General features: G+C 35.2%; 1 protein-coding gene across 2 annotated transcripts; it reads right to left on the reverse strand.

Moving 5' to 3' along the window:
* Window positions 1–1,114: 1,114 nt before the first annotated feature.
* HCRTR2 (hypocretin receptor 2) lies at window positions 1,115–115,711 on the reverse strand. Of its 2 annotated transcripts, XM_047733773.1 has the most exons (8): window positions 115,455–115,711; window positions 43,467–43,645; window positions 35,797–36,040; window positions 28,422–28,537; window positions 11,891–12,111; window positions 7,495–7,616; window positions 5,130–5,389; window positions 1,115–2,885 (listed from the first exon to the last, which is right to left on the reverse strand). In XM_047733773.1, the coding sequence occupies exons 1-7, from the start codon at window positions 115,675–115,677 to the stop codon at window positions 5,160–5,162; spliced, it is 1,335 nt and encodes a 444-aa protein (XP_047589729.1). In that variant the 5' UTR covers window positions 115,678–115,711; the 3' UTR covers window positions 1,115–2,885; window positions 5,130–5,159. The 2 variants fall into 2 exon arrangements, with proteins under 2 accessions (XP_047589729.1, XP_047589728.1); XM_047733772.1 differs by lacking the exon at window positions 1,115–2,885 and having other exon boundaries at window positions 5,044–5,389.
* Between the last annotated feature and the right edge of the window lie 28,468 nt (window positions 115,712–144,179).

A 144,179-nucleotide genomic window follows, 5' to 3' on the forward strand; every position in this document is an offset into this window, starting at 1 on the left:
TTTTTCCTTTTTCCTTGGGCTTTGTTTCATTTGTTCTCAGATTAACCAATTGCCATGGTCCACCTCTAGAGATAACAAGAACCCGAGGCACTGAATCACCCCTATTGTCTGGGGCTAGTCTGAAAGAAGGTCAAGGAACTCTGTAGGGCAAGGAGGGCTGTTAGGGGGAGGTCTGCTCATGCTTAGCTTGAGACTACAGCTGGAGAGCAAGGAAGTAGTGAAAGCAGCACAAGGCCAAAGAAGTGCTTCCAGAAACTTTCCTCATTACCATTTCCCATTCATGGCCACTGGCCTAGATGAAAGCATGGATGAGTTACCTCCCTTTGGGGCTAATTCCGGGAGCAGAAGCAGCCAAGTCCCTAGTCTATGATGATAGATTTCTCAAAGCAAAACACCTTCAGCCATGAAATAGCCAGTCTTGGGATTTTACTCTGAGAGTTTCTGATCCATCTTTAGAAACCATCCCATAATCAAATCACATTTCTCTAGATGGAATCAAGTATTTTCCTTGTCCAGTTATTTGGCTCTCTTTTTGATACAAGTTAGAATAAACAGTGGTGAATAAAAGCAGACTTTTAAAGAAAAATCCTTGACATTTGATTCTGTCATTTATCAGAATCATTTGAAAAGCAGAAAATATACATTTTAAAATTCATCACTAACTAAAAAGAGCCTAAAAGTTTTACATACAATGACCAAGAAAAATTTGCATAATTATGGAAATGCCAGACTTATTAGTCTAATAATAAATGGAAAATCACAAGGTCATCATTTTCTTTAAATCCAAATAAGATACAATCTCTTGACTCTGCTAAAAATTGCAAAATTTAATGATACATGTCAGTGGCTTACCATATTTTTTATGAAATATTTCTGTGTTAATCTTAACCATCCTTAGTTTAGTACCTACTCTTAAAAACAACATTAAAAACCTTTTACATCATGATTATCCTTGGTCATATAAACTTATTGGGAAAAATATTTTGATCATTAAGTACCGCACCAGAAGGCTTAATTTAATCCTTAACTGCAAAGATCTGACACTAGTTATGACTGAATATCCAATGTCTCAAATCAACAACAGCAAGATTTTTCATACAATAGAGAGGGCAGTGTGAATGAGATTATAGAATTCTCGGTATGGTTTTTACTGAAAAAGTACATAATGAGCATCCTTCCTAGTAGTTGATGTGTAGTCCCTTTGATTTAATAAGAAATTTCTTCATGAACACACAGGAAATCAGGCGTAAAGAACTGAAATGTATAATATAACTGTTAAACAAGTGACATGACATTACACACATGGGATACAACAATTATAGAAATACATTTCAGAAAAAACTTAAAAGATATTCTAACCCCAGAGAGTATAAAGCAAATTTAAGAGAATAGAAATACGTGGCAAATGAGAGGGAGTTTTTTGCTCCCTCTTTAATTGCAGCAGTATTCTAGAAAACAATCCTCTTTGAATTTAGGGAGATAACAATGTTTTCCATGCCTTTGCTCTTCATTTTCTGAGGTACATAAAGTAGTAGAATAGACTTAAATTGACAATATTTTTGTTTATATATTATCTCTAAAAAAATCAATATTTTGCTTCATGCCATTTGAAAACTAATTGTACATAACCTAATGGAATTTACTTTTTTTTTTATTTGATTTGTAACTTGTAGAGAGTAGAAAAGTTGTCTGTTGTAAAATTAATTGGGATTGAAAAACTTTCTAAGTTGTAATGACTAACCAGGTTTTTTTTTTTTTTTTTTTTGCAGTTGATTACTATTAGGATTTATATCAAGCATGAGAGATTCTATTATTATTATACTGGTATTAAAACAGTAATAGCCCTCCTCAAAATTTGTGTCCATAAGCATGTTTGGGTATTTGTCATTCTGCTATTTCAGGTTTACGTATATTCGGACCACATTTTACAAGCATATTTACCTCTGTCCTTAATAAAACAATTCACACTGGGAGTGAAATTCAGTATCACTATGCCTAACACTTTTGCAATTAATTCATCAATGATTTGTAACAGTTATTTGATATCAAGGAAATGATCCAAGCCTTGGAACATTTAAGTCATTTTCCTCAAAAACTAGGAGTCATCTTTTGCCAAGAATGAATGAATTAGAATATCAAAGTGTTCATGGGTTTGCAGAAATTCAGAAATAATGAAGTTCAAATGGATTCTCTATTCAAAAAAATGATCTCATCCTTATTGATAACAAAATTTCAGTAACACTAGTGACATTTTACATTAAATCTTTAAAATATAGCAAAACAGACAGATGCATATTCTATGTAGAGAATAAAACAGTTGCAACACATTCTTTTCATAAGAAGTCTCTCATTTGTGTTATTAACACATAATGAGGTGAGAAGTTGACGCTTTGCTCCATAAGATTGGCAGGCTTTGGAGACAAATCTTTCTTTACCACTTGTCCTAGGAAGGTAACCATACTCCATCCAGACCTCTCAGAAGGGCTCGAGAATTAACATGTTGAAAGCAATGCATACAGTCTGCTATTCCATCAACACGGTTTCTTGCAAGTACTGGTGTGTGTTTGTTTTCCTTCCAGGCAATGATCATTCTTAGAAACTATCTGCTCCCACAAGACTTAGCCTTTAGTCAGTGTACGTAAAATTGGAGTTTTAAAAGTTTTAGTTAGAAACTCAAGTCATCCAGGTATCCGTAAAACTACACAAGTGCTTTAAAACCAGTCTTCTCTCACACTGTGCTGGTCATGCAGAACAATTGGTTCATAAACCATTATCTCTTTGAATAAGATGACACTGAGTGATGTTCCACATTCATACTCAGGCTCTTCTTTCAGACCTCCAACCAGGTTGACAGGAGTGATGACAATGGTCCCTGTGGCAGATACCTGTGCAGTAAAATACTTAATTTTGCGTGGGCTAATTAGCAGGTGCCAGGTGGTTATTTGGAGCAGGGGTTCTCAAATTTCCAGGTGTTTTGGGAAAACCTGTAGGGTTTGTTAAGACACAGAGTCCTGGGTGCCACCCCCAAAGGTTCTGATTCAGCAGATCTGAGATTGCATGTCTAGTAATCTCTTAGGTGAGGCTGATGTTGATGGTTCAGAAACTGCATTTTGAGAATCAATGATTTAGAGCAAAGGCATCTTGACTTCTGAGTCTGTTCTTAACAGGCAGTCATACAATGACTGCCTCTCTGAGCCTCTTTCTCTTTCTCTCTGTCCTTCAATCTCTCTCCTTAAATGATAAAGAACTAGAATATATTACAATCTATAATTCAGCTCTTATTCTCTGATACTACTTAGGCATTGAGGCATATTATCAATATTAGTTAAGGGATCCTCAAACTGTTTAAGATGTTAGCTCCCCTCACAATCTGAATATTACAACACTCCTCTCATGCAGCATAAACAAGAAAGTTCTCAAATGTACAAAGGGAAAGGAGGAGAGAGTTATAACACTTTGCTTTTGTCATTATCTTTCTGATAATTAGGAATATAATTTCAATAAACCTTGTCTGTGAGGGTTGTTTTTTGCTTTGAGTAGGAAAAAAGCACAAGGTAGCCCCCAATTTTAAAACAGGAAAATGACTTGTGGACAATTTGCTTGTGTTTTCTTTTGGAAAGTGATGGGTTGGAAAATAGCAGGCAATGAATGAGATAATTTTCAGTGTCTATAAAAATCTTTCTTAAATATTATGCTCCACATCTTTTGTTTCAATAAAAATAAGGATACCTGTTGCTGTCATGCGAGAAGAGCAACTTTCATGAACATCTCTTACTTTCAATTCAATTTTCAAGTGAATATTTGAATTAGAAGCATTTTGAGGAGGGACAAGGTGGAAATACTCAGTGCTTTGGATCACAGCTCTCACACTTGTACAAAGTACGCCAAGTGGCTAGTTCTTTGTGTGTGAGTCAGGAACCAGCACTTCCCTCCTAACTACCTGCAGGCCTGCACGGAATTTGCTGACATCAACCATGTCACTGTAATGAATCAGAAACAAAACAGGACAACTTTACTGCTCACATCCCATGTTGGTTGCTTCACTGCTCCACCCACGTTTGAATCTGCCCCCCAGAATGCTTTGCTGTCCTGTAAACTCTATCAACATGTGTCCCTCAGTAATCGAGAGCTCTTGTGAAGGCACGTGTACATCCGTCTCTACCTCATTCTCCAGCACCTAGCACAGTGGGTACTTGTATTTGATTAATGTTTATGAAGTTCAAATAAATGCAAATACTTATCATCACATCTCCATGACAGTAGTAACTGTCCCCATATGTGACGTAGTAGTCCACTACTCCTTTGTAAATTGCATTCTTATTTTAATCCAGCGAGGCCAACTGTGACATTTTTATGGGTTCTACCCATAAAAGAATTTTACCATATTCTCAAATATTGAAGTCTTTTCTTAGAGATGGAGATTGTTAGTATTTGTAGTTACTCCAAAATTGTTATGTTAATAATCTTACTGGCCATATGTTGAGATGAGAAATGTGAGCAATGGTAAGGTTACAAACCTGAGACAATTGTGTAAATGGGTGATCAAATGAATGGAAATTAAAGTTTAATAGTATATATTTTTGAATAGTTTTGAAAGATAGCTTTTGATTACCTAATATAATATGCTATTTTGTATATAAATATTCTCTCAGATGTCACATCATAATGACAGTCTTTTGTAATTTTTTTTTAAACTATGAAATCAGCTAACATGACTGTTGTGAATTCAGAGTTAGTAATTGCTACTTCTTTTAAAAGAAAATCATTGGATTACTCTTGGTAATTTTTTGCAACAAAGCTGAAAGTGAGAGAGTAAAATAACAATTAAAATTAAAAATATTCAAACATTTAATTGACACAAATTATAAGACATAAAGCTAAAAGTGAATAGCCTAAAATTCAGTTGAAAGTCAAACTTCTAACATGTTTAAATCAAAAGTTGAGAAATTATTTTAAACTGACTTTTCTTTTTATTTCCAAAGAGTAATAGCTTAAAAAGAGAAAGAAGGAAAGAGAGAGAGAAAGAAGGAAAATTCTTAAAAATTTTTCAACAAAGTAATTTTAGCTTCAAATCATTAGGATAATAAAGTTTGTGTGTACAGAGATTTTTTAAAAAAGAATAGTTTTACCCAGATATCCCTGTCCTATGAATGAAAATTCTACCAGCTTTGAAGTGGCCCTACTCCATTGGCTGCTGGGAGTGTGCTTATGCTGGTGAGCACAACTTGCTCTGAGAGTTTTGATATGTTGTCAAAGTTGCTGATCTGGGTGGTCAGAGACTTCCGGCTTTCTGTGCTCGTTCGGCCCCGGGTGAGCCGGTCCTCCTGGCGATGATGAACTCCAAGGCAACAGCAAGAAAACGCAGCTTTAAATTCCTCTCGAAACTTTCCTGGCAAACCAGGGAGAATGAAAGGAAAAAGAATTACACATAAATAGCGTTCAACAAATCATGAATAGGATATAACCCAGTAGCTCCCTTGAGCCAAACCAACAATGAGGTACAACATTTTGCAAAAAGGGGGAAATAGGAAGAGGAAATTGGGTTACTGGAAGTTTGGTAGACTCTTGAAACAAAAAGGTATTTCCATAAAATAATGTAACTGCTTTTCATGTGTGATGTTTGGAGTTGGTTTCTTTTCTTTAGAGTCAAACCTTCTACATTTGTGATTGTGGGTTTTTACAGATAGCTGTAAAGAAAGTGATCATTAGTAGGAGGTCCAGAGATATTTAATAATTTCAAAAATGATGAAACCTGTGTTTATAGCCACGACAGTACAGAAATTACCCCTGCACTGGACTCTGAAGAAACTGGTCTACTGACACACTCAGTTCAACAAAGAATCTAGAATAAAAATCTTAACATATATAGAAAATTTCTTAAAGTTTCATAATCTGCATGAGGCAGAACAAAAAACAGAAGAAAAAAATTACCTACTTTAGAAGTTATTTCTTGCCTTTAAATCACTGACATGAAATTGGAGAAGTATGAAAATGAAACAGTCACCTTTTTAAGGATAAATGAACAGGATGGGAAATCATCATTTCTCTTCTCTGAGCTTCCATCACCAGAGCAGGTGATTGAGTGATTACATGAGAAGTGAATATTCAAGGGACTTGGACAATTGCAGGCACATCCCAGGTCTCCACGGGTTCCAGCCACCTTCCCTGCCTTAATCCACCCCATAAGCGCACTTTGACTTGTGGCCTTGACTTCAAACACTTCTCCCTGTAACTTTCTAGGAAGTTTGATCTGCTTAGTGCAAGGCTCAGGGCTTTAGTCATCTCTAATCCCAAAGCAACAGCTTCTTCATTGCTTCCAAAGCCACAGTTCCACATGGCCCCTCGACCCCTCAAACCTAGCACAGGAGCAGTGAGTTGTCTCTGGTTATCTCCGATCTAATGCTGTCTTCATTCTGGAGACAGGGGCTGGGTGTGGCAGGGGAAGGCAAGAAAAGGGGCAATTCAATACAAAACAAACCCCACATATATATCACCTGAGTCTCTGAAAGGTGAAATAAAGCAGGTTTATACATATTTATATATAGGGTATATATGCCATAATTGAGGAAAAAACAATGAAAATTGTTTAAAAAAATCTAATTAACTGGTCATTTGTCTTCTTCTTCTCCTTCTTCTTCTTCTTCCTCTTTTTAAAATAACCCATATAACCTACAAGGCCAAAGATGAAGTTGGAAAATACACATACTTTATTAAGTACACAGTAAAATAATTTGCTAAAATTATCATATATTTGGAGATAGCAATGAAACAGAAATAGCCAACTGGTTAGAGAAGAAGACAGTGTACAGATGTAGCTAATCAAAACACAATTCTAAAGGTCAGTCAGGCAAAATGTTTATAAATAAAACAACTAGTTAAATGATTTTTACAATTACATTGGTTTCATACACCGAGAAAGATTAAATCAGTTACAGATATATGTCTGTGTGTGTCATTTAGCTTGTATGTTATTTAGAAGTAAAGTCATTTTTTGTGGTCAGTGAGAAATCTTGAGATAACCCCAAGAGATGTTACTCACAAGAGAAATGTAAATGTAGAAAAATACCCAAAAGTGGAAGGGTTCCAGTTCAATCTCAGTGAGGCAATCTCAGTGTTGGCAAAGGAAAAAATATAGCAAGTCTGTACTACTTTCAGACAAAATTATTTTACATGGTGGTAAATCATAAATTTAATGTATGGCAAACAGGATTCTGTGTTCTTCAATTTTCACAATTTTCACTTTCCTCCTACTCAACATTTCTTTTAAATTTTGTGGGAAAATGCCTTGGATGATTTTCTCTGATGAGTTAGGTAACATTTGCTCTCTCTCATAAGGGCAAAACCTCAAGTCAAATTAGATCTGGGGGAAAAAATCTCATTGTAGAGCAATTAAGCTCTTCACACATTTCAAGAGTGTTCAAAACCTTCTGGTCATTGATCCCTCATCCTTGGTAAGGATTGTGGCTTACATGGAAGGAACAGTTGACAACTCACCACTGAGAAAATTATAAATAATTGGGTTCGCAGCACTATTGGCATATACAAGCCAATGTGAAAATGTAAACCAGGCATACACAGTCTCTCTGTCTTCTGTGTGGGTAAACATGCCAAATACTCTGTAGGAAAAACAAAACAAAACAAAAAACAATCACTGGAAATCCAGTGTGATTTTGAAAAGTACATTTCAAATAATGAAATTCCTGGGTGAATGCAGCCCTTGATGGAAGCTGCCTATTTAACTCCTGTCCTCCTCTGCAGCAGGCACTGGTTTATGGTGCCATATTGGGTTTAGAAAAATGTCGGTACCTGAACAAAGTCTCCATGGCACAATTAGCAAGTCAAAGGCAAAATCAAGCAGGAATGATCTCTCTTTCCTTTAAACAACAAGTGCAATACTATTTCTGGTGAGTAAGAGAACAGAAGTCAAATATATTTCTATGTCCCTTCTTTTGTTTCGTTTCTAAATACAATTGAACAATGTTTGTTACTACTCCATTTTGTGTGTCATTTAAAAAGCCTCCTAAACTGCAGTCTTTGAGTCTTTCTTCCTACCTGCCTTTGTGCACTAACCAAAGTATCACATTTTTTTTCAACTACCATCTTCCCAGCCTTCTTGAAATTTGAATTCTGGGACTTCATTACAGTCAGAGGGAAACTAGTTTTCTGTAGGCAAAGTTCTGGTAACTTCTTAAAATACATGAGTTTTTAGTATTTTTTTTTTAATTTTTTTATTTTTTCAGCATAACAATATTCATTATTTTTGCACCACACCCAGTGCTCCATGTAATCCGTGCCCTCTACAATACCCACCACCTGGTGCCCCCAACCTCCCACCCCCCACCCCTTCAAAATTCTCAGATCGTTTTTCAGAGTCCATAGTCTCTCATGGTTCACCTCCCCTTCCAATTTCCCTCAACTCCCTTCTCCTCTCCATCTCCCCTTGTCCTCCATGCTATTTGTTATGCAACACAAATAAGTGAAACCATATGATAATTGACTCTCTCTGCTTGACTTATTTCACTCAGCATAATCTCTTCCAGTCCCGTCCATGTTGCTACAAAACTTGGGTATTCATCCTTTCTTTTTACTTTTTCTTTTTTTTTTTTTTTTTACAGCATTATAAACATATATTTTTATCCCCAGGGGTACAGGTCTGCGAATCGCCAGGTTTACACACTTCACAACACTCACCATAGCACACACCCTCCCCAATATCCATAACCCCACCCCCTCTCCCAACCCCTTCCCCCCATCAACCCTCAGTTTTTTTTGTGAGATTAAGAGTCACTTATGGTTTCTCTCCCTCCCAATCCCATCTTGTTTCATTTACTCTTCTCCTACCCCCTCAACCCCCCATGTTGCATCTCCTCTCCCTCATATCAGGGAGATCATATGATAGTTGTCTTTCTCCGATTGACTTATTTCGCTAAGCATGATACCCTCTAGTTCCATCCATGTCGTCGCAAATGGCAAGATTTCATTTCTTTGGATGGCTGCATAGTATTCCATTGTGTATATATACCACATCTTCTTTATCCATTCGTCTGTAGATGGACATCTAGGTTCTTTCCATAGTTTGGCTATTGTAGACATTGCTGCTATAAACATTTGGGTGCACGTGCCCCTTCGGATCACTACGTTTGTATCTTTAGGGTAAATACCCAGCAGTGCAATTGCAGGGTCATAGGGTAGTTCTATTTTCAACATTTTGAGGAACCCCCATGCTGTTTTCCAGAGTGGTTGCACCAGCTTGCATTCCCACCAACAGTGTAGGAGGGTTCCCCTTTCTCCGCATCCTCACCAGCATCTGTCATTTCCTGACTTGTTAATTTTAGCCATTCTGACTGGTGTGAGGTGATATCTCATGGTGGTTTTGATTTGTATTTCCCTGATGCCAAGTGATGTGGAGCACTTTTTCATGTGTCTGTTGGCCATCTGGATGTCTTCTTTGCAGAAATGTCTGTTCATGTCCTCTGCCCATTTCTTGATTGGATTATTTGTTCTTTGGGTGTTGAGTTTGCTAAGTTCTTTATAGATTTTGGACACTAGCCCTTTATCTGATATGTCATTTGCAAATATCTTCTCCCATTCTGTCAGTTGTCTTTTGGTTTTGTTAACTGTTTTTAGTATTTTTATTTATTATTTTAAACTCTGAAAAATATTTCATTATTTTACCCTTAAACATCATTTTTAAGATTTGTTCCATGCTCAGAAATATCTCATCTTTCAAATTTAATCCACTAGCCAATATCAGGTAGCTGGTAACTAACAACTCAATAAATTTTACAGGCTGAAGATGATAATGCATTTCCTGCACGATCCTGCACCATTGATTGTGTAATTTGATTACATGACGGTGGCCATGATAGAAATGCATTTCTGGAATCAAGTGACCCTCTGTGGAGTACTGGAGCTTTATAAAAATATGATATGGAGTGGAATAACCTGGACAAATGGAATTAATGGTATGTTCTGACCCTCTAGCATAATATATCTTTGAAATCCTAGACAAACCAGAATTGCTTTAAAGAAGTTGGTTTTAACTAGTCAGGCAAAAAATTGTTTTAAGGAAGAGTTTAGGAATGTCTTAGTAAGAGAAAGGAAATACAAGCATAACCTATAAGGGCAGACACAGAGGTAAGCATTTGAAGAAAAGGAGTGTTTTTCTCAAATTTTTCTCAAGTCTTGTGGAAAAGAGCAGAATGCTCAAAAAATTGAAAATATTTTAACGTAGACTTTCTTCCTAGCTATTTATTTTCATTGGAAATGGAGGTCTTTAACTTAAAAAGAAGAGAACTATTACGGACAAGTAGATATTTGGAACTAGCTAAAGGACCCATCTAAGTGGCGAGATTCAGGGAATCCCAATGAGCAGTCCAGAGAGTAGTAGATACTTTTGTTGAATTTAGACTGAGTACCATAAAAGTACAAAGAGTTAAAAAAAAAAAAAAAAAAGGAGAAAATCATTCAGTATCATAGCATGTTTAAAAGGTTCTTAAGAATAGAAAACAGCATCTAGCCCAAGACCAGAATAAATTCGTATGGGATTTCTGTAATCAAGAAAAATAAGACTGAAATTATGAAAAGCTATGGAGGGCAAAGTAGCTTACAGTTTCTTGTGAGCCAGTACCTATCTCACGGCCCCATGCTGCTGAAAATCTCATGCCTTTAAGACTGCATCTGTTCTAAATAATACTACTAAACAAAAGTTCATTTTCCATTGGAAGACTTATTAAGCAATCTGAAACAAGGGCCAAGAAGAATGAGAAATCTTTGTAGCTGGTTATACCACCTTTAGTGTGTGACTCCAGCCAAAGCTGCTGCTCTCCAGAGTCTCCAGCTGTGAGGAATATGATATTGACTCTGAATCAGGGAAAAGTGAGAAGAGCAATCCTAGTTTAAGTTCGAAGCCTATTATAAACAAAATTACTATTACCTTGGGGCCAGTCTGTTTGCAACAGTTATGATAATTCCCAATAAAGTTGGCTGGCTGTGAAGTTCATGTGTACCACAGCCCCTGCATTGGCTGTTCCTGTCGGTCCATTGTTTTAACTTAACAGTGTATCTGCAGCCTAACAAATAACACATTTTCTCTCACTGAAAAGTTACATGCTAATTTTTATTAATAGTCATCCTGAGCTCTTGATTCAGTGACTTGAAGAAATGGCTTTGTTCTCTCTAGTTAAAGATTCAAAACACAGTATGAGCCCTGATTCCATTTGTGTGTGTGTGCACTCACAAATGCCCCCTTTTCCCCCTTCCCCTATACATTTATTTTACTTCTGAAAAAATACCCTTTTAAATAAAATTAGTATAATTAATATACTAATTAGTATAACTAGAATGCTAAAAAAAAACTCTATCTTTTTTTTTTTATCTTTTAGATAGAATTGTGTCATAATTCCCTATGTATGAGAACAAAGTTTTGGAGAACCCCATTTGTTCTGATCAAAACAGAACTCTAAGCTGTAAATGAGGTTTTTTTCGTTTGTTTTGTTTCGCTTTTGGCTTCTGGGTTTTTTGTTTGTTTTTTGTTTGTTTACTTATTATTTTTGCATTAGAACTTTTTTTCCATCTAAGGCTCAGCAATTAGCTTGAAGAGGTCAGGGGAACATCTTTTTTGTGTCTGCCATTCAACAGAGAACTTCCACGGACAAGAGCATGTAGGGTCTGCACACTCTAAAAGGCTGTCCCAGTTACCTGTTAGGAACAACACCACAATGAGTTATCTGGCCTGACACTATCTAGGCAAAGGGCTTAGGTTTTTCTCTGGCTTAAGGAGGAAAAAGAAAAAAAAAGAATAAAAAAATAAAAACAAAAAACAAAAAACTTCTTCACAAGAACCAAGAAATGACAGCCACTTTATTTTCAAATAATAGGTGAACTTTACCTCTTGAGCACGTTGAGGATGCTAATTGGTAGATAGCAAATTGCAAACACCAAAAGCACAACCATTAGCATCCGGGCTGTTTTCCGTCTGGCTCGGATCTGCTTTATTTCAGCGGCCACAGCACTAATCCTGGACTTGGTCTGCTGTCCTGGCCCTCGAGGCTGTGAAGCAGGCTGCAGCGGCTTCCACTTTCTCTGAACTACAGATGATGTTCCAGGGATCTAAAGGGAGTAGAGACTCTTTATTGCCACCTGACTCAGGGAAGTTCCACTTCGGAGAAGCAACTAGAAGATACAGGAAGGAGAGTATTCTGAACGCCTGTGGCCTGGGGAGGCTTGAGAGCCTGTTTCCCCAAGAATGTCTGCTGAATGAAGTATGTTCTAGAGTAATACAGTTGAGTACTGAAAAGGAGTTTGGGGGGGAAAGAAGTTGAAATCCCATTTTTGTCAAGGTCTAAAGAGAGCTACAAATGGAAAAGATATCTCTTTATGAAAGAGAAGTTGTACATCCAGACAATGGAATATTATTCAGTGTCAAAGAGAGAAATGAGATATGAAGCCATGAAAAATAGTTAACTTAAATGCATATTAAGTAAAAGAAGCCAAACGAGAAGACTACATACCATAAAGTCTATAACAATATGACATCCTAGAAAAGGTAAAATCAGAGAGATAGTAAAAAGGTCAACGATTGCCTGGAGGTAGTGGGGGTGTGTGTTGGGAGGCTAATGGGCAAAGTACAGAGGATTCTTGGGGCAGTGAAAATACTCTGTATGATGCCATAATGATGGATACATGTCATCATACATTATATGATGCATTTGGAAACATTGTCTAAATCCATAGAATGTACATTAAGAGTGAACCCTTAGGTAAACTATAGACTTTGGATGATTCTGTGTCCATGTAGGTTCATCACTTGTAACAAGTGTATCACTTTGGTGAGGGATATGGATAATGGGGCAGTACTTCTTAAGTGGAGGTAGGAGACATTTGGGAAACCTCTGTATCTTCCGCTCCATTTTGCTGTGAACTTAAAACTGCTCCTAACAACAAAACAAAACAAGCAAACTAACAACAAAAGCCAGCTCTTACTTAAAAGGAGAGAGAAATAAAGCTGGCAAAGAAGAGCTGTAACAAGACAACCACCATATGATCTGATTAGGAATTCTGGTTCAGCTCAGACACCTCACTTTAGAGAGGGGAGACGTTAACAGGTAATTGCGAAAGTAACCTGAAAAGATTTTTTTCATGCATCAATACTGCCATCTGCTGCCACAGGGACAGATAGGACTTAGCTACCTAGCGCTTTTTAGTAGATTTTGTTTCTCAGGTTCAGTCAGTGGAAACCTTGAGTGAAGCAAATAAAAAAATAAAATATTCTCTGATCCTTGCTATTTATTCTTATGACATTGCTTGAAACCCATTTTGTGTTCCAGTCCGGCCTTTTAAAATGCATACAAACAGGGGTGCCGGGTATGGCTCCATCAGTTAAGCCTCTGCCTTCAGCTCAGGTCCTGATCTGAGTCCTGGGATCCAGCACCTCCCACCAACCCCCAACCCCTTAGGCTTCCTCAGTGGGGAGTCTGCTTCTCCTTCTCCCCTTACTCCTCCCCCCACTGGAGCTCACACTCACTCTTTCTCTTTCTCTCAAATAAATAAAATCTTTAAAATAAATTTAAAAAAATAAAATGCATACAAACACAGTGAGAATCCCTTGTGGTCTTACATTAACATTTCATATGGCTGGAATTTGTAACAACAGTTAAACAACTTGTACTTCTCCATTTCTTTTCAAAGTTATTTGATAATAGCAGGGAGTCCTTCCAAGTGTAATATTTTCTTAATTATAAGCTCATGAAGATTGATAGAGTTTAGTGAGCAAAACAATAAAATTCAGCATGCATAATTTTTTAAGAGGAAAATGTGCCAACAAGCACACCATAGCCCTGTGTTGGTTCTAACTAAGACTCTGTGGTCCTCTTTGTTGAGACTATTCAGCTGTTGCTTTTATCTCCGTGCTGCTGGCCAGGACAGATCCATGTGTTCCTTTGCTCTCTTAGAACGCACGTTGGATGGACTCTGCTGCTTTATACATCACAAGATCCAGGTGTGTTAGATAATCTTTGCAAGCAGAATTTTACTTTGATTTCTACACATATTAATATGGAGCCTTTTTTAACCATAACTATTCTCTCTCAAAAAGAAACAAATGAAGTTAATGAAAACCTGCCCTTACGTAGAAAAACATGTGACAAATTATCTCTCTTCTGGCTCTTTGTGTTCTTTTATGTAGACTGACTTTTTCATGTAGTGTTGGTCCTCTACGTTTTTCTTCTCTGTGTTACTGGTTGGGGGCTGAGGAGGCACTGAGAATGCTTTCTTCTCTGTGAGTTTCTTTTTAAATAGTCATTTTTAAAATAATTGAGGAGAAACTGCAATGGATGCTAGAAAGTTCCAGAAAAACTGTAGCATGAGTAACCCTATAAATGTCTGCTAAATGATCTTGAACTGTTTTCTAAATGATCTCTGAGAGATCATTTAAACTTTAGAAATTCTCTTATTCAGTGCTCCCCTGAAGGAATGAAACAATATCCTGCATCTAATTACTTCCTCAACCCTCAGAAACAAAGTTCCCATAAAGAGAAACTGCCACAGGGAGCATGCAATCAGAATTAAACACAAACAAATAAAACTAGTGATAATGTCCTCTTTTAGATGATGATCTAAAATAAGGATGGAAGATGTTTAATCTGAATTCATCTTGAGGAAACCCACAAATGTCCCCATTGATAAGCTGTATATGTCTAGAGAAGGTCAACCTAATGATAACAGAAATCGCTGATAGTAACTGAGCACCAGGAACTCTGCATAATCTTGAGTAATTATTAATGCATTCCTAAAAGTAGATTATTATAAACCCTATTTATAGATGATCAAGCAGACATTAAGAAAGTTAAAATATCCATGTCTACATCTAACAAGTCAGAATTGGCTCTGTATGACTGCAGAGCTCATCTTTTCCCATTCTGATGTAAGGTTTCCACTTATAAACTTCAACACAATGTGTTATGGAAGACAGTAAATTTTTAAATATGTGCCTAGTTACATGAAATAATAATCATATTAAAGGGCATTGAGAAATCCAGCCTGGGAGGCTGTCCACGTAGAAAGGTCTTCCCCTGCCATCTCAGGAAGGATTCAACAATCCAACTGTGTAAAGCGTGTGTGTGCGCACATGAGCACGTGCACACACACACACACTTCACTTTTATTCCACTATTGTAAATAAACTTTAAAATAATCTTTGATACAAAAATACATCTTGGAAGAGGTCTTGCCACAATCATGAATTGGAGATATCTTGTAAATGATGGACCTTGAAACCTGCCCTTTCTTAAGCTGTGTTTGTGACTAGGATTAATTTATAAGAAAGGGAAACATGCTGCATACATTAAAAGAAGAATAGAGGATATTGTGAATAATGAATAAATTTTCAAACTTAAATGAGATGGATAAATACCTTGAAAAACAAAGATTACCAAAACTGACACTAAAGATTATCAAAATTGGCACTATGATTCCAAACCTTGTTAAACAAAAATTCCAGGTCCAGATAGGTTCATTAATGAATTCGGTCAAATAGTACAAAATAAATAATATCGATCTTATGCAGGCTCTTTCTGAAATTCAAAGAAACAATAATACTTTCTGAATAATTTTATAATACTACAGATATCCTAATAATCAAAGACATAACAACAAAAGAAAACACAGAGATGAAAAATTCCTTAAAATATATTATCAAATCAATTAGCGATATGCAAAAAGGATAACAAAATTCACTCAATAAATCAATTTGATTTATTCCAGCAATGTGGTGTTGATTTAACATTCAAAAATTAATCAATGTATCATATTAACAGAATAAGAGACAAAAATATGACCATCTCAATAAATAAAGGTGAAGCATTTTAAAAATTCAACACCTTTCCATGGTAAAAATTTCAGTAAACTAGTAAACTAGTAACATGAGGAAACATCACCCACCTGGTAAAGGGCATCTATAAAAAAGCCTTCAACTGTCATCCTACCTAATGGGAAAAGATGAGCACATTCTTTGAAGACTGAGAACAAAACAACAAAGTCTTTTCTCAACATTAGAATTTGAGTTTCTACTCAACATTAGCCAGTACAAGAACAGAAAAATAGATAAAGGGTACATAGATTGATTTTATTGGGGAGACATTATTGCTTACAAAGTAAATCCTAAGGAATTTCCAAAACTCTACTAGAACTAATCCCTGAATTTAGAAATATGCAGGACCCCAAATCAAGAGACAATCCCTTATATTTCTGTGATAAAATGATTTATGACATATGTTTCATGGTTCAGATGACCAAAATATATCTCCCAGATATATCTGGTGTTCATCTATAGTTCCTGAACATGCTTCGAAAACATAAAAGGTGAAATGGATGTCTTATTAATGAAAGTAACTTAAGATCAGGAACTAGTTGCCAGGAGGACCAACCATTAAAGGATGGTACCTTTCAGTCCCACCCCCTGACCTCTTGGAAGAAGGAAGGAGCTGGAGTTGAATCAGCTAACAGCCAAAGACTTAGTCAAGACTAAGTCATTATATAATGAAGCCTCTATAAAAATCCACAAGGACATGGGTTTCAGAGAGTCTCTATGTTGGTGAACATATGGAGATGAGTAATGAATGGCATACCTGGAGAAGACATGGAATCTCCTTGACCTGTGTATCTCTTTATCTGGCTATTGATTCATAACCTTTAACAAATCCTTTAATAAACTCATATCATCAAATTTTGAGATTTACAGTAAAGTCATATACATAATATTTATGTACATATATGGAATTGTGTGTATCTTGGAAAAAAGAAGAGGATCAGTCTGATAAATACAATTTTGGAAATCAACTCATTAAAAAAAAATGCTTGGAAAATATATCACCTAAAAAAATTCTATGCAGTTATGAAGGAACCAGTAAAAAGTCACTTAACAGCCAAGGAAGGGAGTATGAATATTCAAGGCAAAGAGAAGAAGCAAGACAGATACAAGGGCTATGGGAAAATAGTATGTAAACAGTGAAACCGTGAATGACATTATTCAATACTAGCAAATGACTAAGCAAGAAATCCCTAGGGAAACTTTTTTGGAAATCATTGATGAGTTTAAGTAGGAACTGTTTCAGTGTAGTGATAGGATTTGAGTAAGAATGAAGTGGGTTGAGAAATCAGTGAGGGTGGCAAGTGGTGAGAAAAGGAGCCAACAAAGGGAAATGCCATGAATTTTAGCTGGGAGGAGGAGGAAGAGCCAAGAGTTAAGTTAGTAACTGGAAGAGTATGAGAGTTAGGAAGATGTTTTTTCTTAGTACTTAAAAGTTCCTACTCCAGGAGGACAGATCTTCTTTATCTTTCTTCTATTCTTCAGCTCATTACCTATTTTACCATAATAGAGTACAACTGATACTTGGAAGGTGCTATCTCATATGAAGCGATAATCTCTACCTTTCTCTGTCTGGCAGGAAAAATGGGACTTTTTTCTAATTCCTTATACTACCATTTGAGAATGATGGAGCTCCAAGACCAAGTGACTTTTTTTTTTTTTCTGTTTAACTCTATGACCTCTTGACTTTTTTTTTTTTTTTTTTTTTTTAAGCCCTGGCAAGCCCTTTTAGAATTTAGATGAGCCTGCTCAGTCCACAAGATGAGGGTCGTAACTGTTTTATCTGTCCCATCTTTTGACTTCATTCTCAAAATAGAAAGCTCTACTTTCAGGTTCTATAGACACCCCTTATGGACTACAACTGACTACTACTGCCATCCATGATCTGCTCACCCAATCACCAAACTCAAGGCTCTTGTCCTTTGTCCATCCCCAGAATGTGTTGTCTCTCAACATTACTCCATCACACAATCAGCTCTTCTTTGTAGAAACTGGTTTCCCCTTTCCTTCCTGGAATCCAACAAATGGTTTTTACTGATTAGATCCTCTCATGCTTCTGTATTTCTATGGACCTTAAAATCTTTAATTACAACCAACCTTTGGACAGTTCCTCTTATAAATTCTCATTGCATCAACAAGTTGGATTGTGTTTACCCTTTTTTCCTTCCCCCGAGTTTGAGCAGGAGAATTTTGTAAAAGAATCGCCTCCATCTTTAATGTTTTTCTTATTTTAAAATGCCCATCATGTTTTGTTCTCTTTTTTTAAAAAAACAGATTTATTGAGATATATTTATATGTCATTAATTCACCTTTTAAGGGATACAGTTAAGTAGTTTTAGTGTATTAACAAAGTTAATCACAGTTATCACACTATCACTGCCTAATTCCAGAATATTTTCGTCACCTGGAAATTAAACTCCAAATCACTTCCCATCACTCCATCCTACTACCCTCTGTAACTACAAATCTTTCTGGTTCTAGCCTATTCTCTACATTTCATGTGAACAGAATCATAAAATACCTGGTATTTTGTGTCTATTTTCACTTAAGAATAATTTCAAGATTCATCCATGTTGTAGTATGTATCAATAGTTCATTACTTTTCATAGCTAAATAATATTCCATTGTGTGCATATACTACATTCATTCATCCATTAGTGGACATTTGGTTTATTCCCACTTTTTGGCTACTATGTATAATGTTGCTGTGAACAATAATGTGTAAGTTTTTACGTGGACACATTTTCAGTTCTCTTGGGTATGTACCTAATGATTAAACTGGTAGGTCACATGGTAATCCTTAAAGATTTTGAGGAATGGCCAAACCATTTTCCAAAGTAGCAGCATCATTTTCTACTTTCACATTTTTTCCATTTTCCAGCCATATAATGAGAGTACTAATTTCTTCACATTCTCAACACATTAGAGTACTAATTTCTCCACATTCTTTCTCCACATTTCTCCACATTCTCACCAATCCCCAAACTCAAGAGAGTACTAATTTCTCCACATTCTCACAAAGATAAGTAATTATCTTTTTTTTTTTTTAAAGATTTTTTATTTATTTATTTGTCATAGAGAGAGAAGCGAGAGTGAGCACAGGCAGACAGAGGCAGAGGCAGAAGCAGGCTCCCTGCCAAGCAAGGAGCCCGATGTGGGACTTGATCCCAGGACGCTGGGATCATGACCTGAGCTGAAGGCAGCTGCTTAACCAACTGAGCCACCCAGGCGTCCCAAGTAATTATCTTTTTAAAAAAAATTATTTCAGCCATCCTGTTGTGTGTAAAAAGATATCTCACTGTATGTTTAATTTCCATTTTCCTGGGGCACCTGGGTGGCTCAGTGGATTAAGCCGCTGCCTTCGGCTCAGGTCATGATCTCAGGGTTCTGGGATCGAGCCCCACATCGGGCTCTCTGCTCAGCAGGGAGCCTGCTTCCTCCTCTCTCTCTGCCTGCCTCTCTGCCTACTTGTGATCTCTCTCTCTGTCATAAATAAATAAAATCTTTAAAAAAAAATAATTTCCATTTTCCTAATAATTACATTTTGTCATGTGTATATTGACCACTTGTTCATTTTCTTTGGAGAAATGTTTATTCCAATCTATGCCTACTTTTAATGGGTTATTTCTTTTTGTTGTTGAATCAGAAGAGTTCTTTATATATTTAAGATATGTCTTTTATCATATATGTGATTTGCAAATATTTTCTTTCATTCTGTGAGTTGCCTTTCACTTTCCTCATGGTAACCTTTGAAGTACAAATGTTTTTGTTTCAATAACATCCAATTTATCTACTTTCAATTTTTTTTTGCCTGTGTTTTTGGTGCCATTATCCTAAACCAAAGCATAATGATGTCTGACCACAGGCATATAATGAATGTGTTTTCTTCTAAGAGTTTCATACCACAGATGGCCTCTGACTTACTATGGTCTGACCTATGATTTTTAAATTTATGATGGTACAAAAGTAATATACATTCAGAAATTGCACTTTGAATTTTGAATTTTGATCTCTTCCTAGGCTGGTTATTGTGGTATGATACTCTCTGATGATTCTGGGCACTGGCAGTGAGTTGCAGCTGCCCATCAGACAGGAACTCATGAAGGTAAACAATTGATACATTTACAACCATTCTGTTTTTTACTTTCAGTACAGTACTTAATAAATTATGTAAGATGTTCAACATTTTATTATAAGATAGGTTTTGTGTTAGACGATTTTGCCCAAATGTAGACTAATTTAAATTTTCTGAACACATTAAAGTAGTTTAGGCTAAGCTATGATGTTCTATACAGGTTAGGTATATTAAATGCATTTTTGACTTACATTATTTTCAATTTATGATGGGTCAATTGGGATATAATGTCACTGTAAGTTGAAGATCTGTATTAGTTCTTACATCTAAGTCTACAATAAACTTTATATATGGTGTATGATGTCCAATTCCATTCTTTTGAGTATACAGAGATGTCCCAGCCCCATTTGATGACAAGACTATGATTTTCCCCATTGAACTGGGATGACAGTTTTGTCAAAAATCAATTAACCATAAATATAAGGGTTTATTTCAAGACTTTGAATTCTATTTCATTGATCTATATGACTATCTATTTGCAAATACTACACTATCTTGATTACTCTAGCTTTATAATAAATTTTGACATTGAGAAGTGAGTTTTCCAACTTTGTTCATCTTTCTGAAGATCATTTTGGCCATTCCTGATTCTTTGCATATCCATATTGATTTTAGTACTATTTGCCAATTTGTTCAAAAACAAACAAACAAGACAGCTGGGTGTTTGATAGGGATTATGATGAATCCATACGTCAATTTGAGGAATTTTTCTATCTTGACAATATTAGGTCTTCCAATCCATGAACATGAAATGTCATTTCATTTATGTAGTCCTACTTTAATTTTTAAATGATGTTATGTGATTGTATATGTTCTATATTTCTTCTATTAGACTTATTGCTAAATGTTTTTTAGCAACTCTTAGCAACTCTTTTTAGAGATGTTTGAAATGGAACTCTTTTGTTAATTCCATCTCTGGATTGTTCTTTGATAGTTTATAGAAATGAAATTAATTTTTATCTATTGATCTATTATTTTCAAAACTGGCTGAACTTGTTTTTAATTTTTTTGCATGTGGATTCTTTATGATTTTCTATATACAGTAAGTATCATGTAATCTACAAATAGAGTTAGTTTACTTTTTACTTGTCAATCTTGATGCATTTTATTATTATTCTTAATATTATTTCTTGAATAACTGACCTGGATAGTATCTAGTTCTATTCAATCTTAAACAGAACTGATAAGATCAAACATCCCTATCTTGTTCCTGATCCTAGCAGGGGAATATTCAGTCTTTCACTATTAAATATGATGTTAGCTGTGGGGTTTTGTAGATTTTATTATCACATCGAAGAGGTCTCTTTTATGCCTATTTGGTTAAGTGCTTTTATCTTGAAAGGGCGTTGTATTTTGTCAAATGCTTTAGCTGCATTTATTGAGATGATCATGTCACATGGGTTTTGTCTTTTTTAATATTGTATGACTCTTCTTGATTTTCATATATTAAACCCACATTGCATTGGTGAGCTAAATCACACTTGGCCATCATGTATAACTTTTTTTACATATTGGGTTTTGTTTGCTAGCATTTTGTTGAGTATACTACCCTATATTCATAAGTATATTAGTTTATAGTTTTCTCATGATATCTTTGTCTAGGTCTAATAGTAGCATACTACTATTACTTATGGAATGAGGTAAAGAGTATTCTTTCATATTCTGTTTTTTCAAAGAGTTTGTGAAGGTTTGGTGTCAATTATCCTTTAAATATTTGGTAAAATTTAACAGTGAAGACACTTGTGCTTTTTCTTTGGGAAATTTCTTTATTACTAATTTAACCTCTTCACTTATAATAGGTCTATTCAAATTTTCTAATCTCCTTTAGACAGTTTCAGTAGTTTGTGACTTTCTACGCATTTGTCCATTTGCTCTATGCTATCTACTTTGTTGGTGTACAGTTATTCATAGTATTCCCTTACTCTTTCTATTACTGTAACATCTGTGGTGATGTCCCTCTTTTACTTCTAATTTTAGTGATCTGAATCTTTTCTCTTTTTTCTTGTAATTATCTCTTATCTTTTCAAAGAACCAATTTTCAGTTTCACTGACTTTTATCTACTGATTTTTTTAAATTATTTATTAATTTTAGAGGGAGTGTGTGCAAGAGTGTAGGAGCGGTGAGAGAGAGAGAGAGAGAGAAGCAGACTCCCCACTGAGCTTAGAGCCTGATATGGGGCTCAATCTCACAAGCCTGAGATCACAAACCGTGCCAAAACCAAGAGTTAGGGATGCCTGGGTGGCTCAGTGGGTTAAAGCCACTGCTTTCAGCTCAAGTCATGATGCCAGGGTCCTGGGATCGACTCCCGCATCAGGCTCCCTGCTCAGCGGGGAGCCTGCTTCCTCTTCTCTCTCTGCCTGCCTCTCTGCCTACTTGTGACCTCTGTCTGTCAAGTAAATAAATAAATAAATAAAATCTTTAAAAACAAACAAACAAACCAACCAAGAATTAGTCTCTTAATTGCCTGAGCCAGCCAGGCACCCTGCCAAGATTTTATTTTTAAGTAATCTCTACACCCAACATAGGGCTCAAACTCACAACCCAGAGATCAAGAGTTGTGTGCTCCACAGACTAAGCCAGCCAGACACCCTGACTCTCACAGTTTTGGTAAGTTTCTTTTAATATTACTACAGCCACCTCAGCTTTCTTTCATTAGTGTTTGCATAGTAAACATTTTTCCTTACTATTTTACATTTAATCTATTTGTGTCTTTGAATATGAGATACATCTTTTGTAGATAGCATAGAACTAGACATTTTATGTTTGTTTGATCTATTCTGCCAATCTCTGGAGTGCTTAATTCATTTACATTTAATTATTGAATTGGATTATTTAATCGTTAATTTGATTATTAAAAAGGAATAATTTACATCTGTCACTTCACTTTGTTTTTATATATATTATGTCTATTTTGTTCCTCTATTCCCCCATTGCTGCTTTATTTTGTGTTAAATAAGTATTTTTTAAAGAGATTTTATTTATTTATTTGACAGAGAGAGAGATCACAAGTAGGCAGAGAGGCAGGCATAGAGAGAGGGAAGCAGGCTCCCCACTGAGCAGAGAGCCTAATGCAGCTGGATCCCAGGACCCTGGGATCACGACCTAAGCTGAAAGCAGAGGCTTAATGAACTGAGCCACCCTGGTGCCCAGAATAAGTATTTTCTAGTATACCATTTTCATATTCTTTTTTTTTTTCTCTCTTTCACTATAGTTTCTTGAATTCTTGAATATTTTCCTGGTGGTTGCCCTGAAAGTTACAATTAGCAGCCTAAATAATATTTGGATTAATGGTAATTTAATTTTAATAGCATATAAAAATTTTGCTCCAAGTTAGTTTCATTCCCATCTCCTTCTTTTGTATCACATCTTTACATTATAAGTTGAATCTTCACAGTTTTACAATTCTTGCTTTATGCTGTTATCTCTTAAGTCAAATGGGAGAATAAAAGTATTACAAAGAAAAATACATTTATACTCTCATATTTACCTATTAGTTACTTTTTTTTTTTTAAGATTTTATTTATCTATTTGACAGACAGAGATCACAAGTAGGCAGAGAGTCAGGCAGAGAGAGAGGAGGAAGCAGGCCCCCTGCTGCGCAGAGAGCCAGATGCGGGGCTCAATCCCAGGCCCCTGGGATCATGACCTGAGCCAAAGGCAGAGGCTTTAACCCACTGAGCCACCCAGGAGCCCCTATGTAGTTACTTTTACTAGTGTTCTTTATTTCTCTGTGTGAACTTGAGTTACCAGCTTTTGTTTCTGCCTCTGCAATTCCAGTTTGCTGTCTATTCCCTCACACTAGACTGACTTGTCATCACCTACCATTAATTATTTTAAGTTTTCTCAGAAGAATGTTGAAGAATAAAGAACAGTAGAAAAGACTGTGAGAAAAATTGGGACAGGAAAAGTTTTCAAATTTATACTCCCTAGTAAGTTGAAATTTAGTTCAGACTCAAATATCAGTTATGGTTTATGGTTCATCCCCAGTTCCTCCAACAGTACAGACAATATAGGTGCTTACCAAATGTTTTTGGAATGAGTTAACATGAGTTCACATGATGATTAAAATTTAAATGCTGAATTATCTGAGGTCCAGAAGTGGGAAGAACATTGTTATAGTCACATAAACTAAAATTAAGTGGGTCTAAAAAAGAAGACTTTTAGAGAAGAGTCTGTAGAATTTCCAGACTGACTAAATTCCCTGAGTCACATTGTCAAAAAAGAATTTAAGTAATTAATTGTAGCAAAGCACTGGTTAAGTCTTTTATTTTTTTATTTTTATTTTTTATTTATTTACTTTTTTAAAGATTTTATTTATTTATTTGACAGAGATCACAAGTAGGCAGAGAGGCAGGCAGAGAGAGAGAGGAGGAAGCAGGCTCCCCGCTCAGCAGAGAGCCCGATGCGGGGCTCGATCCCAGGACCCTGAGATCATGACCTGAGCCGAAGGCAGAGGCTTTAACCCACTGAGCCACCCAGGTGCCCCAGGTTAAGTCTTTTAATAAAGCTGAAAGTTCTTGAGAAAGTCAGACAAGGTCATACACTTTGCTCACTAATAATCTTACACTTACAATTCCAAAGTATATAACAGATTCCATGCATCTGTAATTTTAAGCAAATAGGATAGGCCCTCCATTTGATGGCTCGCTTGATTTAGCCAATGGCACACATAAGACTTTGGAACTCTGTTTATAGACATTAACAGTTGGAAATTGAGAGTTGCTCAAGCAGAATTCTACATAATCACCCATTTGGGGTTAATTTACTTTATAGTGGCTGCTAAAGCAAGCTCAGCTGAACTTGTCATTTTCCATTCCAATCTGTTTAGTAAATGTTTTTAGTTTTACAGCCCAAGCATTTTACTGCAAATCTTTTGGATCATATGGTTTATGCTAACCAGAACAATTCACCAAAAAAATATGGGTTATTTCTAAACCTGCAATACAATTTTGAATTTTCTTTAGAGTTTGAGACATGAAGAACTATAAGCTTAAATAATGGAGAAATAAACAGGGCGGAGTTTAGCAGTTATCTATTCAACATCTTTTTGGAATACTTTCTTAGTGCAAGACACCATGTTAAGTGCTGGGGATTCAATGATGAACAAGACAGATTTAGGTACCTCCAAAGAGTTTTAAAGTTATGTCAGTCTGTACATAAATGAATAAACAAATAAAAACTTCTATTATATGTAGTATACACTTACTAAAAAATATGGAAGTAGGGAATGATCTTAACACTGAACATTCCTGGTCAAAATCGCAAACTCAATCTAAAACATCTTCATTCCTCTATGCTCATTCAATGCTTTTTCTCTTTCAAGAAATTTTTCAAATTCCAATTTCTATGAATAGTAACTGGGTAAGTGGGAAATGGATTTCCCGATGTTCTCTTCTATCAAAGTGTTCCCAGAACTTTCTCTTATTCTTCTACTCACTTTTTTCTTATATTTATTGAGCAACTGGTATATTCTAAGCATATACAAATTGGAGGGATACAAGATGAAGGCTAGAGTGTACTGTCTTCAGCTTTAGAGTAGAGCAGATAGACAAATACAAAAGGTTATTATAATGTTACTGAAAAGTACTATGAAAATGGGGCACCTGAGTGGCTCAGTCAGTTAAGTGTCTAACTCTTGATTTAAGCTCAGGTCATGATCTCATGGTTATGAGACTGAGCCCCATGTGAAGCTCCATGTTTGGCAAGGAGTCTGCTTGAGATTCTCTGTTTCCCTTTCCCTCTGTTCCTTCCTCCTTTTGTACTCTCTCCCTTTCTTTCAATAAATAAATAAAATCTTTTTATTTTATTTATTTATTTTTTTAAGATTTTATTTATTTATTTGACAGAGAGAAATCACAAGTAGGCAGAGAGGCAGGCAGAGAGAGAGGAGGAAGCAGGCTCCCTGCTGAGCAGAGAGCCCGATGTGGGGCTTGAACCCAGGACCTGGGATCATGACCTGAGCCGAAGGCAGTGGCTTAACCCACTGAGCCACCCAGGCGCCCCAATAAAATCTTTTTAAAAAGTACTATGATAGAGATCTATTTAAGAAAGTAGTCACATTCCTGGATTCAACACATACTTGTTATTTTAGATCTATCGGCAGAATTAGTTGAAAGAACCGATAACAGCATATATTGTTAAGGTATTTTAATCAATGAGCACTTTCTCTGCTCTAGGCACTTGAATTAATTCGTCAAATAAGTGTAATAATTCTATGAGATATCTACCTCTACCCTAGTTTAAAATAATAAAAGAAAGGCAGAGAAATTTAAGAAATTGACAAAATTCATGCATCTACTAAGTTGTAGAGTCAGGATATAAACTCATGCAATCTGGACCTTGAGTCTGTGTTTCTGACTTCTTTGAACTATATCATTTGTGATTATTCACTCCTCAGCTTGCAAGAAGATTCCTATTGCTCTATGACTTGTAGCATCTTTCTGTAAGGGAAGGATTCTTTCCTTCGCCATGGTCAGGCTTAACCACATGGCTTGTTTTGGTCAAAGAAGTATTATTATTATTATTATTATTATTATTATTTTTGGTCAAAGAAGTATGAAAAGACTTAACATTATAGCAGTTCAAAGCAAAGATCCAAGAGATGTTGTATATTTCTTCCCACTTCCTTGCCCTTTCCCTCAGTCACAGCATGGCACATCCCAGAGAATACTGTTCCCTTAGTCTGAGTTCTGAAATAAGACAGTAAGTAGAGCACAGCCACAGCCCATCCTCACTACTGACATGGAACATGAGTGAGACACACTGTTGCTGCAAGCCACATGCATTGTTTTTGTTGTTTTTTAAGAGCAGAATAACCTAGCAAAAACTGACCAGTATAATAAAACTTACCAAGAAGTAAGTGCGATAGTAACAAACACCCTAAAATATGTGCTATCGTGGTCAGGGGAACAGCATTGAAGAAACTATCACTGGGATTGGGAAAATACAACTCGTGTTCTACAGTGGCACACATTTGTTACCTTAGTTGAAAAGACTGGGAGTTAGAATGATAGTAAGTATTGGTACTGACTGCATTTTAAAGGTTATAAAAGTAATTGTTGCTTTATAAAAATAAAGGAATAGAAACAATTTGGAATTATAAGATATACAAAGTTGAAAAATGCAACTATTGCCCGTATTCAACCAGTAAAAGATACCTTGAAAATTGCTTTGACTAAGAAACATTGAAGGATACCCTAATTAAGACTCTTCCTCAAACAAAGACCAGATAAAAGGTTAGTGAATTCTTTTTAATGAATTGAGGTATACCAGTAAATTCCATCAGTTGGATAAAATATATCAGAACAAACAGATTAAGGGCATGGCTTTCCATGAGCCTGATAAGCTCTAAGTACTAGCAGTAAGTTTACAGAAAGAGAGAGATACATCTCCAAGATATGTGGCATTTTAAGATACAATTTGTAAGTCCAAGAGGATGAGTTATATTCTTTGTCTAAACTTGGTGATTTACTTGGAATCATCAATGTTCAGCTTAAATGTTTCCTGCTTGCAATTAGGTACTCCTCTACCACACCTCCCTCTGATCACCAGCTTATATTTATTAAGATGACTTTCACTCTGCATCTGACTCTTTCCCTCCTCAAGTCTATGAATTCAACAATGAATTTGATAGGAGCTTTTAGCTTTTTATCAGATACACATGCAAAAGAAATACGATAAATATTTGATAAATGAATAACAGAGAATGAATATACTTGTTGATGTAGCAAGGTTATCTAACAAACTACAATACTCCCAAATCAGCATGATAAACTGTTTCTAAAAGTCAAAATTCTGCCTGATTCTCTACTGTGCTAAAAAAAAAAAAATCAGATCTTTGGAGTTGGAGACTTAACACATAATAAAGGTGTACTACGTAAATCTGATATAAAAGACAACATTCTTTACATACAGTCTCAGGAAACGTTAAAGAAATTTTTGTTATTTCTCATAAAAAGTAAAATTTATAATATTAGTCCTAGACAAAAATCCAGTCAATTAATCACAGAACATTACAATTTAAACTCATTTAGGCAGTTCATAAATACACTCCCTAAATATCACACTAAAAAAATGCCAAGACATATTTCCATTACTTGGGCCTCATTATTTTAGAAGAATACACAATTCTTTGGCAAGCCTGTTATGTTGTTCTGTCTATTCTTAAATTTTATTTATTTTTTTAAAGATGTATTTGTTTATTTTAGAGAGAGAATGTGTTGGAGGAGCGGAGGGAGAGAATCTTCAAGCAGACTCTCCACTGAGCACGGAGCAGATGACATCAGGACCCTGAGATCATGACCTGAGCCAAAATCAAGAGCCAGCCACCCAACCGACTGAGCCACCCAGGCACCCCTCTTAAGTTTTATTTTTAAGTGCATCCGATAGAAAACACAAGGAAATTATTTGAAAATACATACCTGGCGACACCAGAGTTTACGAAATATTTGCAAGTAGGCCAACACCATAAGACACAGTGGTGCCATGTATGTCACCAGAAAGAAACAAATATGATACATCTTGGGGTAAATTTCACCTGGAATGAAAGCCAAAATAATAAAAATCTTGTTTTATAATTCACAGATTTTTTTAAAGGTATGTCTTTCCATGTTTTGCCTTAAAGTACACATTTAACTTATGATTCTATGATATGATATATGATATGTATGATTTCACTGGCATATTATACACACACACACACACACACACGCAAATACTGTAATATCATATTAACTGCTTACACTTAGTATACACATACACACTAAATGTGAAGTCTTAATTTTATTTAATGTACTCAGAGAAGAATAACAATTAGCCATTTCTTAATTTGTGCTAACATAGGCTATCCAAAGTCAAGATTTCATTTATCAAAAAGAATTTTTCTGTCTGATTATCTCTGGCTAATTACTAAAAATTAATTTGGATTGTGCTACACTTGAAATTGCAATAAGAAACAAGATAATCTAACCTAATTGTTAATGCTTTGGGGAAAAGAATGTAAACTGAGTTGATTTCCTTATTAGAATATAAGTTTCCTGAGAAATGGGAAGCTATTCCCAGTTGTACCTCCATATACAAATGTGGAAAAATTTTGGAAAAATAAACACAGTGAACATTTAATGGTTCTTTTTGTTGATTACTATAACAATATAAAATTTCTCTTTCACTATGTTGTGTGTATACATATGTATGTATGCATGTACTTTTAATAAGAAATGTTATTTTTAGGGTTTTTTAAAGTTAACTTATCAACAATTATGGTGTTTTTGTTTTTGTTTTTAAGATTTTATTTATTTATTTGACAGACAGAGATCACAAGCAGGCAGAGAAGCAGGCAGAGAGAGAGGAGGAAGCAGGCTCCCTGCTGAGCAGAGAGCCCGATGTGGGGCTTGATTCCAGGACCCTGAGATCATGACCTGAGCTGAAGGCAGCGGCTTAACCCACTGAGCCACCCAGGCGCCCCTATGGTGTTTTTTTTTTTTTTTTTTTTTATATTCACCTCATTTACTTAGTCATAAGCACCTCAGTATTGTAGTGATTTCTTATCATTAAGTCTATGTACACAGGTGATACATATCATAGATTAGTTATTTATTCGAGTCAATCATTCAATTAAGTAATAACATTGTAACTTAATATAAATTTTTTGGCTTTTTAAAATTTGTTACTGACTTTTAATTATTTTTATTCATTATTTTAAAGATTTTATTTTTAAGTAACCTCTACACCCAATATGGGGCTCAAATTCACAACCCTGAGATCAAGAGTCACATGCTCCACTGACTGAGCCAGCCAGGTCCCCCTACTGACATTTTAAATGCTTTCAAGGATATTTTTCCTATACTAGTATTTGAATATATCACAGTGATCCAGCTACTTTTACTTAAATGCAAAACAGGAAACAGAATAAATCCTACATGGATTTCATGGATATTAAAGGCCATAATTTGATATCATTCCAATTGCTAACAAAGCAAAGTCTTTTTTTTTTTCCTACTTCTAAGAATTAAGCAACCGAATTTGACTTTGATGTTGGCAATTAGGTTAGTTCCATACGATTACTGAGATACCATGCTATCAGCCCCATGCATTTTATTTTTTTCACTGCTTCAGAAAGGGCATATAGAACCATGAAGACTCAGTTATGTGATCAAATGTGGTAAGGGCAATTTATAGTCAGGATTAACCAATAATAACTATGAAGATGACCACAGTAATCGATAAATTTATCGGTGTATTTTAAGTATATCTATGAGTTGAATATCCTCCACAGTCTTGAGTTCATAACCTTATCCTGCTTAGTTAAGTTTAGTTGAGTTGGTTGATTTTAACATTCTCCTTAGTGTTCCTTCTAAAACCCTGTCTTCTTTATCTGGTCAATATTTTTCTTCACTGTTATCTCCAGAGAGGCCAGCAGGGTGCCTGTGCTAGCTGGGAGGTCTAAGAGATGGATTTGGAGCATCAGTTTTAGCTCCTCTGTTGCCCAAGTGGCCCACACCTAGCTCTTCAGTTTCTAACTTCCTTTCAAGTTTATCCTGTAAAACAGGCCCGTGACAAAAAAAGTGATAGAATCTAAGTAGCCTGACGGGAGGGATGACAGCCTTCCCTTCAAGGGCTGCAGCCTGAGCAGCCTTCCATAACCCCATTTCCAAGGAGCTGGGGGATGACTTCAGCACTTCCCAGACACCTGAGTGGGCTTCGTTTTGAAGAAGGTGTCCCATGACATCCCCACATAAAAATACAGCTTTGAAGCCGATATACCCATGAAGCCCTGATGTTGCTACCTCAGACTAAACTAAGAGAGTAGAGGGGGAGAGATTTGGTAGGTTTGAGAGACCATACTCTTCTTTTTTAATTGTAGCTATGGATACCTTCACTGTGGTAACAGTTTGGGTTTTAAACAGCTGGGAGAGAAAGCTCATTCTGCTGTCAGTATATTTATAAACAGTTGGTAAAATATGTAATTGGCTGGCAAATGTTTATTATGATAATGAGCACCCACACAGAAAAATTGATCAAGTGAAATTACACTTGCAGGCTGGGATTGAATGTTTTAATAAAGAGATAATTGGGGAAACACGATAGTCTTAACATTCTTCATTTCATGCTTACAGTTTAAGCTAATTGAAAAACCAGAAATGTCATTGGAATTTTAAGTTATACGTTTTGAAGCGATCTTTGTAGTCTCTCTGCACTTGATGAACAATGTCTTGAATATTCTTAAGACACTTATATATAACCTAGAATGTAGTGACAGGAAATTTGTTCCACTTAAGCATTCATACTATAAAACCACATTTTAAAGACTGACAATCATTTAAAGTTGGTGTCTCTACTCAACTGATAAATAGACACAATATAATAAATTCTTGCCTATATATCAAACAAATAAATAAGGAGAAAATGTGGATCTTTATTTAGTCACCAAAGTCAGAGAGTAAAGAATAATATCGTATATTAATAAGACAAGAATTAATCTCAGATAAGTTAGGTCCATTATTGAAAAAACTTGTTAATCTCATTATCCAAAAAACGACAAACATTTTCTCTTTCATGTTACATACATTAGGGACTCAATGGCTGAGTAAATTAATTTCCCAAATATTCAATATAAACTGTCTTTTCAAAGTTTATAGATCCATTAAAGTTTACCTGAATCTTTAATGTATTTTACTATCTTCTCTCTAATAAATATTTTCCATAAATGTGTATATATTTCAAAATCTTATTATAGGCCAGATGCTATAATTAGTTTGACTATAAAGAAGGGCTCCATTACTATTTCTTTCAGACCACCAAAGAACAATTCAGCAGTATGCTCCAAGAAGAGAGATTATGAACTCTGGTGTCTAGAAAAATGCTTGGCTAACAGCATATGCTCATTAAACATTGGATGACTGGTAAGACAATTATATATTTAGTGCAAAAACAAAGTTACTTTCCTTCCAATAGGAACTATTCTGTAAAACTATGCATTTGCAAATCAAGTAATCAAAGAACTATGGCTATAATTCTGGAATAATTTTAATGTTTTGGAAGTGAGAATTAATGTAACACATACCAAGACATACTTTAAAGATCATTAAAATAAATATTAACACATTTATTTGTTTTTGAGTTATCAAGTGTGTCTGCTGGAACTTGGGGTTTGTGGTGTTTTTTTTTTTTTTTTTTTTAATAAGCCATAGGGAATAATAAAGATAATGAGTTGCAGAAATAATTTATTGACAAAATGTCAAATATTTCTGGTAATATTTTCAGTAAAACTAAGAAAGAGTTCTTAGTTATTTTGTACCATGAGCGAGATAGCATTTGCAAGGCTTTCCTAAAAGTATTTTGATGGATATGGATCAAATGACCACATTATTCATTGACTACATCCATGCTGGAATATATTGGCTCTAGGACAATTACAATATCATCATCTGCTTCTATAACTGTGTTACTGATTTAACTTAGGATAAAAATAAGAAATATAATTCATGAATTAATCTCAAATAGAACATATTTCACAACAAATTTTTTAAAGTTGGGCTAAATGTTTTTGACTGGAAAGATGTTTGAACTCCGAGAGCCAACACTGTAAAAGGTAATTTCCTATGGACTTTTTAGTTTGTGATTATCACACACATGTCCAAATTTACACGTTTTAAACTGAACGTGAACTTCTAAATAGTCTATATAAACAAAGTTTATACTATGTAAAAATCATTATAATGAACAGTCTAATGATCAAAATGGGAAGAACCTGCTTTAATTCTTTCATATTCTTCTTGAAAACATTAAGTGACTAACAACTTCATTTAATATTCAAAAAGTAGGGGCGCCTGGGTGGCTCAGTGGGTTAAGCCACTGCCTTCGGCTCAGGTCATGATCTCAGGGTCCTGGGATCGAGCCCCGCATCGGGCTCTCTGCTCGGCAGGGAGCCTGCTTCCTCCTCTCTCTCTACCTGCCTCTCTGCTTGCTTGTGATCTCTCTCTGTCAAATAAATAAATAAAATCTTAAAAAAAATATTCAAAAAGTAAATTTCATTGTTTGATTTTGTGGATGATAAACTCAATTTCGTATTGCTTAATTTAAGCCATTATAATCATGTTAAGTAATTGTGGGCTAATATAAAATCATTTTCAAATAGTTTTCCTCAATAACTTTTGAAGGCTGAGTTTAGATTTTTAAATATTCAACAGTAGGTGCTCCTGGGTGGCTCACTAAGTTAAGTGACAAACACCTGTTTGAGTCCCCTATCCAGCTCTGTGCTCAGCATGGAGCTGTTTGAGATTCTCTCTCCTCCCTCTGCCCCTGCCCCTGCTTGTGCTCTCTCTCCCTCTGTCTCTCTGTCACTAAATAAATAGAATACATAAAATTTTTAACAAAAACACAAACAAATAAATACTCAACAGTAGTTGCTAGCTTTTTTTAAGAAAATGTCATTGTTACAGCTAGATAATAAAATGCTAAACATTGAAATGTTTTATATATTTATATTTTTGCTCAAAGTAATTAGAAAATGATATGGTTATTGATTTAATCAGAATGACTGACAGGATTCCCTAGCTCTGCAATCATTTTTGGTAATGAAGGTGAACGCTACTTGATTATTCAGGGCAACATAGAAGGAAAGAAGGAAAGAAAGAAAGAAGAGAAAGGGAGGGAGGAAGGAAGGAAGAAAGAAAAAGGAAGAAGAAGGAAGGAAGGAAGGAAACAAGGAAGGAAAAAAACAAAAAAGCAAACAAAAAAGAAAAGGTTATAGAAAGAGTCCACAAACTTATCAACTAATAATCAAAATATTTCAGAGAAAATACTACTGATACAGGTTAAATCATAGGTGGATGTTTTAATCTATCATTCTCATAAACTTAAAGGATGCTACTTTTGAGTTGGAAGCTTAATTTTAAATATACTTCTTTGCTTCATAATCTGCAAATAATTTATGGCTCAATTTCATCATTAATTAACTAACACATTTTGATCGAGAGATCTTTAGGCTGCTTTCCAGACAGAACTCATTGGATAAGAATTGCATAAGACATGTCACAATTGGTCCCCAAACAACCTTCTTTCCAAACACAGTTCATTAGGCTGCATATCCCTACATGACAGAAATTAGAGGTTTGGATCCTCTTTTCTTCTTCAAGGGATAGTGCTCATTTTATGGGTTTTCTTGCTTCCTGGACACCCTTTCCTTTCTTCCCCATCTGGAGAATTTCTCCTCATCTTTAATTCTTTGCTGAAATGTTAGCAGCTTCTTTGTAAACTTTTGTTCACATGGCCAGGACTGAGTTTGTTCTCACATTTGTGTTCCTAGCTCTTTGTACACCAGTATATTAAAATACTAATCACACCATAAACATGTGTTTATTTGCCTTTCAGTCTCACTACATGGAATGTGTTCCCCTAGGCAGAATCTATTTCTTTCCAGGTTGGCATAATTCCTGGCATATCCTAAGTGCTCAAGATGTTATTTGAACATTAAATAAATGGGACTTAAGACTCTTAAGAAATACTCTTACCATTTTGGAATTTTCCATTTTTGTTTTTTTTCTACACCGCTAATAGGGAAAAGATGAAGAAGATCCAGAGAAAATACAGCAAGTGAATTGCTAATTAGTTTTTGGGATAAGAGACACAGTAAATTGTGACATTTTAGTTAATGTAAGACTTGGGATAATATATGAAAAATAATCCCAGGGTCGTTTAAATTTTATCTTGTCGTCAAAGCATATGCCTTATTTTTCAGTTCGTGCCTTTTTGTTTTTCATTGTTTCAAATCGAAGTATCAATGTAGGAGTTCATATAAATTCAAAGAGTCAAATACTCAAAAATACCAGATCTATAATCAATCCCTGGGGCATACTGCTTTTGTTAATACATTTTTTAATAAGCATAAATGTGTATCTGGCAAATAAAAAATTCTTTCCTAATGTCTAAATTCTCTATGAGCCATTGATATATACTTATCCAGATGAAGACATATCATTTTCCTCAAATTTAATGTAATAATTTTGTAACTAGTACATGACATACTCAAATGCAGGATTAGTTGATTTCCTGTCATTCTTTGCTGTGTCCAGGTTTGTGCCATCATTAGGCATTGAAAGAAGTGTTTCCACTGTTACAAAAACCTCAAAGGCTGTCACTGAGAGTTTTGAACCAAAGGAACATAAGACCTCCAAACTTTTGCTTGTTTAAATTTAATTACCATATATAACAGACTAGGAAACAAAGAAGATTCATAAGTAATATAATTCTTAAATCAGAAAACAATTATGTAAGTGATATAATTTATCATCTTAATATGTTACAAATAAACATATCATATGGAGATAATCTGACTCAGAGAAGAGCACAGGTCCACATACTCAACTCCAGTCAGGTTCCCAGGCAGGACATGGGTTTAAAATGAAAATTCCCAGTTGTATCTGAAGCCCATTAAGGAACTTGACACTCTTCCTGTCTTGTAAATATTAATTATTCCAGAATACATATTTGGATCATATAAAGGAGCTTTTGTTTTGTTTTAGAGAATTTAAGAAAAGCTGACATAATCAAATCTGAGTTATAGGAAAAAAACCCTTCCTTTCATTCCCTATTAGAAAAATATGAAAACCAGCTAACTACATAGTATTTCCAAAGGACCTAGTAGGCAGACCTAATCTGTGAAACTGTTGGTTTTCATGCTTTTGCAAAACAATATTAACAGATATCAATAAAATGCACAAGGCCAGCTTTATAATGGCCATGCAAATAATACTTTTAGTTGGACTTTTGTCAGTTTATGGACCATAATGTACTCACCACCCCAGCGCTCATCGCACACTGTAAAGAGAGTGGTTTTATTGGCTAAGCCGGGAAGCATGGTGCTGCACTCCATGACGATGGCCTGAGGAATCATTATAATGCAGGAGACGATCCAGATGATGACAATGCTGTTCCTGGCCCTCTTGGCTGTGCTCTTAAACATCAAAGGATGACAGATTGCATACCATCGATCCAAGGCAATGCAGCTCAGTGTGAGGACAGACACTGACACTGACACAGTCTAGAGAGGAAAAGAACATAGAACAAGAGAAGCCCTTGGTGTTAAATGGATCATTCTTAATATACTTATCATAGTAGAGAAAGGGTCACACAGATAATCAGGTTCAAAGTTGTGAGAAAATATTTCATGTAAGGATTTTTAATAAATAATAATATTAAAAATATATTAGGTAAAACAGCTTTCTTATTAAACATGATAAAGGTGCTATAAAAACATTGCAATCATTTTATGCTAAAAGTGTTATATGACATGTCTTGCTTTTAAAATATCATATAGAAATTTGATTGCAGTGCATTTAATGAGCATTTTTTTTTAAATTATGGATACCTCAGTCTATATTTTCAAATAACAAAAGTTATTTGTACATTGGTTCATTTCAAGCATGTTGTACCCATAGGCAAGTATTATGTTAGTAGCAAATTCTGTACGGATCTCCTCACCAGAGTTTGCTTATTGTTGGTGTAAACAACTCTCCTCTAAAACTCAAATAGGTTCATCTAGTCCAGATTTCCATAATTAACGCCATCATAAGTGATACTTTAACTTGGAGCTTTAAGGAAATAGTAAAGACAACATGTTAAGCATGCCTATACCCACATGATCAGTTTATGTAATTATATGCAATATGTACTCCTAAATGGATGAACCACTGATTCCAGTATCACTCTCAAAATCCCATCTCTAAAAAGAAACCTCATTCCCTTTTCTTTTCTTCTCAGTACTTACAATAAGTATTACGTGATATAGTACAGTTATTTTCATTTAATTAATTTATTATCTGTCTTCTCTATTGGAACAAAGCTCTGTGGCAGGAAGGACTGCTCCTGTTTTTGTTTATTTTCACAACCTTGTCTCCATACCTACCTGCACAATGTTTGATGTGCTTAATTTTTTTTTTTTTTTTACTTAAGGAATAGTTATAAGCCTCAATCTAAAGTAATAAATGTGCTCTGGTCCTTTTTCTCATATTTCTGTCCTGGTTGTATTGATCCCACCCTGTGTGGAAGGTGAGCCATCTCTGTTTCTTACCTCAGGACCTTCTTTGTGGATGCATTGACTTCCAGTGCATATGACTGAAAAGGATCTAAGAGCCTGGGCAGTACAGGAGAAAAGTCTCTTGGCTAATAGTCAGAATGGCTAATCTGTTTTCCCTCTCCCACCATCTAGTTGTACAGTGTTGGATTACCCATTTTATCGTGTTGTTTTTTTTTTTTTAAGATTTATTTATTTATTTGAGAGAGAGAGAAATAGCACACATGTGTGTGTAACAGGCAGGAGGCAGAGGGAGAGAATCTCAAGCAGACTCCCCCCTGAGCCCAGAGCCTGACATGGGGCTCAATCTCATAACCCATGAGATCATGACCTGAACAGAAATCACGAGTTGGGCACTTAACCGACTGAGCAACCGAGGCACCCCACCCATTTTACAGTTGTAAGCCAAAAGCACATGTGTTGTTATTTTTTTCTATTAAGTGAGTGAAACTTACAGGATACAATTCTTGTTACTCTGATTCTTTTGATTCTTTCTGGAAAAGGCAGTATAGTTTGAAATCAATTCTGCAACCAGGTTTCCTGAGTATGAATCCAATCTCACTTGATAAATGTATGATCTTGGCCAAGTTCCTTAACCTCTCTATACTATAGTTTTCTCATCTGTAAAACTGGATGATAATAGTGCACAACCATGGAATTACACGGAGAGTCAGTTGAGATGTGAAATGCCTAGCCCTGGTCTGTCCCATAAATGCTGTGTAAGTGGTAGTTATTACTTATTATGATTATGGCAATGATTATGGTGATTATATTATTAGTTTTCTCTTCCATTCTCAAGCTTAGCAGTCTAGCTTTTAATTGGAACAGGCTGCTTTTTAGTGAGAAAAAAAACACAGAAATTATAAGTAAAAGCCTAAACTAGACTATATTATTGAAGGTTTAATTGCATTTTAAATGTAACTCTAAAGGCTGAACTCTATCAGAGAAAGTTTAGATTGGTTGATGACTCCTGAGAATTATTTGGTCCACGTTAGAGCTAATTCAAGTGTCCTTCTTAAACCAACCACTTTGCCTCCCAACTCCCATTTTTTTCCTTGCAAATATGCCAAGCACCCAGGGACCCCAATACTATTGGTAACTTGGGAATAGAACCCGTGGTACTTTAGATCCGCACAGCTGACCTTTCCTAGTTTCTGGGCTAGGGCTATACTTATCCAATTTAGCTATCAGAAGGGTAAAATGCTCAATAAGACTTAGTGATTTATCATTCATGAATTCTAATCAACATAAGTAAATGGGATAGAAATAGCATGATTCAAGTTAAAAAATCATTTCTAGTATTTTCCTTTACTATTAAATAGTAATAATTAATTAAAAAATAGTTCACTTGAAAGACTGCCATCCAGTCAACCAAGGAACAGTCATCTGTTACATGAGAGAATATGTTGTTAATCTAACAGTAGGATCCATTGAATGGACCCTTGGCAATTGATGATTTAATATTCACTGTTTGACTACTGTATTTGCTGGTGCATAATACATACTAGCATCCAATTAACGACATTTTCTTGGGAGAGTATATAAAGTTGCATCTTATCCCGAGTGATTACAAATGAGTTTCTTACTGCTTTCACTTCTGGGAATGTACTTCTGCGTGCCTTTTTCACTTAGAATTTGATATTAGCTTAAATCAACTGGGTACCAAATCATTTGAGAATGAATCCAGTGGAGAGTATGAATGTTATAAGTTAGGTGGGATAAGATGATGTGAACGTCTGCTATAGGCGCTCGACCTTTTACCCATACTATGGGCACTCTGTGGTCAGGGAATGCTGGAGACTTGTTCCAGTAAATGATGAGTCTGTTCTATGCTAGCATATAGCTATGACAAAAGACCTCAAAGATCTATGGCAAGTAGAAATGGAAATTCAGGGGCACCTGGCTGACTCAGTCGGTATAGCATGAGACTCTTGATCTCTGGGTTGTGAGTTTGAGCCCCACATTGGGTATAGAGATTACATTAAAAATTTTTAAACTCCCCTGGGGATAAAAATATATTATATGTTTATAAAAAATTTTAAAAAAGCATAAAAATTTTAAACTAAAGAAAAAGAGAGAGAGAGAAAGAAAAAAATAAAAGAAATAAATTTTGTTATATCACAGATCTGGATAGAGGGACTGATAGGCTGGAAGGTGAAAAAGTGTTACTGAGAGTGAAGGAACCCTATTCCACCACCTACCACCCACCATCTCCATCTGAGGTGGCTTTTTGTTCTTCTTTTCCTGACATTGCCTATGCAGAGCTTCTTCTGTAATTGGAAAAAAAAAAAAAAAAAGAAGTCACTCTAAAAAAGTAGCCAACTGCTCCTATAAGTGTGAGAAGGAAAATGAAACATGTCTTAATTTTCTAAGAAATTTATGTTAATTATTTGATACATAGCCCAGTTAATGTTAATAGTCTTAGATTTACGGAGTTACTAAAGATACAAAAGCGTCATTTGAATTATTCAGCAAAGCTTTATTACATTTGTGAGATTTTTAAGATTTTTGAGCATTTTGAGAAGTGTTATTATATATCAGTCATAAACCTAAAGGTTTCTTTATATTGTATTTAGAAGAAAAAGGACATATAAGTCATAGAAAATTAATACATGTCCTAAGAATATCAAACATAACAGAATAACCTTAAAATCTGGCTGGATAAACACTTTTGTGATATGTTTGTAAACATTCAGTGGGACATAAGTTTCATATCAGAGACTGATATGAAACTGAAACATCAGTTTCAGAATATCACAACTAAGGGAAAACAACTATTCAAATTCGAATGAACAGCTTATTGTCCATTGATACTGTTCATTCCATTTGGGGAAATTCTATGGAAAATGGGCAATAAATGTTGAGAGAATTTGAAGATACTAGTTTTACCAGAGCATCAAGTTTTTTGTGCATATATAATTTTTCATCAAGAAGTAATGCTGAATGAGGTAATGACTGGATCTAGTCTTTTTCACTTGACTTACATCTTGTGGTTACTCTGTAGTTTTCCTTGGCCTATGGAGGAGAGAATCAGTTGAGGTCTTGACTAGACAGGACACTATCTATAGAGAAGCTAACAAAATCTCTCAGGAAAAGAAGATGTTTCATCACTGTAGGACTTGTTAATAAGTTGTACTAAATGAAATAGTACTATCAATAATTTTAAGAGGGACCCATGTCCTGCATCACTTACTGGATACACACTACATCCAGATGGTCCTTGAGTGTTCACAGAAGAGTCTGGAATACCTGGTCTAAAAGAAGTTATCATGTACATTAGAGCAGGACTGTACCTACTACAGGAAGATCCACTCCTCCCTCATCACCCCACTGTTCATTGGGGAATCTTCTAGTTTGTAGAGAGAGCATAAAGTATTCTCGCTCGGCTAGTAGAAGAGTCCGGACAACAGCAGGTATCTTGAAACTTAAGAGGATCCCTCAAATTTTCCCCTGGGTGGTTATTAAAACCAAGAGATGGTAAAATATTAGAATTCTGGGTTATTTGTAATGTCTCCTATGTCTCCACGCAAAACTGTAAGACTAATTTGTTACTGATTTTTTAAAAACAAGGATACTTTTCTCTGTTGCTCAATGTACTACTTATCTCAAAACAGAAAAAGTTACTGAAATTTATTTTTGTAACATATTCATGGTTTTCATCTGGTTGACACAAACTAACCTTCTAGCTAATGTTTGCAATAAAGCTTACAATGTCCATGGCATTTTACACTTGCTATTCTGTCAATGATGTCTAAACTTATCTAAAAGATTATCACTTTTCCTTATGAGGTTATTGAAAAACTATTGAGCTAAAGATATCTTCAAAACACTTCAGATCCAAAGGCATAAATGAAACAAGATGGGATCCAGAGGGAGAGAAACCATAAGAGACTCTTAATCTCACAAAACAAACTGAGGATTGCTGGGGAGAGAGGGGGTAGGGAGAAGGTGGTTGGGTTATGGACATAGGGCAAGGTATGTGCTATGGTGAGAGCTGTGAAGTGTGTAAACCTGGAAATTCACAGACCTGTGCCCCTGGGGCTAATAATACATTATATGTTAATAAAAAATAAAAAATTATAAAAAATTAAAAACTTTAAAAAATAAAAAAAAAACTTGGAAAAAAAAAAAAAAAACAACATTTCAGATCCAAAAGCTTAATCAACATAATTTCTGGCAATGGGCTATTTATGTCTCCCCCAACTTTTGTTTTTAATTAAAACTTTATTTTGGGGCTACATTTAAGATCACAGCAAAATTGAGGAGAAGGTACAGAGATTTCCTATACATTCCCTATCTGTCCCATTATCAACATCCCTCCACCAGAGTGGTACATCTGTTATAACCGATGAACCAACACTGACACACCATCATCACAAAAAGCTCATAGTTTATATTTTGGTTCACTCTTAGTGGTGTACATTCTGTGCATTTAGAAAAATGTATAATGACATGTATCCACAATTACACTATCATATCACAATCTTCTGTGCTCATCTCTGGCAACCATTTATCTTTTTACTCTCTCTAGTTTTGTCTTTTCCAGGATGTCATATTATAGAAATCATGTAACATATAGCCTTCTCAGATTCAGCTTCTTTTACTTAGTAATACACATTTGAGTTCCCACGTTTTTTTCATGGCTGGACAGTTCATTTTAGTGCTGAATAATATTCTACCTGGATGTCTGGATGTACAACACTTAATTTATCCATTCACCTACTGAAGGACATCTTGGTTGCATCCCAGTTTTGGTGATTGTGAATAAAACTGCTATAAACATTTGTATGCAAGTTTTTGTGTAGATGTAAGTTTTCAACTCCTTTGGGTTAATACCAAGGAATGCAACCGTTGGATCATATGAAGAGTGTGTATAGTTTTATAGGAAACTCCCAGAGTGTGTATCAAAGTGGCTGTACCATCAGCAGTAAATGAGAGCTCCTAGTGTTCCATATTCTCACCAGCATTTGGTGTTATCAGAGTTCTAGAATCTGGCCATTCTAATTGGTATATAGTGGTATTTCTTTGTTGCTTTAATTTGCATTTTGCTGATGAAGTATGATGAGGAACATCTTTTCATATGCTTCTTTGCCATCTGTATATCTTATTTGATGAAGTTCTGTTAAGGTCTTAAGGGCCATTTTTTTAAAAATTGGGTTATTTGTTTCCTTATTGTTAAGTTTTAAGTGTTCTTTGTATATTTTGTATTTCAGTCCTTTATTATATGTATCTTTTGAAAATATTTTTTTCTGGGTCTCTGTCTTCCCATTCTCTTGTCTTTCACAGAGTAGAAGTTTTTAATTTTAGTGAAGTTGGCTTATCAATTATTTCTTTCAAGGTACATGCCTTTGGTATCATATCTAAAAAGTCATTAATATAACGCAAATCATCTAGGTTTTCTTCTTTGTTATCTTATAGGAGTTTTATATTTTTACAATTTATACTCAGGTCTACAATCCATTCTGAGTTAATTTTTGTGAAGAATGTAAGGTCTGTATCTGATTTGTTGTTGTTGTTGTTGTTGTTGGCATGTCCAATTGTTCTACCTGCACCAATTTTTCATTATTGGCAGCATATTTTCATCCCTTCCAAATACTGTGATCACCATCTGGGAACTAGATGGAGTAGGGAATGAGGGGTGGAGGATGGTTACAAGAAGACAAGTGGAGAATGGCACAATCTCATTCACTGTCCAGTTGCTAAAGAGAATCCATCTCTTTGAGGGATGTGATTATGTTCACTAGTTTGAAAACATTTCACTTTCAAAAATTTTTAGAGCTATCAGAATATCCATCACAAAATTATTCTCTGAAAGTATTTGTTCTCAAATTTTTTATGGTACAATTCATTATTATCCTTCTCTAATAATTGAATCACAAAGAACTTATGTATTTGTCTTGATGGCATACATTCAATAAAGCAGAACAGAGATTCCAAACCTGGTAGTATAATTCAGAACCAACACTAAAATCTGTTTACTATATTTGCTTTGATCACATGGCTTTAATTTCTCAGTGTGAAACAAAACCACTTATAAAAATAGACAGAACTTGCTTATTTGAATGAGAAGAGCCCTAATCATTAATTTGTTCAATTTCCTCATTTTACAATGGAAAAATTAGACATCAAAGAAATAAAAGGGTTGTTCAGCATCTGATGACTTGAGGATTCTGTTGCTTTATCTTTTTTTACCCAGAACTTAACTTATTTACCCCAAAATATCAAGTATTACTTTTCTCAACTTTGCTAATTCTGTAAGCAAGTGTATTTGTCTCTTAGCTCACTAGTTAACCTAAAAGATGATTACAAGTGAAAATACTTTTCAATATTTAATAGAAAATACTTTTTCAGTAACTTCTGTGTTTGGATAAAAAGAAGTGTGAAAAACAATTACCTGTAAATATGGAATAACTTTACAGAGGGACTGTCCAAAGAACCAGGTCTCAGTGATGTCTACCACCAATGTGGCTGGGAGGCAGGTAATTGTCACGAGCACATCAGCCAGAGAAAGGTTGACTATGAAGTAGTTGGTTACCGTCCTCATGTGGTGGTTCTTCCACACTGCCACACAAACTAATTTGGGGGGGAAAAAGAATAGTTACTATTAAGGACTAAATATTCATATCCTCACAAAATTCATATGTTGAAATCCTAACACCCTGTATGATGGTATTAAGAGGTGGGTTTTTGGAGGTGAATAGATCATCATGGTAGAGCCCTCAAGAATGGGATTAGTGGGGCGCCTGAGTGGCTCAGTGGGTTAAGCCTCTGCCTTCAGCTCAGGTCATTATCTCAGGGGCATGGGATCAAACCCCATATCAGGCTCTCTGCTCAGCAGGGAGCCTGCTTCCCCCTCTCTCTCTGCCTGCCTCTCTGCCTACTTGTGATCTCTCTCTCTCTGTCAAATAAATAAAATAAAATAAAAAATAAAATCTTAAAAAAAATGGATTAGTGTCCTTATAAAAGGGACTTCAGAGAGATCCTCTGATTCTCCCACCTCTTGAGGACAAAGTGAAAAAACTATTGGCTATGAACCAGGAAATTGACCCTCACCAGACACTGAATCTGCCACATCCTCGATCTTGGACTTCTCAGATTCCAGAGTTGTAAGAATTAAATTTATGTGGCTTAAAAGCCACCTAGTATATGGTATTCTGTTATAGCAGCCCAAATAGACCAAGACAGTAACTATACATAGAAAATAGGTACTGATCCTGTAAAGAGCACAAATAACTGTTGAAAAAGGAAGATGATGTAAGACTATACTGTTTTCATTGAATCAGTCAGTCTGTGTGAATGTCGAATTCATGCTTAACATCAGTTCATTTACCTTACAAGACATTTCTCAATGGATCATAATACTGCATTCATTTCTACTTGATTTTGAATTGTGATTCCCAGAAATTTAAGAACGATCTTTGATTCTTTTTTCTATTCCCTCAGTGCTCAGCTTGTAGTAGAGACATAAGAAATATTTACTGAAGTGAGATGAATTAGGAGCCAGCTATTTTCAATGAACTGCAATATTTGCCTCAACCACGATGTTTACCCCATCTGTCCCAAACTCTGCATTTGGATCTTTTAACTGATGAAGAGGTTTAAAAGATAAAAGCCAACATTTTTTCAGCTCCTATTATTGGCAAACAGTGGTCTATATGGTTCATATCCTTAAATCATTTAACCTTGATAATCCCAAGGGAAGACATTGTTACCATCATTTTATACATGCAGTAATTGAGACACAGGGAATTTGTGGAGCTTGGCTAGGGACAAATGGCTCATAAAACACAGAACTACAGCTATAACTGGGATTAAACACCAAGTTATATTTTTGTTGGGGGGTGTGAACTAGTTAGAACAAAGCACACATAAACTCTAGAGACTCAATACTCCTTCCTATTACTCTTTTTTTTTTTTAAAGATTTTATTTATTTATTTGACAGAGAGAGATCACAAGTAGATGGAGAGGCAGGCAGAGAGAGAGAGAGGGAAGCAGGCTTCCTGCCGAGCAGAGAGCCCGACGTGGGACTCGATCCCAGGACCCTGAGATCACGACCCGAGCCGAAGGCAGCGGCTTAACCCACTGAGCCACCCAGGCGCCCCTCTATTACTCTTTTTTAAAAATTTTTTATTTTTTTAATTTTTTATAAACATATAATGTATTTTTATCCCCAAGGGCACAGGTCTGTGAGTCGCCAGGTTTACACACTTCACAGCACTCACCATAGCACATACCCTCCCCAATGTCCATAACCCCACCCCCCCAAACCCCCTCCCTCCAGCAACCCTCAGTTTGTTTTGTGAGATTAAGAGTCACTTATGGTTTGTCTCCCTCCCAATCCCATCTTGTTTCATTCATTCTTCTCCTACCCCCTTAACCCCCCGTGTTGCATCTCCACTTCCTCATATCAGGGAGATCATATGATAGTTGTCTTTCTCCGATTGACTTATTTCGCTAAGCATGATACCCTCTAGTTCCATCCCCGTCATCGCAAATGGCAAGATTTCATTTCTTTTGATGGCTGCATAGTATTCCATTGTGTATATATACCACATCTTCTTTATCCATTCATCTGTTGATGGACATCTAGGTTCTTTCCATAGTTTGGCTATTGTAGACACTGCTGCTATAAAAATTCAGGTGCACATGCCTCTTCAGATCACTACGTTTGTATCTTTAGGGTAAATACCCAGTAGTGCAATTGCTGGGTCATAGGGTAGTCCTATTTTCAACATTTTGAGGAACCTCCAAGCTGTTTTCCAGAGTTGTTGCACCAGCTTGCATTCCCACCAACCCAGCATCACCTTGATCCCAAAACCAGACAAGGATCCCATCAAAAAAGAGAATTACACACCAAAACCTTGATGAACACAGATGTGAAAATTCTCACCAGAATACTAGCCAATAGGATTCAAGAGTACATTAAAAGGATTATTCACCACTACCAAGTGGGATTTATTCCAGGGCTGCAAGGTTGGTTCAACATCTGCAAATCAATCAATATGATACAACACATTAATAAAAGAAAGAACAAGAACCATATGATACTCTCCATAGATGCTGGAAAAGCATTTGACAAAGTACAGCATCCCTTCCTGATCAAAACTCTTCAAAGTGTAGGGATAGAGGGCACATACCTCAATATTATCAAAGCCATCTATGAAAAACCCACCACAAATATCATTCTCAATGGAGAAAAACTGAAAGCTTTTCCGCTAAAGTCAGGAACACGGCAGGGATGTCCATTATCACCACTGCTATTCAACATAGTACTAGAAGTCCTAGCCTCAGCAATCAGACAACAAAAGGAAATTAAAGGTATCTAAATTGGCAAAGAAGTCAAACTATCACTCTTTGCAGATGATATGATACTATATGTGGAGAACCCAAAAGACTCCACTCCAAAACTGCTAGAACTTGTACAGGAATTCAGTAAAGTGTCAGGATATAAAATCAATGCACAGAAATCAGCTGCATTTCTCTACACCAACAACAAGACAGAAGAAAGAGAAATTAAGGAGTCTATCCCATTTACAATTGCACCCAAAACTATAAGATACCTAGGAATAAACCTAACCAAAGAGGCTAAGAATCTATACTCAGAAAACTATAAAGTACTCATGAAAGAAATTGAGGAAGACACAAAGAAATGGAAAAATGTTCCATGCTCCTGAATTGGAAGAACAAATATTGTGAAAATGTCTATGCTACCTAAAGCAATCTACACATTTAATGCAATCCCTATCCTCTCTATTACTCTTGATGACCTCTAAACATCACCTCAAACAGACACATTTTTAAATACTTTCAGAGTCAAGTCTTCTTCATTGCCTCTCAGTTTATCCTCATTTTTAAAAGCTGTTCTATCTTATCCAATTGCTCTTTATGGAAAGAACATCCAGTTTCTCAATTCTCTGTCTTCCTCTGTGTGGTGTATCCAAAGGTTACATAATCACTGCCTCAAGAATTATATAGGTGTAAACACTGCTACCCACATCTATTGATGGGTTGCTTCACTGGCAATAACTGTGAATTTGCCTTGGGTACCAACAACCTGTCAGAGCTGTCACCTATGCACCCAAATGATACAGTGATTAGCAACCTTACAGAGTGGAGAAATAAAAGCACATTTTGTTAAATTTATGTCATTAAGTAGATTTCTTTTTGACAATTATGTCCACTTTATAAAAGTTTCATAAGCTGAAGAAACTGAAATTATCTTTGTCACCAACAGATGCTAACTTAATAAAATCTCTGAATTCCTGAGGATTTAATTTTGAGAACTTCACATCTTTCTCTAATTCCAGTACATTAGTACCCAAAACCTCAGATGAACTTTGTTAGGGTAAACCATAGTCTTTATTATTTGAAAGTGATACTCATGAATGATTTACTTCCCAGAAGCACTTGAAGACACACACACACACACACACACACACACAGAGGTATACTAGCAGTTGACTAACACATTACCACGGCTTGTTATGAGAAAATTAATATAAGCATTGCACCACTGATATTTAGTCAACAAATGGTCCAGACGATACAATTTTGGATTTAGGAAAGAAAATATGACTTAAAAAATACAAGCAGTTCTAGACTGACTCTCAATTCCCCATATTTTGGAAGAGAGACAATGATGGAAAGACAGTGTTAATGCATTATGACTAGCCAATATGAGAAAAGTATTTTTTAGGAAACATTTCTATACTATTTACTATTTATTATACTATTATACTATTTATTATTTACTATGTGTCATGCCCTGTTCTAAACAGTGTGAATTATTAAATAGTTAAATTCTCATTACATTTTAAGTGATTGCTATTGCTATTCTTGTTTAACAGTTGTGAAACTGAGGCTAGAGAGATTAAGGAAACTACCTAAGGACAAATAGTTTGTAAGTGCTAGAACTTAGATTTAAATCTTATCCATTGTGCTATGCCATCCTAATATATCTTTTTTTTTTTTTTTAGTATAGTTGACACACAATGTTACATTATTTTCAGGTATACCACTTAGTGATTTGTCAAATTTATACATCATGCTATGTTCACCACAAATGTGGCTATACCATCTGTCTTGTTTTATACTATTACAGTATCATTGAGTGAACTTGTTAGGCTCTGCCTTTTATTTCAATGATTTACTCCTTCCATCTGTTACAACTGATAAGGGGTTAACATCAAAAATATATAAAGAACTTATACAACTCAACCCCAAAACAACAAACATTCTGATTTAAAAATAGGCAGAGGCCCTCAATAGTCATTTTTCCAAAGAAGGTATACAGATGACCAACAGACATGTGAAAATATGCTCAACATCACTAATTGTCAAGGAAATACAGGCTGATATCCAAGATCTGTGAAGAATTCCTCAAATTCAACACACACAAAACAGATAATCATGTTAAAAAATGGGCAGGAGACATGAAAAGACACTTCTCCAAAGAAGACATACAAATGGCTAATAGACACATGAAAAAATGTTCATCATCATTAGCCATCAGGGAGATTCAAATCAAAACCATATTGAGATACCACCTTACACCAGTTAGAATGGCCAAAATCAACAAGACAGTAAACAGCAAGTGTTGGAGAGGATGTGGAGAAAGGGGAACCCTCTTACACTGTTGGTAGGAATGCAAGTTGGTGCAGCCACTTTGGAAAACAGTGTGGAGATTCCTTAAGAAATTAAAAACAGAGCTACCCTATTGCAATTGCACTACTGGGTATTTACCCCAAAGATACAGATGTAGTGAAAAGAAGGGCCATCTGTACCCCAATGTTCATAGCAGCAATGGCTACAGTCGCCAAACTGTGGAAAGAACCAAGACACCCTTCAACTGATGAATGGATAAAGAAGATATGGTCCATATATAGAATGGAGTATTATGCCTCCATGAGAAAGGATGAATACCCAATTTTTGTATCATCACAGATGGGATTGGAAGAGATTATGCTGAGTGAAATAAGTCAAGGAGAGAGAGTCAATCATCATATGGTTTCACTTACTTATGGAGCATAAGGAATAACATGGAGGACATTGGGAGATGGGGAGGAGAAGTGAGTTGGGGAAAATCAGAAGGGGAGACAAACCATGAGAGACTGTGGACTCTGAGAAACAAACTGAGGGTTTTGGGGGGTAGGGTGGTAGGTGGAGAGGTGAGCCTGGTGTTGGGTGTTAAGGAGGACATGTCTTGCATGGAGTACTGGGTGTGGTGCACAAACAATGAATTTTGGAACACACACACACACACACACAAATAAAATTTAAAAAAAGGGAAATACAAATAAAAAACACAATGAGATATCCTCTCATACCTGTTAGAATGGCTAAAATAAAAAAAAAAAGAGAGAGAGAGAGAGAGAGAGAGAAAGAGATTGGAAGATGGCAGTGGAATAGGAGGACCCTAGGCTCACCTCATCCCACAAATACAATTAGATAACTATCAAATCATCCTAGATACCCCAGAAATTGACTTGAAGACTGGAGAACTGACTCCACAATTAAAGGTAGAGAAGAGGCCACAAAAAGAGAGTAGGAAATGCAGAGATGAAATTTGTGAGAGAAAGAGATCATGGTCAATGTGGTGGGGAGGTAGCCACAATTGCAAACCTATCACATAAGAAAGAAGAGCTAGAGATAGACTAGCACGCAAGGGAGTACACAGGGAAAACAAATCTCCATAGCAATTATGTTGGAAAGCAAGAGGGGCTGGATTTTGTGAGTTCTTCCAAACAGCAGGGCTTAAAACCTGGAATTTTATATTCAGTGGGCTTTACTGGAACAGAGCCTGAAGGACACTGGGGCTGCTCTTAGAGAAAAGGAAGGGCAAATAGCCTGAAGCCATAAAGCATGGAAACAGATATCTGAAGTGTACTTGGGGCACACAGTGGGGAGATTATTCATTCACCTCAGAGCATGTTCCAAAAAGGCAGCATTCAAGAAGAGACTCTTCCAGGAACAAAGGAATTGGACAATGCCATTTCCCTCCCCCATCCCTTAGCATAAGTACATGGCTACCTATGGGAAATAGCACAGTGTCCACACTGGCTACCTAACTTGCTTACATCAAGACCCACATCAAACTCCAGTAGAGCTGCCCCGCTCAATCATGCTCTTCTCAGTCTCAGCACAGTGCCTCACCCACCCCCAGAAAAAGTGACCCAATCCCTTGCTCACACTGTGTTTCCCAATGTAGGAGTTTTGGAGAGTCTCACTTCTTGAAGCCACAGTGACAGAACTTATTTCATAAACAGACAAGACCACACCTAGTTAAAATATGTTACATTCCAGCCAGGGACCAAACACTGCCCACAATGGGCAATGAAAGCCTCTGGTGATGGCTGACCTGAAGGACAAAGCAACAAGGACAAAATAACAGAGCACACACAGCACATGTGGAGACACTCCTAGAAGCACCAGGCCCTGGAGAACATGGGACACTATACACCAAGGCACTACACAACCTCTTTTTCATAAGGCCATTACCTTCAAGAATAGGAGATGTAGCTGACTTTCTTAACACATAGAAAAAAGCATAGTGATTTAGACAAAATGAGGAAGACAGAGGAAGTTATTCCAAAAGAAAGAATAGGATAAGGCCACCACAGGAGATCTAAGCAAAAACAGATGTAAGTAACATATCTGATAGAGAATTTAAAGTAATGATCACAAGGATACTCCCTGGACTTGAGAAAGAGTAGAAGACATGAGTGAGATCTTTAACATAGAAAAGAAATAACATAGCAGAGAGAAAAGGCTCAATAAACAAAATGAGAAACATGCTTGATGGAATGAACACTAGGCTGGAAGAGGTAGAAGAATGAATCAATGACCTAGAAGATAGAGTAATGGAAAGTACTCAAGATGAACAAAAGGGAGAGAAAAAAAAAGATTTTTGCAAAATGAGAATAGACTCTGAGAACTTGGTGACTCCATCAAATATAATAACATTCAGATTACAGGAGTCCCAGAAGAAGAAGGAGAGAGAAAAGGGGCAGATAATTTATTTGAAGAAATAATAGCTGAAAATTCCCCAAATCTGGGAAAGGAACAGATATCCAGATTCAGAAGGCACAGAGAACTTCCATCAAAGTCAATAAAAGCTGATCCATCCAAGATATACTGTAACTAAATTGGCAAAATAGAGTAATAAAGAAAAAAACTTAAAAGAGGTAACTTATAATAAAAATCTCATAAAGCTAGCAAAGAATTTTCAGCAGAAACTATCTAAGCCAGAGGGGAATAGCATGATCTATTATAAGTACTGAATGGGAAAAAATATGCAGCCAAGAATAATCTATCCACCAAGGTTATCAGCCAGAATGGAAGGAAAAATAAAGAGTTTTGCAGACAAACAAAAATTAAAGGAGTTCGTGACAACAAACCAGCCCTGTAATAAATATTAAAGGGTACTCTTTGAGGGTAAAGAAGAGAACAAGAGTGATAGTATAAAGGTAGGAAACACGAACACAAAATCAGTAAAAATGAATATTTCTATAAGAAAATCAAAGAACTCACAAAATAAAAGAATGTAAAACATAACAATATCTACCTAAAATGTGAAGAGGACAGGAGTAAGAATGCGTTCAAACTTAAAAGACTATCAACTTAGTATAGACTGCTATATGCAGAAGAGGTATTTTACAAACTTAATGGTAATCCATATCAAAAACCACTAATAAACATACAGAGAATAGAGAGAAAGAAATCCAAGTGTATCACTGAAGAAAATCAACAAACCATGAAAGAGAGAAAGATAAAAAAGAATCAGAGAAAATCTTCAGAAATAACTACAAAACAAGTAATAAAAAGACAGTACATATCTATCAATAATTACTTTAACTATAAATGGACTAAAGCTTCAATCAAAAAGCATTGAGGTGACAAAATGGATAAAAAAAACAAGACTCATCTATATGCTACCTATAAGAGACTCATTTCAGACCTGAAGACACCTGCAGTTTGAAAGTAAAAGGATGGATGGGAATGCCTGGGTGGCTCAGATGGTTAAGCATCTGCCTTTGGCTTAGGTCATGATCCCAGGATCCTGGTACTGAGCCCTTTGTTGGGCTTCCTCTTCAGTGCGGGACCTGCTTGTCCCTCTCCTCCCCACTTGTGCTCTCTCTATTGCTATCATCTCTCTCAAATAAGTCAATAAAATCTTAAAAAAAGAAAGTGAGAGGATGGAGAAATATCTATCATGCAAATGGTTATAAAAAAAAGTCAGAGTAGCAATACTTAGACAAAATAGACTTTAAAATAAACATTGTAATAAGAGACAAAGGAGACTACGTAATAATAAAGGGGATAATACAATAAGAAGATATAACAATTGGTTTTGTTAACTGTTTCCTTTGCTGTGCAAAAGCTTTTGATCTTGATAAAATCCCAATAGTTCATTTTTGCCCTTGCTTCCCTTGCTTTTGGCGATGTTCCTAGGAAGATGTTGCTGCGGCTGAGGTCGAAGAGGTTGTTGCCTGTGTTCTCCTCAAGGATTTTGATGGATTCCTTTCTCACATTGAGATCCTTCATCCATTTTGAGTCTATTTTCGTGTGTGGTGTAAGGAAGTGATCCAATTTCATTTTTCTGCATGTGGCTGTCCAATTTTCCCAACACCATTTATTGAAGAGGCTGTCTTTTTTCCATTGGACATTCTTTCCTGCTTTGTCGAAGATGAGTTGACCATAGAGTTGAGGGTCCATTTCTGGGCTCTCTATTCTGTTCCATTGATCTATGTGTCTGTTTTTGTGCTAGTACCATGCTGTCTTGATGATGACAGTTTTGTAATAGAGCTTGAAGTCCGGAATTGTGATGCCACCAACTTTGGCTTTCTTTTTCAATATTCCTTTGGCTATTCGAGGTCTTTTCTGGTTCCATATAAATTTTAGGATTATTTGTCCCATTTCTTTGAAAAAAAATGGATGGTACTTTGATAGGAATTGCATTAAATGTGTAGATTGCTTTAGGTAGCATAGACATTTTCACAATATTTATTCTGATAACTGACAGAATGGGAGAAGATATTTGCAAATGACATATCAGATAAAGGGCTAGTGTCCAAAATCTATAAAGAACTTAGCAAACTCAACACCCAAAGAACAAATAATCCAATCAAGAAATGGACAGAGGACATGAACAGACATTTCTGCAAAGAAGACATCCAGATGGCCAACAGACACATGAAAAAGTGCTCCACATCACTCGGCATCAAGGAAATACAAATCAAAACCACAATGAGATATCACCTCACACCAGTCAGAATGGCTAAAATTAACAAGTCAGGAAATGACAGATGCTGGCGAGGATGCGGAGAAAGGGGAACCCTCCTACACTGTTGGTGGGAATGCAAGCTGGTGCAACCACTCTGGAAAACAGCATGGAGGTTCCTCAAAATGTTGAAAATAGAAGTACCCTATGACCCAGCAATTGCACTGCTGGGTATTTACCCTAAAGATACAAACGTAGTGATCCAAAGGGGCACGTGCACCCAAATGTTTATAGCAGCAATGTCTACAATAGCCAAACTATGGAAAGAACCTAGATGTCCATCAACAGACGAATGGATAAAGAAGATGTGGTATATATACACAATGGAATACTATGCAGCCATCAAAAGAAATGAATTCTTGCCATTTGCGACGACGTGGATGGAACTAGAGGGTATCATGCCTAGTGAAACAAGTCAATCGGAGAAAGACAACTATCATATGATCTCCCTGATATGAGGGAGAGGAGATGCAACATGTGGGGTTAAGGGGGTAGGAGAAGAGTAAATGAAACAAGATGGAATTGGGAGGGAGACAAACCATAAGTGACTCTTAATCTCACAAAACAAACTGAGGGTTGATGGGGTGAGGGGGGTTGGGAGGGGGGTGGGATTATGGACACTGGGGAGGGTATGTGCTATGGTGAGTGCTGTGAAGTGTGTAAACCTGGTGATTCACAGACCTGTACCCCTGGGGATAAAAATATATTATATGTTTATAAAAAATAAAATTAATAAAATAAAATAAAAAAAAAAGAAGATATAACAATTGGGAATATTCATGTACCCAACATAAGAGCACCCAAATACATTACACAGTTAATAATAAACACAAAGGATCTAACCGGTAATAATACAGTAATAGTAAGGGACTTTAACACCCCACTTACATCAAAAGACAAGTCATCTAAACAGAGGATCAACAAGAAAACAATGGCTTTGAGTAACTAGACTAAATGGATACAACAGATATATTCAGAACATTCCATCCTAAAACAGCAGAATACACATTCTCTTCAAGAGCACATGTAACATTCTCCAAAATAGATCACAGAGTAGTCCACAAAACAAGCCTCAATAAATTAAAAAAGACTGAAGTAATACCATTTATCTTTTCTGACCACAATGCTATAAAACTAAAAATCAATCAAAAGAAAAAAATCTGAAAAGACCACAAATAGATGGACGTAAATAACATGCTATTAAACAATGAATGAGTCAACCAGGAAATAAAAGAAATAAAAAAGTACATGGAAACAAATGAAAATAAAAACACAATGGTCCAAAACCTTTGGGATGCAGCAAAATTGTTTCTAAATGTAAAGTTTATAGCAATACAGCCCTACCTCAAGAAGCAAGAAAAATCTCAACTAAACAACATAACCTTACATCTAAAGGAGCTAGAAAAAGAACAACAAAAAACATAAAACCTTCAGAAGGAAAAAAAATAATAAAGATTAGAGCAGAAATAAATGATATATAAACTTTGAAAAAAATAGGACAGATTAATGAAATCAGGAGCTGGTTCTTTGAAAAAAACAATAAAACTGATAAACTTCTACCCAGACCTATTGAGGGAAAAAAAGGGAGAGAACTCAAATAAATAAAATCACAAATGAGAGAAGAAAAATAGCAAACAACACCACAGAAACATAATTATAAGAGAATATTATGAAAAACTATATACTGACAAATTGGACAAGGAAAAGAAATGGATAAATTCCTAGAAACATATAAACTACCAAAAGCAAAACAGGAAGAAGTAGAAAATTTGAACAGACAAATTACTAGCAAAGAAATTAAATCAGTAATCAAAAAATTTCCAACAAACTAAAGTACAGGACCAGATGGTTTTACAGGCAAATTCTATCAAGCATTTATAGAAGAGTCAATAACTATTCTTCTCAAATTATCCCAAAAAATAGAAAAGAAAGGAAAACTTCCAAATTCATTCTATGAGGTCAGCATTATTCTGATACCAAAACCAGAGAAAGACCACTAATAAAGAGAACTACCAGCCAGTATCCCTGATAAACATAGATGCAAATATCATTAATAAAACACTAGCAAACTGAATCAGCAATACATTAAAAAAAATCATCCCCCACGATCAAGTGGGATTTGTTCCTGGGATGCAAGGGTGGTTCAATATTCGCAAATCAATCAACATGACATACCACATCAATAAGAGAAAGGATAAGAACCATATTATCATTTCAGTAGATTTGGAAAGACCTTTTGACAGAGTACAACATCCACCCATGATAAAAACCTTCCACAAAATAGGTTTAGAGGTAACATACCTCAACATAATAAAGGCCATATATGAAAAACCCACAGTTAACATCATCCTCAATGGGGAAAACCTGAGAGCTTTTCCTGTATGGCCACAACAAGACAAGGATGTTCACTCTCATAAATCTTATTTAACATTGTACTGAAAGTCCTAGCCTCACTAATAACACAACAAAAATAAATAAAAGGTATCCAGATCAGCAAGGAATAAGTAAAACTTTCACTACTTGCAGATGACATGATGCTATATATAGAAAACAAAGACACCACTAAAAAATTTTAAGAACTAATAAACAAACTCAGTAAGTTGCAGGATACAAAATCAATGTACAGAAATCTGTTGCATTTCTATACACTCATAATGAAACAGCTGAAAGAAAAATTAAGAAGATAATTTCATTTAAAATTGCACACAAAATAATAAGATACTGAGGAATAAACCTAACCAAAGAGGTAAAAGATCTGTACTCTGAAAACTATAAAACACTGATGAAAAAACTGTAAGACAACACAAAGAAATGGAAAGACCTTTCATGGACTGGAAGAGCAAATATTGTTAAAATGTCTACCCATAGCAATCTACACATTTAATGCAATCCTTATCAAAATTCTGACATAAAAGTCCTCAAAGAGAACATATGCAGTAACTTCTTTTGACATCGACTATAGCAACTTTTTTCTAGGTATGTCTCCTGAAGCAAGGGAAACAAAAGCAAAAATAAACTATTGGGACTACATCAAAATCAAAAGCTTATAGAAAGTGAAAGAAACAATCAAGAAAACTAAAAGGCAACTTACAGAATAGGAGAAGATATATACAAATGAATGTCTAACAAAGGGTTAGTATCCCAAATTTGTAAAGAACTTATAAAACTCAAAACCAAATAATCCAATTAATAAATGGACATGAACAGGCATTTCTCCAAAGAAGACATACAGATGGCGAACAGACACATGAAAAGATGTTCATCATTTACCTTCAGGGAATGCAAATCAAAACCACAATGAGATGTTACCTCACATCTGTCAGAATGGCTAAAATCAACAAAAGAAACAGGTATTGGTGAGAATGTGGAGAAAAGGATTACTCACACATTCCCACTGTTGCTGTGAATGAAAACTGGTGTAGCCACTGTGGAAAATCATATAGATTTTCCTCAAAAAATTTTTGTTTGATATTTTATTTATTTATTTGACAGAGAGAGAGTGAGAGAGAGAGGAGGAGAGAGCGCATAAGCAGGGGGAGTGGCTGACAGAGGAAGAAGCAGATGCTCTGTGAAGCAGACAGCGTGATGTGGGGTTCGATCCCAAGACCCTGAAATCATGACCTGAGCCAAAGGCAGACACTCAACTGACTAAGCCACACTAGTGCTCCATAAAAAGTTAAAAATAAAAATACCCTATTATCCAGCAATCACACTACTGGGTATTTACCCAAGAATACAAAAACACTAATTCAAAGGAATACACGCACCCTATGTTTATAGGATCATCATTTTTTACAACAGCCAAACTACAGCAGCAGCCCAAGTGTACACTAATTGACAAATGAATAAAGGAGATGTGGTACATATATACAATGAAATATTATTCAGCCATGAAAAGAATGAAATCATGCCATTTGCAATGACGTGGCTGGAACTAGAGTATGTCATGCTAAATGAAATAAGTCAGCCAGAGTAAGACAGATACCATGTGATTTCACTTACCTGTGGAATTCAAGAAACAAAACAAATGAGCAAAGGGGAAAAAAAAGGACAGAGACAAATCAAGAAGCAGACTCTTAATTATAGAGAATGGAGGGGAGTGGGTGGAGGCATAAGTGAAATAGGTGATGGAGACTAGGAATGAACTTGTGATGAGCACCGGGTGATGTATGGAAATGTTAAATCACTATATTGCACACTTGAAACTAATATAACACTGTAAATTAACTAAGTGGAATTAAAGAAAAAAATAAAAAAGCCAGAAAAAAACCCCAAGAAAACAAGAAACAAATATTAAACCAGTATTGGCAAGGATGCAGAGAAAAAGGAACTCTCATGCACTGTTGGTGAAATATGATTTGGTACAATATTAAAAGCCACAATTTTAAAAAGTACGGAGGTTCCTCAAAAAACTAAAAATAGAAATACCATATGATCTAATGAAATTCCACTATTGGGTGTTTACCCACATAAAATGAAAATACTAACTCAAAAAGATATACACACCCCTGTGTTTATTATAGCATTATTCACCATAGCCAAACTATGGAATCAACCATCTTAATATATCTCTGAAATAGAAGTTGAAAAGGAAGTTGTCATGTCACTGTTTGACAGCCCTTCACCATAGGTCCATAGAATTTGGGAGTTGGAGATCATTCGGTCTAAATTGACATCTGATGTATAAATCATCTCTGCAACATTCCTGATCCATTCCATTTGAATATATATATATATATTTTTAATAGTGAGGAGATCACAACTTGCTAGAGCCCTTGAGTTCTTTTTGTGGTGGTTTTAGCTATAGGAAGTTCTTGTTCATGTTAAGTTGATATCTGCTTTTGTGTAATTTTCATGGCTTCTTAATTCTTTTCTGGAACTCAAGGAATAAACCTTATCCATTTTTTCCTACATTTTACCTGTATTTGTTTCTAGGGCTCCTGTAACAAAGTACTACAAATTGGGGGTCTTAATCCAACATAAATTGGCTGTTTCCTAACTCTGGATACTAAAAGTATTGGTATTAAGAGATGACCAGGTGTGATATTAATTAGCGTGTCACTGAGCACCTTGAAAAGATCTGTGTGACATATAGCAATTTCATTTTAAGCATTTTCAAATCTATTTAATTTTTGTAATGTTAAAATAAGGTATAAACATTATGCTAACCGAATTAAGTCATACACAAAGGCTAGTAATTGCATGATTCCACTTAATGTGAAGTACTTAAAGTAATCAAATTCATTGAGACAGAGTAGAATGGTAGTTGCCAGAAGCTGGGAAGAGGGGAAAATAAGGTGTTATTTTTAAGGGGAAGAGAGTTTCAGTTTTGTAGGACAGAAAAGTTCTAGAGATGATGGTGATGGTTGCACAATGTGAATATACTCAACGCCACTGAACGATAAAATGGTTAAAATGGTAAATATTAAGTCATGTATATTTTACCATAATTTTAAAAATTTCATGATAAAAGGATCATAAAATGGAAAATAAATTTTTGAATCATAATGATGTACCTCAAAAATCTTTTTTTTTAAAATGTGGGTCTTGAACTCACAACCCTGAGATCCTGCGATCAAGACCAGAGCTGACCAAAAGTCAGACGCTTAACCAACTGAGCCACCTATGTGCCTCAAAAATCTTAAACACAGATTGAAAATGCCAGGGGACAAGCTTAATTATACATTTCATAGGTTTTTTAAATGAATAGCAAAATAGTGAAATGCAATTATTCACAAATATTATACTTCTAATGTATTAATGGCAGTTTTAAGATGACAATCACATGATTCTATATACATTTTTTTATTATTTGTAAAAGCAAGGGATTATTAGTATGTTGTAATATTATAATTTAGATATATCTTAATGAAATATTGTTAATTTATTAGTTGTTTATTTACACATATGTATATGGGTATATAAGATGGTAATTCTTTGATTATATTACATATGTATAATGTTAAAAAATGTTAAACATGTCAGAAAACTTTAAAAAAAAATAGTGTAGTTCCACCCTTTGCCACAAAGTGTCAGTGAAAGCCTTAGAAACTGCTTACCCTGTTCTTTAAGGTTATTTTAAACATTAAATTATCTACAAAATTCTTCACGCAGTCAAATGCTTTGCTCCTGATCTGCAAAATTCATTATAATGTAGATATAAATATATTTGTTTCAATTAGGATTTTCTAGACCAAAAACAATTTCTAAGACAGGATACAATGGCCCACATCTTTTAAACTACATATAAATAAATGAGTTAGCTAAAATAAAACCATTTTTCTAAATGGAAACAACAACAATAAAAGAAATTGAATACACATGGAAGATAGTCTATATTTAACTTCTGCAAGAAATCTATCGTGAAAGCAGGTCATGGAATGGGGCATCTAGAATCATTAAAGAGTATAAATTTAAGAAGCAAGAAAGTTGATTTCTAGTCTAGCCCTAAAAGGGTAAAACAAATTGCATGAAATCCTGAGGCGTTTTCCTTTTTTTCACCTTTAGTGCACTTCACAATTCTGGTATTGGTCCATCTTCCTACTGTTAGTTTTGCCTTTTTCTCTTCCTGGCCCAGTAGGCCAATATACCTGGCTCAACCTCCCATTCTCCACCTCCAAACCTTGGCAACATTGTCTATAAATCTCTCTGTGCTCAAAAGAACAGTAAGCAAATGTGCCACTTCTTTTTCTGCAAGTCTGACAGAGGGGACACTGCCAAGAGGCAGTATGTGTGAAATGTGCCACCCAAAAGCATATTTAATATTAACAGAAAGCAAACAAAACAAACAAAAAAACCATGACTATAAATGAAAATATAACAATATATTTAAAATACATCTCTGTTTTTGTTTCCTCAAGAAAATATAGAAGTCTATAATTTGACAAATATGTTCTCACTGGTACCTGTTTTTTATGCTAATGCAAGCAGGGGAATTCTCATGGAGACTAATGATGTCACTGTGGTGTTGATACCAGGGAGGTAGTGTGGGGGCATAATTAAGAAACCACAGTTTATAAATTGGGAAGAGATTTAGACAGTATCATCACAAACACAAATGTGCAGGGAGGGACTATACACAGAAGAATGTTATAAAATAGAAAGACAAAGGAGATAATAATTTATAGGAATTAAGTCTAAAGGAAATTCTTCAGAGAGGTAAAAATACAGTGAGAAAAGTGGGGAACTAGATTTGACTTTTTGGCTGTCTGAGAATGGTATGTTTGCTTTCAGGGAGAGGCTGAACCACAAACTGACACCAATACTTTGTATGGGAGTTTCCAGAGACCAAAACCATGCTGCTACTGATAGGTATTGCTAGCCTTTATGGCTGACCTATACGAAGGTTAGGAGGGCGGAAGACAACATGATCTTAGCATCTGCAGTTTTATTAATGACTATATTGGGTAGCTGTAACTTGACTTCAGTGGAATTTCTTTGGGGGGATATATCAACTTTATAGTTATCCAGGTCTCATTATTTTTTACAGATAAATCACTAGAAGTTCCTCTCCCCAGTGCAGGCATCTGGATCTCTACCTCATCATCAGAGCAGTTCAGAGACATAGAGTCAGACCTTGTCTTTAGTCCCTTCATACTACTTAACACACAAGTGACTTTTCCTTTCCTGGATGTTTGACTTCTGTTTATCTTAATGCCTACAGTGAACTTATCTTTTGGGTCTTGTTTGTAGAAATATTTTCCTTGTACATCATATATATATATATATATATATATATATATATATATATATATCTTAAATACTCTTGTCTTTTTCTCCCATATTCTTTAGACTTTGTTATTACTTACTTTCACAAGTCTCATTCTCATTTCTAGGAGACCAGTTCCCAAAGTTAAAACTCTAGTTCTTGGCTCTCTTTTGCTTTTCATATTAGAATTTCTAACTATAATGTTTTTATCTTCTAGTTTTTCTATCTTTACTTCACATTCAACTCATGGATTATGGAAATGTATATAAATCATGTTAAAGCATTTGGGCATTATCCTGCAGATTATGGAGAATCACTGAAGGATTTTAAGGAAGGTGGTAACCAGATCCCACCTTTCTTAAAAGACTTAGAGAGAATGTGGAAATTATACATGCCCTTAAACTAGAAACAGGGGACCAAATTTGAGACTGTTTTAGAATTCTATGGAAATAAGTTGGCAATGAAAGAATGGAGGAAAATTAGTAAAGTCAAAAAATAATAATGAGTTTGAAATATAAGGCCTTGGTGAGGGATTAGATATGAGGATAAGGGAGTTAGAAAAACAGGAAGATAAACAGTATTTTGCTTGGATGTAGGGACAAAATCATGTTGCTCACTGGACTATGAAATAAAGGAAAATAAGGTGGATTCATTTGGAAGTAGAGGTAAAAGATGAAGAATTCCCTTTCTCATATGTGAGCTGGAAACATCTGTGAACCATCTCACTGTCAATATCTATTTTGCATTTGGATATATGGGTCTATATTTCATGAGATCTACTTCAGTTATAGGTAAATATTTGAGATTAATCAGGATAGAGATAGCAATTAAAGCCAACTGAGTAAATAAGATCAACCAAGGATAGAACTAGAGTAAAAAGGGAAGGACCCACATCATACCTAGAGAACTGTGCAGTTTTAGCCACATATTCTTGGATGGCAAATATCCAAGTAGTGTCAATTTTCCCCTGAAGTACTAACTATAATATTGAAGGAAACGTTAGTTTTACTATTACAAAACAGTTTCCGTTTCTAGTAGTGGCAGATAACCATGCTGCAGACCAAACCTCACATATAAACCGGCATCTGTTTAAAACCTTGGAACACTACCTTTGCAATGAGTTGAAGGGACAGTATTCTGAAGAAAGGAAAGAGGGAAAGGAAAGAGGGAAGATGTTCACCTGAAATTTAACACTTCTTTTCAAAGCTTTTGGCAATTTGCAAGCACCAGTTAAGCACAGAGGAAAAAGCAGTAGCCAATAATATGAGAATCTGAGCAGGAAATTGAGTAGTCTTACTGAACAGAGGGCAACATTGGAGCTCAAATTCTGCCAACTAGGTACACAACTCTGGCTTTCAGTCACGACACCAAAGAGCAAACTCTAGTAAGGATGAAGCTGAAGGAAACACGTTCTCCTAAAGAATGACACCTAGCTCCTAATATCTCCATTTACTGATTGGATAGAAGTTTTTTGTTCCAAACTAACAGCTTGCCAAAACAACAGCAAATTCTCTATAGAAGAAGATAACATCATATATAACATCAAATAAATTTTATACTTTTCATATGAAATGTTACCCAGTCAACAAAAAAATCATCAGGGATACAAAAAGTCACTACCATGTGACCAAAGTCCATAGCCAAATAATAAAAAAGAATAAAGTTTTCAGAAACTTTAAGAGAATTTAAATAATAAGTTCAAGAAATTATGTATTATGTGGAATGTTAATAAAAAATTGGGAAAATATTAAAAGGGAAACTGCAGAACTTAAAAATGTGTTAAGTGGAAACATGATAATAATTTTAGTAGATTATATAGAGCTATCTAATAGGACTACCCAAACTAAATCTTATATTAAAATATCTGAACTAAAAAATAGAGAAGTATGAAAATGCAGGAAAGAATATGAGTAATTCATGGTGCAAATTCTAAAATACATGTAATTGGGTTCTCAATATGTGAGAAGCAACAGAGTGAAGTATTTCAAAAGGTAGTAGCCAAGAAAATGTATTATCTAATAATTCTTTTTTAAACTTCAAAAACTAATTAATAGCTTGCGTGCCTAGGTGGCTGAGTCAGTTAAGTTTCCAACTCTTGATTTTATCTCAAGTCATCATCTCAGGGTCATGAGAGCTCCACATTGGGCTCCCCACTCTGCAGGGAGTCTGCTTGGGATTCTCTCTCTTCCTCTCCCTCTGCCTCTTCTCTCTTTTACTCTCTAAAATAAATAAATAAATCTTTAAAGAAAAAGAAAGAAAAACTAGAAACCAAAGGTAGAGTTCTGGGACACATCTTTGGAAATCTCATTTTAGATTAAATCAGTAATTAATCAATATATTATCTTAATCTTCAAAATTTTTAGCAATTATTAAAAGATATAATAAAAGGGCATATTTGTTAAACTTAAAGATGGCACAAAGCTGGGAGAGACAATATTTTGGATTCCCCATGATTCAAAAGTTCTTGTTAGGGTGGAGCAATGGGGGAAACTTAATATGAGCTATCATGGAAATAAATGTAGTCCTGCGCTTAAGTTCAAAAATCCATTTTAGGTACACTATATTTTACCATAAAAGAAAAAAAAAAAGACCAAAGACATCTATCAACATATATCAGAAGTGCTACAAAGCTAAGCCCAGGGGAAATATAAAACTACACAAAGTTATATGATAGCAAAACTGCTGAAAACCAGTTACAAAGGGAAAAATCCCAATTCAAGGGAAAAATGCATCATTATCAGTGCATTATAATGACACTGACAGATAAATTCTGAAAAGAAAATAAATAAGAAGCTAAAGGACAATAAAAAGTTCTCATCAGCATGTTGAAAATAGCAAAAATCTAAAATTGTACATTCATTGAAAATATACTTGATAAATGAAGGTGAAAGAGAGTTGTTTTCAGACAAACAAAAGCTGAAAGAATTCATCAACTACATTCCTGAACCAAAGGAAAAACTAAAGGTAGATAGACAGAAAGAAAATCATCTCAGGTATAGTACAAAGCATAAAAAGTAATTAAAAATAATGGAAATGATAAGTATGTGGATAAAAATAAATTATCATTGACTATATAAAATAATGATAAACATCATATCATCATCATCTCATTATCATCATGTTTTGTGATGTTTTAATAACAACAGGAAAAAAAGAAACAAGGTTAAGTGAAATTAGGTGAGTGTTCCAAATATATTGCAGTGTTTAATAAGTATTAAACATACAAATTTATATTGAAATGTATTCTCATGACAGAGTTGTCATCTTCAGGGAAATATCTAAAAGAATAATAAGTGGTGCCTGAGTGGTTAAGGCGGTTAAGCTTCTGACTCTTTATTTTGGCTCAGATCATGATCTCAGGATTGTGAGACTGAGCCCTGTGTTGGCATGGAGCCTGCTTAAGAGTCTCTCTCTCCCTCTCCCTTTGCCCCTCTCCCACCTCTCTCTCCCTCCATAAATAAATAAATAAGTAAATAAATAAATAACAAGTGAATATATAACTAACAAGCTGAAGAGGAGAAAAATATTTTTTCAAGGGTTGAAGTCAAGAAAACAAATTAAACAAAAGGGACAAAGAGAAAAGAGAGAGTAGGATGGTAGATTTAAACCCAAAGATACCAGTAATTACACTAAGTATAAAGGTATCTGAAACTCTAATTAAAAGCCAAGGATTATTAGACGGAATAAAAAAAAATAAACCTGAACGATATGCTGCTTATAAGGAGCACACTTTTTTTTTAAAGATTTTATTTATTTATTTGACAGAGAGAGATCACAAGTAGATGGAGAGGCAGGCAGAGAGAGAGAGAGAGAGAGAGGGAAGCAGGCACCCTGCTGAGCAGAGAGCCCGATGCGGGACTTGATCCCAGGACCCTGAGATCATGACCTGAGCCGAAGGCAGCGGCTTAATCCACTGAGCCACCCAGGCGCCCAAGGAGCACACTTTTAATAAAGAGAAACAATGAAACTAAAAATGCAATAGTAGGGAGATTTGCCTTTCAAATACTAGTTTAAAGAATAATGATGTAGCTAAATTAATTTTGAACAAACTAGATTTTAAGGGAAGAAGAATTACTTGAGATAAGTAGGGAAGTTTTTTAATAATGAAAGTATCAATTCCCCAGGAATATAGAACAAGTCCAATATCATAGCCCCAAAGATATCTACAAAGCTAATGATAATACAGCCAAAGTGGGACTCATGGAGGGACATTATAAAATATCTTTCTAAGTAACTGGTAGAATAAACACAACAAAATCCATTTCAGATTCGTTTAAATAGCAAACTTGACTTATTATTTCTATAAATTTCAATCTCAACCTCAATCTGTCGGGAACACTGTATCCCAAAACTGAAGAACGTACATCATTTTAGAGTATGCATTGTATTTGAACCAAAATTTGCCATATTTGGGACTATAAAGTAAGTCTCAGCACAATTCAAAGAATGAAAATTATAATAGATATCTTATTTGAACTTAGTAAAAGTAAGCTAACATTCAACAATAAAAAATTGAAAAAACCTATAGATGTTTGAATTTTAGATAATGCACTTCTATATAACTCATGAGACATAAGCTAAAACAAAATAAAAATTAAAATATTTTGAACTGATAATAAAGAACAAACTATCAAAATCCTTGACATGAATAAGCTAAAGTTATGCTCAAAAGTATATTAATAGGGGCGCCTGGGTGGCTCAGTGGGTTAAGCCGCTGCCTTCGGCTCAGGTCATGATCTCAAGGTCCTGGGATCGAGTCCCGCGTCAGGCTCTCTGCTCAGCAGGGAGCCTGCTTCCCTTCCTCTCTCTCTGCCTGCCTCTCTGTCTACTTGTGATCTCTGTCTGTCAAATAAATAAATAAAAATCTTTAAAAAAAGTATATTAATAGCTGTAAGTGAATCTATTAGAAAATAATAGCTGAAAGTCAATGATGTAGATATTCATTTCAAAATGGTAAAAGGATAACAGAAAACTAAAACCAAAGACAGTAGAAAAAAAAAGAATTGAAATAATCAATTATGGAATAAATATACAAGAACTAGAATCAAAAGCCAAAAGTTAAAAACTGTCAAGATGATTAACGTCATAACAAGGTGAATAAAAAACAAAGGAAGAAGTCAGAAATATTAAAATCAGAATTTTAAAAATGTGACATTATTATAAATATTATGTACATTAAAGCTTAGAAAAATATAAGAAAATATGTTATTAAATTTCAAAATTTAGATGAATTAGATAATTTCCCTAAAAATATAGTTTATCACAATCGACAGAAGAAGAAATGGGAAATCTGAGGTAACATATCAATTTGAAAAATTGAATCTATAATTGGAAAAAAGAAACTTTCCAAAAAGAAAACTCCAAATCCCTATAACTTTACTGATGAAGTTTTCTAAACATTAAAGGTATAAATTACATTTTTCTCAAAATTGAAGCAAAGAAAACATTTCCCAATCTTTTATGAGGCCAATAAAAATCTTGGTATTAAAGACTTGGAAAAGATATTTCAAGGACAAGAAGTCATGAACTCATGAACTCTTCTGAAAATAAATTTTAAAATTGTGATGAAATAGCAAAACATAAATCTAGTGATATGTGTAATAAGAATATTCCATTACTACCAATTAGGAGATTTCTTTAGGAATGTAAATTTGCTTAATGTGAGAAAGTCACTCAATGTAATTCACAATATCAATAGAAAAAATGTATAAGATTTATAAGATCTTTCAATAAATGTAGGAAAACAATTTGTTGTAACTCAGCATCCACTAATAAATTCTTAGCACTGTAGGAATAGGAGGGCTTTTCCTCAATCTGAAAAACACTGTCAACAACAATGACAAAATTTGCTAATTCTCATTAGCTTTCCTCCAAAGATCAGGAATAAGTAAATGATTCTTCCCAATGGCCATATCAATTCAGCATTGTGCTGGAGCTTGTACAATAAAGTAATAAAAAGAAATAAAAGACATAACGTTTAGAAAGGATGCAATAAAACCTATTACCCACAGAGGGAATAATTTTGCAAGTAAAAGTATAGAAGAATCAGCAGATAACCTATTAATTTTACTAAATGAATTTATCACACTTGGATATGAAGTAATATATAAAATACACTAAATCAATATATAAAAGGTATAATATAGAGAAAATTTTGTTTTTATAAACTACCCATAACTAGAAAATGCAATTTAAAAAGTTGACATTCATAATGTCATAAAAATATTGAATATCTAGGAAAGATTTAGTGAGAGATGCATCCAACTTCTACACAGAAAATTATAAAATAGGGATGCCTTAGTGGCTCAGTTGGTCATGATACCAGGTCATGATATCAGGGTCCTGGGACTGAATCACACATCAGGTTCATTACTCAGCAGGGAGCTTGCCCCTCCCTCTGCCTGCTTCTCTCTCTCTCTCTCTTTCTCTGTGACAAATAAATTAATAAAAATCTTGAAAAAAAAAGAAAAAATATCATGAGAACTAAAAAACAACTTAAATAAATGGAGGAATAAAGCCATATTCATAGAAGAACTATTGTAAGAATATCAATTTTCTCTAAACTTAAAGAGATTCAATGTAATCCTAATCAAAATCTCAGCACTTTTTTCAGTGAAGAGGGACAAATCTCCCATCATTGTGACCTTGGGATAGATAAGATTTCTTGAGAAGATTTCCCTTAAGCATTTCTTGAAATGATTTCCTTAGAAATATTAAACAAAGGAAAACTTTGATCAACTAACCAGCCTCAAATTTAAGCTGCATCGAAAGTGCATAAAAATGGGTGCCTGGGTGGCTCAGCCATTAAGTGGCTGCCTTCAGCTCAGGTCATGATCCCAGGGTCCTGGAATGGAGACCCACATCAGGCTCCCTGCTCCAGGGGAAGTCTGCTTCTCCTGCCCCCCTCCCCCTGCTTGTGTTCCCTCTATCTCTGTCAAATAAATAAATAAAATCTTTTAAAAAAGTGCATAAAAATGCATGTCACAAAGTGAGAGCAGATGTTTCCAATGCATTTATTTGTACAGGTCAATTTGTATAATTATCTTTTGATGTTAATGGGTTTTGCTTTTGCTTCTGTTTTTGTTGTTGCTTTTAATATATGTTTTATCAAGTATCACAATGCAGAAATATGTACAAATGAACAAAAACATGAATATATCACTAGACAATGTATACTTGCCCCTGTAACTACAACCCACACCAAGAAAAAGAATATGGCCCAAATCCCAGCTCTATTCACATTTCCTCTACACCAGTATGCCCCTGCAACCAAAGAATTCGTATTCTTACTTGCAACACCACAACTAATTTTACCTGTTTTTTACTTTACTTAGATGTAATTAAGATACATGTGTTATATGTGGTCTGACTTTCACTCATTGTTATGTTTGCAAGTTCATTCATGTTATGTGGGTAGTTATAGTTATATAATTTTTATTACTGCATGGCATTCCTATGATTAATTAGATTGTTATTTACTTGCTCTACTATCCATGGACATTTTGATTGGTTCTAATTCAAGACTACTGTAAACAAGGGTTCTATTAACATTCTTGTGTTTGCCTTTTGACAGACATATGTATCATTTTCTGTCAGTTACATATCTAATTGCTATCACAGAGTATGCATATGAGTGTCATTACCACATAACTGTCAAAGAGTTCTCCAAAATGTTTGTTGCAGTACCTGTTTTTACTCCTACTAGCAGGTGTGTCTCAGTTGCTTTATATTTTTGCCAACACCTAGTACTATCAGTCATTTCTCATGTTAGGTATTTTACTTGGTCAAATTTAACACTTTTAAAAAATTTTTTGGTATAGTGGCTATTTGAAAATGGAAGAGAAAACTAAGAAAAAGAATTCAAAATCATAGTACCTACTTAGACCTTGGCACTATTTATATCATTTTGCTCATATAAATCCCTGGAAGAGTTTGTATCTGAAAGTGTCTTTGATGAAGACTGAAAACTATAGAATGGCCTTTTGGATAATAAGGCAGACCACTTTAAATGTGTTTTCACCTGACCCAGAGACTGCAAGAAAACTTTTCTGTTGGGGTGTAAGTACATTAAAATTATAAAAAGTCCACTCTCTGCTATAAAACATACTGATTTGTAATTTATAGGGATTTTTATTTAATGGACATAAGTAGATCTGCTACTTATTACTACATGCTTAACTTACTATATAATTTAAAACCATATTTCACTTGCCACCACTGAATATATTCACAATAACTGAGTAAAGAAGTGGAAAGAGGGACTATTTGCATCTTTCCCACGTATTACTAATTTTAGTTTTTTTCCTGGATTCTGACATTCATGTGAAGTTTGATAATATTGTATAAAACCCTTTAAAAACAGATTTATTAATATTTAGAAATATATCTTTGTCTCCCACTTGGCTATGCAAAATGTATCTTACTTTTCTCAGATCATGAGGCATTTACTTCTCCAAATCACTCCTAAGAATCTGGTGCAATATAAAAATATTGTTTTCTGAAAGAAAGTAGTCTAGTTTTTAAATAATCAATCTACTTGTATTGAAATTTTTCTCTTCAAAAATAATAGATGCTATGGAGGTAAAGGTCACACATTTTGGTATTTTAAAAAACCCTATTCAAATCCCAGTTTCAGTGTCTTTTTACTCTTGTGAAGTTACTTAACATTAGTCTGCTTCAGTTTTAACATGTATAAGATTGAGATACTTGTATCTATCTTATTGGATTGTTTTAATGAACATTAAGGTACTAGGCACAAAGCTTACAACATAAATGTACAACAGATGTCCACTAAACATTATATGGTTTTCAACAGAGTGAAGCTTAATAAAATTCTCCCCCAGTTATCGCTGTCATCCAAAAACTAAGACTTCTAGCACTAGATATATATATATATACTGTAAATTTCACTGGAGTGTTGCCTGGGTGGCTTAGTCAGTGAAGCATCTGTCTTGGGCTCAGGAAATGATGTTGGGGTCCTGGGATCAAGTCCCTTTTGGGCTCCCTACTCAGCGGGTAGTCTGATTCTCCCTCTCCCTCTACTTCCCCTTACCCCAGCTTGTGCTCTCTCTTTCTCAAATAAAATGTTTAAAAAATAAATTAAAATTTCACTGGAGATTCTAATCTTTACAGGATAAATACACTTGACCTATAATCAGTGATCAATAAACATCTCGTAATTTTAGAGCTTGCACTGGGTAAGGTAAGATGATATCCTTTCAGATAGCATGTCAGAGAAAGTGATTTTTTTTTATTTTAACTCGATGCAAGAGAAAAAAAAAAAAGACTGTCCACCTGGCTCCTCTAGACAAGAGCGATGGCATAAAAGGCTGCAGCTGTTCAAAACTCACATCCAATGGATTCAGTGAGAACTCCCAAGAAAATAGGAATTGTGTGGTGCATTTTAATGAATGAATATGTAAAGATTGTATTAATTAATTGTCCATTTGACTAAGTAATATTCATACCCCTGTGAATGGATATGAAAGTGAATTACATGCAAATTAATGTAAATAGTTGCACATTGACTAAGAGAGAATGCTCTTTGGAACAACTATTAGTATTGTTAAGTTTTTAATTATATGCTGAAACTAAATGTTTCTGTCAGAATAGATCTTTGAAATTAAAAAAAGGAAATAATTTGATACATAAAAATATGTTTAGGAAAACAGGTTAGGACACATCTGTTCTATAAAAGATGGCGGACAATTAACGAAGATGGAGAAAGTAATCACAGTAGGAGAAGCAGGGTGGAGGTAAGAAGCTTAAGAACTTCATTTTGAAAATGTTAAGTTTGATGTGCTTAAGGCATCTCCATCAAGAAATGTGCTGTGATGTAGTTAAATTTAGAGCAACAACAAACAAAAAGATGTATGACTGAAGAAAGAGTCACCTAGGATGATACAGCATTGATTAAAAGGAAGCCTTGTCAAAATAAGCCCACGATGTCTTATATCAGAATTTTGCAAGGCTTGGCAATCTCTTTCTTTTTTAATGGATGAGTTTATTGCATTTTCTTCTTTTCCTTTCTTCTTCTTCTTCTTTTTTTTTTGTCAAATAATACTTTATAATAACTGAAGAAACTGTGTATTTGTTTCATACATTTCTAATTTGAAAAGACATGACACAGACTTTTGTTGGTACAAATTCCTGCTTCCTTTACTTAAAAAAAAATATGCCTTTGTTTGAATGATAAATCAACAACCTCAATACTTTTAGTTATTAAAGTAGGTGTTCCTTTCAATTCTGTTCTCCATTAAAACAGAGAGAATGATCCACTATAATTTCATATGGACATTTTGTTCTTGCTTCTTTCTAAAAGAGTATTATTCTCTCCATATGTTTAATTTTGTTACCATAACTTTAAAAAATGAAAAAATGAAAATTTTTGATGGTCAAAGATTAAAAAGTACTCTTACTAGAACAGAACTAAGTCTATGCCTATTATTATAAGTGAGTGCTATTTACAATTTTCATAGGCTTTTGCTTAGTTACTGAAATGTGTATAATGCTAGTGTAAGTAGAACATTGATGGGACTATATTTTTCAACAAAATTGTGTCTTTTTCTCAGTGCTTACACATACCACATCTCGGAAGGACACTGTAGTCTGGAAGTGGCATGGGAAAGAACCCAGGGCATGGTTGTTATGGGAAGTAGCAATTACCTGCACTAACCATGAAAAGAATAAATTATCTGATCTTTCTCACTGACTCACAACCCCCAATACAGGATTTGTATAGAACTGCAGCAAATAATCTGCCATTCCAGACATTGGTTGGGGTGTGGGAACGGGGAGGTGAGGGGTGAACTGGCTCTGAATCAGGGAAAGATACAGAAGCCAATATGTGGTATGGGCTTTGGTCTTGTTGGCTAGAAATGGACTAGAAAGGAAGCCTTTGAACTGTATCCCTGGGTAGTAACATTCAGAAGGCTGAGCCACACTTGAGTTTTTGCATGGATTATTATTCATTAATTCATTATTTCAACACGTATTTATTAAAGATAATATTTTAGTTTGCAAAAATAACTTATACATGTTTTCCCATATGATCATTTTGTGCAAAATACAAAACCATGTACTGTGGCTTGAATTATCTTAATCCATTTTCAAGTATTTGTGTATCATTCATAATAAGTGGAAATTTATATAGTAACTAATATATGCCAGTCATTATGCTGGGTGATGGTGAAAAATGTTCTGATGTCATTCCCTCAATACTTCTCCCTACACATGCTGGGATAGATCAATTCAGGAGAAATAATTTCCCTAACTCATCTCTGTAAATCAGAATGTATGTGTTAAATTCATTTTAGTTCATTTAAATGGATTCTCTGTCAATTCATGCATAAACTCTTCTTTAATCCATTTTACACATTTTGAAAAAATTCTTGAACTTTCTGAATTAAGTCATGACTGCTGCTGGTCTACGAATTACACTTTGAGTAATGAAACTCTAAAGACCCTGTCTTCTCAAACTCTTTCTAGTTGTTGCTGCTGTTATTATTACTAGAGATATCAGTGGAAATAGCACCTATAAAAAAAAAACTTTATGAATTCTATGGTCATTGGTCAAATCTGAGTCATTGTTACATCTAGATTGATAGAGAATTTAAAATGGGATGCAGAGATCATGAAAAAGTCTCAGCTATTTTGTTGTTAAAGGTGTCATTTTAGAATAAAGATAAAGAAATCCAATTGTTTAAAAAAGGTTTAAGAATACGAGTGAACTTTGTGTGTAAGAAGTTTTCACTTGATACAGCAAGTTGAATGAGACCTCAACAGATAAGTGGAATATAGATGAAATATCAGGGGCTATTTGTTTGCTGCAAAATATTGTGACATGTTATTAGAAAAATGTTTGGTTTACTTATAATGTCTATCAACATTGCAACTAGTAGTTTACTGGAGAAATCTTTGTGGGTTTAATGAAAAATAATGGATGTAATCAATATTATGACTTGACTCCTCAATAGTCACAGACCATACATTGTGGGAAGCCCTACGTTTCAGTCTACATGTCAAGCTAGTGATGCTTTAAACAGATGAATTCAGAAGCTAAGGGTGGCCACACCCTAAAATATCATGTCAAACTTTCATATTTTGATTTTTATAATTAAACTCTCTATTTATTTTCCAAATTGGAAGCAAAAAAATCTTGTTCACCAGGTTTTAACTTCCTTGAACTCATATACACAAATTTCCAACCCTTGGCTTTGCCCACACGCTCTGCTTCTCTGATCTTCCCCTGCTCTAACATTCACGTTATGCTATATGTCCACATGCTCTTTCTGCTATGATTCTGTTATTCATCACTGTCTGGGTAATCCTCTCACTACTTCAACCATGACTTCTGCATTTGTTCTGAATCTTAACTGACTCCTCCCTCACTGTCTGCTTGTACCATAGTGCCTCAGGCCCAAACAAACTAACCTACTGAAACATCTTTCAGACTCCAACCAGTGCCTAAATAATGTCTTGTTTTCCAACCATCAAATTATTACTTGTTTGGATAAATAATAATTGTTATGTCCACCTTTATATGTTTTCTCTGAACTCTTCGTACCATGACATTGATATCTTCATTATATAGATATATCTATACTCCTAAATATCAATTTCATTTTAAGTTTAATTCTGTTTATCTCTCCTTTTTGTCCTTTCCTTGTTCACAATAGAAATAGACTCTTCATTTTTAATTCCTTCCATTTCTGTCACCAAGTATAACTAAGAGCATCTACTTTGAATCAGGTACTTTGCATCACGGGGAAACTTGAGATGCATATGATGTAGTGCCTGTACTCAGAATAATCCAGTTTCCATAGGAATAGAAAACAATTTTAAGGACATCCAAAGACAACTGATATTCAAATACTCAATTCTGTGTGACTGGCTAGATATATTGTACAAGAATAGCTTTTCATGCTGTACTAAATTCCCCTTCCAATACACATCTTAGAACATTAATACTTTTTATGTTACAGAAAATTAGGATGGGTTTTGTATGGGCACATAAACACACACAGACATTCAAGAAACTGGAGAGAAACTGGTATCAGAGAGAACTGATATCCAATTCAGGTTCCAACGCATAATAGTTCTGTGACTTTGGTCAACGTAATTCAATGATCTAAAACTAGTGGGGACACTAATCCCAGCCACATGTAATTAATGTAAAAATGAACAGAAATAACACAAACTGACATCTCTATGCCTAACTCCCAGTAAACATCCAATAAATATTTGCTAACTGAGTGGCTGTCAGTTATAATGGGTGTCACTACTAGTGTATAACCTTAGCTAAGTCACTTAAATCTCTTAAGCCATAAAGGTAACCCTGGTATAAAAATAGTACTGACCTCATAGAATGTCTTAGGGCTAAGTGAAGAAATCCAAGTAACAGAACAATGCCTGGCATGTAAAAGAAATACTCAGTAAACATCAATCATGATTAATATTAGATTATGATAATTTTTTCTTTGTTTTACTTCACCCATATTTAAAATTTAAATTCTATCACTTTCATAAAGTAGATGCATTATATTTGAAATGAGAACAGCTCTTTTAATGAAAAAATGCTTCTGTAATATCTATGTCCTGTTTTCATCAAATCTTTGATACTGTAAACAATCTTCTGGGATTTGACATCACTCCACAAGCTCATAGAGCTCAGAGATTGAACATAAGTACAATGGATTTCAGTGTCCTTGAACTTCCTTTATGCATATTGATATTTTTTTTCTTTCTGACTCCTTCCTGAAGAAGGAGAAAGCACTTTAAAGCACTTTAATTCATATTATGTTAAAAAATAATAAATTTACCTTATATTGTAATATGGGTTTAATGAAGCTTATGAAACCACAGAGGAAAAAAGAAAAAGGAGGAAGATAAGAAAGGAGAAAACTGAGTACAATGGAGGAGGCATAAGTATCAGCACACTCTCTAAAGATAATATGTATGGTGACATTTGATAACTTCTGCTCTTTTAAATATCCCATGGATTCCTTAACCCAATGTCCCTGAACTTAAACTCATCTTATTTACCCCTCTCATTACACATTGATGCCCAGTGAAGTAAGGACAAAGCAGTCTGGCCTGCCTCTCAGTGTCATAAGCATGGAATGCAAATGTTTTGTTAATGATAAGCATATGAAGTAGGGCTTACCACGTATTTTAAGTACAAAGACCCTTATGTAAGGCAAAGAATACTAAAAGCATTTGATAGTATTTATACTTAAAAAGAAGTTATTATATTTAATAGAAATTATGTTTTAGTTTCTGTTAAGAAAATAGTTATAATTTTAATTTAATTATAATTAAATGTTTAAATGCACTTACAGTTTATTAATTACAGGATCTTTCTTCATTCATCTGAAAAATATAAGTGTGTGCACATGGAATTATACTGTGTTGAAATTACTGTGTTGAAATACTTGAACATCGTTGAACGAATGAATGTATGCATAATTTACATTTTCCTTATCCATATGCCCATCGATGGACACTTAGGTGGTTTTCCACCTCTTGGCTATTGAGAATAATGCTGAGAATATTGAGAATAATCCTGCAGTAAACATGGGAGTGCAAATATCTCCTCTAGATCTTGTGCTTTATTCTACCATGGTCAGAAAATATACTTAGTATGATTTTAAGCTCAAATTTATTAAGACATGTTTTGTGACCTAACATGTGCTCTCTCCTAGACAATGTTCCAAGTTGTGCTTGAGAGGAATATGTGTTCTGCTATGTTGAGTAAAATGTTTTGCATATGTCTGTCAGGTGCATTTGGTCTATAGTGTCATTCAAGTCTTCTGTTTCATTATTTGATGTTCTGTATGGATTTTCTATTCATTATTGAAAGTGACATACTGGGGTGCCTGGGTGGTTCAGTTAGTTAAGCACCCAACTCTTGGTTTCAGCTCAGGTTGTGATCTCATGGTTGTGGAATTGAGCCCTGCATGAGGCTCTGCACTCAGTGAGGAATGTGCTTGACATTCTCTCTCTCCCTCTCCCTCTTGTGTGAGCTCTCTCTTTCAAATAAACAAATAAAATCTTAAAAAAAAAAGTGAGGTAGTAAAATAGCTGTTTGTCACGTTGCTATTTCTCCTTTTATTTCTGTCAGTGTTTGCTTCATCTATGTTTGTTTCTGATATTCGGTCTGTATAGATTTATAATTGTTATATATTCCTGATGAGTTCACCTTTATATCATTATAAAATGTCCTTTGTCTCTTGTGATAGTCTTGACTTACAGTCTTTCATCAGATGTAAGTAAGACTCTCTTGGTTAATATTCGTATGTAATGTCTTCTCCCATACTTTCACTTTCAGTCTATGTGTGTCTGTGAATCTAAAGTGAGTCTTTTGTACACATCATACAGATGGATCTTGTTTTGTTTTTTCTATTAACTAGTCTTTTTATTGGAAGTTTAATCCACTTATATTTAAAGTAATTGCTATAAGGAAGGGCTTATAATTGCTATTTTGTGATATGATTATTTTTCTGTCTTATAGGGTTTGTTTTGTCCTTCTTTTTCTCTCTTGCTGACTTCTTTGATTTGTTGATTTTTTGTTTTGTAGTGATATACTTTGATTCCTTTTTGTTCTTCTTTTATTTATCTTCTTTAGGTATTTTCTTTGTAATTACCATGAGGCTTATATAAAACATCTTATGGTTATAAAAGTCCATCTGAAGCTAATCACCACTTAACTTCAGTTGCATGCAAAAACTGCACACTTTTACTTCTCCTCTTCAACAGACACTATATGTTGTTGATGTTAAAATTTATATCTTTTTATATTATGTATCCATTAACATATTTTGTAGTTATATTTATTCTTCATACTTTTGCTTTTAACTTAGAATTAAAAATGATTTACAGGGGCGCCTGGGTGGCTCAGTGGGTTAAGCCGCTGCCTTCGGCTCAGGTCATGATCCCAGGTCCTGGGTTCGAGCCCCACATCGGGCTTTCTGCTCAGCAGGGAGCCTGCTTCCTCCTCTCTCTCTGCCTGCCTCTCTGCTTACTTGTGATTTCTCTCTGTCAAATAAATAAATAAAATATTTTAAAAAAATGATTTACAAACTACCATTAGAGTATTGTATTATTCATTTTTTGTCTTTTCTTTACCTTTATTAGTGAGTTTTATATTTTCACATGCTTTTGTGTTGTTTAGTGTTCTTTTGTTTCAGCTTGAAGAACTTCTTTTTTTTTTAAATTTTATTTTATTTTTTCAGTTCCAAGATTCATTGAAGAACTTCTCTTAACATTTCTTGCAAAGCAGGTCTAGTGATGATGATCTCCTTCAGTCTTTGTTTTTCTAGGAAAGTCTTTATATAATCTTCATCTTTGAAGGACAGTTTTGCCATGTATAGTATTCTTCCTTGGTAGTTTCCTTCTTTGTATACTTTGCTCACTCTTCTGGTCCTGAGAAATCCACTGATAGTCTTATGGGGGCTTTCCTGCACATGAGGAGTTACTCTTCTCTTGATCCTTTTGAAATTCTTTGTCCTTGGCTTTTGGCAATTTAATGTTTCTCATTGTTGTCTTCTTTAATTTCTCCTGTTTAGAATATTTAAGGCATCACGAATATGGATGTTCATTTTCTTCCCCAGATTTGGAAAATTAGGGGTCATCATTTCTTTAAATTAACTTTCTGACCCTTTCTCACTCTCTCCTCCCTCTGGGACATCCATTTTCATATATTGGTATGTTTCATGGTGCCCTATAAATCCCTTAAGTTTCTTTACTCTTTTTCATCATTCATTCCTTTTGCTCTTCTGATTGGATAACTTCAAATGAACTGTCTTCAAGTTTACTGACTTTTTCTTCAGCTTGATCAAGTTCATTATTGAACACCTCTAATGACTTTTTAATTAAATTATTGTATTCTTCATTTCCAGAATTTGTTTTGTTCTTTTTAAAATTTTATCTTTTTAATATTCTCATTTTTTCATGTTTGTTTTCCTAAGCTCATTGAACATTTTTTGTAATGTTTATTTTGAATCCTTTCTCTGATAAATCATATACCTCTGCTTATTTAGGGTCAATTACTAGGAATTATTTAATGTCCTTGATTGGGCCAAGTCTCCCTGTTTCTTCTTGTGTCTTATAACTTTGTGTTGGCATCCACATGTTAAAACAAAATACAAAACACACAAAAACCAATCTCATTCAGTCTTTTTGGACATGCTCTGTACAGGAAATGGCCTTTATCAGTCATCCTATTTAGAGATTCTGGGAACCTCTCAAACTTTGTCTATGGATGAGTCTTCAGAATGTGTGTGTAAATTCCCAATTAGAGATATCCCCTCCTTTTTTCCCCCAGGAGATTGTAATCTCTTATTCCATCTGGTGCCTGTCTATTGTACTGTGGGTCTTTTGGAGAAATAGCAAGCTGCCAAGCTCTCTTTTGTTCACCATGGCTCACCAGGCATCTAGAATAGGTGGGTTTCCATCAGTTTGTGGCATGCTGTGAAGATAGGCTGTGGTTAGTGAGTGCCACAAATTTTCCCACCAGTTTTGATGTGGCTCATTGCATGTTTGTCTGGGATGTAGAAACCTCTTAACAGATTTCTGAATTTGTCACAAAAGAAACTGTTCCATGCGTTGTTGAGCTGGTATGTCTGATGGGTGAAGAAGGGGGTCTGGGGCTTTCTATTTTATATCTTGCTGATGTCACCATGCAGTTACTCAATCATTTTAAATTCTCCCCACATTTCTAATAAGTGGCAAAACCCTTGGCAAATAATTTAAATAACTATTGTTTGCTTTATATGTTAAAAATCTTAAGATGTCTTAAGATTGTCACCTTATTGAAACTTGACCTTAATAAATAGCCAGCACCCTCTGTACCCACCAAGGCTGTGCATGTTGCCATTTCATGTTCTTTCTCCTTTATCTTATTCTACCTTCCCAAGTTCTTCCATACCTCAGGCCTTTATGCTCTGTACTGGTACTTCTTTTTCCTACCAAAGTTTTGACCTTGTTCTACTGTTTGTTTGTTTGTTTGTTTTCTTTTCTTTCTTTCCTTTTTTTTTTTTTTCCTTTGGCTGTCCTCTCTCCTCCTACTTCTCTTTCCTTTCATGTACTTTAATTCTCTTCTTTTCCCTGAAGAGTCACCTAGTCATAATCTGATCTACACCAGAATGAAAACCATGATTCACAGCTATAATGCCAATGAAAGAACATAGCAAGTTATCCCCATTAAACAAATGAGCACTCTTCTTTTCTAGTATCTTTTTGAGGCACTGACATTATTTAGTATGCCTAAACAGTTGGACTTTTAAACTAGGCAACCCCTTGCCAGGTAAACTGGGTTTTGATTAGATCAAGGAAATATTTGCATCAGTTATGATGTAATAGAGAATAGCTTAAACTATAAGGACACTTATTATTTAACAACAATCCAGACAAATTTTGTCTCAAGTTTAGGTCAGCACTTTGTGAAATAGAAAGGACCCAACCTCTTTCTATTCTTCCACCATGCCATTTCAGCACATGGCTTTTACCCTAAACTCAGTCATCAGATAATTATAAAATGTCTACCTCAAGTCTAGCTATCATACTTTCTCATAACTGCATCCAAGTCAGAGCCTAATAATAGGCTCTGGAAAATAAGATGTTCCAATACAGATTGGTATTATTTATTTTTAAAGAAAAATAAGATATTCCAATACAGATTGGTATTAAGAATGCCTCTTCTGGTGCTGCTTTTGTTTTCTGTTAGATAGCAAAACTTTTATTAGAATCTCCAAAATTTAAATCCAATTTGCTAAAAGTTAATTGGCATGTCCACCTCCATATCAATCATTGGGGAAGGGAAACAGGATTGATACGGTTGCTTTAGAAATATCATGATTCCTCACTGAAGCTTAGCGTATTGCTACTTGAACAAAGTTGGGATGCCTATACTAAGGAAAAAATGAGAATGTCATGAGTATGTATCTACTCATGCCCACCTTAGTGTCATTTCCAAAGATATATAGCCTTGAGGGATCAAAATTCCTCCACTCACACTAGAAACAAACCTCATACTTTGGATAGAAAACTACAACCATGGAGGACTTCTTAGGACACGTCATATTCATTTGCAACCTCACTACTGGCATAGGAATGTATGAACGAGTGCTGGACATTCAGCATACAGGTATCTGTAAAGACAAGTATTTCTCTGTGTGTGGGATTAATTTAACATTAGTAACTATTAAGCACTTACAGAGAGAGCTTGTGCTAAACAGGGTATAAGATAGCCATGATTTCTACTCCCACAGTACTCATGGACCAGTTGATGAGGTACCATTGAACAAGTAATAATAATAAGGCAGTTGTTGTGAACAGTCCAGCATCCTGTGAGACTATATATCCCAGAATCTTGGGAATTATTAAAAGCTTCCCAGAGGAAGTGATATTCAATTTTAGACCTAAAGGAGAAGTAAGAGTTGGCCAAGCAGCTCCACAAAAAGATCACTGTATGTGCAAAAGCTCAAAGTCAGGGAAGAATGATGCATTCAAGGATCTCAGGGAAATTTAATAAGGCTGGATGGCAGAGTTTGGAAGGAAACTTATAAAAGATGGGACTAGGTCAGGAAGGGCTTTTGAAAATATGAAGGCATCTGTAACTTGTCCCCACCTACAACAGAGAGGAACAGACAACACATTGAGTCTGAATTAAGTGAAATACTGAGCAAAATGGAGATTGTAAGAATAGGAAAAAAAGGGTCTATCTTTTCCTACCAATATTTAGGCAATACATCTTCTCCAGAACCAACCATAGTATTACTTGCCAGCATTTTGGCAGTGAGATGAATTTTTTTTTAAAGATTTTATTATTTATTTGGCAGAGAGACTGCATGAAAATATAAGCAGGAGGAATGGCAGACAAAGGAAGAAGGAGAACAAGGAGCCCGACCCAGGTCTTGATCCCAGGACCCTGGGATCATGACCAGAGCTGAAGACAGATGCTTAACCAACTGAGACTCCCAGGCACCCCTAGAGAGATGATTTAAAATCTTTTGCAAAATACTTGTAAAATTGAAGAATTGAAGGTCCAGGACATTCACAGTGTGAAATTTACCATACCTTTATAATTTTTATTTTTTATGACCTCATGATCAAATTCTATAAAATATACTTGATCTCAGGCAAAAGGCAGAGAAGCAGTCAAATTCTATTTAATAGACTTGATAATATTCTTAAGAAATAAAAACAATGTCAATTGAGTCCAAAAGGGCTCCTAAATCCAGAAGAATCTGGCAAAGTCAAGTTGTACCAGTCAAGGTCTTTCTGTTGCAAGCTAAAGAAACCAACTCTAGCATATGAAAAGAAGTAGAAATGTGTTGTAAGGATGCAAGCATGCCTTACAGAGCCCAAAGATGTTCATAGCTGGCCATTGAAAGGGACTATGGTCAGGAAATGGAAAATCATTAGGGATATATCTCTGTGTCTTGTTCTCTGTCCTATCCTTGCTTAACTATTTGAATCTTCTCTTTGTTCTCTCTGTGGACTGGGTTTCTCAGATCTCCCCGCAACAGTAGAATATGAGTACCTGTCTCATTCCGATATAAGTGCTGTCAGAGATGAGCTACAGCTTCTTAGTTCATATATAAATTTTAAGAAGAAAGCATCTGAGTGACCCCAGGACAGATGTCCACCCATGGTCTACTCAGTAAAGATCAGAACTACAGGGCTACAGAGTTGGTTTGTTTTGACATCCAGTTGTACAGTTTTGGAGAACAGGTCCCTCTAAAAGATGTCATTTTGAGCTAGGAGAAAACCCCAAAATTCTATCACAGCACTAACAAACTAAAGACTTTTCTTATTCCAATAATTGTCTTAGTAGTGATATTAATAATTCAAATTATATAGGCATACTATATCTATGACTATACCAGCCTAAGAAATAACACATTTCTAATAATCCTTTGTATCTATGTATTTATTTGTTAAAATAAGAGAAGCTATGCTGGGGCAACTGGATGGCTCAGTTGGTTAAGCAGCTGCCTTTGGCTCAGGTCATGATCAAGCTCTGGAATCAAGCCCTGCATTGGACTCCCTGCTCCGTGGGGAGTCTGCTTCTCCCTCTTTCTCTGTCCCTCCCTCCTGCTCATGCATGGTGTCCCTCTCAAATAAATAAATAAAGTCTTAAAAAAAAAAAAGAGAAGCTATGCTGAGTTAGTGAATTTTGAATGGTGCTATGCTGAAAGATAAACTAAAGGACAGTTTTGGGAAAACTGTTCCATTCAGTGAGGTATTCTACAAGCTTTCTCTAAGCCAAATTTCTTGATTGATCAACCCCTTTCACTGACACTTTAATAACATGATTAAGACCCCTTTATTATCTGACTCATTAGTATATGAATTCAGGTGGCCTAGAGATTAAATTGTTATCTCACGAAGCATGCTAATAACATATGGAAAAATATAATGTTTAGAATTCCCTTAGGGGGTTCTACTTTAATGGATTTAGAAAATAGTCAAATATCCATTACTATAGTGTTAACTTAGCACAAAACTTAATATGCAAAGAGTTAGCTTCAAAAATACATCTATGATAAAATAATCACCACAAGTAAAATCAAAATAATTTTTTAATTACTTCAAACATTTTTGAGTACTTTACATCTTCTTTCTGAAAGATGCTTCAGCAGCAGTACCAATACTTGGGCCTTGAGTTAAGGCCCAAAAGACTTCGTTAAAATGACAATATAATTCAACCTAGTCCTTGTATTCTAAGTACTCAGTTTAGCTCATTGAGAATCCTAGTAATGCTTTTGCACAAATGACAATTTAATGCATGATTCTTTCATTTACATAGTTCGTCTAAGCCTGATGTTGATTAAAACATAGCTCATCATTGAGTCCGTCTAAATATGCCTATACATATTTATCATGGCTGAATTTCATTAGAGATTTAATCTGGAGGTTCTGAACTGCACATCACAGCAGAAAATGGCAAGAATGAAACTGGCTTAAAATGTGAGGTGCAACTTCATCCATATGAATCAGAGTAGAAATGAATAGATGACATGGATAACACCCTGGACTAACCTTCCTGTTCCCATCAGAATACACATCTCTGCAGGATGAGACCTAATCAGCAATGAGGCAGATTTATGAGTAATACATTCTTAAATGGGGGTTTCCAGGCAAAATTCAGAATTCTGCTTCTTTTGTTAAACAAAAAATAGCTCTTATTAAAAAGATTAAATGTCACCTCACTAAGGGAGCAATCCATAGTTGTTCACAGGTTTTCCATATATAAATCTCAAGCCATACCCCATGATGATGTCATTAAAGCTCAGCTAGATCCAAGGAAGGATACATTAAAACAAGAAAGGTTGGCATGATTTTAAAAGGCAAATTTGTTCTAGGATCACACAGATTATAAACCATTTCTTTTAATATCCGGAGTTGTAGCATATTTTTTAAATGGATACAGATAGACATTCAGCAACAGTTTATTGCATGCCTTCTCTTGATACTAGATACGTTTAAAGGATAGAAAAAAGAGAGTTGTATTGGTTTACCTTTAGAAGAAACCTTCCTGGTCATCTGGTCTGACCTCCCACTCAAGGCAAAAATCTTTAGTACAATAGCCCTATTACAGTGAATTGTTTAAACATTTAAAGTGTTAAGGAGCTGATGTCATTATTCCAGCCTATTCTATCCCTTAATTCTTATGCATTCTTCTCTATTGTAAGCTACAATTTTCTCCCTGTGGTTTCTACCCTTTTGTCCTAATACAACACCAACAAAGTATGAATTTGGTCCTTGTTTCCTACATATCATTATCTAATAGGACTATTAGATTTATTTCAAACCACTTTGAAGAGAAATAATCATTGAATTAGTCATCTATCCAAATCTTTAACTTAATTTCTGCATTTAAAAGAGTACAATGCAAAGAAAATGTTTTGTTTTATATATTACATATTCATTTAGAATGCCAACAAATGCTTTGATAATTGAGTGTTTTTATTTTACAAGCTAAGAACACACACCTGTAAAATAAGCTATTCTTACCTTGTTAGTGAAATGCATTTATTTACTGATGACTATAAATTGGCAGTAATTCAGAATTAATTTTCAATCCTGCTGTGAAGTACAGTAAGAGGACTTAATCTCAACAAACTACAAATTTCTGTATTTAAATGCCAGAGTTCTTCGACTAGTGAAATATTTTGGAAGTTATTTCCAGTTCTCCCATTTTATAGAAAAGCAAATCAAGGCCAAGAAGGTTAAGCATATTTCATATGATCACACATCCATGAGGTGTAAAGGCAGGAATATAATGAAGTCTCCTGTCTTTTCAACAGATTTTTTTTCTTACTGCATGATAATACTGAACTTGAAGAATTACTTTAAGTCAATGATAATTCTCACACATACAAAATTTATTCTACAATAATCATCAATTATTTTTGCCTATTCTGATGTGATCTTTTTAAGGTCATGTTAAAAGTTTCTGGAATTAATTAAATGATAAAATCTTTCTGATGTATAATAATGCATATAAAACCTTTCATGTTTTCAATAAATGTTACATATCTTATTTTTGCAGTTATTATTTTTGATATAATTAGGATGAGCCAAGGACATGAAACTTAATTCTCAGTTTGTTGCTATTTTTAAAAGCATTTGTGACTTTTGCAAATCTTGATAGGTCGATGTTATTTTTCACCAGATTCCTTGCATTCATTTTTCCTTTAAAATAAACAAAAAGCTTATTAAATTCTTAATAAACTCACAGTTTCCACTATCTTTAGTTTCTGTTTGAAAATCTATCTTTTCAAAAAAAAAAGGAAGAAAGAAAGAAATCTGTATGTTTTCTTGCACTTTACCTTAACTCAACTTTTAAATACATAACTAGTTTCATAAAATAAATATAAATATAAATAGGAAATTAAATATTTTTCTTTCAAAGAAGATTAATAAAATTCCCACGTGTAATCTTAGTCATAAGATCATTTCTTTTGTATAGTTGTCTTGCAACTTCACATTTTTATAATCATTCATAGTGATTCTCTAATTTTCAAATTGCTTCAAATATTATGAATTCAAATAAAATTTTTAATTCTTATAAAAATTGCTAATTTGTACAAATACACCCACACTTATATTAAAACTGTTTGAACCATAATTTAGTCCTTCCTTTCTACTATCAAATATCTGAAATTTGCTTCAACCAATACTTAGCCTTCACTTAGTCTTATCAAATGCTTCTCAGAGCTTTAATAAACATTTATTTAGGCCTCAGACTTAAAAAAAAAAAAGAAAATGTTTTCAAAAAGTGAAAATGTTTGGAAACATTATTTGAAAAGCATAAAAAGTCTATTTTTTTAAAAAATGAAAATGTAAATATAATAATAAATATATGAGAAAATTCAGACTAAGTAAATTATAATAGATTAACCATAGCAATGTCTTATACCAGGTAGTCAGAGTAAGGATTAAAAACATAGATAAGAATACAAATGATAAGGGTGCCCAGGTGGCTTAGTCAGTTAAGTGTTTTCCTTGGGCTCAGGTCATGATCTCAGGGTTCTGGGACTGAGCCTCACATAAGGCTTCCTGCTCACTGGGAGGAGCCTGCTTCTCCCTCTGCCTGAAGCTTTCCCTGCTTGTGCTTGCTCTCTCTCTCTGTCTGTCAAATAAGTAAATAAAATTTGAAAAAAATATATATAAATTATGATATTTCTCTTACCTAAAAATCAAACATACAAGCCAACCAACCAACAAAAAACCTCAAGAAATCACTCATGAGCATATTCTGTCCTCCAAGCACTTTCTATTTCTTATTTTATTTTAATAGTAAAACTCATTGAAGGAGTTTTCTACAACAGTGTTTCTGAATTTCTCTTCCATTCTCTCTTAAATCCCCTCTATTTGTCCTCTTCCTACACCATAATGCACCAAAAACATTCTCACAAAGGTCATTAATGACACTCACAGTCCTAACCCTCATGCCCATTCTCTTCTCCCATCTCACTTGATTTATCAGTATCACTTGAAACAGCTGATTACTCTCTCCTTAAAACAGTTAAATATCTTGACTCCCTTAGATTTCTTCCTCACTAATCATTCTTCTCAGTCTCTTCTCATGTTTCATTGTTTTTCTAACATTTTTTGGAGCATATCACATCTCAGTCTTCAGGTATTTTCTTTTCTATATATTCACCTACTTAGAGGTCTCATCTGTTCACCACTTTAAATACCACCAAATACCTGCTGATATTTCCCTAAAAATATCTTCAACTTCAGCTTCTCTACCAAACTCCATTCCCATGTATTTAAGTGCCTACTTGGCTTCTCCACTTGGAGAGCTATTAGACATCTCCAACTAATACACCTGAAAATAAAATTTTGGTATTTTTTATTTGAACTCTTCCAAATCCAAGCTTTCACTTCCTTAGGACAACAACTTTGGTAACATCCTTAAGTTCTTTCTCTCTCTCTTTTTTCTCTTTAAATCACTTTCCACAATTCATTTGTCAATAAATATTGTTGGCTCTACTTTCAAAATATTTTCAAAGTATGATAGTTCTCACTATCTCCACCTCTATTGCTCCCACTTTCATCTAAGCTAGTATGTTCTTTCCCAAATCATTGCAATAGTCTATGAGGTAACTCTCTGCTTCTCTTGGTCCCAGTCATAGCTCAGGTTTCCCTAGAAGAAGATTCTAAGAAAAGAATTCAAGCAAATGTAGTTTATTTGGGAAGTGTTCCCCCAGAAACACTGTTGAGAAATAGAGAAGTGAGATTAGAAGGAGGAAAACTAATAAAAATTATGTCATGGAGCAAGATCCCAGTAACCTGAGCTTACTTAAGAGGGAGTCCCTCGTGATAATATTATAGAACATACAACTTAGAGTTATTCCACCCAAGGAGTGAGAAAGACCAGTAGTATTTGTCTACTAACTACCCTGACTCAGTGGTTAAGAGTGCTTCTGGTCTGTGCTCTATGGTACTTTCCATCAGCTGGATATGTGGGCAGATTAGGCTCCCATAGCACTTATAAGAGAACATAGAAAAAGGCTTTATGCAAAAAATTTCCTTTATAGGAAATGAAAGTCAGGTTGTGGAGTTAAGCATTGAGCTGATAAAAGTAGAGTTGATACAGCATCTAATATGTCCTCACAGTATATTTTCAACCCAGCCACAGAGTGATTCTGTGAAATGTATTTACATTCACTTTCCTGCTCAAAACTTCCTAATCGATTCCCATTTCATCTGGAGGAAAAAAAAACATCATAGTTCTTCACAATGACTTATAAGTTCTTATCAGATATTCCATTTGCTCCTCAACTATATCTTCTTTCCCTGCCATTAATTCCTTACTCTTCCTCATATAATCTAGATATGATTCTACATCAATGCTTTTATACCACCTGTTCCCTTTGTTGGGAATATTCTTTCCTAGGATATCTTCACAGGTTCTCACTTCTTTCCACAAAATTTTGCTCAGATGTTACTTTTCACGGGGAACTTCTCTGGCCATCCAATATTAAGGTAAGTTCATACCTCCCTAGACATTCCTTAACCCCTCTCCCATTTTATTTTTTTCCATAGCACCTAGCCTCATCTAAAAATTTTTATGTACATATTTTACTTATCACTTTTGTTGATTGTCTCAACTCTCAGTAGAAATGAGCTCCACTATTTCTGTCTAGTCTATTTTTCTACTCCCCATACTTTTAACACAACTAGGCACATGATAGGCCCACTAGGGAATAAACAAAAACAAAAACAAAAAAACCCTAAACAATGATTACAATATTGAATGACACTAAATGTCACTGTTTAATAAGAGAGATAGTAAAAAATCAAGAAAAAAAATATTTCTCAAGCTCACGGTTTGCAGGTTATTTGTCAAATAAGTTTTTATATATAGAACAAATGAAAAAATCCATCCTTAAGAAAAATTTTTTTATATTGTCATATATAAATATTCTTTTTATAAAGCTTAGAGCACACAGTTTATCTCTTTATAGAGGCAATTTTAGACTGGGATTTAATTATGCTGTTGTTCTCAATTCTGATTTTTACATTTCAATAAAATCTGGAGAACTCTGAATGTAATGGTTCCTTCTAAACTAATTGTTTTCATTTTTTAAAGCAATTCAAATATATTTTAAACAATTTTGATGTTGAACCAAATACTACATAGATAAAATGAGAACTGCTAAGGCTGAAGTGGTGTATGTGTGTATGTATGCGTGTGTGTGCATGTGTGTGTAAAAGTGTTGCCCCCTCCCCCCATACTACTTGTCCCTGCTATGCTTTTGACAGGGCCATATCCAGAAAAAAGTCATTCTATGAAAATAGATCAGCTCCTGAATTTAGGTATTTATAAGACAAGGATCATCAAGTCTAGGATTCAGTTTGACTGTTCCTTTAATGAGGTCTATCACCTCCACAAAAAGGAGATATCTTGCTTATGAGTATTTAATACATATTTCCAGTGGTATTAAGTTTTGTGAATGGGCAAAAGGGAATGAACAAGAATAAGTGGTAGAAAGGAAAAGAACAGATCTTATATCTAGTCGGTATCATTTCTTGTCTGAAAAGCAAAGATAGAAATGAAAAAAATTATCCTGATTATCAAAACTTTTCTTTAAAATTTAGTTATAATTTGGTTTGAAAAGTTTTCTCTATTCTTCTTCCTATATTTGAGAGCCTATGGACTTTCATATAACCTAATGTGAGTGTGGAGACATTTTTAAAATTTTTTAATATTGCTTTATCTCAAGTTCTTTTCTAATACTGATTCTTAAAATTGCTTCTTGAATAAATTTATTATTTAGATCTATGGTCAAGAAACATTTGAAACCAATAAAAACAGTAATTGTATCATAAATTTGAACAAATAGAAGTAGATGTTAGTAGATGTTTTCGACTTAATTTTCTAATACTTGTTATAAAATTTGCATGTGGTATGTGAATCTAAATAGTCCAGAAAAAACTAGGTCTACCCCAAATTTTCCTGAAGTGTAAATTATTCAATTAACCTCTAGTTAGGTATAAGGTGGAATGTAGCTCTTAAGTTTATGTAAATTCTTCCTAAGCATTGTATGTGTCATATATGGGTTCATTTATTCTCTTGAAAAATTAGTTTTGCATGGCTTTTTTTTTACTACTAATAAATCAGTGTAGTTAAAAAAGAAAAAGGATAATTTATGCATTATATCTATTATTTAATAATATATTCATAAATTCACAAAAAGTCATCTTTTCCATTGTAAATTAAAATTGTATCATTGAAATTTACTTTCAGAATTTCACACACATGTGTTTTGGAAATGAACATAAGTGTATTTTAATGCAGTTTCTCTAAGTTTTCTCTTCAGGATTTCCAGAATAATTAGCATGACCTAAACAGAAACAAAGTAAAATGAACAGCAAAAGTCTGAATGGAATTTTACTAATTGCATCACTGATGCATTTGGATGAAAATTCTTGGACTTGTCCTTCTCTCCCTAAAGCAGAATAGGACAAATGGCACCAAAGAAGACAGAGAAGTCTGATACATCTGTTCTGCCTGTACCTAATTCCAAGATACAAGGAGCTTCAAGAACCAAGAAGAAAAAGAAGTGGTCATCTTCTAAAATTTGGGAAAACTTACCACACATCTATCATTCTTTCTCTTTTTTTTAAAGATTTTGTTTATTTATTTGACAGAGAGAGAAAGAGCACAAGTAGACAGAATGGCAGGCAGAGGGAGAGGGAGAAGCAGGCTCTCGGCTCATCAGAGAGCCCAACATGGGGCTTTATCCCAGGACCCTGGAATCATGACCTGAGCCAAAGACAGATGCTTAACTGACTGAACCACATAGGTATCCCACCACACATCTATCTTAATTGATATTCTCATCAACTCACCTCTTTCTATACCCATATAAGCACACAACATGGAAGCAAGCAGAAGACAGGTAAGAGTCCAAGCAAAAAAAAAAAAAAAAAAGCAAATAGGTATAGAGCAAAGAAGAGTTAGGTAGAATCAATGTTTGCTTGGTGATTTATTATCTTTTATCTTTTAGGCTCAACTTTATCTCAAAAATTAAAAACCATAGCTAATTCTAGTTGAGTTATATTATGTCATAGATTGTGGAGAACAGACTTCAATACTAGGCCCCCAAATCTGTCTTACCTATTCCTCCAGCACTCAAGTGGGCAGGAAGGGGAGGTGGCACTCCTCTGGAGCTTACCACTAGGGGACCTGGGTATTACTCCTTAAATTTGAAAATGAATGATAATAGTAGGGAGATGAAAAATATATGAGTAAAGAAAAAAAGAATCTGAACTGAAGACTCAAAACAAGGTATAGCTAAAAATTATTCTAAAAAGCAGATGAAAATCTTGAGAAATATTTTGCTTGAGTTTTTCCAAAAATGGAAGAGTATAGTGGCCTCTTTGTTAGAAGAATAAAGACCCATGAATGAAGTGGGGCTGAACAAAAAATAGATGAATTAAAAATAAAACAGTACAATGGGACATGAAATTCAATGGAAGAATTTAAAAGCTAGAGGTTCTGGAAGCTAGAGCCAACACTGTGCAAAGAAACATCCCAAAACTCAGAAGAAAAAGAAATACTAGTAAGAGCAGATAACAAATAGAACAGACATACAGTTTAAGAATTATATGTATTATCGAAGAAAATTCAGGAATAAGCATATAGAATATATGAAATAATACAAATGTTTTCTAAATATAAAATTCAAAGCAGATGAAATATATTCATACAATATCAGGTATAAGTGATTACCAGGGAGGGAAGAAAACACATTACATCTCAAAAAGCAAAATGATTAGCTTTTACCAAAATTATTTCTTCACAACACTAATGTGCAAAGACTTTTGAAAAAAATGTATACATAATTAGACTTTAAAATTTTATTGCTGAACAGTTTTATGTCCAGTCAATCTATGTTCATTTGCAAAGTTAGTGAAATTATACTCTGCAGGGAAAGAAGAATTTGGATTCACAAAACTGATACATGTATAAAAATCAAGACATCAACACTGAAAAAACAAAGTATGAATAACTATAACTGAATATTGAAACCAATTATGTCATAGAATAACAAATAATTTGAAAAAATGTATACAAAATTCAAAGGAAACTGAAAACTACTGTACAAAATAAGAAATATGGAATATATATTAATATTATATAAAATATAGTGAGCAGACATGAAGAGTCAATATATTGCAAATAAGAAAAGTCAAAATTGGGGTGGGTGGCTCAGTGGGTTAAGCTTCTGCCTTCCACTCAGGTCATGATCTCAGAGTCCTAGGATCTAGCCCTGCATCAGGCTCTCTGCTCAGCAGGGAGACTGTTTCCCACCAAGCCCCTGCCTACCACCTGCCTCTCTGCCTACTTGTGATCTCTGTCTGTCAAATAAATAAAATCTTAAAAAAAAAAAGAAAGTCAAAATTGTACATAATGTGTTGCCATGAATGGCAAAAATAAGAAATTACTCTGTAGATTTTAATATTGAGAACAGGATCAAGGAAATTGTGAAGAAGTATATGGACTCATGAAAACTAAAATCAGGGAAGAGGGGAAAAAAAGCAGTTAATATTTTTACTAATGAAACAATTAATAGACTTAAAAACAACCATTGTAGAATCAAGCTTGTGAGACCCACTTCAAAATCACTAAAATAAAAAAAAAATAAGAAAATAAATAAGCATGAAAGTATATGTAGTAAAATTGGGGGTGTGGTGGAAAGGACATTTTTAAGTATAGAGAAACTATATAGTAAAAACCACCTAGGAGTGCTAGGGTGGGTGGCTCAGTTGGTTAACTCAGGTTTTGGCTCAGGTCATGATCTGAGGGTTGTGAGATGGGCCCAGGGTGGGGGGGTGGGTAGGGGTGGGGGGGTCCTGTGCTCAGCAGGGAGTCTGCTTGGATTCTCTTCCTCTCCTGCTGCTCCCTCCATCCACACCTGTACTTTTCTCTCTCCCTTTCTCTCTCAAATAAATAAATCTCTAAAAGCTGTTTTTAAAAACACCCAGATTAAGTTAAAATTCCTTATAAAAGTGTCTTAAATTATGTGCATTTTCATCTTGATTGCTGCAATCAAAGTGGATCTTCCAGATGGAAGAATCAGACAGATGGAGCAGTAAGTGATAGAGCCCAGGTTTGTCAGGCACCAAAGACCAACCTTAACCACTATGCTGTGCTCATTCACATTCATGACACAGGATGTAGATTTTTAAAATGTACTCATTCAAGTCCTGAGCACATTGAGAGTATGCAGTAAATAATGTTTTGATGGTTTTAGATTTTTGACTGACTGATTAAATCCTTCCCTTATGAATTTTTCATTTCATTCATACAAATGGAAGAAACCTGGAATTTTAATATAATATTTTTCTCACATCATCAATTATAGTGAATGTTTTTCCCCTAGCTTTAAATTATAACCAAATTACATGTTTTTGTTTTTTTTTTCAAAATAAAACAAATGTAATTATTTTAAAGTGCACATAAGAGACATTTAACACCATTATCCTTAAATGCTTAACTGTATTTTGTAACATTCTTCCTATTGGCTTTTTTTTTAAATGTCTGTATTACTAGAAAAATAAATCTAATACACTAATTTGGATATGTGTACCTGAGGTAGATATATTAGGAGGAGATAACTTTACAGACTTAAAGAAACTAACTAATATCAAAGAGTTAAAAAGAAAACAGTTATGACTCCGTTTTTCATGGCAAGTATCTACACTGCCCAAGAAAGAAGGTCACTGTTCACGTTCCTAAAAGTATTCAGTGCCTCTTTTTCTAAACATCTTTAGTTAGTAGTCTTTATATTTTCGGGATGCTGGCCCATCCCTAACTTTGTGACATGTTGCATTAAAAAATGATAAAACTGGGGCGCCTGGGTGGCTCAGTGGGTTAAAGCCTCTGCCTTCGGCTCAGGTCATGATCTCAGGGTCCTGGGATCGAGCCCCACGTCGGCTCTCTGCTCAGCGGGGAGCCTGCTTCCTCCTCTCTCTCTGCCTGCCTCTCTGCCTACTTGTGATCTCTTTCTGTCAAATAAATAAATAAAATCTTTTAAAAAAATGATAAAACACACAATATCCTATTCCCCAAATTAGAAAGTTAGGCTGGATGATAGTGAAGGGAAATTTTTTTTCATAATTTGAAGTGGATATTTATGCTTTCTGTCATCCATCATCCATTTCCCGTTCTCCTATGACCTGATTTTCTTTTGGGGGAACCCCTCAAGCTTCTCACTCTTTATATAAGTGCATCCAGTGGCCTTGCTCCTCTCTGTTCCTCTCTCTGGGAGTGGACATGTGATTTAGAGCTGGCCAATCAGAGCATCATTTCAATTCAGTCCTCATTAGTTAAGGATGGTACTCTGACCCAAGCAAAGTCAACTGGGTTCAATCTAAACCAAACTTGGAATTCAGGCTTGAGCAACCAAAAGAAGAGGAAGACATTTTTCCCACAGTAGTTGAACTTAGTACATTATAGGTCTGGAGTTGTTGGCAGCCATCTTGTCATTGGGAACTTAAAAATGAAACCAAAAGAGAAGTGAGAAGAATCTGGAGTTGGAGACAGACCAGATCCCAGTGGTAGTATCAGGACCTCTGAATCCAGCTGTCTGTAAAATACAGTCCTGGATTTTACAGTTCCTTGAGCCAATAAGTAAGGTTGGAGTTGGGGTTGTAATCAGAATTAACGGTAAGCTTGAGGTTGGGATTATGGTTAGGGTTAGAGCTTGTGTTAGGTTTGGGGTTAATATTAAGGTTACGATTAGGTGTAGGATTAGGGGTTATTTTGAGGGTTTGGGTGAATGATATGTGGGACAAGTTTTATGCTTGGGTACAGAGAGAGAATTGTTAGGTTTAGGTTTTGAGGTAAGGTTGGGTTTAGTTTTAAAGGTGGATTTTGGGTTATAGTTAGGATGGGGTTATGGCTATAGGCAAAAATCAGAGTTAGTTTTGGGGTTATGCTTAAAGGCAAGATTGTTAATGTTAGGATATAGGTAGGTATATAGGAAGGATCAGGTTAATTGTTAGTGTTATAATATGGTTAGCTTAAAGGTAGATTTGAGTTTCCTGTGGAAACAACATACTCCTTGACACATTCAGTCAGGGATCCTTGGAGCCACCCAGGCTGCAAGTACATGTATCATCTTTGTCTTTCCACAGAAACTTAGAGGACAATCTCTGAGGAGTATAACTATGTCAGTGAATAAAGGTTATCACAGCTTCTTATTTAACTTCTTCATTTTATCCTTTATTTTTTATCGTCTCACTTACCTGTATAATGCAGGTTGGTTCCTGTTTTATTTTATTTATTTATTTTTAGATATTTTGTCTATTTACTTGCTAGAGAGCATAAGCTGAGGGAGAGAGGTGGTGGTGGGGAGACTGCCCCCTGAGCAGGGAGCCAGATGTAGGGCTCAATCCCAGGACCCTGGGATCACCACCCAAGATGAAGGCAGACGCCCAACTGGCTGAACCACCCAAGTACCCCTTGGTTTTTGCTTTAATCAGTACTTTTCAGTACTAATTATCCAAATCTAATGAATATAAATAAAATAAAGATCACGCACCTGGGAAGAAGTAGTCTCACTAGACCTAGGAATTCGAACATCAGTTAGGGTTCCCTTCATTTCTTGGTCTCTATGTCTGGAAGTGGGCCTAACTTTCCTACTATAAATGATTTTCTTCTATGTGGCAAAATGAAAGATCTAACATCTCTAGGTCTAATCATACTAAGTAGCAAAATCTTAGGTAAAAAAAAAACAAAAGTTCATTTATCTCCTATAAATCACATGTAACATCCAACAGACAAACTCTGATTATTTCCATTTAGATCAAATTATCATCTCTTTGCCAAGCACTATAGTGGGAGATGGGAAGTGATTAGTCCTTTCTATCTCTGATTTTTAGGGTGGGATAATACTTTTTAAAGATTTTTTAAAATTTACTTGAGAGAGAGGGAGAGATCACAAATAGGCAGAGAGGCAGGCGGAAAGAAAGGGGGAAGCAGGCTCCCCACTGAGCAGAGACCCTGGTGCGGGGCTTGATCCCAGGACCCTGAGACTATGACCTGAGACAAATGCAGAGGCTTAACCCACTGAGCCACCCAGGAGCCCCTGGGTTAGTACTTTGACAGTTTCTTCTCTCTTTCACCACATTTACATGAAATGACAGTTTCTGAAGGAAGGGGTAAAAATGCTATGCCAAAAAGGACAAATGTGGTTATTGGAAAGACAAAAAGCAGGCATCTATTACAGATCTCTATGCTATAGTGACCTTTAAAATTGTTGCCATTTTAGGCATTGTTGAGATACATAGGATTGCTTTCCTTTTTAACTTCTATACTCTTTCTATGCCTGTCTCCACTACTCCCAATCTCTCTGATTTTAATTTAAGCCACATCCTCTGGTTTCATCTTCACTGGGTACCTAGAACAACATGATACAATATTTTTCTCAAGATACCTTTACCTAAATACATTTAAAAAGTTCTAAGCTAGTCTTCAAATCATTTTGGTACATTTTCCCTTTCATTTTACTATTGTGTGTGTGTGTGTGTGTGTGTGTGTGTGTGTGTGTGTGTGTGTGGCGCGCGCGCGCGCGCGCGCGTAATGTTTCCCTCCCTGAGGTGTTTTATACTGTGATGCTTCTATCTTAAAAAAAAAAAAAAAAAAAAAGTCAACCTCCTATTGATTTTTTTGTTTTTTATTCATTTACCCTTTGTGTTCTGTACTATTACTCGGTATCTTCTTCATTCATTCTTTTCTCTTCCTGTCCTTTATTCCGAAAGTTAGTGTCTTCCAAAATCATCATTTTCAGAGTGCTTCTGGTGATAATTTTACTTGAAAACAAAACTGGTAGAAACAATGTGTCTCTGTCTACATTATTAAATTTTTAAATATTTATATGAATCACTCCGTGTTTGTTTTTAATCTAATCTTATCTTCCCAAATGATTATATTTTCATTAAAAACAATACAATTTTTAGTTTTATAGAAATTCAAGAGGCCGATTTCTCTTTTGTTAAAAAAAAAAGCCTCAGATTCAATGATAAAGAACTGTCATTAATATCTCATTGTTTTGGTGTCCCATTGTCATATTTCCAGCCTACTCAGTGACAAAGGCATATAATTAAATATCAAACTTGCAGAAACTGAATTTTAGGGCATTGAACAGAATAGAATCTCCCAAAGTAAATCTCAAGTTTATTTCTATGACTTTGTTCATCATGCTTATTATAAAATTAGGTTCTAATATTAATATTTTAAGATTCATTGTATTGATAGTGAAGTAAGAATAACATAATTAGAGTTAGCATCTTAAATATATTTTCTAATTTGAAACATGAAAATGAATTAATTATATACTGAATTATTTTCAAAATTCCACTATGTGAGTCAGGTCTCCATATAACATACTTGTTATTTTTTAAACAGAATGGGTTAGAATATAAAAGTATAATGTTTAAAATAAATTCTACTTCCTTATTACATTGTTCAAAAATAAAGCATTAATTTCTTACAAAGAAAAGTCATAATGACTTAAAACATCAACATAAAATATTTTGTCCTATTAGAACTTTAATTAAATGAACTTGCAAATGACCAAGGTCTCCAATATTATCATATGATTCCTAAACTTACTGCAAATAAGGAAAAACAAGCATTTAAGCTAGTTATAGAGACTCTCATTTTAATATATGTGAGATTTTACTTCCCTTTCATAATGTTAAGTTACTAATACAAGTGTAGAAGTTATGGTCCTTTTATCTCAACTCTCCATGACCATGAAAAATAAAGGGAATTTAGACAAATGAACAAAGACCTTATTTAGGACACTATTTTAAAATGTTATGAACAAAGTAAAACTTTACCCAGCATTACAGGGGCAGACAATGAATTTGAGATTTATTCATTTCTATTCCATTGCTAAGGTGATAACAAGCTGAGAACCAGCAGTAAAACAGCAACAGAGAAGGAAAGGACATCCAGAGGTCAGAAAGCAAATGGTATTAACATATCCATTAAAGGAATTAAGTTTGTAGTATTGTAGTCTTACATTGATAAAACCAGCAATGCTAGCTCTGAATGACTTCTCTTTAAAAACTGATTTTTAAAAAAGGTAATAATGAAACAACTGAACTATTATATTTGATGAGAAATTTGAAGATAATAATATTTCAATCAAGTCTCACAGGGAAACAGGAAGATAGGATAGGAGCAGTGGGAATTCCTTCATAAACTGTGGTTTGCCAGAGAGGTGATTAAATCCCAACATGTACCATTTGGAGTGGAAGGGAGAAAAAAAGTTCTCAGGGACAAAGACGTTTTTGAGGAAATGAAAAGCTGGAAGTTTTTAAGGTTTACCTTGTTTGTGCTGTGTCTCTGCAGCACCTCTTGCTTCATCTTTTGTCCCTCCTGTCATTTTCTTCCTGTTGCCCCATCTTTTGTGTTTTTGTTTCCCTCCCATAGTGTTGTTGTGCAATATATTGCATTTCTGTCCTTTCCATGAGATCATTAACTCTTTGAAGAAAATAATGATATGTCTTTTATCTTATTTCATTCTAGTATCAAGGAGAATAAAATAAACGAAATAAAATAAAATAAAAACATGTTCAATAATTACTTCATGAATGAATGAATGACAGTTTTCTCATTATTCCTCTTTAATTATAACCACTTAACAGTAGCATACCACCCAGACTAGATCTTTGGAGAATATCAGTATCTAGGCTGCAGGGTACTGATGTTTTCTCTTGAGAAAATGGTATCCCATGACCGTCCAAAGGCATCAGTCCCTATGAACTTGCAATTATTATCCAGAAACTTTCAGTGAATTTTTTTCACTTCTTAAACATGATCACAGATCATGTTTTCTTATACTCACACAATGCTAAAAATAGAACTTTAATCACTTAATTATAATGTTGAATAGAAAAATGGGCACAAAAACTACAACATATATCCTATTCTTGAGTTATATTCAGGATATATAGATTAATATATAATACTTAGACATTACCTGCAAAAGAGGAAGACATCTGAATTTTATAAAGAATGAATTTAAACTGTTTTATCTATACTTATTTTATTTATCAATACTCTAAGCAAGCACAAAATGACAATTTGGAATCCAGTTGCAGGGAAGTTGAAGATAATGGCTTTATTTCCTTTTTGGTTTTTGTTGTTGTTGTTGTTGTTCTTTATTTGTTTTTAAATGCCATTCTTAATAAAGGCCAAGATAGTAAAAACAAAAACAAAAACAAAAACAACCTAAATATTTTTCTAGAAATGAAAATAGAAGTTTTACATTTGAGTTGCTTGAGCTGAATATAAAGGAAAATCAAATTATCTGTAACTAATTACTCTAATAACACCTTAAAGTACATGTTAGTATACATAAGTTCTTATGTATGTATGCAATATATATATGAAAAAATTAGATTTACATAATCCAAATATGAGTTAATGTAGTCCAAAATAAAAATGTCTCTTCCTTAACCTACTATAGCTAAATATGTCTCAAGCTTTATAAATTTTTTACAAAATTCTTGGAACACCTACTCTTTGGAGGTAGGATATTTGTAAACTTGAATATATTGAAGAAAAAGGTAGGTAATCATCTGTCTGCAGTGGATTACACAGAATTTGCTAGAGTCTTCTGTTTCCTCCTTGTCTCCATACAGAGGATTAAGGATATCTCAGTGAAAAATTATATTTCTAAAATCATAGTGTAGACAAGTCCTTGGAGGAGAGTTTTTATTCCTTGTCTTAATCCACATCTACCCAATATTTCCATATCTTCAATATTATTGCCAAAAACTTTTTGACGTTTTTAGAATTTCACATAATCCTACTATCTCTTTTGTGACCAGCAATTCCTGATATTTATTATTTAATAAATCAGCACCACTAGATCTAAATCAGAGACAGTTCTTCACATAACTTTGTGTGGTAAAACACCTTTCATTCTCATAACAACCCTCCAGTCTTTTCCATGACATAATTAACTACATTGATTATATTTAGCAATATTTGTATAGATTTGTATAGATAAAAATTGTGTACTGACTACTATAATAATAAATTGAGCCAATCTGTACATGGATATCTCTGCTTAAAATGTTACATAACTAAATACTACTTTGAGAGAGAGCAGAACATGTGACCCCAAAATATACCACTTAGCATGAGGCTTATTTTGAGCTGGAGACAATCAACATACAGAAGACTCAAGGAAAAAAAAAAACACACAACTTTTTTAAAGAAGATTTTATTTACTTATTTGATAGAGAGAGAACACAAGCAGGGGGAATAGCAGGCAGAGAGAGAGGGAGAAGCAGGCTCCCCACAGAGCAGGGAGCCTGATGCAGGTCTCAATCCTAAAGGCAGTCACTTAACCAACTGAGCTACCTATATGCACCAAGAAAAAAATTTTTATCTCTTCCTTAACTACTTAAAAGAATTTGGATTCTTTTAAGGGGCCTGGTCCAAAAAGAGATCTATCACCAGAGATGAATTTTTATTTGAAAGTCCTATCTATATGCAGCACAAGCATCAAATTACCAAACAACTGGTCTTCTTATTGTCTTGTGAGTCACCCTTTCCCCTTTGAAGCTCTGGGCCCCTATCACATTCCTTAGTTCAAGATAGCATACAAACCTCAATTGACCAACTTGGCCTTGGGTCACATATCTTTGGGGCTCTCATACCTATGAATTTTTTTTTTCCTCTTGTTAATCTGCTTTCTGTGAATTTAATTATTAGACCAGTTGAAGAACTTAGGAATAAGGGAAATTTTTTCAACCCCTACAACTTCAAAGTTATCACTGAAAGAACTGGGAGCACTGGCACATTTTAGCCCTTCCTTTTTCTCCTCTAACTCCTCCTATTGGCCATCATCCTACATTTTCTTGTTTTTCTGCCTAATCCCATTTCAAATCAGGTCTTTTAACCTTCTCTCTTCTGATATGTCTTTATTAACACAGTTTAATTTGTGTCAAATGTACAACCACCTGACTTTGAAAGTTGGCTTCCAAAAATAGGAGGTCTCGAATAATAGAAGATTTACCTTCAGTTTTTCCTATGGCAAGGATTGTCATATTCAATGTACTATAATCCTATTTATTTATTTATTTTATTTAAAAATTATTTAAATTCAATTTAGTTAACATATCATGTATTATTAGTTTCAGGGATAGAATTTAGTGATTCATCAGTTGCATATAACATCCAGGGCTCATTATATCAAGTACCCTCCTTCATGCCCTGGCTTGACTTTTTACTTAACCTCCTGACTTCACATTCAAATGCTCATTATACACTTAGCTTTACTTTCTCAAGTTTAAAAAGTATGGCACCAAATTTTTTATTCTCCCTCTCTGCTTCCAATCTGCTCCTTTCCGCAGGGTCTCATGTCTCAATAAACAGCATCACCACCAATCCTGATATGAAAATTTTGACTCCTCTCTTTCTCTCACACCCATATGCAATTTCTCAGCAATTGCATATGCTGTTGATTTTATTGTCAATATATATTTTATATATTTCTTCCAGTGATTTCAATAGGCATTGCAAAAAATGTTTTGCCACTTGATATACCCATCAAGAAATGTATATCCTGTGTATGCTTTCAATTATTCCAGAAGACACTAAGTAATTTTCACAGGAACTGTATAATTGCTTACATAGCCACAAAGAAAACATCACTCTGAGTAGCAAACTAATTATGAATGGCATATGGGGGAGCAAGTCCTCCTTCCTACTGGACAGATCTACATGTATACTCCTCTAGCAATTGAAACTTAAACCTGCCTTGGCCAAATTAATCATGACTTCTCTACTAATGACACTTGATGTTCTTTCTCTATGTTCTACATTAAGAAAAAGACAAATAAGATAATCACTGTACTTGAACAAAAAACTTCTGTTACTCAGAAGATTCTTTTCCATTCCTATCAATCCCTATATCTGATGAGTTGCTACTTTCTCCCTCCAGAATGTCTTTCATACTTCTTTCCCTTTTTTCCGTATTCTATTGCTTTGGTTTTACTCTCATAATCACTTTCTTGAAGAGTCTCAATAGACTTATAACTATCTTCCCAGTATCTGGCTTCTCATAATTTCAACCCACTCTTACCATTGCCCTAGATTAATTTTTCTTTGGGAAGCTCAGATATATTAAAACTCATTTCCAAGTAACTCCAGAGATGTCAAACTTTAAAATCCAGTCCACCATGATATAATACTACTGGTAAGACTGGAGCAGATACCCATCAAATAAAGAAGACCGTGGAAATAAAGTAAAGCCTAAATGGAGATGATTTAAAGTCCCTATTTTTTTGAAACCACCCAGAAAAGTTCATGAAACTCTGTGTTTTAATGGAATTCCTTGGATGATGTTTCAGCAAAGCTATTTATATATGTATAAGCAATCATAAATTTGCTCTTATTACTTCATCAATGTAGGTGTCATTTCTTTCCAACCTTTGGAACTTTTCAAAAGTCTCATGCTCTTATATCAAAAACACCTCAAATGGTACCTCCACAGTGAAGAAGTACCTCCTACCCCAAATCAGACCCAACTTTTATGTTTCTAACATTTAACATATGCCATTTCAGTAACCCTCATACTATAGTTTATTGTTTACATGTTAGTCTTTCTTACAAGATTAGAAATTCCTTGTAGGTAAGGACCATGCCTCATTCACTTCTCTATTTCCTCCACAGAATGTAATAGAATAGGTTACGCGTTGTGGGTGTTCAATAAATATTTGCTGAATGAAATAAGAAAAGGAAATAGCTTCAAATTAGATAAGCCCTAGAAAACCAGTGTATTGGTGCAGGCTGCTTTATTTTTTGGTGTATGTGCCTTTTGTTGCTACATTTGGACTGAGACTGCTGATTCTCTCTGTTGCTTTTACCTCCATTTAGATCATAAAGACATATTTGCAGGACCTCAAACTAACAATCTGTAGATATTGCCATTGTTGTTGATGGCGACTCAGAACTCAGAGAGGTTTAATGAACTCCTCTTTACCAGGAGAGAAAATCTATGTTAGGCTTGACTAGCTACTGCTCTTCTTCCCCTCTCATTTCTGTGGCTGGGTACTGACGATGACTTACAGATCACCAAGGCAGTGGTGATTAGACATTGGAACTTCAGTTGAATTTACAAAAAAATGTGCATGAGAATTTGTATTTTCCTTATATTATGCATATCACATTTTTCAATTTGCTATGCATACTAGCATAGCTATGCTATCCATGGAAGAATGGAAATGGAGAACAGAGATGTGTATTTACCTACTGTTCAGAAATGGGGAAGCCAAGTGATAATATGTAAAGTTATTCAAACAACTAACATGATAGCAGCTCTCTAATACTAAATTTCACTATCTGGGGAAAAGGAGCAAATAATAGCCCTATCACACAGGTTGTTGTAGGATTAACTAAGACAATGGATGGCAAACATTTCTGTAGAAGACTTAGGTAATTAGAGCAATATAACAATTCAAAAAAACCTGACATGTCTGTAATTCACATGATTCATAATATAAGAAATATTAATAAAATTGGTCAGTAGGTCAAGGATCTGCTAGAACTAGCAATACCTTCCATGCCTGTACAAGACTTCACATCAGTTTTTTCTTCCTCAAGATTTATTTATTTGAGAGAGAGGGAAAGCATGTGTATGAGTGGGGTGAGGGGCAGAGGGGATGGGAGATAGAGAATCTCAATCAGACAGCCCACTGAGCATTAAGCCCCATGTGGGGCTCCATATCATTACCCTGAGATCATGAGCTGAGCCAAAATCAAGAGTTGGATGCCTAACAGACAGAGACACCTTAGTGTCCCACAACTGTACTTCAATTTTTAAAAATTTTTAATTTGGTGGATATTTCAGGAACTAGAAGACTGAAGTTAGTCAAAAGGGTTTATTGTCCCCTTACCCCTCATTAAGTGAAATGTCTACAAGTATCCAGTTATTACCAATATTGCTCTTGCCCTCTACCTGAAAGCAGATTTTTTTCCAATTGTCTGAATAGTGTAGTGTATCAAAACTGACATAAGTCATGGGATGAGGAAGAATGACAAAGAATTCCTAAACCTGAGACTTTGTGGGCATTTCTGAAATATCCTGGGCTCGGGGGGTAGGGGGATACTTTTGGTCCTTTAAATTGCAGGGAGTGCCGAATCACCATAACATTCAGTCTCATCTCTTTTATTTCATTGGAGATACCAATGGTTGAATGTTTCCTTAGACTTTTATAAAACATAAAAGACTACTGAAAGTTGCTTTGAAACAAACACAGCTTAAGTAAGGATTTTGTATATTACATGTTCTTCTCAGTTATTGAAGAAATATGTCATGCTATTTGGAAGGATTATCGTTCAACTTCCATGAGAAAAGATGAAGAAACCTGTCATAGCTTATAAATCCCATTCCTTTTCACGGGAAGAACAGAATAGTTTCATGGTAATATCAAGGGCATCTCAGTACTGGGAGAAATTTTACAATTGGTCTCTCATAATCATTACTCTCATAATTATATATTTATTTTAATGTGCATATTCCTTAAGATGTTTGAAAACTCAAATTACTGAGGTTTTATTTTTAATTTTTATGTAAAAGGAATTTAAAGCCTGCAATGTTTAATAAATAAATATTATTCCTAAGGAATTCCTCCTGGTAGAAGTCTAGTTTTTCGTTTGGTAGATAAAAATTGTTTTACGCCCAACACTGTCCTAGACATTGAGGATATACCTGAAAAAAAAGAAAAAAAAGAAACCACTCTCATAGAACTTACACGTGACTTGAGGGAGACAACAGAAAAACTGACAAACCAATAATATAATTTCATGTAGTAATAAATTCTATGACAAAAATAAAAAAGGATGGCATCCTCATACATGAAAAGGGATTCAGAGGGATCCAGCGTAGGCTTTCTTAGAGGCCTTTTCTTAAAAAAGTGTGACAGGTGAGCTGAGCAGAAGCCAGCTGTGAGAGGGTCAGAGGGGGTTATACATTGTGAAAACTCTAAAGCAAGAATACATGGAGTCAGTTCAAGAAAAAGAAATGATGCTGCAAGGATGGGTCACCCAGAGGATACTCCCTCTTACAATGTGGATTTTTATTCAGGGACTTACTCATCTCTAGTGTATATATTCCTTTGGTATCCTTCAAGTCTAGTTCATTTACTCAGGGGATAGTTGAAAATATCTCTTGAGTTTGTCAAAGTCAAGGAATTATATAGAGTTTTTAGAATTTTTCAAGTGTGGAAGGTAGATTCTTAATCCTGGATGGAAAAACAAAAACAACAACAACAAAAAAACCCAAAACAAAACAAAAAAAATGAGGGTGCATTAAAATCATATTAGTCATATAATGCAAATACCTGTGTGTATACAGGTGTTTTTATTGTATGTGTTTTTAAGTTCTTAAATTTTTATTTTCCCCTTTTCGACACTGAGACAGTGTCTGTTTCCCATCTGACCAGTTGCAAAATTCACCATGCCTGGGGGAAAAACACATAGATTTATAAACTAGGTAATCTTATTGACTTTCAGGAATCTATGAGTCACCATCACCATCTCTGATGACTTCAAAGAACAAGGTCTTTCTAGGCTTTCCTGTGTCTAAAATATAAATCAAATCCGAGAACATAAATGTCCCAATAATTATGAATTTTTTTTTCCTGCACCAGCTGGTGAAATTTGTTAATGTATTTCTTTTTGAGCTTTCTAAGATGGGGGAAATTTTATAGTAAGTATTTTCATTGGAGAGATTAAGTTTTTAGCCATTCTTTTATAACCAAAAATTGACTCAGTTTTACCCAATGACAAAACTGTTTGATAAGCACTTAACCATACCTCTCTACTTCTGTCTCTGAAAGACCACCACGACCTGCATATTTTAAGAAAGACAAATTGGCTTCAAAATGATATTTATAAGGCATATGGTTCTCTACCAAAGTGGATGACTCATCAAATTCATTCTAAATTGATAAAATAAATTATTATAGACAATGGCTTTCTGACCCCATTTCTAGCAATGTAGTGATAAAATCAAAGTCCTACATGGTTGTAAACCACGTGTTTTATATATTCATTTTATAGTCACTGAGTAGGAATAAAAACTCTCTGAAAATTTATACTTGATCTTAGCCAAAAGGCAGAGAAGCAATAAAACTCGTTGAAAATCTAGAAAAGAATGTTGTTACAATTTTTAATCACCTCTGTATTCTCATTGTGAGGAAAAAATAGCAAAAAAAGCATTTTAAACTAACCACAGTTTTAGAAATTCTGTAGTGTTACCATGTCAACTTGTGGGGAAATGTTCCCTATAATTCCCTAAGGGCCAACCTGGGGTCAATATAGTATCATTTTAATTATTTGAATGATGAAATTCCCATTTAAGATAAAATTTCAAATGAACATATTTAGAAAGTTACTAATAATTTGGAGTAAAAATTTGGGGATTTAGTTGGAAATATGAAAAATTTTCATCAGGTCTCAAATTTTTATGTTTTGAATTTCAGTATAACGTAAAAAATGACTTAAAAGCCAAAAAAATGGGTAACTAGGAGCATAGTGACCCATCAAAACCTTAAAAATAAGTCATTACAAAAATCGTTTTAGTGAAAAATTTTACAGAATACTAGAAAATGTTAATAGAGCCATGGCAGGTAATAGTCTTAAATACCTCTTTCAGGATTCTTAATCCTGCATGTATACACATGTATACACACACAGACATGTGAAAAATTACTTTAAGGAGAAATTACTTCTTGGGGTACCTGGGTGGTACAGCTGGTTGAGTGTTCAACGCTTGGTTTTTGTTCAGGTCATGATCTCAGTGTTGTGAGATCAAGGCCCACATTGGGCTCCACTCTCAGTGTGGAGTCTGCTTGAGATCCTCCTTCTCCCTCTGTCCCTTCCCCTCATAAAATAAATAAATCTTTTTTTTTAAAGCTTTAAAAATGAGAAATTACTTCTCACATTGAAATAGTCTACAAAGCAGACATAGCAACAGTTTTTCTATATTTTAGTCATTTTCCTCTTCCCTCCTTTCACTTGTTTCCTCTCCATTTCTCACTTTCTGCTTTTTTCTTTTCTTCCTAATGCAACATAATAGCAAGTAGTCCAAGAGTAAGAGGGAGAGTGGGCACTCAAGGCGGAAGCTGTAATGTTTTATAATGGATCTCAAAAGTGATATTTCTAGCCTTCTAGAGTTAATTATCTAGAAAATATTGATTATATCTTTTATTATCAAATTTTGTTTTCATTTAAGCAGGCTTGATTAAATGAGACCCAAACAGTACACAAATCCTGGTGTGAAAACCTTCACAGACATTTATCCCTTTAGATTTATTCTTTACATTATCCCTACAATGCTCTCATGAGAAATGCAAACTAATGATGGCACTCTCCTTTAATCTTCAAAGGCCCCCTCTAAACTGCAGTGTCAAAGCTAGCCAAGATCTCTGGTATGGTACACAAGGCCTTTCAGAACCCAATCCTCATCTACTACTCCAGCTTCTTCCCTGGACTCTCCTCATCTGCACTTACTTACACTGGAATTACCCAATTGCTTAGCATTCTCTTCATAGCCCATGCTATTTCACGCCTCTTTGATTTTGCTCATGTTGTTTCCTCTGCTTAGAACATCCTTACCCAATTTTTTTCACCTGTGTAACTTGAATCCGTGCATAATACTCAGCATGGGTGTCATCTCCTCCTGAATCTTTCTCTAATCCCCAAAATGGAACTAAGTATCCTTCTTATATGCTTCCACTGCATCCTGTAACCCATCTATCAATAGCACTTGTCACATTATACTGAGATTATCTCTTAATATGTCTGCCTCTTCAACCAAAGTGTAGGCTCCTTGGTTTCTATGATCTTTGTATCCTAGATTTTTAGCACAGTAACTGGCACAAAGTCTCCCAATATTTATGTTATTTACATTGGCAAAGATCTAAAATGTGAAGCTGATGTATCTTATCAGCTTCTCTTAGGCTTATGCCATTAGGTACTTAATTCCACTAACTCCCCTTGTTCTGAATCCATGCATGTTACAAAATACTTTTACCCATTGCATAAACAAAGACAGTGTTCTCTTACACTTTCTGTAACAAAGAGAGTGTTCCCTTATACTTTCCAGTCCTGTTTGCAGTTAGGTTGATAAAATATGACTGGCTTTGGCCAAATGATTATGGGCATGACTGACATGTGTTGACATTTGGCAAAGGTAGTTTAGAGGCAGTATTTTTTCCCAGTTTACGCTTCTACCCTGAGGCTGCTTGATTCTTTATAGGCTGCCTAACAACTTATCCCTGAACTTAAAAATTTTAAACAAGATACATTTATTATCTCACAACTTCTAAAGTATCTATGAGAAATTTGGTAAGAGTTCTGTCTCAGAGTGTGTCATTAAGTTTTAGTCAAGCTAGGGGCTGAGGGGAAGATGATGCTGTTATCTCAGAATGGATGAAGGATTTGTTTCCATGATCATACATGCGGTTGTTAGCAGGCCACATTTCCTATATGGTGGTTGCCTGGATATTTCAAGTCTTTACCATGTGGGTTGCTCACAAAGAACCTTACATTCACCATAGCAAGATGTCCAAGAGCAAGAGAGAGAGGGTGGGAACTCAAGGCAGAAGCTGTAACCTTGGGGTGCCTGGGTGGCTTAGTGGGTTAGGCCTCTGCCTTCAACTCAAGTCATAATTTCAGGGTCCTGGGATTGAGCCCCGCATGGGGCTCCCTGCTTCCCCCCTCTCTCTATCTGCTTGCCTCTGCCTACTTGTGATCCCTCTCTCTCTGTCAAATAAATAAAATCTTTAAAAAAAGAAAAACAAAATAGTATTTTTTAAAAAAGCTGTAACCTTTTATAATGTTATCTTAAAGTGACATACTGTCACTTCTGCTGTACGTTATTGGTCATCCAAGCCGATTCTGGCACAGTGTGAAAAGAGCTACACAGGGTGTGACTATCATTTGATGCAGGAACATTGAGAACTAGTTTGGTTATAACGGAGGCCACATGTTAAGGTGGTACATAAAACATGAGGGACTCCTCACCTTGTGTCATTGTATGAAACAGACTCTCCAAACTACATTAAATGTTAAACGGATAAGAAATAAACTTCTGTGACATAAAACCAATGAAAATTTAGGGTTTACTTGCTACTATGGCATAACCTAGCTATTTAAACCAGTGAAGTTCTTCATGTAGATATGACTATCAGAAGAGACTATGATGATTGGATGGACTTCAAGTATTCTAAGATTCATAAAAGTGAATCATTTTAAATCATTAATTTAATTAATTTTAAATAATAAAATCATTATTTTAAATCAAAACAGTAGAATTCTTTCCTTCTTTTCTTTTTTGCCAGGTTCGTGAATTTGGTTAATGTGTGTCTGTACTCAGAACATTGACAAAATCATGTATCAAAGACATCATAGCTAAAGGCCAAAGGTGGTTAGCATCCCTTAACCTGGTCTCTTGGAATACAAGAAACTGGCAAGCTTTCCCCAAGCTGACATATAACCCTTTGATATCTCCAGTTACTTAAACTTTTTAAGTAATTTTAAATCACTTCAAGCCCTTGATTCATTAAATAAGACCTATCTCAAAATATTGTGAAGAATAAGTGAGACAATATATATGTAACAATGTTTTCTGAAGAGTAAAATACTACATAATGATTAAACATTCTTCATATCTATTTAATATTGAAACAAAATTACTGGAAAAGACTCAATAATGACAACCCCAAAATATTTTTAAAAATAAAGTATATACTTACTCTGAAAATTTGTTTTTTGTTTATAAGAAAATTATTCTGTTGGGAACAGAATATATATATTTAAAATATATCCTATATCTATTTGCTTGGTTAAAAGATAATCTCTCATTGGGAACAAAAGTAAAATGAATAAATTCAGCCCAAAGAGTCAGAAATTCAAAAGACTCATTATATATGTTATGTATTTCATCCATTAGTGTCGCAAAGTGTTCCAATGTCTGCATTTAAAGGTCATTTCATGTCCGGTGTGATGGGCAATGCTTTTTGGACATACATAACACCATTATGCTCCAGGAACATATCATTATGTGATATAAAGATTGACTTATTCAATCAAATCAATAGAAACTTGTTATTTTTTTTATTATTTTTTTTAAAAAGTACATGAATAGGTTTGAAAACCAATAAAGAAAAGAAATATCTTTGGATTATTTGATGTACTAAATGTTTAGGTTCTCAGTCTTAAGTTGTGTCTAAAGACAGCACATTCAATAGCAAAATAATCCTTGGCCACAATTATCTAACATTTACCCAATGAGTCACCCCACCCCCGTCCCAAACAGGCAAAAGCATTTTTGGCAGCAACTATTTTACCTTGAAATTTTCTCTTGTAAAGTAACCCTAGCCTGACCTTGATTAGCTTATCAAATGAGCTCATCCTCATAGCTGAAGAACTGTAGTCTATCAGAGATAGAGCATGGCAACATGCCAGAACAACTCTGTAAAGAGTCTAGAGGGCACATCTAAGCATCATTTCCACTCTTTTTTTCTTCTGTGTTTCTGTCTGAGTCAAGATGAGAAATAAGGGAGACAGGATGAAGTAATGGAACACAGCTGGGCCATGGGACCTGATCAATCCATATTTGAAACTTAGTTCTGCTTCTGAATGTCTGACTAAACTTTGGAACAGGTTAAAATAGCTTTTGAACATCATTTTCCTCATTTATAAAACAAAGCTATTAATCTCCTTTTAGTTTGCTATGAGGCATCAATGAAATACATATATGCATTGTGGAGCTTAGCATTCGGGACTTAGCATTTGGTGCTCAATAAATATTCTTCATTTTCCTTTGCAGTGAGAAGGGGAACTAGAGATGAATCCTCAGGTTCCCCTATCAAAGGTCACTGACTGACTCCTATTAGTGAGCCAGTACTTAATAGAATATGCATCCCTATAATTTTGGGTTACGTCATAATCCTGTAAGAAGAAAGACAGAAAATTATTTTTTCTGTCTTTTTCAGCAGTGGATATTCCTGAATATGGGGAGCTGAGTGAGAATGCAGCTGACATAGCTGCAGTACATAAGGATTTGCAAATATATTCTAGAATATAAAATGATGAAAATTAATGTATGTATATATATGATATATATGTACGTAATATAAAACATATATGTATGTCTTAATGAAAACAATAAGAAATTTTAAACATTGGAATACTGTATTCGCATTTGAGTGTTGGATTTGGCCTTTTTGGAAAATTGTTATTATTTTCATTATTTTGTTTTCCTCATTTTTTCCAAATATAGGAAGAATCCATTACATTTACCTAATCAGTAGCATATATTATGTCATTATTGTCTGTAAATGACACATGCTGCTGTTATCTATGAGGTAACCATTTAAAAAGTTATCACTGAGATTCTGTTATAAAATAATACTCTGTTATAAAATAAATCAAAAACATGATTTATTTTACCCAGTAAAACTAGGTGGTTATGCTTTTAGTCAAAGTGTGGTAGCATCAGTTTAATTCTCATTCAGATAAGCATATTTTACTTTATGTAACTAAAAATACAAAAGTTTAAAGCTCCATGGCTACTACTACATTTTACCCCCATCGTTCATGACTTCTATCAGGTCTTGGCAGAAATGAGTAATGTATTATCTCTAACCTCCTTCTGTCTCCTGTGTAGGAAAGGGTGGGTTTAGAAACACCCACAGATGTGAACTGGTCATTAGAAGAAGTAGGAAATAAATGTTTCTTAGGCTTAGAAGTAGTACAAACTTGTAACTCTTGTCAGTTGCATATCTGGGGCATATGATTAACTCTGTAATAGGCAGCCCATTACAGATATTCCTCCCATCTCATCCTCCCAATTTAGCTTAAATGTTATCTGGTAAATTCCTTAATAGACAGTGCACTTCAACTGAGTTAAATCAACATATTACCTGTGTATGTGTGTGTGCACACATGCTATTTAAAACATTAATAGTGACAGACCAAACAACAGCCCAACAGCGACCCATAACTCTGAGTAGATAGGACCCAGTGCAAGCAAATTTAAGCTGAAAGAGAATATTATCCTGATACTTAGCAATGACTTTCACTGAGAGCTGAGAAGGCAATGTTAAGTAGTTAGTATGAAGGCACTAAACACATATTAGGTGATGAGTGGGTGGAGCTGGTATGGAAAAGGAGAGCAACATGTGCCAACTCCACTTTACTAATAGCTTTTAGGAAACATCTCAATTAAGAAAAAAGCAGAACAGAGGTTGTAAAGAGCTACAGAGCTGCAGAGTGATCGTAGAGGCAGAAGATGGCTACAAACTACATCAGGGAGAGATTTCAATAGTGGGAATGAAGCGATAGAAATTAGCATTCAGTGCCTACTATGTGTAAGAAAAATACAGACACACACATCTGTGTACTTCTGTATATGTAATATTACACATAAGATTTCTATAAGGCCCATATTATCAACCTGAATTTTCAAATAGAAAAAAACAGACTTAGAGAGTTCAATAACATGCAAATGGTCATACAAGAAGCAAGAAGCACAGCTGGACTGTTGAATGTTCTCCTCATTTTTCATATGGAGACAACAACAAAAAAGATAGAAGCATTCCAGGTTAAAAAGAAAGCATGATATCTTTGAATGCAGAAGTAAGATAGGTAGAGACTTGCTCATTTCCTCCAGCTGTTTAATGCTTGAATTGACTAGAACCCACCACTCCGTCCAGTTTCAACTCAAGGAAAAATAAGTAGGAACAACATCAAATACATTCCTCTGAGTGTCCCCAAGAGCCCTCCCCCCAACACATATTAATTTTAAAAACATAATATTGTTCAAAATGTACTGGTCAAATAATCAAATGCATCTATTTGGCTATAGTACAAGACATACTTAGGAACAGGTTATATGTGGCATAATTTTGAAGATACTGAAAAACACTGTGTCCAAAAAGAACTCTGTCCTATCTTCTTTCCTGTGACCTAAAATTCTATAAGTAGACATGCATTTGTCTTTTATTAGAATGCATATACTCATGAAATTTAATGTAGTGTAACTTTTGTCTAATTTTTTTTTACTTAAAGATTTTATTTATTTATTTGACAGAGAGATCACAAGCAGGCAGAGAGGTAGGCAGAGAGAGAGGAGGAAGCAGGCTCCCTGCTGAGCAGAGAGCCGGATGCGGAGCTTGATCCCATGACTCTGAGATCATGACCTGAGCCAAAGGCAGCGGCTTAACCCACTGAGCCACCCAGGCGCCCCACTTTTGTCTAATTTTGAATGACTTGTGTTGAATTTTTTTTTTTCAGAAAAATGCTTTTCATCACTGGGAAGAAACACATGATACAGATGGGAGAAGGGACATGAGAGAAAAGAACTGTGGAAAGAAGAAAAAGAGGTGGAGATGATCAAGGCTTTGTCATTCTGCTCAGGGCATATCCTGTTACATCATTTTACAAAAGGACATTGTAGGGGAAATGACTTCTAACTGATCACATTATATCTGAAAGTTCAACAAGGTTGAAATTTTCCAAGTAGTCAGTTACATGAAAGTGCAAATGGTGAGTAGATCTGAAGGGTCAGGGATTATATCTGCTGCCTACACTGTGGTCTTTCACCTTCATACCTAATAGTTGCATCTTTATCTTGCATGAATAATGTGATTCCTCGTCCTATCACTCTATGTATAAAATTACTTTTACCAAAGGGGCAAAAAAGCAATTCTCAATCTAATCCGTTTTGCAAATTTGACAGTGATATCAAAGAGCAGGAAGTTGTCTATGAGTAATGAGACACTGATCATTTGTTTAAATGTCAAACTTAAACTTCATCAACTTTCAGGGAATATGTCAGTAAAGAATGGGTTTCGGTTCAACCAGAGAGGATTTCTGTGTCATTTAGTCCTTAAGAAAATAGCTGTCAGTATCTGGAGAGCCCAGTGCTTTGAGTAAATTTTTCTTTTTAAGCTGAATTGAACTGGCCATTTCAGCACTTGGGGCTGTGGACAGTGCTCTTTTCCTTGACATTATGAAATACATAGAGGTGTTCCCTTCTTGAGACTAAAACACTCCTCAGGCTTGCAAACACGTACCCCTAAACTATGCAGTTGGAATATAAAGACTAGGCATCAATATTCTGTGTAAGGCCAGAATAAAGTAACAGCAAAGGGAAACAAATTTCACCACAGAGATTAAGCCTGTAATAAAAATTAGGGAAGGGGAATAGTTGTGATTTGCAGCTATTCCTGCAAAACAGGTCAAATTTTTACCGCAATGCAATAACATTCCTCTCTGGATAGAATTTTGTTGGAGACAATGACAGAGCCATTAACCCTTCATGGTAATTTATTAATAGTGGACATAGATGCAAGAGAGAACAGGAAGTACATTTAATAGGCTTGCAGAAAACAAGGAGCAAAGAATTCATTCTCTCTATGCTTTCTAGCTCTAGAGTGGAATACCAATGGAGAATTCTGGATCTGAGCTCAGAAGAAATGCAGTTGAAATGAATTATGTTCTTTAATAAGCCATTTCATTTCTCTAAGTCTTGTTTCTTCTTCTGTCAAATGTGGGTTATTTTGAGGTTTAAATGAAGGTATATGTGAAGGAGTCTGGCACATGGTAGGTACTCAATGAATGTTCAATTTAGATTACTTACTTATCATTAAGTGTTGACATAACAGAGTGATATGTTTCTATGCTGGCGGCTATGTGTTTTAATAGTTGTAACTCTAAGAATGGATTCCAGGAAGGGAAATAAGAAAACCATTATTATTAACAGAATTATCCTTATAACAAAACACCCTAAGTGTGTGTATTTTCACCTTCTTCCACCTTGTTTGCATCACCCAAAGATTCCCTTTATGTTTATCTTTAAAACATCAACAAAATAAAAGTAGCCTGAAAATAATACAGTATTATTTAAAGGAAAAAAAAAAAGTTTTCAGAGGATTTGTATCTCTCTTAAAAAAGATAATATTATACCAACTCTCCAGAATGCTTCTCAGTCACATACTACCAACTACTCTGTCTGCTGAATTGGTGAGAGAGTACTTTGAATGCTTCCTACCAGACTGACACATTTGGGGAGAGAAGGTAAAAATCAGATTAGTGCTGAAAACCGGTAAGTTCCTTATCATCCACCATTGCAACTACAGATTCTTTGCTTTGGACTTCAAAGCCACTCAGCCTCTCTCACCTCACTCATCTTCCCTTTTTGTAACTGAAAATCAAGAGCATCTTATCCTAGACCCCCCCACACACAACCCTGTCTCCTCCTGTCATTTTTAACAGATTGCCTCCACACTGCCCTCTGCATTTGAAACGCCTCCCACTCTCCATTCATCAAGGTACACTCTCCTTCCATTCACAATTCATGTTAACTAGTCCCTCCCTTCCAAAGCTCCTTTTAAGTGGATTCCCCAGCTGCCCTAATAAAACTACATCATCACAGCCCCAATCAGCACTGTACCCCCTCCCCAACACTCAAATTATGCCAAGCTGGGAAGCCCATGGGGAAATCTATGTTTGCATACGAACTCAGAGACAGGGAGTCTAGCGTTTAGCTTGGTCTTGTCTTTGGACCAAATAAATAAATAAATAAATTACGAAATTTCCCCAAGCCTGGCAACAAGCATGCGGGGGAGGGGGGGGGGAGTGGTTGAGTGGATGAATGATGAATGGATGGATAGGCGGATGAATGATTGAGATCTCTTTGGTACTTTTCTCAGATGCCCCTCCTTCTTGCCGGCTCCTGGCATGGTTCCTGTTTAATTTAGCTTCAGTGCGTGAGTGCACCTCGGTGCTTCGCCTCTGTCTCCGCTCCCTGCCTTTTCATTACCACCTCCAGACAGAGCCTAACCTCCTCGCCAAAGGGCACTCTACCTAGCTCACAAATCCTTTGTGACTTCAATGGCCACTGAGAGCCCGCTCCTTAGGAGCACGGCTTTGCCCTCTGCCAGCTTTACCTCTCCAGAAAGCCCCCGAAATCCCCTACTACGTACGTTACACAAAAGGATGACGAATTTCCCTATACTCAACAAAATCCACCTGGAGACCCTGTCCTTACCCCGCTCTCGCCACCTATAACCTAGATGATCGCAAAAGAAACGCGCTTCCCCTCTTCTCCCTGAAGAAAAAGAAATTACCATTCCAGGGCTTGGTCCTGGTTCCGAAAATCAGAAAACTTTTTTTTTTTTTTTTTAAATAGAAAACCCCACCCGGAGAGCAGCGACCGCTTTGTTTGCATCCCAGAGGGAGGGAGGGGTCTTCAGAGCCTTTGCAGCCTGGGGCGGAGGGGACGTGACAGCCCTCTGGAGGGCTGCCCGGGACCAGACTCACCCAGGACGTTCCCAATAAGAGCCACCACGAACACGATGATGTACCCAGCAATCAGGACCCACTCATATTCTTTCGGGTGTAGGTATTCCCTCCACAGGTACCGCAGGAATTCCTCGTCGTCATAGTCGGTGGGGTTCAAAAAGGGCTCTTGAGTTTCATTCAGCTCCGAAGCAGATGACCAGTTGCGACAAGGGGGGGAGTCCTCCAATTTGGTACCGGACATCACGGGCTCGAGTCCGGTTCCGCTCAGTGCCGCAAGCCGCTCTTCGCCTGCCCCATGAGCACTGTGATTTGCGGTGCGAAAGGCGGCGCGGAGACGCGAGAAGGGGCTCCAGAGCAGAAAATGACGTGAAAAGTTACTGAGCCAATGCCTCCGGAGTCTTGTGCCGGGCAACTTCTGCGGCGGCTTCTCTGTCTTTCAGACGATTTTGCACCGCGAAGAGAGGTGGCCGAGGAACTAGGGACCAGGCACTGGAGGCTGCAGCAATGACACCGGGAGGAGAAAGCTACCTCGGGCTCGGCTCAGGCTCAATTACTGCTCATTCCAGCACCGAGTCCGCAGCTCACAGCCTCCACCCGCGCTGAGGGAGAGCTGAATCCGAAGGGGGTTGGGGGGGCGGTGCGAGAGTCATAAAAATTGTTTTAACCTATTTCTCCGTGGGTTAAATCTCCCGCTTTTCTACTTCTCTCTTCCATTTCTCACGTGCAATTTCCATAACCCATACACAGACATGTATAGGTCTATGGACATAACAAGCATGTTCACTTATAGTTAATATAGGATTTGTTGATGCATTTGCCTTTTTAATGTCAACATAAAAGTAATGAAGAGCAGCCACTGTGTCTCTCAAGCAGGACTATGCAAAAGTCTTTTCAGGCAAACATTTTCACATTTGTTTGGCTTTGCCAACTTAGCACTTGCTGAATCTTAAAGATATCACCTCCACTCTCCCTTCTCCAAACTGGGGAATGAGACCATTTTTTGAATTGAAGGATATATTTAGCTGGAATTTGTACTTGCAACAGCAAGTGTCGTAAGAAACACGGCAGCAAAACTTGAAGGACGCAAGGGTCATAAATGTGCTAATGGTTAATGTTGTCAAGCAAAGGAGACATCCACATGTTTAACAGATTCTTAGGGTGCTGTCTGTAGTAGTGTAAGCAAAAATGCTCTCTGGTGAATAGCACACCCCACTGGTCTTTCTTCTTACTGACTCAGGGCTGATGTCACCTGCCACTCTCTAATGTAATTGATTTAGTTTCTAAGAAGAATATTTTGGGATTCATCACAGTGTGAGTCCAGGATCCTTTCATTCTCAATATCCACAATAGGAATATAGCATTTGATTATATTCTAGACATGGGGAGGGCCTCTAACATCACCAAGCCTGAACTCTGGCTAATATTAGAAGCCTTCTAATACATTGCTGATATTTTCCCAACTAGTTTGGATGGACCACCTCAATTTATATGACTTCCACCATTATGCGACTGCTCTGAAGGTGAGAAAACTTCTCCTTCCATTAAAATAATGTCTTAAACCAACATCTAATTTTCTTAGTCTTCTACCCTCAATACCTAGTTTGCTTCTTGGTGCTACGCGGAATAAGTCTTCCACGTGACAATCCTTCACATATTTAAAATAAGTATCACAGTCCCCTTCCCTTTCCTCCACTTTTTCCCTGATGCCACAAATATCTGTATCTAATTATCTTTTCAAATGTCACAAGACACTGCTGGTTTATATTGAATGTTAAGTCAATCCTCCTAGCCCTACGCTAATCATAATTCTTCACAGTTATTTTGTACTTTATTGTTGAAAAATTTTTTCATACACATTATTTTAAAGCCGCTGAGGAGCTGACCTGACTAGCCTGTTTTACAGATGAGGAAACTGTTCTGGAGAAATTAAATGATTTACCAAAGGTCAAGTGACTAATCTGTGGCAAGACCATCCATTCGGTTCTTCTGATCCTAGCTTGGGGTTTCTTATTCTACAGATGTCATATTTCACAAGAAATACTATTGTTATATTTTTCCCATCTGCACTAGTCATTTTTGTTAAAGATTTGTTTGAGAGAAAAAAAAAAACAGAACATGAATGGGGGGAGGGGCAGAGGAAAGGGGAGAGGCAGGCTCCCCACTGAGCAGGGGCTCCATCCCAGGACCCTGATCTCATGACCGGAGCCAAAGGCAGACACTTAACCAACTGAGCCACCCAGGTACCCCAAGCATTAGTTATTTTTTAAGAGAGGAAAATAAATAGGCATTTGATTTCTTTGACAAATATTTACATAGTGTTTCTATTCTACTCTCAGTGAAACAAGTTAAACAAGGTTACCACTTTCATGTACTTTACTTTCTAGGGAAGTTAGAAAGGGAACAAATCAACTAATGAATGCATAAGAAAATAATAGAAAGGGATAAACGTTATGATGAAAACAAAATAGGGTGAAGTGATGGTGAGTGGAGCATCCCAAAGGCCATGTTAGAAACAGATGGTCAAAAAGGCCTGTGTGAAGAGGTGACAGCTAAGTTGGATACCCAAATGATGTATGCATATGTTAATTTTGTTAATTTGGGGTTTAACGAGGTCTTAAATACTGCTGCTATTATCCAAAGCATTAGCCATTTCACCAGACCTCCTGTCATCAGTAAATTTAACAAGCAGGCCTTCTGTGGCTTCATTCAGGTTCACTGATACAAATCTGCTAACTTTATCCTGTGGTATAATGTATCCCTCTGATTTATTAATGTCTTTTTTTCCTCTTCCATGTACAATTCTTTTAAAAATGGGAAAGGTTGTGGCTACTCTAGTTGCAATCTATATTCATTAACATCTTCAAATTACTTATCATAGATAATCCACAAATGTGGACCCAATATGCTGTTTTCTGTACTCAGTGCATTTAGGGTTATCGTGTGTGTGGCCCTTCAACTTGTTTATAATTAAGTCTGTTCTTTTTAAGTCCTCTACCTGCAATTAATCATCACTCTTTACTAAAAGTATAAATAAGGAGAAAGGAGAATAGTTTCAAGATTTTGTTCTGATATCTGCTTTTTGTTGTGACAAGCCTGGGTTGATCTTGAGAAGTATTCCATTTCTTTCTGTCCATAACTCATTGGGCATTTTATTTTAAATACATGGTACTCTATTACCATACAAAAATTCACCCAAATCTTCAAATTATTATTTTATGTTTTGTAAACATGTTAGAGATGATAAATATTATAGTACTCATTTTGATGTGAATGTCCTTCTTTAGATCTCTTGGTATCTTTTAGGGCATTTGAAAATAATTATTAGTTCTATAGGTATTGTTTTCTTCACTTCAAAATCTTTCTGTTGGTTGTATGGAAAAGTAGTCAGCGTGATATGGCATGACAATTAAGAAAAAAAAATTCCAAATTTGTCTAATGATGACTTCTTAAGGTTGTTATCAGAATTTAATGAATTGATTATTTTTAGAACAGTGTCTGGTATATAGAAGGAATCTGAAAATGTTTGTTGGATAAAATTTAAAACTATGTGATTGAAAGGTGTGAATATTATTTGTTTTACATATCAATTTCTCTAAGTGTTTGTATTTAAAAAAAAAGAGAAATGTAGCTCACAATAGCCTGAGTTTAACTACCCATCTTATATCTTTTTCTGTTGCTTTTAGCTCTTTGACTAAATATATTATATATTAAAATATATATATTAAATATTAAAAGTGAGAAAGAAAAAGAAAATAAAACTCAAAGCCAGATTTTTTCCCCTCAGTGGTAGTGGTTAGGTTATTCAGAGATCTCAGATTACTAGGGTTGTCCCAGATTTTATATTCTTACTCCTGATGCCAGACTATACTTTTCATAGCCTATAACTTTATAAACCCATTTCATGAAATATTTCTGAGTATTCCCTATGTGCCCAGGAGTTTAGTTAAGAGCTGGAGGCATAAAGATCAGTAAGACATAGTGTGGCCTCAATGATCTTATAGTGCACCAGAGAATTAGAAATGTTATGATTATAGAATCACTCTGGGAGTTTCTAGGGTAGAAGGATGCAGAGAGTGTCATGAGAACAATAAAGAACACCTAATTCAGCCTGGAGAAAACCAAAATGGATGGCTCCCCCACAGGGAAAGTCACTCTTGAGCTGATTCCTTTAAGAGAAAGATTGCTAATTGGTTAGGGATGGGAGGTGTTCAGGCAGGGAGGGCAGGATTTCCTGAAGACTTAGAAGCAGGAGAAAACATGGAGCGTATAGACAAAAGCAAGGTAAAGTGAACAAGGTCAGGCTTTCTCAACATCTGTGGCAATGATGTAGAAAATGGATTACAGACAGTAAGACTGAAGACAGGGTACTAGGTAGGAGAGTAATATAATAATCCTGTCACAAGGGAGATTGTGGTTCTAAAGATTGAGAAGAGATGGGTGTTATTAAAAACAAAACAAAACAAAACAAAACAAAAACAATGGCTTGAATAGATATCATCCAGAATACAGTAATCTTGTTTTACTTTCTTGAAGAAGGCTGACTACATGGTAATAGGATGTTTGAAGTTTATTTCTCTGTTTTGCTGTGTATTTTGAAGAATAAATTGAAGAAAGAAACAGAGAAGTGTCCCCTGATTGAAAAGAAGTTGATTTCCTTCCTTCTTTTCTGTTGGAAAGAAAATAAAATCAAGTCTGAGCACTCTCCATAATGACTGTACTGAGCTTGCATATTATAACCCAAATAAATGCATTAGTTTTGCAGGAAGTTATCTGACATCCCTAGACTCCAAACACCACATTTTCTTATAATATGGCCTTGTTAAATCTTTCTGGAAAAGTCCCTGGTCCATGGGAGGGCCTAGCAATCTGTTTTTCAAGAAAAATAAGGGAAAGGGACCTCTGATAACTTATTCCTCTTAGGAGAAACTCTTGAGTGTGTTACTGAGGATGAAACAACTTCATGCCCTAGAAGACTGAGACTTTTTTTTTCAGGTAAAATGAATTTATTTAAAACAAGAGATTATTTTATTTTTTTATTTTTATACATATATATATTATTTTATTTTTACAACTTAAAATTGTATTAGCTATGACAAGGCTCATAGCAGCAATGCCCACAATAACCAAACTGTAGAAGGAGACGAGATGCCCTTCAACAGACGAATGGATAAAGATGATGTAGTCCATATATACAATGGAATATTGCTCAGCCATCAGAAAGGATGAATACCCAACATTTGCTTCAACATGGATGGAACTGGAGGAGCTTATGCTGAGTGAAATAAGTCAAGCAGAGAAAGTTTATTATTATATGGTTTCACTTATTTGTGGAACATTAGGAATAACATGGAGGATATTAGGAGAAGGAAGGGAAAAATGAAGGGGGAGAAACCAGGGCGGGGATGAACCATGAGAGACTATGGACTCCAAGAAACAAACAGGGTTTTACAGGGGAGGGGATTGGGGGGACAGGTTAGCCTGGTGATGGGTATTAAGGAGGGCATGTATTGCATGAAACAATGGGTGTTACACACAAATCATGAATTCTGGAACACTACATCAAAAACTAATGATATATTGTATCATTAAAAAAAAGACTGAGACATTAATAATCAAAATTACATGTTGCAAAGTACTATAAAACATTTCTCTTTTTCTTCTCATCCTTCTTTTTCTCCCTCCCTTATTTACTTGTGTCTTACTTCAGACTAGGTTCTCTCTGTTCCTTCTTGCCTCCTATCTTGCATGATCAGATCTGACATGTTCCCTTCATGGTTCTTTGATTCAACAATCTATGAAAGTCATGCTCTATTCCTATCCTATGTTGAGCACAGATACACACTGTTCTGCTCTTATTCAGGTTTTGTCTCATGAAAAGCATAGAGGAGTAAGCAAGTAATTTAATTTAGTAAAACAAATGCCCTTATGTGTACATCTAAGGAGATCTGAAAGTGAAGGAAGAGACATTTACTCTGCCAGAGTGGGGCCAAGATGACTATTGGAGATGTTACCTAATCTCATAACTGAAGAATGGAGAGTGGTAACCTCCAGTGGGAGGGATTGGAGAGACAGCTGGTAACAGAATGGAAGCCAGTAACTCTTGTGAGGTGCCATGAATAGTCAGCATTCCGATGAGTGCTTACATGAGCTAAGCCCTGTGCCAAGCACATTGTATTTATTAACTAAATTGATCTTCACAACTCTACAAGGTAGGTCTTGTTAGTTATCACACCAATTTTATAGATGAAGAAAGTGAGACATGGAGAAGTAACTTTCACAAGGTCACATAGCTAGAAAATGGCAGGGTCCTTGACCAGAGTGGTCATGATCCAATTCCAGAAATGTGTATGTTTTTGCCATTACTCTGTTTTGTTCCCATAGTAAAGAACTAAAAACTTTGCAGTATGGTGAGCTGTTTCCGTTATTAGTAGTAATAATACTATAAAATTTTGATTCTTAAAGAACACATTTGTAAAATTATATACATTTCATATATTTTAACATTTCTGGTTATATTTTAGGTAACATTGAAGAACAGGATTTCAGGGGAAATTATTATGCCCTTCAAGGTGAGGTCTCTCCAGAGAAGATCAATGTCCTTCTATGTGCTCTTAGGTATAAATGCTTTTGTTCATACTATACACCTAAGGGCATAAATGTTGTCTATTTCATCTTTTTGCACCCAGAACCTAGCACAACACTTTGAATGTAGCTACTCATTAATCACTACATGTTGATCAGGACTGAACTGAATTGAGGAAGAGATTCGTTTACAAAAAGTGATTTTTATGAAAAATTATATGTACCTGTCATGTTGGTTCATAGGAAACCATGGAAATTCCTGAAAACGTAAATATATTATTGCCTATTACTACGAAATATTTAGCTTAGAAAGGACTTAATCTTTTTGTCCATTGTCCTACTCTATTAATTCACCTCTTTCCATAATGTAAAGGTCCTTTTTCCCTTTTACAATGGCAAATGGTTAAAATGGGAGAAAAATAGGGAGTAGAGAAAGATATAAGTTTCAAAGCAATCCTATAGTAAAGTACAGGCTATATCTTTTGGGGTGCTTACCCATTCTAGGTATCCTTCACTAGGAACTACTCATTACTCTCAGCCACTCTGAAAGATGGCCTCCCAGGAAGGAGAGTACTAGTGCAAGACCTGCCTTTCCAAACATCAGTCCCTGGACTGCATGAGATCCTGCTATGCTCTTGGGCTTGGGTTCACTGAGATACCACTATGTTCTTTCAGCAAATATTACTCTTTTCTTGGGCTCATTTGACTGGGCTTCCCTGCCTTGAAAATAATAATACTTGGCTGAGATAGTGGAAATTTACTCTTAAGTAAGCAGTGGATTTGGCATGTAACCATTAAGGCACATGACCTGATTTTTATTATAAAATACATCATTCATTTTTCTATGTCACAGAAGTTAATCTGATTATATATTTTTAAGGACTTCATTTTTCTGAGGGTAGTTTTAACTTCACAGCAAAATTCAAAGGGAAGTACAGATTTTCCCATATACTCCCTGCCCTCACACATGCACATCCTGTCCCATCATCAACATCCCCCAACAGATTGGTACATTAGTTACAATTGAGAAACCTACACTGATACATCATAATCACTCAAAACCTGAACATAAGTTTTCAACTTCTTTGGGAAAGAACCAAGGAGAAAATTGATGGATCATATGGTAGGGCTATATTTAGTTTTATAAGAACTCACTAAACTGTGTTCCAAAATGACTGTAACCATTTTGTATTCCCACCAACAAGAATGAGAGTTCCTGTTGTTCCACACCCTCACTAGCATTAGGTGTTATCAGTGTCCTAGAATTTGGCCATTCTAATGGATATATAGTGGTATTTCATTATTTCAATATACATATCACTGATAACATTTGCTGCGGACCATCCTTTCATATGAATTTTTTTGTCACATGTATATTTTCTTTGGTGTGGTGTTTCCTAATGTGTTTGGCCTATTTTTTAATCAGGTTGTATATTGTTTAGTTAAATTTTGTTTTTTCTTTCTTGAAAATCCCCCAGGTTTAGGTATTCATTTTTAAAAATTGTATTACTAAAGTATAGTTGGCAGACTAATGTTATATTAGTTTCAGGTGTACAACATAGTAATTTGACAATTCTATACATTACTCAATGCTCACTATAATAAATGTAGTCACCATGTGTCATCATACAACGTTATTATATCTTGTTGAGTTTTAGAAATTTTTTGTACATTTTAGATAACAGTCCTTTATCAGATGTGTCCTTTGCAAATATTTTCCCAGTATATGGCTTGTCTTCTCTTTCTTTTGTTACTGTCTTTCACAGAGTAGAAGTAATTGATTTTAATAAAATCCAGTTTATCAATTCTTTCATGCCTTTGGTACTGCATCCAAAAAATCGTAGACGTGTCCAGGGTCATCTAGATTTTCTGCTATGTTATCTTCTAGAAGTTTTATGGTTCTAAATTTTATATTTAAGTTTGTGATAGATTTCTGAGTTAATTTTAGTGAAGGGTATAAGGCCTATGTCTAGATACATTTTTTTGTTTTGCTTTATGTGTGAATGTCCAATTGTTCCAGCATCATTTGTTGAAGAGACTGTCTTTGCTTGTTTCACCTTTGCTCCTTTGTCAACGATCAGTGGACTATATTTACAAGGGTGTTTCTGGGCTATTTTTTTCCATGTCTCTATCTGTTTATTACTTCGGTAATAATCAGTCTTTTTAAAAAAAATATTTATTTGAGAGAGAGAGAATGAGAGACAGAGAGAGAGAGAGAAGGAGAGAGAGAGAAAGCATGAGAGGAAGGAGGTCAGCAGGAGAAGCACACTCCTTGCTGAACAGGGAGCCAGATGTGGGACTCGATTGTGGGACTCCAGGATCATGACCTGAGCCAAAGGCAGTCGCCTAACCAACTGAGCCACCCAGGCGCCCCAATAATCACAGTCTTGATTATGATAGCTTTAGAGTAATTCTTGAACTCAGATAGTGTCTGCCCTCCAACTTTGTTCTTTATTTAATAGTGTGTTGGCTTTACTTTCCCTATGCCTCTCCATATAAACTTTAGAATAATATTTTGATATCCACAAAATAATTTTCTATGATTTTAACTGGAATTTCAGTGAATCTATAGATCAAGTCAGGCAGAACTGACATCCTGGTAATATTGGGTTTTCCTATCCATGAACATGGAATGTCTATTTATTTAGTTCTTTGATGCCATTTATCAGAGTTTAGTAGTTTTCCATACACACACACACACACACACACATATATATATGTATATATATATATATATATATATATATATACATCTTGTATATATTTTGTTAGGCTTATATTTATATCTAAGTATTTCATTTTTTGAAGAATAAGTAAATGTTCTTATATCTTTAACTTCAAATTCCATTTGTTCATTGCTGGAATGAAAAAAAAAAGCAATTACTTTTGTACATTAAACTCATACACTGCAGCTGTGCTATAATTGTTTATCAATTCCAGGAGTTTTTGTTGATCCTCTTGCATTTTCCAGAGACAAAGTCACCTATAAACATTAGTCAGCAATATCAGTTTTATTTCTCCTCAATATGTATACATTCTCTTTCCTTTTCTTGTTTACTTACATTAGTGAGGACCTGTACTGCAATGCTGAAAAGAAGGGGTGAGAGGGGACATTCTTGCCTTGTAACTGACTGTAAAGAAAAAGCTTCAAGTTTCTTACCATTAAGTATGATGTTAGCTGTTATGATTTTTGGTAGACAATCTTTAAGTTGAAGTACTCTTTATTGCTGGTTTATTTAATGTTTTTGTCATGAATGGGTGTTGGATTTTATCAAATGCTTTTTCTGCATCTATTGATATGATCATGTGATTTGTTCTTAGTCTTTTGATGTGATCAATGTATTTTGAATGTTGAACTGGCCTTGCATACCTGGGACAAATCCTACAAATCCTACTTACTTGGAGCATATAATTCTTCATGAATTATATTAGTGATTAATTATATTATTAATTATTTCCTTATTAATTAATAAATAATAATTATATTATTAATTTTCAAGAGAAATATTAGTCTGTCATTTAGTTTTCTAGCAATGTGTTTGTCTGGTTTTGTAATTTGGGTAATGCTGGCCTCATAAAATGAGTTAGGAAGTATTCTTTCTGCTTTTATCCTCTGAAAGAGATTTTAGAAAATTCTATTTCAGCAAATATACATGGTACATAATCTATATTATGGTGAAAGATATCCAAGTATTGAATTCTAATGATAAAAGCAACTCTTCAAGCTTTTACTCAGCTAAAAATGCAGTCACTGTATGGCATAGTGCCACTGTGAAAACTTGCATTGAGTGAGAATCTCCTTTTGTTATTATTTTCTAATAGAGATAAAATTCATGTAACATAAAGGTCACCTTTTTAATAATTTTACATTATATAAACCAGTGGTTTTAAATATATTTATAAGGGGCAACCATCACCATTACCTAATTCTGGAATATTTCCATCACCCTGAAGAAAACCCATATCCTCCATTCATCTATCCTCCCATATGCTGGAATGTGCGTTTAATTCTTCTAGAAATTTCCTATAAATTGAATCACAGGATATGTGGGCTTTCGTTCCTGGCTTTTTTATTTAGCATAATATTTTCAAGGTTTATCCATGTTATAGCACATACCAGTATTTTTTTTATGGCTGAATAATATTCTATGGTATGGATATATCACTCTTATTTATCCATTCAGAAGTTGATGGATTTGGGGGTTGTTTGCACTTTTTGGCTGGTATAAATATTGCTGTTCTAAAAACCCAGGTACAAGTTTTGGTGTGAACTTATGGCTTCAGTTCTAGTAATAAAATACCTAGTAGTATTATGGTAACTCTATTTTTTAAGGGATTGCTAAACTTCTTTCTAAGTGGCTACACTCTTGTACATTACCACTAGCAATGTATAAATTTTCCAACTTCTCCACATTCTTACAAATATTTGTTATTTCTATTTTTTATTATTATTGTAGGTGTCCTCATGGATATTCAGTAGTATCTCACCGTACATTTAATTTCTTTTTTTAAAATATTTTTTATTTATTTTCAGCTTGTTTCAGATTGTACATTTAATTTCTATCCCCCTAATGACTAATGGTGCTGAACATTCTTTCATATTCTTCTTGGCCACTGTGCATTCTCTTTAGAGAAATAGCTATTCAAGTTGTTTACCTATTACTCCTTGGTATTTTTTTGTTGACTTGTAAGCATTTTTAAAGATATACTGTGGTTACGAGACTTATCAGACATGATTTATAACTCTTTATGCTTAATATATCCTTTGATGCAAAAAAAGATTTTTATTTTAATGTTCAATTTATCTATGTTTCATTATTCTTGCTTGGTATTACATTTAAGAAGCTTTTGTCTAATCCAAGGTCACAAAGATTTACACCCATGTTTCCTTTTAATATTTTTATTGTTTTAGCATTTACATTTAGGGCTCTGATCTATTTTGAGCTAATTTTCATATGCAATGTGAGAAAGAGGTCCAAAATCATTTGTTTTTATGTGGATATTGAATTGTCCCAGCACAGTTTGTTGAAAAATCTTTTTCCCCCATTGAATGGTCTAGGTACTCTTGAAAATCAATTAGAAATACATTAGTGGGTTCATTTTTGGACTCTGAATTCTCTTCCATTGATCTATATATCTATACTTAGACCATTATAGCAGTGTTTTGATTACTGTAGGTTTGATGTATGTTTTGAAATTGAGAAGGCTAAGTCCATCAATTCTGTTCTTCTTTTTTAAGATTATTTTGGCTATTTAGAAGCTCTTGAAGTTCCATGTTAATTTTGGGACCAACTTGTCCATTTTGGGGAGAAAAAAGAGAAAAAGGCAGTTTTGGAATTTTAATAGAGACTGCAGTGAATTTGTAGATCAATTGACAGAGTATTGCTATTTCAATACTGTCTTACAATCTATAAGCATGGGATGCTTTTCAATTTAATTAGATTTAGTTACTTTAAAAAATATTTTATTTTGAGCACACAAAATTTGCAATTACTGGTTAATTCCTAAGCATTTTATTCCTTCTGATATTATTATAATTGGAATTGTTAATTACATTTTTATTTATTTATTTTTTTTTATTTATTTCAGTGTTCCAAGATTCATTGTTTATGCACCACACCCAGTGCTCCATGCAATACATGCCCTCCACCCACCACCACCAGGCTCACCTCTCACCCCGCCTCCTTCCCCTCCAAAACCCTGTTTGTTTCCCAGAGTCCACAGTCTCTCATGTTTTATCTCTCCCTCCAATTTCCCCCAATTCACTTAATTACATTTTTAGATATTTCATTGCTAGTGTATAGAAATACAACTGATTTTTGCATATTGACTTATATCCTAAAACTTTGGAGAACTCATTATTAACTCTGGTAGTTTTGCATGTGTGGAATCTTCGCATTTTTCTATATGTAAGATCATTTCATCTGAAAAAGATAGTTTTGCCTCTTCCCTTCAAATCTAGATGCCTTTTCTTTTGCCTTATTGGCTAGAACTTCCCCGTACAATGCTGAATAGAATAAGTGACAGTGTACCTCCTGGTATTTTTCCTGACCTTAGGGGGAAAGCTTTTAGCTTTCACCATTAAGTATGATGTTAGCTGTGGATTTTCAAAGATGTTCTTTGTCAAATTGTGGAAGTTCCCTTCTATTCCTAGATCACTGAGTATTTTTTGTCATGAAAATGTGTTAGATTTTGTCAACTTTTTTCTATATGTATTTGTATGATCTTGTATGGTGTTTTTGTTTTGTTTTGTTTTTCCTTATGTTATTACTATGGTGTACTGCACTGGTTGATGAAGCTTAACCAGTGTTGTGTTCCTGGCATAAACCTCACTTGTCCATGGTATATTATACTCTTAATAAATTGCTGAATTCAATTTGTTAACATTTTCTTGAGGATTCTTGTATCTCTATTGATAATAGATATTGGTCTGTAATTTTCTTTCTTGCAATATTTTTGTCTGGCTATGATATCAGAGTAGCTCTAGCCTCACAGAGAGATTCTGGTTTTGTCTTCATTTTTGTTATTTACTAGTTGTTTGAAACTGAGGAGGTCACTCAACAACTTAAAGCTTTAGAATCCTCATCTCTGGATGAAAAATAACTCTACACAAATTATTGTAAGGGTTAAATGAACTTACTATGTGTGCCTTGTAAACTGCCAATCATAGTATCTGTATCAAATTGTAAGAGGTGTTGATGTAGGAGTTAAGAATAACAGCAAGGAGTGGAAGGGTAGAATTAGAAACATATGTACCTTAACCAGGATTATATACAGGTTATTTCTATTGGTTTTCATTACAGCATCTATAAAATAAGTTATATTCATTTATTTGTGTTTCAATAACCACATTAACAACAATAATATAACTATAATGATAAAATATTACTAACACAGTACATATTGAGTGCACTCTGTCCACTTTTATAAACTTTTTAAATTCTCATAACCTCACAATGCAGATGTCATTATTTTCCCTCATTTTCTAAATGAGTATGGTACAGGAATACCTCAGTGATATTGTCGATTTGGCTCCAGACCATTGCAATATAGCACTTACTGCAATAAAGCAAGCCAAGTGCATTTCTCAGTTTTCTAGTACATATGTAATTTCAGTTTACACTACATACTATAGTCTTCTAAGTGTGCAAGAACATTAAGTCTTTTTTTTTTTAACTAAATTTGCCTTTTAATAATGGGAGCAATTTGCCATTCCAGAAATAGTTATAGGGAAGAAAAACTGTCCCTATAAAAATAAACTCATCAAAACTATAAATATTAAAACATTTTTACTTCTGCAATTTAAAATACTGGCCTGCAATACTACCCCCTTCATTTAGCAACATTCCTGTACCATCATATATTGAAGAGAAAAGAGTATTACAACAAAGCTTAATTTAACATAAGAATCTGTACAGTGATTTTTAAACATCTTTGGCCTTAGTGGTCTTTCTTCTTTTATGCAGGAAAAATGCTGCTGCAGTAACCAGCGTTTGGGAGAGAACATCAGTATTCAAAGAACTTAATTGTGGAGCATAAGGAATAACACGGAGGACATTGGGAGATGAAGAGGAAAAGTGAGTTGGAGGTTTAAAGAAGGAAGCCATCTCCATAACATAAAAGCACAAGGTGAAGCAGCAAATGCTGATGTAGAAGCTACAGCAGGTTACCCAGAAGATCTAGCTAAGAGGATTATTGAAACTCTAGACTAAATAGCAGATTTTCAATGTAGACAAAACATCCATTATTGGAAGGAGATGCCATCTAGGACTTTCATAGCTAGAGAGGAGAAGTCAATGCCTGGCCTCAGCACTTCTAAGAATAGGCTGACTCTCTTGTTAGAAGCTAATGCTCCTAGGGGATTTGGGAGGGGGGATTATTTATTTTAGTCCTTTATTAAATATACAAAATATACAAAATTACAAATGTATATTTGTAAATACACAAAATAGACAATAACAACAATTTCCTAGGGGAAATTGGAGGGGGAGACAAACCATGAGAGACTGTGAACACTGAGAAACAAACTGAGGGTTTTGGAGAGGAGGGAGGTGGGGGTTTGGGAGAGCCTGGTGGTGGGTATTATGGAGGGCACATATTGTATAGAGTACTGGGTGTGGTATATAAACAATGAATGCTGGAACACTGAAAAGAAATAAAATAAAATAAAATGAAAAAAAATAACAACAAAGAACTATGTACTGATAGAATTCCAGTACAGCAAGTTTTCCAAATTGCAACTTGTGGTGCACATAACAGTGAACGAGGCTCTGGATACTACAGACAAAGATGAATATTTTAGACAATCTACATCAAGTAAAACAATTTTTTTTTTTTTCACAGATAGACATCAGCTACTACTTGAGGTTCTAACAATCTTAATCAGTGAAACAAATGCTTGACACAATATAAACTTACTGGGTAGGTAACTAGAAGACCAGGTGTTTGGTAACAGTATACTCAAACCCAAATGTTAAGTCTTAAAAAGAACAGTGTACATATCTTAATTAAAAATGCTGTATTTGCTAAAAATGCTAAATATCATCTGAGTTTCTAGTGAGGCGTCATCTTCTTTCCAGTGAAGGGTCTTGCCTTGATGCTGATGATGGCTGGCTGTTCAAGGTGGTGGCTGCTGAAGGCTGAGGTAGCTGTGGCAATTTCTTAAAATGAGACAACACTGAGGTTTGCTATGCAAATTGATTCTATCTTTCATGAACAACTTGAAGCATGTAATGCCATTTGGTAGCACTTTAGCCACAGTAGAGCTTCTTTCAAAAATAAAGTCAAAGCTCTCAAACCCTGCCACAGATTTCCCAACTAAGTTATGTGATATTCCAAATCTTTCATTGTCATTTCAACAACTTCCCAACATCTTCACCAGGCATAGACTGCATTTCAAGAAACCACTTTCTGTGCTCATCCATAAGAAGCAACTCCTCATTCATTTAAGTTTGATGATGAGATTGCATTTCAGTCATATCTTTAGACTCCACTTCTAATTCTTGTTTTCTCACTCTTTCCACTACATCTTTCCTCCATGAAGTCTTGAACCTCTCAACATTATCCATGGGGGGTTTAATTCAACTTCCTCTAACTTTTGTTATTGCTGATATTTTGACTCCTTCCCATGAATCATCAATATTCTGAATGGTACCCAGAACAGTGAATACTGTCCAGGAGCTTTTCAACTTACTTTATCCAGATCTATCAAAGGAATACTATTTATGGCAGTCATAGCCTAAGGAAATGTATTTCTTACATAATAAGACTCAGAAGTCAAAATTACTCCTTGATCCAAGGGCTGCAGAATGGATGTTGTATTAGCAGACATGAGAACATTAACTTTGTCCATCTCCAACAGAGCTCTTGGGAGACCATGCACTGTCAATAAAGGGTAATATTTTGAAGGAGTGTTTTTTGTTTGTTTGTTTGTTTTTTTAGCAGTAGGTCTCAACAGTGGGTTTAATATATGCAGTAAACCATTTCATAAACAGATGTATTGTCATCCATGCTTTGTTGTTTGTTTATAGAGCACAAGCAAAATTGATTTAGCGTAATTCTTAAGGGGCCTAGGAATTTTGAAATGGTACATGAACATTGGCTTCAATTTAAATTTACCAGCTGCATTAGCTCCTAACAAGAGAGTCAGCCTATTCTTAGAAGTGCTGAGGCCAGGCATTGACTTCTCCTCTCTAGCTATGAAAGTCCTAGATGGCACCTCCTTCCAATAATGGATGTTTTGTCTACACTGAAAACCTGCTATTTAGTCTAGAGTTTCAATAACCCTCTTAGCTAGATCTTCTGGGTAACCTGCTGTAGCTTCTACGTCAACATTTGCTGCTTCACCTTGTGCTTTTATGTGATGGAGATGGCTTCTTTCTTTACACCTCACAGACCAACCTCTGCCAGCTTCAAACTTCTGCAGCTTCCTCACTCAGCCTTCACAGAACTGAAGAGAGTTAGGACCTTGCTCTGGATTAGGCTTTAGTTTTAAAGAATGTTGTGGCTGGTCTGAGCTTCTGGCCAGACCACAAAAACTTTTTTTGTATCAGCAATAAGACTATTTGCTTTCTTATCATTCATGTGTTCACTGGAGAAACACTTTTAATTTCCTTCAAGAACTTTTCCTTTGGGTCCATTCACAACTCGGCTATCTATTTGGCACAAGAGGCCTAGTTTTCAGTCTACTGGAGCTTTAATAGGTCTTCCTCACAAAGCTTAATCATTTCTAGGTTTCCATTTAAAGTGAGACGTGCAACTTTTCCTTTCACTTGAACACTTAGAAGCCACTGTAGAATTACTAATTGGACTAATTATCTCTCTCAGATAATAGGGAGGCCTGAGGAAGTGGAGAGAGATGAGGGAACAGCCTTTGGTAGAACAGTCAGAACACACATAACATTTATGGATTAAGATTACCATCTTATACGGGTATGGTTTGTGGCACCCCAAAATGATTACAATAGTAACTCCAAAGATCACTGATCACAGATCACCATATGATAATGCTGAGAAAGTTTGAAATATTGCAAAAATTGCCAAAATGTGTCACAAAGATACAAAGTGAGCAAATGCTTTTTGGGAAAATGGTGATGGTAGATGTGCCTGATTCAGGGTTGCCACAAACCTTCAATTTATAAAACCACATTATTTGTAATGCACAATAAAGTGAAGCCCAATAAAAGTGGTGAATTGCTGGTTTGTATGGTGCATCTATTTTTAATTTTCTAAGGAAACACCATATTATTTTCCATACTGCTTGGACCAATTCACATGTCCATCAACTACATATCGATGTTTCCTTTTCACCATGTCATCACCATTTACCGCCATCTCTTATCCTCTTGGTGATAACCATTCTAATGGGTATGAGGTGATATCTCATTAAAGTTACTGTTTGCATTTCCCTGATGATTAGTGATATTGAGTATCCCTCCATATGCCTATTGGTCCTGTTCATGTTCCCTTTGGAAAAAGTGGCAATTTAGTCCTTTTGACCACTTTTAAATCAGATTGTTTTGTTGTTGTTTTTAAGTTATAAGATTTCTTCCTTTATTTTGAATATGAACCCCTTACCTGACACATTGTTTCAAAGTCTTTCTTCCAATCTATAGATTGTCTTATTATTAATTTAATTATTTAAGAATTTATTTATTGATTTGAGAGAGAGAGAGAGCAAGTAAGAGGGCATAAGCAGGAGAAACAAGAGATGGAGAGGGAGAAACAGGCTCCTGGCTGAGCAGGGGTCCGGAAGCAGGGCTAATCCCAGGACCATCACGACCTGAGCTAAAGGCAGAGGCTTAACTTATTGAACCACCCAGGGATTCTACTATTATTTTATTAATCTTTTCTCATACTGTGCAGTTTTTGAGTTTTCATATAGTCCTATTAATTTTTGCTTTCGTGTTTTAGCTATCAATCATTTTTTTAGGTTTTTATTTAAATTTCAGTTTGTTAACAGTGTAATATTAGCTTCATGTATACAATATAGTGATTCAACAATTCCAAACATCATTCAATATTTGTGATGAATCCCTATCACCTATTTAATGCATCCTCCCACCCACCTCCCCTCTGGTAACCATCACTTTGTTCTCTATAGTAAGAGTCTGTTTATCAGGTTGCCTCCCTCTCTTCTTTTTTTCTTTGCTCATTTGTTTTTTAAATTCCACATGAGTGAAATCTTATGGTATTTGTCTTTCCCTGATGTATTTCACTTAGCATAATACTATCTAGCTCCATCCATATTCTTGCAGGTGGCAAGATTTCATTCTTTTTTATGGCTGAATAGTATTCCATTATATAAGTATACCACATCTTCTTTATCTACTTATCAATTAATAGAGATTGTACTATTTCCTAATTTGTCTATGGTAGAAAATGTTGCTATAAACATCAGAGTGCATGTATCCTGTTAAATTCGTGGTTTTTTTTTTTTAAGATTTTATTTGTTTATTTGACAGAGAGAGATCACAAATAGAGAGGCAGGCAGAGAGAGAGAGAGAGAGGGAAGCAGGCTCCCTGCTGAGCAGAGAGCCCGATGCGGGACTCGAACCCAGGACCCTGAGATCATGACCTGTGCTGAAGGCAGCGGCTTAACCCACTGAGCCACCCAGGCGCCCCTAAATTTGTGTTTTTGTATTCTTTTAGTAGATACTTAGTAGTGTAATGCTGGATCATAGGGTAGTTCTAGTTTTACCTTTTTGAGGAATCTCCATACTGTTTTCCACAGTGGCTGTACCAGTTTGCATTCCCACCAACAGTGCAAAAGAGTTCTCCATCTCCACATCCTCACCATTACCTGTTGCTTCTTGTATTGTTGAGTTGAGCCATTCTGACAGATATGAGGTGATCTCATTGTAGTTTTGATTTTCATTTTCCTAATGATCTGTGGTCCTCTGATAATACAAATGTGCAACAAAATTTTGAGACACTGTCCTATATACTGCCTACTCAAAGTATAGTTCTCAGACCAGTAAACCAAAATCATCTAAGAGCTTGCTAGAAATGCAGAACCATGGGCCTTACCCCAAACCTACTTAATCTGAGTCTATATTATTAGTAATATCTATAGGTGATTCATATGCATGCTGAAGTTAGAAAAATACTGATTGAAATTTAGAAGATAAATTAAACAAAATTCCAAATTTTGCAAATAATATGTGCAGAAAACAGTTTGGGCAAAAATACTGGTATCAAAATTGTCTGTAAATTAATGTTCGGGAGAAAAGAAAAGCCTTCATTTTTTTTCCACTAACCTTTGCCCTAACTTGATACTCTGATTTTATTAATCAAATGTCAGATGCTTTATCTGCAAGATTAATTATTCCAACTTCTTTCCAATAAGGCATCTTACATTTGCCCAAGACTCAATTAGCATTTTTGACCTTGAAATGTCAGTTTTGTTATAGATCTGTATTGCAAAAATTAATATCTGCAAGTCTTTTTCAGTGTAGTAATAAGAATTTTATAACAATGTGGTACTTTTTGCTATTTGCGAATGAATTATTACTTTATGTTAATGTGAGTATCCTTTTTTCAGCTTTTATGACATTCACACTAGATATTTTATGTTGTGTGTTGTTGCTTTCTGAGATAAATGTTGAATATATGGGGCACTGAGTGGCTCAGTGGGTTAAAGCCTCTGCCTTCGGCTCAGGTCATGGTTTTAGGATCCTAGGATCAAGCCCCGCATCGGGCTCTCTGCTCAGTGGGGAATCTGCTTCTTCTTCTCTCTCTGCCTGCCTCTCTGCCTACTTGTAATCTTTTTCTATCAAATAAAAAAATAAAATCTTTTAAAAAATGTTGAATATATGTCAATTCCAAACAAATTTTGTAATTATTCTCTATTCTTCAGTCATTTAATAACTTGGAAATGTTTGCTGTTTGTCTACATGTACCAAAACATTTCACAGAAAGTTTTTTATGGTCTATACAATTAATACTATATGCTATTCATCTTGAAATTAGGTATATATATATGAACAGACCTAAAAAGGAGAAATAGATAGCAATACAATAATAATAGGGAATTTTAATACCCTCCACTTTCATCAATAGATTGTCCAGACAGAAAATCAATAAGGAAGCATTGGACTTAAATGACATGTTAGACCAGATGGACTTGGCAGACATTTATAGACAAGCCGTCCAAAAGCAGGAAAATACACATCATTTTCAAACACACATGGAACTGTCTCCAAGATAGACTATATGTTAGGTCACAAGCAAATCTTAAAAACTTGAGAAGATTAAAATCATAAAAAGCATCTTTTCTAGTCACAACAATATGAAACTAAAAATCAATTACAAGAAAACTGGAAATTTTACAAATTATGGAGATTAAATACCCCTGAACAACCACTGAACAACTAATGAGTCAAAGAAGAAATTAAAAAATAAATTTAACAGTATCTTGAGACAAATGAAAATGGAAATACAATATACCAAAATTTATGGGATGCAGAAAAAGCAGTTTTAAGAGGGAAGTTCATAGTGATAAATGCCTACATTAAGAAACAAGAAAGATCTCAAATGAACAACCTAATTTTACCCCTCAAGGAATAAGAAAAAACAAAGTAACCCCAAAGTTAGTAGAAGGAAAGAAATAAAGATCAGAATAAAAATATGTAAAAATAGAGACATAAAGAGAACAGAAAAGATCAGTGAAACTAAGATCTATTAAAAAAATAATCAAAACAAAGGAATCTTTAGACAGACACAAAAAAAGCAGAGAACTGAAATGAATAAAATCAGAAATGAAGGAAGAGATGTTCCAACTGATAGTACACTAATATAAAGGATCATAAGAAATACAATCTTATGAACAATTATAGGCCAACAAATCGGACAACCTAAGAAGAAATAGATAAATACCTAGAAACATGCAACCTACCAAGACCAATAACAGACCAATTATTAGTAAGAAGATTGAATTAGTAATGAAATACCTCCCAAGAAACAAAAGACAAGTACTAGATAGCTTCACTGGTAAGTTCTAACAAACACTCAAAGAAGAAATAGTACCAATTCCTTCCAAATTTTTCCAAAAATATCAAAGAGGAGGGAGCACTTCTAAATTCATTTCATGAAGCTAGGAACACCTGATTGGCTCAGTTGGTTAAGCCGCTGCCTTTGGCTCAGGTCATGATCCCAGTGTCCTGGGATGGAGTCCCACATCGGGCTCCTTCCTCAGTAGGGAGACTGCTTCTCTCTCCACCTCTGCCTGCCACTCTGCTTGTGCTCTCTCTCTCTCTCTCTCTCTGACAAATAAATAAATAAACAAACAAACAAACAAACAAACAAACAAAATCTTTAAATTCATTTCATGAAGCTAGCATTACCCTGATACCAAAACCAGACAAGAACACCATAAGAGGGTGCCTGGGTGGCTTGGTGGGTTAAGCCTCTGCCTTCAGCTCAGGTCATGATCTTAGGGTCCTGGGATCGAGTTCTGCATCAGGATTCCTGCTGGGCAAGAACCCTACTTCTCCCTCTCCCACTCCCCTGCTTGTGTTCCCTCTCTCACTGTGTCTCTCTCTGCCAAATAAATAAAAATCTTTAAAAAAAAAAAGAACACCATAAGAAAAGAAAATTATAGGCTAATATCCCAGATAAATACAGGGAATAAAAAGAAACTTAGGTTGGAAAACCAGTAAGTTAAGAAAAATAAAATTCAGTATGTGAACTGCAATAGATGTTAGAATAGAATATTATCAAACAAAGAAGAGGGAATGAATTCCTTACCAATGGCTGTGCTTTTATGAAGGGGTTGTAATTTATATCATGAATTAAAGGTTTAGGATTATTCTGGTCTATGTAAACAAGGGAGAAAGCTCAGAGAGAATGAATACCAGTTGTTTGTTTATTTTTTAATGAGAAAAAGATATGTTCTGGGGAAAGAAAGAAGTTTGGTGTAACTATAGCATAGTGTGAAAGGAGAGAGAAGAGGAGGTAGGGAGGGACAGTAGGAAAAATTGTTATGAGATCTTATATGCCACATGAAAGAGGTAATTTTCCACAGGTGTGTAGAATATTCAGAGATTGTAACATGTAAGCAACACCAAGAAAGTGTGTTTTTGGGAAGAATACTGGATTTTAAAGTGGAAAATAGAACAGTATGGAAAAAATCAACAAAGACCAAATAGGGGGTTATTATACCAGATTATAAATGAATAAAAAAATTTAAAGTACATCAATAATAAAAGGAATGGGAAGGAGGAAGTACATGTAAACAGCATTTGGGAAGTAAAATCTATAAGACTCAGTGACTGGAAGAATATGAAAGGGAGAGGAAATTAGAAATGAACCAAAGTACACTAATAACTTCTCCTTACAGTTATATGCTAACAATGAGGCTAACAATAGATAAAAATAGGGAGGAAAAGGCATTTGGGTAAGAAAGACATTGGTGAGCTTAATTCTGGCATTTTGGAATATCCCTTTGGAAGATCTTGGCATAGCTCTTTTTATTATTATTATTATTATTTCCATTTTATTTCTTTTCAGTGTTCCAAAATTCATTGTTTATGCACCACCCCAGTGCTCCATGCAATACTTGCCCTCCATAATACCCACCATCAGGCTCACCCATCCCCCGACCTTACCCCCTCCAAAACACTCAGTTTGTTTCTCAGAGTCCACAGTCTCTCAAGGTTTTTCTCCCTGTCCGATATCCCCATCTCACTAAGGAGACAACAGTATATACTAATTCAGAGCCTGCAGAAAAACATGGTCTAGTCGAGAGGATTCAGAACTCATTAACACACACAAGTGGTCACTGATGGTGAATGCCTCACATCACTCAGAAATTGATAGAAAGAAGACTTGAGTCAAAAATCCTATAAACCATCAATATATGGAGAACATGTGGAAGAAAATGATTCTGCAGACCAATTGTGAGAAAGCTGTGATAAAGTGAGAGAGATGGGACAGAGTAATGTCACAGTGAATTTTTTTTTAATTATTTATTTTTAAAGATTTTATTCACTTACTTGACACACACAGAGATAGAGAGTGAGTGCAAGCAGGGGAGTAACAGAGGGGAAGGGAGAAGTAGACTCTCCACTGAGCAGGGAGCCCAATGCAGGACTCAATCCCAGGCCCCTGAGATCAAGACCTGAGCCAAAGGCAGATGCTTAACCGAATGAGCCATCCAGGTGCCCTACAAGTGAATTTTTATAAGAGAATTGAGAGGAAATGTGTTCCAGTCAAGATCTGCTGCTGTTCGGTTTTCCCAGACTTGATACATGACTGTTTTATTCCTTTATGAAGGGGCTGATAATGACATAAAACCAATTAAAGTGCCTAGATGTTACAAACGGTATCACTGTCTGACTCAGTACTGCTTAAGTACTGCCTTTAAACCATGTCACAGGATAGTTAGAGCAAAGCAGTAAGGCGGGATGACTGGCACCAGGCTCCCTGGGTTCATAGCCTGGCTTGGCCGGGTATGCAGAAGTGATCCTGGGTGTGGTACTTCCCTGTGTGTAGGTCTCCTTCTCCCATGTTAAATGGATGTCATTGTTTCCCATCCCCATACAGTTATTGTGTGGATTAAATGAGATGCTAAGCGCCAAACATTAAAAAGAGCTGGCACAAAGTATATGCATTGATTAAATGTTAGCTATTATTATAAACAAAATGTTCTTTAGCTTGGCTAGGCTCTCCCAAGGTGATATCAGTCAAACATACAATTCCAAATAAGACCAAAAAAAAAAAAAAAAAAAGAAAGAAAAAGAAATAGAAAGCATTTGTTAAGCAAGTCAGTAAGTTTCTGGCAAATCCTCCTTTTGAACTATTTTTTTTTTTTTTAAACTTGCATTGGGAAAAGCAGAAATACTTGGGATGACAATGTCAATAGTAGGGCCCAAATGCTGGGTCTGTGTCTTCGGAAATAATCACAGAAACTGGATAATTTTATTCTGTCTTCTAAGGAAAAATGCCAAAGGAGACTTGGTAGATAAAAATGGCTGAGAATCTAAACTAAAAAAAAAAAAAAAAATTGTCTACAACATACTACAAAGAAATCAAGAAACCCAAATTCATCAAGTTGTGCATATTAAATATGTCTGTACAGTTTTTGTATATCAGTACCTCAGTAAAGCTCTTCTTTAAAGAGGGAATTTGAGAGATGAACTTTCAAACTACTTAGCTCATCCTTTAATTTGATGGTAATTAATAAATACTGGAAACCGCTATTTTACTGACTTACGTAATTTTAAAGTTGCACATTTTGCTTAATAAAACTCCTTCTGATTATTTAGAAATAATAGTTTTTATACAAAATGTTTTAATGCAAGGACCTCTTTATTCATCTCTCTACCTACCTAACTACCTATCTATCACCTGTCTCTACTTATTTATAAATTATGCCCAGGTTCTAAGATGTTATAGGAATAGATATGCATTTCAAAATGTCATCTCCTTACCTCAAAATATTCTCTCTGTCGACCACTTTTAATGGGCTTGAATCATAGGTGTTTCCATGGATAGGAGTAATGTGGATGACTCAGAATTATGGGTTTGGTAATACACACAGCTGGAAAAATATAATTATTAAATCTTGTTGTGTCCATTTTAGCTCATTGTTACTTCTTTAATTTAAAAAATGCAAAATCAAATACCTGGATAACTTTGCCACAAAAAAATAAGAAAAAGGACACATTTATCATCCATCAACTATTAACATATTCAGGTTTTCAAAAGTCCTTTATTTTTTTTTTTTATTTTTTTTTTTTAAAGATTTTATTTATTTATTTGACACAGAGAGATCACAAGTAGGCAGAGAGGCAGGCAGAGAGAGGAGGAAGCAGGCTCCCTGCTGAGCAGAGAGCCCGATGTGGGGCTCGAACCCAGGACCTGGGATCATGACCTGAGCTGAAGGCAGCGGCTTAACCCACTGAGCCACCCAGGCGCCCTCAAAAGTCCTTTAAAAGAAGAAAAAAAAAAGAAAAGTCAAGTCCTTGACACACAGGTTTTGTTTAAGAAAATAAACTTGCCATTAATGTCACTGAAAAAAAAATTTAATGAACCGAAATGTACTCTAAAACATGCCATCATTTTTCTTAAAAATTCTTTAATTCTTTGTTAAATTATTTAGTATTTAATGAAAATAAATCTCACAATTTTCTTTTATGTATTTTATATTAATTTACTCTTTTATTAACCACATTGAACTTTTCTATTTTTTTTGATGATTATAATATGAAACATTTCACTGACATAATTTACAATATGTTTACAATATTTTCTTATTATTTGGTTCCCTTTAAGTTATGAAGAAAATTCTTTTACATATTTTATATGGTTTTTGATAGCTTTTACTCTTGTTTTTTGCAAGTTTCTTTGTACACATCTCATATTTGCGACATTCTAAAGAGGTATGTATAATAGTTATCACTAATTTGTATCTGTTAGAAGAATTATTTGTTTCCTGACTTATTGCTCTAATTTCTACTAGTGGTTGTTTAGGAATACTTGTTACAGATTTTAAGACATCCAACAGCTTGATCCAAACACCTCATAAACTATTTTATCCATTTGAATTTTATCTTCTTTTAAAGAAATAATAATCTGTCCTACAGAGATAGTTTTTGCAAGTCATATTCCTTAAACAAAATCAGTATCTTTGTTAGCAATTGGAGCACAGTATGATATAATGTGTAGAGTTAAACTTGAATTTGAGAGTATTTCCTTCTCTTGCCTTCACACTGTAAATGTACGTCATTTGCTTCTCTTTCCTAGCTTTCTCATATTTCTGTCACCATGTCCATCACTTGATAAGTGACCAATAAACACTTGCTGAATAAATGGGCACTTACTAAACAGCTAGTGATGCAAGGGGCAGAATTGCAACCTAGGAGATGGATCCATCTCCTAGAACCCTCCTTTCCTCTATGCTTCTAATCTCTGTCAGGACAGATACACTGGTATCTGATTTAAAATAGCACATTCCAGGGTGCCTGGGTGGCTCAGTCAGTTAAGTGTCTGCCTTCAGCTCAGGTCATGATCCCAGGGGCCCTGGGGTAGATCCCACATCTCCTTGCTGAGCAGGGAGACTGCTTCTCCCTCTCCCTACCTCTCCCCCTCCTTGTTAGCTCTTTCTCTCTTTTTCTGACAAATAAAATCTAAAAAAAAATAAATAAATGAAATAGCACATTCCTTGTGAGTATACATCTGCAAGACCATATTAACATTCTTTTTTTAGACAACTCTGAGTCCATAGAAGAAAAATGAGATTAAAAAAGACATAGGTCAAGTCTCTGGCTCCACAACGTGCTTTTGCATTAGTGCTTCAGTTTCTGCTCCATAAAATGATGCTAGCTCTCTCACAGTATGTGCATCTGTGTGTGTCCATGTTTTTTTTTTTTTTACACGTAATATATAAAAAGCATTCTGTCAAATCTAGATCTCTATAAATACGAGTTGTGATCACAAATAATGTGTTGTGGTTATTTAAGAAAGACCTGATGAGAGGGAAGGCAACATTTTTTAAAATGACTTCCTTTGTTGTCCCTTCCTCACCTCTATCCTCTGCTTCTTCCTGAAAAGAAAGGCTTTTGATTATGAAGCCATGGCACAGAAAACCATGCCGTGAAGATTTGAGCATGGAGTTTTGAGAAAGGACCGAAATCAGATTATGAGGGAGGAATTAGGCGAATACAGAGCAAGGGGGCACTCTAATCCACAAAAACTCTTCCAAAACAAGCCTGAACTCCTTAACCAAGCATGGCAACTTGTTTGTAGACCTCAATATTTTTAATATAATGAGAAAGAAAAGGAGGAATAGACAAGAAAGGTGGATGAGAGGACGGAGACTTTGGGGGAAACGTCATGTTGCTTCTCCTGCCACTCAGAAAGAGAGAGACTAAATTCAACAAAAATCAGAAGCACCACTCCATTATGCTTTGTGGTTTACCTGAACAAGAGGCCAGGTTCCCCGGGCATAGGCAGATGTTGAACTATCCTGAGAATCAGCTATAATCTTCAATATCGTCAGTTAAACCACCATGGCATTGTTTCATGATAACAATGACATTTCACAGAGATATTTTTGAAAAGTGGCACTGCCAGCTTTAACTATTTCAAGTTGGTCAATTTTATGCCTCCTGAATTTCAAAGAAACGCTCTCTTTCTAAAAAATAATAATTATAATTATAATAATAATAAAACCCTAAATGATCACCTTTAGAGTCACTTAATTTACCTGGGGTACAATTAGATTTAGTTGCAATTCAAAATGACGCTCAGTTCTTCTTGGACCAATTTTGAGAAAACACACAGTCCTTTGCTGAAGTCAAATCAGGACAGATTATTATGCATAACAATACCCAGCATTCTAGAGTGCTATGCTTTGAAGTTTATGGTTTTCTCAGTGCTTTTAATATACATTATTTCCTTTGATCCTGCCCCCATTACATGCGAAGGGGAAGGCAGGTATCATTCTATTTTACTGATATGTGGGACTGAGACTTTAAAGATTTTAGAATTGTCAACTTCGTCAAGGAGTATTTTTTTTTAAGATTTTATTTATTTATTTGACAGACAGAGATCACAAATAGGCAGAGAGACAGGCAGAGAGAGAGAGAGGAGGAAGCAGGCTCCCTGCTGAGCAGAGAGCCAGATGTGGGGCTCGATCCCAGGACACTGGGACCATGACCTGAGCCGAAGGCAGAGGCTTTAAACCACTGAGCCACCCAGGTGCCCCTGTCAAGGAGTATTAAACCAGTAACCAAACAGTCACAAAATTCAGTTTATCAGAATCGGACTTCCAGTCCTTAACTTTGCATATGAACTTGTGCCCTAAACGAGAATAATGACGTGTGTTTGGTACGTGAAGATGGGTTTCTGGATTGCTGCACATACCCCAAGTGGTCTTCCTGCTTGCGCACTTATCCTTTGTAGGCTAGTCTCCACACTGTGACCAGGGAAGTCCTTAAAATACAAATTTAATCATGTCTCTCTCTCTCCTACCCCAGAACCTCCAATAGCTGCCATGATATCTAAAAGTGAATCTATAATTTTCATTTTGACTTTTTGAAGTGCCCCAGGATATAGCTTCAGGGACGTTTCTTTTAATTTCTCCTGCCAGCGCAGCCACATTTGCTTCTTTCCCAAGTCACCAATGGCACTTTAACCTTGGGCTTTTGTATGCAATACTCTCCTTCCAGACACAAATACAATTTGTGCTTCTAAATTTGCCCCTCCGATTCTGTATGGTTGACTTAGGTCTCTGCTTACTCTCAAGACAGCGATAGAAACCCTGTATGTCTAAGGAGCACCCCACACCCACAGTCATCATCTATGTCCTTACCATCTATAGTCCTAGAACCTGGAAGAGTGCCTACTGATACTAAATATCAACAAATATGTGTTAGAAAAAATAAATAAATAAGTGGATGAATCCAGTTGTGACGGAAGAGATATGGCAAGGTTGAGGTTTTGTCCATAGTTGGTTGTTCATATGGAAATACATATAAGTGTACTGGAGATGTGAGTAACTACCTACTTTGGAAGCACTTTCTGTCCAGGAGATTTCTAACCCTCTAGTTATTTAAGCCATTTAAAATGGCACATATTAAAAATAAATAAATAAATAAAATAAAATGGCACGTATTAAAATTCTGGTTCTGAAAAAAATTTAAAGATGAAAATTATAGT

The sequence above is a fragment of the Lutra lutra genome, chromosome 6 (assembly GCF_902655055.1).
Source record: "Lutra lutra chromosome 6, mLutLut1.2, whole genome shotgun sequence".
NCBI classification, from domain to species: domain Eukaryota; kingdom Metazoa; phylum Chordata; class Mammalia; order Carnivora; family Mustelidae; genus Lutra; species Lutra lutra.

What these genes read in the sequence shown, in the direction of transcription:
- HCRTR2 (XM_047733773.1), bottom strand. Translation starts at nt 115,677, where the DNA reads ATGTCCGGTACCAAATTGGAGGACTCCCCCCCTTGTCGCAACTGGTCA. An exon ending in GTGCGATGAGCGCTGGGGTG is followed by an intron (nt 28,538 to 35,796) that starts GTGAGTACATTA and finishes CTTTCATTCCAG; the next exon opens with GTGAAATTTACCCCAAGATG. An exon ending in TATTTATAATTTTCTCAGTG is followed by an intron (nt 5,390 to 7,494) that starts GTGAGTTGTCAA and finishes CTGGTTTGCCAG; the next exon opens with GAAAGTTTCGAGAGGAATTT.